The sequence below is a fragment of the Hyperolius riggenbachi genome, chromosome 3 (genome assembly GCF_040937935.1).
Source record: "Hyperolius riggenbachi isolate aHypRig1 chromosome 3, aHypRig1.pri, whole genome shotgun sequence".
NCBI classification, from domain to species: Eukaryota; Metazoa; Chordata; class Amphibia; order Anura; family Hyperoliidae; genus Hyperolius; species Hyperolius riggenbachi.
The window spans coordinates 467,158,445-467,270,228 of NC_090648.1; the positions used below are offsets into that span (position 1 = coordinate 467,158,445).

General features: G+C 45.4%; 2 protein-coding genes across 3 annotated transcripts; one reads left to right on the forward strand and one right to left on the reverse strand.

Annotated features, from left to right (window-relative positions):
- Window positions 1-2,028: 2,028 nt before the first annotated feature.
- SPX (spexin hormone) lies at window positions 2,029-51,828 on the reverse strand. 2 transcript variants are annotated; one of them, XM_068273039.1, is made up of 7 exons: window positions 51,750-51,828; window positions 21,710-22,188; window positions 16,358-16,438; window positions 16,205-16,262; window positions 9,645-9,707; window positions 4,329-4,415; window positions 2,029-2,390 (listed from the first exon to the last, which is right to left on the reverse strand). In XM_068273039.1, the coding sequence occupies exons 2-7, from the start codon at window positions 21,713-21,715 to the stop codon at window positions 2,332-2,334; spliced, it is 354 nt and encodes a 117-aa protein (XP_068129140.1). In that variant the 5' UTR covers window positions 21,716-22,188; window positions 51,750-51,828; the 3' UTR covers window positions 2,029-2,331. The 2 variants fall into 2 exon arrangements, with proteins under 2 accessions (XP_068129140.1, XP_068129139.1); XM_068273038.1 differs by lacking the exons at window positions 21,710-22,188; window positions 51,750-51,828 and adding an exon at window positions 29,943-29,981.
- Window positions 40,095-96,050, forward strand: LOC137561696 (estradiol 17 beta-dehydrogenase 5-like). The gene is made up of 9 exons (XM_068273037.1): window positions 40,095-40,209; window positions 50,953-51,120; window positions 56,347-56,463; window positions 59,626-59,703; window positions 62,542-62,664; window positions 65,105-65,214; window positions 68,713-68,878; window positions 79,083-79,165; window positions 95,890-96,050. The coding sequence occupies exons 1-9, from the start codon at window positions 40,123-40,125 to the stop codon at window positions 95,930-95,932; spliced, it is 975 nt and encodes a 324-aa protein (XP_068129138.1). The 5' UTR covers window positions 40,095-40,122; the 3' UTR covers window positions 95,933-96,050.
- The last annotated feature ends 15,734 nt before the right edge of the window (window positions 96,051-111,784 follow it).

Below are 111,784 nucleotides of genomic sequence, written 5' to 3' on the forward strand. Positions count from 1 at the left end.
AGTTGCGGGCCAACCTCAATGTCTGGTAGCTACCCTCCCTTACCCAGTTCCCTGGTGTCTAGTGGCCCCCTCCCTGCCCTATACAGTCCTCTGCTGTCTAGTGACCACCCACCTTTCCCTATACAGCATCATGGTGTCTAGTGCTTCTCCCCCTCCCCCATATAGTTTCCGTGGTAATCTAGAGCTTAACTTCCAATATAGCATCCCTGGTGGTCTAGACTGAGCCAAACACAATGCCAAGTGGGGAAACCACTTGTGGGCCAAAATTGATTGCTCTGAGGCCCAGATTTGGCCCACGGGCCAGAGTTTGACTCTGATGTTTTGCATTACTGTGTGCCACACATTCACTTACCAGCTGGAGGAGATCCAAACACCAGGGGGAAACCCACACAAACATGGGGAGAACATACAAACTCCATGCAGTAAGTGATTCAAAGCCAAGGCTTTTTTCACACTGCATCCGTTGTGTTCCATTGCGATGCAAAATATTATCACACTGCAACACAATACAACTTTATTTCAATGGAATGTGGACATTGTCGCATCAGCGGTGTAGTGTGTCCATGGGATCCAATGGGACCACTAATGGAGGGAAAACTGATAACCAATCAAATTAATGGAATCAATTTGATGAGATTGGTTATTGTTTTTCCGCTCATTAGTGGGCCCAAACAATCATTTCCAATGTAAACGTACAATCGATTATCCTGGAAATTGTATCAATAATGGCCAGCTGGCCACCTTGAGGCCGGTTTCAGACTGCAGATTGGCGGCAGCGTTGACAAAAAACAGGTCTTCGGGGATCACTGTGTTAGTACGTGGTAATCCCCTTCTGGCCCACAGCCAAACAGAAAGTGACGCTCGCTAGCACTCGCTTCCTGTTTCGGAAATACGGAAGTGCACAATAGCGTATTGTTAAAATATGGTTCGCCGCAACGCCAGCACCAATATGTTTTAAAACCTCTGTGTCGCCATAGACTTACATGACGTCCGGTCTGCCGCACGTCGCCTCAGGTCGTCGCGTGGCAACATAGGTATGCGCTTGTGGTAGATCGGTGACTTTTATTGTACCACACTGCACTGCATGCTGTATGAAGGCACCCATAGGCTTTCCTTGTCATAGCGGTGAGGTCGGTAAAATGAACCACCGCCCGAGTGTGAAAGGCTCCTAAGACTCAGCACAATACTCCTTACAACACTTTCACACTGGGCCGGTGTGCTATTTTTCACCGCACCCCACCACCGGGCAATGAAAGTCTATGGAGAGTTTCATACTGCCACGATACAGCGTGACGCAACGGAAGTGACTTTTCGCCGCATCCCGACGCTAGGACAAAACTACGTTAACGCGCGTGCTTGCTGTGCACTGCGTCGGATCGGAAGTCATGTTACTTTATGGCGACGTGGGGGTTTTAAAAATGTTGGCGTTGCGACATTGCAGCACATGGGCGGAATAGTATTTTAACATTATGCTTCCATGCACTTCTGCTTATCGAAGCAGAAAGTTGCGGCAAGCACATATCACATCCTGCTTGGCTGGTGGCCAACGTGGTGTTCCCAGAAGGCCTGTTTCTGGCAGTGTGATGCAGTGTGGCAGGCGCGATGCACCGCATCGCTGCCGCCAGTTCGCAGTGTGAAACCAGCCTTAAAGAAAAACATTTCTTAGTTACAGATGATACAAATCCTTCAATAAATCTGCAGTGTGTCTACTTCCTGCTTTCATGGAAGCAGACAAAGGGTTAACATCCTGTGTTTTCAAGCTAGCTGCTCTGCCAAGGCAACCAGCTGACACAGCTGAGAGATCAAATTACAGTTGTGGTTAGTCACAGATGAGGGGGAATTTGTCAGGCTGAACTCTCTAAATACATACAGGGTGCATTCCTCTATGTTTTCCTTCTGCCCTGGGCAAGAGTTCAGGTCCACTTTAAAACATCACAACATCCTTAAAATAGAGAATATTTATTGCAAGTCCTTTTCGTATGCACTTCCCCAAGACCAAACCCATTATTAACAATCTCACACCACAATGTAACCAAAATAGCTCAGATGAACTTTAATTCTCACATATCTGTAGATATAAAATAATTTTCAATATTTTACAGTCATTTTGAAGCCGAAGACTTGAATACGGTTAAACTAATGTAGCAGTAATCAGAAGGTGGTTTAGATGATGGTTTGGATGTAATCTTCTGTACAGGTTGCCGAGTAACAGGGTTACTATAGTGAAACAGGTGACTTAGCAGGTGTCCGTCCACCAGGTACACACACGGGGGCCCAGCAGGGGAGACACGAGGATAGGATGGAATATGTCACATGGGGAGCGGCGTGATGTCACCAACTGAATAGAGACTCCGGTAAGTAGCTGGCCTGGTCTACTGTGCCGTCTTCAGCTGCAGCAAATACAAAATGTATCACAAATGATGTATTTACTGACATTATTAGCTGGCAATAAAATATTTATATTCAAAATAACAAACATTCAGTCTGGACGAAAGTGATATTTTGGGGTGCATGATATAGAGGCAGGAGGAAAAGTGGGCTCCAGGTGAAGCCGATATAGGGCTAAACAATAAATACTGTTGTTAATTGGGCGCCAAATGAAAATGATAAATATTTACAATGCTAATGACGATAGAACATTAATAAATGTTACTGATATTTTATTACAACCAAACCTAACTCTACTCTCACACAGAACCCTCCCCCTTAAAATACCTAACCCTAAACCCTCCCTTCCTAACACCTAACCCTAAATCTCCCCTTCCTGACACCTAACCCTAAAACCCCCCATCCTGACAGCTAACCCTAAAAGCTCCCTTCCTGACATCCAACCCTAAACCCCCGCATCCTGACGCCTAACCCTAACCACCCTTCCTGAGGCTTAACCTTAAACCCCGCTTCCTGACGCCTAACCCAAACCGCCCCCCCCTTCCTGAGGCCTAACCCTAAACCCCACCTAACCCTCAAACCTCCCTTCCTGACATCCAACCCTAAAACCCCCCTTCCTGACACCTAACTCTAAACCCCCCCTTCCTGATGCCTAACCCTAAACCCCCCTTCCTGACACCTAACCCTAAACCCCCCCTTCCTGAGGCCTAACCCTAAACCCCCCTTCCTGACACCTAACCCTAAAACCCCCCTTCCTGACACCTAATCCTAATTACCCCCCTTCTTGACGCCTAACTCTAAAACCCCCCTTTCCTGACACCTAACCCTAAAACCCCTCTTCCTGATGCCTAACTCTAAAACCCCCCTTCCTGACACCTAACCCTAAAAACCCCCTTCCTGACTCTAAACCCCCCCTTTCCGGACACCTAACCCTAAAACCGCCTTCCTGACTCTAAACCCCCCCTTTCCTGACACCTAACCCTAAAACACCCCTTCCTGAGGCCTAACTCTAACCCCCCCCCCCCTTCCTGACAACTAACCCTAAAACCTCCCTCCCTAAACCCCCGCTTCCTGACACCTAACCCTAAAACCTCCCTTAACAACGCCTAACCCTAAAACCCACCATCCTAACACCTAATCCCTGAGGCCTAACCCTAAACCCCACCTAACCCTCAAACCTCCCTTCCTGACATCCAACCCTAAACCCTCCTTCCTGACACCTAACTCTAAACCCCCCTTCCTAACACCTAACCCTAAACCCCCCTTCCTGGTGCCTAACTCTAAACCCCCCTTCCTGAGGCCTAACCCTAAAACCCAAAGCAGGTGGTTTGGTGCACGGCACTCAGCGCCAAAACTAGGTGCCGCCATAGCAGTAATGTTTTACTGTGTGGAAAGCGTAAGGGTAATTCGGGGTTACTTCTCCCTCTGAGTTGTTTCGGCTCGGGGGAGGGGAGGGGGGGGTAGTATTTAAAGTTGCCGAGGATTTTGTTTTGTTACTGGACTGTTCCTCAGAGGGGCTAACAATTTAATCCCTACCATATTTACAATAGAAAGGAGCATAGAGAATATATGAAATAACAATCCCATAAAGATCATCATCACATTTTGCACAACACAGTGACATCTTGTGGTTGTTTTACTATACTGCAGTTTAAGGTAATAATGTTGTTGAATCTCTAACAAAAATGACATGGAGGGAAAAATAACTATATTAAGGGGAGTGACACAGAGGGAGACACAGCTTTTGAATGGACTGGGTGCTGACATGTACATGAACCTAGAAGGTAATCTGGCTGTGGTGCAGCTGCATTGGCCTCAGAGCACTTGGGGCCCCTGTGCAGCTGCATAGCCCACAAGGGCCTATGTCCACCCCTGGCGTGAGAACTTTTCACTACGCCACCGTGCTGCCCATATACCATACAGGTATCTACTTCTCTTACCTTCCTCCTGTGCCTTCTGCAGAGAGCTCAGAAACATGGCCGCTGCCTCTGATATGGTGATGGGACTGGTGTTCCGACTACGAGTCTCTAGAGGAGAAAACATCCATCAGTACCAACATGTCCTCAGTTGGGATCAACAGAACCTGAATAAAGCCCCATACACACGTCAGATTTTTCCGGACGGGTCGTTTGAATGTCCCGTCGTTCAGTCGTCCGCACGCTAAATTGGGCGTGTGTACAGACTGTCGTTCGGGTGATAAGACTGGTTTTGAGCGATCCGCCGGGCTTCATTCAGCTTTCTAGCGTCCATGCACGGCCTGGAGGCTCGATAAATATTTTCTGTTGCACAGGGTTGTTTGTGCATTTTTGGCAAATACCAGCAAGCACGCGTATCTGTCACCAGGCAATCCCCGCCTGTGCCGGATACAGGGGACTTTGCTGCATACAGGACAGGACTACCTGGATTTACTCAAGTAAGGATGGAACCAGCATTGCCATGGTGCTGAAGGACAGCGCCACAAAACCTTTCTCCCCATTGCCCGAACACAGGAGCAACGATCAAGCAAATAGCTACTATTTGCCTGAGTAATGCTATTTAAAGAGACTCTGTAACATAAAAAAGAAACCTGGCCTGGAGGGCACTTACCTCGGGAGGCGGAAGCCTCTGGTTTCCCCTGTCCTCCTCCGTCCCACAGTGGCTGGACCCACCCGAAACCACAGCTGACAAATTGTCATGCTGTGGCGCAAGCGCAGTAGCTCCTTCAATATTTACTTTCCCCGGCTCCAGTGCAGGCTCAGTAGCGGCTACCCAATGGGGTATGGCAGAAATAGTCGAGCCTTATCGGGTCCACTCTACTGCGCAGGTACAGGCGACTTAGATTGGCTATTTACGCCTTAGCCCAAGCCAAGAGCCGCTACTGCGCCTGCACTGGAGCCGGGAAGGTAAATATTTACATGCCTGCCGTTCGGTGGCCTAGAGTGCTGCCACCGTGGGACAGAGTAGGACAGCAGGTAAAGCCTCGATAGGATCCAGAGGCTTCCCCCTCCCGAGGTAAGTACCCCCCAGGTGCACTTTTCGAAGTTACAGGTTCTCTTCAAGTAACACTGTAGCCAATAAAAAAGTCCACATTCTCACCTACGGAGAGTGAAGACTCTGCATCCTATAGAGCCTTCCTGATTCTCTCACGGTGTCCTCATTCCAGCGCTGTCACCCCATTTCACTGATTCGACCAGTCGACCATCAAGCTGCGACCTGGAACTTAGCGGCAGTGCGAGCGGGGATGCCGGCCAGAGCGGAGGGGTCCACAGCGGCTCATCGCTGGAGCCTGGGAGGTGAGTAAATGCTGCTGGCTACAGGGGGGACACCTAACTACAAGGGGGGCACCATGTCCAGCTACCAAAAGTGGGGATCTGGGAGACTGAAACCCAGGCAGCCAGTCCCGGGATGGTTAAAGAGAAAATGAAAAATTATCTCCTAGGAGATTACTCAGGAGAAAAAAGTGAATTGCATATGGGCCAATGTCCCTTATTTCATTCACTTTTTCTCCTAAGTTTTCTCCTAAGTGATGTTTTTACACCTTATTAATAAAATGCCTTAATAATTTTGACAATAATTTTTGACCTACTTTTTGGTCCTTTTTCAGTTGCGGAGTGATGAAAACTAATTTTAAACAGAAGATGAAAAATTATCTCGAAGGACAAAATGTAGGAGAAAAAGTGAATTGAATAAGGGTAATTTTTAGATTGAATAGCGGCATACAAACACCACCAAAAGCATGCACAGTACAGATGCACCCATCCTCGGAAACACTCGGGGACGCTCCAGGGCTGCTTTAAGAGGAGCCTGTGTTCCCAGAAATAAGGATGCTAACTTACAGTAACTGACTGCCTACATTTATCTACACACAGTACATGCCCAACACCATCTCAGAAATGAGCCTAAAGGTGGCCACTAACAATACAATTTGCCGAACAATCGTTCATATGAACAATCGGAAATGATTGTTTGGGACCACTGACGGACAAAAATCTCGTAACCAATGTGAGCAGATTAAAGGGACCCTGAGCAGTGGATTAACCACTTTGTCCTCCTTGACGTAGTTCTACGTCAAGGAGGACATGTGCGCTCCTGCGCGCTCCCGAGGCTGATCGCGTGCATGCACGCGTGCTCCCAGCCGCGGATCTTTAGCCCAGGAATCAATGAATCGGGTCATGGTGCCCGATCACTGACTCCTCTCCCCCGCAGAAAAAGCTTCGCTTTTTCTGCGTTCTATCTCCCTCTAAGCGTAAATTGTACGCTTAGAGTGACGTCATGTAAACAAACTCAAGGTTGTGTAAAACTACATCTAAATGTAAAAAAAAATAAAAATACACATATATTCACCCCAAACAAATACTATTTACATTCCACCCTCCCAAAAATACCCACATAAAATGTTTAATAATAAAAAAACAACAACATTACAATAAAAAAAAACACACATAAATATTTACCTAAGGGTCTAAACTTTTTAAATATCCATCTAAAGATGAAATATTTCTATTTTTTTTTTTTATAAGCTTCTAAATACTGATGGAAGCAAAACGGAAAAAATGCTCTTTTATTTCCAAATAAAATATTGTCGCCATACATTGTGATAGGGACATAATTTAAATGGTGAAATAACCGGGACAAATGGGCAAATATAATACATGGGTTTTAATTATAGAGGCATGTATTATTTTAAAACTATAATGGCCGAAAACTGAGAAATGAATTTTTTCAGTTTTTTTCTTATTCTTACTGTTAAAATGCATTTACAGTAAAGTGGCCCTTAGCAAAATGTACCACCCAAAGAAAGCCTAATTGGTGGCAGAAAAACAAGATATAGATCAGTTCATTGTGTTAAGTAGTGATAAAGTTATAGGCTAATAAATGGGAGGTGAACATTGCTTGGATGCTTAAGTGGTTAAAATGAAATTGGTTGTAACGATCGGTGTAACACAGAGAGGATCTGATTATCGGTGATCTGTAGTATCACCGAGAATACAGATATATACCCGATTATTGATGATCTGCAGTATCACCGATAATCAGATATATCTCTAACCTCTGGACACCTGAGTAATATGAGTGTTTGGTGCAACAGTAATACTTTGAGGAGAGCACCCGTATCAAGGGTGCAAGGCAGTAGAGATACTGCCCAAAGAACAGGCTCCTTCCAAAAGCCTGAGGCTCCCAAAGGGGAGGAGTCAGGCTGAGAATGGGAAGGACCAGAGTGTGAGTGACACCAATGGTGGAGTGTCACTGACAGATCTGTGAACTATCTCTAGATAGAGGAGATAGTTCTCGAGGTCGGACAAGCCAGGTGGGCAACAGACAGACAGATTAGATACAGAGGAAAGAGACAGAATCAGAATCCTAAGGCAAGCAAGGATTGGCAACGGAGTATCAGATATAGCGAAGTACCAAATCAGAGATCAGAAGAGAGGTCAGGAAAGCAGAAGGTCATAACAAATAATCAACAATGTCTAGTCTTTAGGTGTGAGCTCCTTGATCATCAACACCCTGGAACTAGTCTGAATAATAACACAGATAATACACAGTATTCCTAGTCTTGGGTGTGAGCTCCGTAGTCATCAACACCCTGGAACTAGTCTGAATAATCACACAGATACTGACAAAAAGGTCTGAGTGCTACCACGTAGTGATCGCAACGGCAGACAACAGAGAAATGACCAGCACCCGCTCTCCAGCGCCTCCCCTAAGTGCTGGACCAATGGGAACTGATAGAATTGTCAGCTGACCGGCTTGGTCAGCTGACAACCTTCTGGCTGTCATAAAAGCTCGGCACACGTGCGCGTCCTTCTGAACCTGTGTGGACTATCAGTCCCAGCCACACCAGACATGTGTTGTAATGCATCCGCTGTGCTGGACGCGGAACCAGCTGCACCGCTATCAGAGCATGCGGCGGTTTCTCCGCGTTCAGCCATACTGACAGATGTAGGCTTATGCGTGCAAACCGCCGTGTTAGACGCGGAATCAGCTGCATTGCTCTGAGCACCCGCGGCGGCTTTTCCGCGTTTTCTCACATTGGTACTTAACTGGGGCTTCCTGCAGCCCACCGTAGGCTGCGAGGTCCCCCGGCATCCTACCGGCTCCTCTTGGGGTCCCGCTGGCGACTCCTTTACCGGCGACTTTCCGCCAGATTGTCGGGCCAACACTTCCTGGACCGGGACGCTCCACATCATCATGCCGGCCGCTACGCGTCACCACGCCGGCCGGTGTTACAGTCCTGCACATGCACGGTTCTCTAACTCTTAAGTGTTGGGCCGACACTCCGGCGGAAAGTCGCTGGTAAAGGAGCCACCAGCGAGCCCCCGAGAGGAGCCAGGAGGACGCCGGGGGACCTCGCAGTCTATGGTGGGCTGGAGGAAGTCTTAGGTAAGTACCAATTTAATTTAAATCCACTGCTCAGGGTCCCTTTAATAAAATTGATCCAATTTTTGTCCATTAGTGGTCCCAAGCGATCATTTACGAACGTTCATACAAATATTATTTAGTAAAGGATAGTTTGCCAAAATGCATCGTTAGTGGCTACTTTAACACTTGCTTTGCTAAAAGGTTTCCCACAACAATGACCAATCAGTACCTCAGAAGATGAGAGTAGAGATTTGGCCTCAGGGCCGGATTACAGCCCAAGGGGGCACCTAGACATGAAAAAGGGGCTGGTACCTATGAAAGAAAAAGCTGCAAATGGGGAGCAACATGGGGAAATGGGAAGATGATGCCCAACGGAGCTGTTCATGAAAGAGAGGGGCTGCAGTACATGGATGATACACATGGAAGAGGGGGCTGCACATGGAATAGGAGGGGCTACAGTACATGGATGATACACATGGAAGAGGGGGCTGCACATGGAATAGGAGGGGCTACAGTACATGGATGATACACATGGAAGAGGGGGCTGTACCTGGAATGGGAGGGGCTACAGTACATGGATGCTACACATGGAAGAGGGGGCTGTACCTTGAATGGGAGGGGCTACAGTACATGGATGATACACATGGAAGAGGGGGCTGCATATAGAATGGGAGGGGCTACAGTACATGGATGATACACATGGAAGAGGGGGCTGCACATAGAATGGGAGGGGTGCTGCTGTGCATGGAAGAGGAGCCCCAACATACTTGGCCTAGGGGCACAAAAAGTACAAATCCGGCCTTGATTGGATTTACAGAGCATTTTAAAGTGCCTATAGACACTGGAGTCCCTTCAGTTTATAACATGAGAACCAAGAAGGAAGCAGGAGTCTGCAGCTCCATGCAGATAATTACCCAGTTGCAGTCTGTCAAAGAGATCTTTCCTCTGACTCTCATCTGAAATGAACCGCCGTCCCTCTGCGACACAGAACCATGGTTAGTATAGCATAATGTGCAAAAGAAATAGAAATAGCAATTTCACAATGGCCTTTCCATGCCACTATGTCCCTATCAACATTGCAAGTTTAATTTTCTTTACTTTCAAAGCATGACTCATTATACAGACCAGAGTTCCCAGAATCCTCCTCATAGCTTCTAAACTTGGGTTTACATTGCTACTTGACTAGCTATAAATGTAAAGACCTGAAGTTTGCATATATTATTATTATTATTATTATTATTATTATTAAGCCCCATAAGCTTAAGCCTCATATTATTCCTCCAGCCCCATAAGCACCGCTGAGTCCCTTGCCGTCCTCCCACATGCCTCCGTTCGACTGCCATCAGCCCCTGTAACTGGCTCAGCCATTTACCAGGAGTGACTGAGCCATTTACCAGGAGTGATTACGGCTGAACGACTGACTGGAGGGCAGTGAGCGACTGCTTATGGGGCTGGAGGAACCCCGGGTAAGTATCAAATCTTTTGTTTAAGCCGTCTCTAGTACCAGCCCCCTGCAGCCATCCGGTGCCCACGCAGTCTCGTTCGGATCCTCCTGTCCTCGCCGGCAGCTACTTCCGGTTTCAGCGATAGGACCAACAGGCCTGGGAACGTGAGTGATTTTTCGCGTTCCTGGTCGCAATAGCAGTATAGATACAAGGAACGCAAGGAATCACTTGCGTTCCCAGGCCTGTCGCCGAAAACGGAAGTAGCTGCTGGCGGGGACAGTAGGATCCAAGCGAGACTGCGTGGGCACGAGACAGCTGCAGGAGGCTGGTAGAAGCCCCAGGTGAGTAAAACTCTTTTTTTTTTTTTTGCGTTATATAAATATGTATATTTTAGGTAATTAAAAGTATACAGGAAAGTTTTAAAAGTGTTTACAATCAAGTTTTGTGTACTCCTAACAAATATATGTGTGTTACCAGGTTTTTGAAGGGTATCTGAAGTGAAAATAAACTTATGATATAATGAATTGTATCCGTAGTACAGCTAAGAAATAAAATATTAGTAGCAAAGATAGATGTCTCATATATTTTCCAGTACAGGAAGAGTTAGAAAAAAAGGCAGTTGTTATTTTTGTAAAAGAGCTTCTCTGAGCTCTCTAGGCCAACTTGGGTCCAAGACAGTCCTGTTTTCTGCGGCACTTATACATCAAAGAACAGTGAAAGACAACTTCAGATAAGGTTTTACTGCAGTGAAGTTCAAAGGGTCATTAGCTGTGCTACGTTTCATAGTTTAAAGTACAGAGTGTATGTTGTAAACTGCAAATATTAGAGAATGATGCAATGCTCTAAAAAAAAGCTATATAATTGAAAATAAAAATGAGACTCTTTCCTTTGCTACTTATGTTCTAACGTTCTATTAATTATCCGTACTACTTACACAATTCGTCATATCATAAGTTGGGGTTTTTTTCGCTTCAGTTTCACTTTTTTTTTTTTTTTAAACCAAAAATTTGTTTATTAACATATTTTCAAAGGTCACAGTAAGTAATTAGTGTAATACATTAGCATTAGATACAGGGTCAATTCTACTGCACAACATGAGAGAAGAAATACAGATATAGTGTTGAATATATATTTACAGCTAATGGGAACGGACGTAGGTACATGAACACTATTTATACAGTGCCTTCGTGGTATATCATGTAGGATATTGTTCTCCACAATTAAGGATAGATTAAATAACCACTTTAGCACACCTAATTCCCAGAGGCAAAGTGTCTGTGGGTGGCCTCCTTGGTATTAATTTAGTTCAGGTTCTATCCTTCCACCTGTCCCATATTAGGCCCGGTTCACATTAGCGGTTGTTTGCCAAACGGACCGGATGACCTGACCGGATCTGGACTGGATCCGGATCGGAACCGTACGGTTCTGATCCGGATCCGATCCGGATCCGGTCAGGTTGCATCAGGTGTCCATCAGGATGCGATCCGGATCCGTTTGGCAAAAGTTACGTTAAAAACAAAAAAAATGTTGGGGTCTGGGAGGTCAGCAGAAGGGGGACCTGTGGAATCAGGCCCTCTGCTGTTTAGCACTCACCTCCACCTCCGACATGCTGCCAACATCTCCGGATCCGGATCCAGCTGTGCTGCTCCACTCCAAAATGCTTGCCCATGTGTCCCCATCCAATATCGCCGCAACAATCCCCATAGGAAGTGGGGTAGAACATCCGGATTTCTCAGCCAGTGTGTTGTGCGCTCTCCGGTTCCCATTGGTGTGTATTGGCCGGATGGTGCAGTCCGGCTCCGCCCCGGATACGGCTGCCGGAGGAGCCGGATGAAAAAATAGCGCATGTTGGAACGGAGGCCGGAGTCCGGATCCGGCCCGGATCCGGTCCGGCTCCGGTTCGGCAGAACGGACGCATGTGAACGGACGCATAGGCTTTCATTGCTATGCCGTGCGTCCGTTCCGTCCGTTCTGCAAGCGGTGCGGCTCCGGCACGGCGATTCCGGAGGGCCACCGCAAGTGTGAACCGGGCCTTAGGGAGAATTGCTGTACCCGTTTTCTATGCAGATATACTAATTTTTTAAATGCAAGTGTGTTGTCTAGGCGCCTTTTCCAGCTGGATAGTGATGGTGATTCCATAGACAGCCATTTCAGAGCAATCTCCTGCCTTGCCGCAAACAACGTCTCATTGATGAATGCTTTAATGCATGGTTGAGTATCCTCGTCAATTTGCAGACCTAGCAGGCACGTTTTAAGGTCAAGAGATACTGGGCATCCCATTTTATCGTGTAGAAAATTGACCACCTGCAGCCAGAATGCTACTAACGGTGGGCATTCCCACATGAGGTGAAGAAAAGTAGGATTGCTGGTATTGCACTTGGGGCAATTTGCATTGGAGTCAGATTTATACTTGGCCATTCTGGTGGGCGTTAAATAAGCTTGGTGCAATATATATAGTTGAGTGGCCCGCTCTTTGACGCACACTGAGACTTTACGTACATTACTCAAAGCATCTTCCCATTCATCTTCATCTAAATCTAATCCTGCTTCTATCCAGTTATTCTTGGATGTTTGCGTGCGATCTATGGCTTTAGCGCCAATTAATTCTTTATATGTCGCCTATTAGATGTTTTTTAGGTCCATTTTGGATCAATGTAAGTATTGGGTGTGCCATTGTTGCAACAGGAGTCTGAGCAAATTGTCTGCGGAAGGCATGAGACAACTGTATATAACGTACTGGGAGGATAGATTAGGAAACTGCTCTGCAAGCATGTCAAAAGGTTTTAATTTACCCTGGTGCAAAATATGCTTCAAGAAAATTACGCCTGAGCGCTGCCAGAAAAGAGTGTCTGGGATAGTTGTGAATTCTGCCAGTGCCTTGTTGTTCCACAGTGGTGTATGTGGATCAAGCGCCCCATTACTATATAAGGAGTAAATCCTTTTCCATACCAGTTGGGCCTGAGCGAGTACAGTGTTTGCGGATTTCCCTGTGGGTATAGCCTGGCATAGTAATTCCATTGCTACATTTGATTTCCATGGGTCCATGCTGTATCCCAAAGCTTCCGGGTTATAGAGTCTCTCCATGGAAAACCATGCCGACATCTGTTGAAGTTAAGCTGAGAAATAATAATGTTGCATGGATGGGAGCGCTAGACCCCCAAGGCCATTTGGGTTAATAAGAAGAGCATATTTAAGTCTGGCACGTCCATTATTCCAGATAAAAGCAATGAATAGGGACCAAATACGTTTAAAAATAGATAGTGGGATATATATAGGTGACTGGTGAAGAACATATAACAGTTTAGGCAAGAGGATCATTTTAAGTAAATTGATTCTTCCCACCACGGTGAGATACAGCCTGGACCAGGTTTTACATTTGGTTTGGACCAAATTTATGAGAGGGAGGATTTCTGCCTGCATGTACTGCTGGGGAGATAAATGTATTTTAACCCCTAGATATTTAAATGAGTTGACTATCTGCAGCTGAGTAGGCTGCGTGTTGTCAGCGCAGGGGGGTTGATCCACATACATCAGAACTGACTTACTCTTGTTTAACTTTAGCCCTGAGTAGTATCCAGCCTCCTCAATAGTGTCAAGTGCAATCTGCAGAGACGAAGCAGGGTCAGCCAGATAGAGAATAGTATCATCCGCGTACAAGCCTATTTTTTCCTCAATGGTGCCAGTGCGGAAACCATGTATTTGGGGATGAGCCCTTATGCGGCAGGCAAGCGGTTCCACCGCAAGAGCATATAACAAGGGAGAGAGCGGGCATCCCTGCCTAGTACCGCGCCTCAGCGGAAATGGCTGGGATATCCAGCTGTTAGTGCATACTCTAGCGGTTGGGAGTCTTCAGTTTCACTTTAATATAATTTACTTTGCATGATGAGTACTCGTAAAAGATCATGTTTTATAAAAGGATACATGCTGTGCAATTGTTCAGAGACACTGACTCGAGCCCACAGCAGCAGGACTAAATCAATAACAATGTTTATGATGGGGTAAGAGGTTAATGAAAACAATAATATACATGTTTCTATGAAAAGGGTCAAGAAGTGATTCCAGTGTGACTTGTGTAGCAATGATGATATGCTGTAGGTTATATCACTATGTAAAGAAATGTACCAGTACATTTTCTTGTATTTGCAGCTTGCTTCTGAACTTATGAGGAAGTACCGGTATTTCGGCCTGGTGCACACCAAAACCCGCTAGCAGATCCGCAAAATGCTAGCAGATTTTGAAACGCTTTTTCTTCTTTTTCTGTAGCGTTTCAGCTAGCGTTTTGCGGTTTTGTCTCCCGGTTTTGGTGTAGTAGATTTCATATATTGTTACAGTAAAGCTGTTACTGAACAGCTTCTGTAACAAAAACGCCGGCAAAACCGCTCTGAACTGGCGTTTTTCAGAGCGGTTTGCGTTTTTCTTATACTTAACATTAAGGCAGAAACGCATCCGCAATCCAAAAAATGCCTCACCCCGGAAGTATGCGTTTCTGCAAAACGCCTCCCGCTCTGGTGTGAACCACCCCATTGAGATACATTGACCAAGCGTATCCGCAGCCGCAAGCGGCTGCAGAAACGCTGAAAAAGCCGCTCGGTGTGCACCAGCCCTTCCAGTAGATTAAATCTTTTTAAAGGTGGCTACACACCCATACACATTTTTTTTTTTTATTTCTTTTTAATTCAAGAATTACAATCAATTTTTCTGATTGATTGTAACATTTTAAAAAATCTGACCAATGTACCACACATGTGTTTAAATATTCCCTAACTATGAAAAAACTATTTAAAACGCTGAAAAATTGTTTGGGTCTATTCCTTAGTATACTGACAATCAATCCTACACCATTCAATTTTTATAAAAATTGAACAGAAAAATCCACCACTCCTGATCGACTTATATGGGAAATCCAATCAGATTTCTTTCTTTCACAACTTTCATTTTTTCGGGACAACTGATCGTTTGTATCAAATTGCCATAAAATTGGATCATTTTATTGCATTGTGTGTGTGGCCACCTTAAAGGACAACGGAAGTAAAAAGGATCTGGAGGTTGCCATATTTATTTCCTTTTATGCAATACCACTTGCCTGGCTGTCCTGTTGATCCTCTGCCTTTAATACTTTTAGCCATAGACTCGGAACAAGCATGTCAGATATGACAAGATTAGCTGCATGATTGTTTCTGGTGTTATTCAGATAGGTCAGCCAAATAGGTCAGCAGGCCTGCCAGGCAACTAGTATTTTTTAAAAGGGAAATAAATATGGCAGCCTCCATATCTCTCTCACTTCATTTGTCCTTTAAGGGCCAGATCCCTTAGTAATCACAAATAGAAAACGTGAAGAATTTTCAAAGCGATTTCCATTGCTGTTTGAAGGTATGTGATTTTTCCTTGCATTCCTTCAATCACAATAGCTGTGAAAGTGCAAAATCAAAATCGCACATTTGCAAAAAATTAGCAAAATGGCAAGCGCTGTAGTGGAATCACCCTCATAAGGTTCCAGCTCTTTTCAAATTGCTGGCAATCAACAAGTGTACACAGGCCCAGATTTACATCACAGGAGCCTATAGGCACAGGTGTACTGGCACCCTAGACTTCACCCTCCATGAACCTACAAAGCAAGTGTGCTGGCTGTCCAAGCTGTCACTTCTCCCTTTACTTTCCTTGCCCATCTAAAGCTACAGGTGCCCCTTAGTATTATGTAGACAGAGCTATCCTCAGTATTAAGTAGCTAGAGGTGCCCCCAAGTATTGGGTAGCTAGAGGTGGCCTTGACTGAAGGGAGATCTGGTCAGTGGAATGCCGAGAGCCGGGTGAGTAACCTCTCAATTACACTCAGCTCGGGATTCTGCATAGGGAAGGAGGGAGGGAGGCCTCCAAGGAGGGGAATGAGCCGCCTTTTCATCATCAGGTGCCTGTAGGCATCTGCCTACAGTGCCATATGGTAAATCTGGCCTTGATGCACGAGCAGTGCTAGTGTGTCCCGGCCCTAACAGGTAATGTCATCTACACAGGTAGGAAAGTCAAGACACTCACGTGCTCCCTTTAGGTACATCATGGCCTGTGGGGTCCAGTTCCGCCTCTGGAAATGGCTCTGAGGTGGGTCAGGGGGAGAAGAGACATAGGCAGCGGTTAGACACACTACTGAGCGATCTGTGAGAGATCTGTGATTGGAAAATGCCTACCTACCTGTGGCAGACTGCCCGATGGACAGATAACTGAGGCAGACATGAGGAGGAGGAGAGTGCAGGCCGCCCGAGAGCTGTTGTCCTGTAAATACACAATATATTCATCAGAGAAAACACAAACTCTAAATTAATGTATATTATCTTTACTAGCGGAAGAAAGTCCTCTCTATGATCCATACACTCTAAGTGTAGAAGACAAAATCCAGTTGCCTCACTATGATTTAGGTGGCCATACATCTGTAGACTTGACAGACCATCAGATTCGATTATTATCAAATCTGAGGAAAATCGGTACTGCCAAGAGCATGCCTGATCGACAATTTAGCCAATTTCGGGCCGATCAATCAGACATGCTGGTAAATATCGAGCCGACATGCTCGATCACGAGCACTGCAGTAACGTTATGCAATAATCACGAATGACCAACGCAAAGGAAACCTCCAGCCGGCGCAAAGCCCTTCATTCGAACCCCATGTGTTTTCCATCGTATTGCAAGTGGGGTGCTTGTATGACGTCACACGGGCACCAGGGGAGGTGTAAATTTGGGGGGACGCAACTGGTGGCAGCAAGGGGACAAGACAGTGTCTCTGATTTCTCTCTGATCAGATAGGGATCTGTCTCTTGGTCGATCGGCCACCAAAATCGCTTGATGTATGGCCACCTCTGCATAACTGGGCTGCCAAAGGAAACATAGAGAAGCTTCAATTGGAAACCGTTTTTTGGTGTCTGCTAGAAAACATTTGGTCACCCTTGCCAGGAAATGTTTCAGTTGTCATAAGATGAGATGAAGGAAACATCCAGAAACCTATGGGAAATCCACCTTTTCCAGCCAACAAACAGTCTAGCTGATTGACACTTATTATACAGGTGTTAACTGTGTTGAGTTCCTTGCCTCGAGGACCATGTTGCCTTTTAATGCTAGTTTCATACTGGGGCTTTGCGTTGTCCAGATCCATTGCATTGCAACACAACTGATGAGGTGTGAAGTCTTCATAGATTTTGAATCACGCCGCTTTACAGTATGCTAAACAGTTTCAGTTACAATGCAACTTATTAGGCTTGGTTTCCACTTGCACCGGACCATGTGTGGCCAGCACGAGTGAACAGTATAATGTCCGCTCCGATGGTCCGCAGTGATGCGGCTGGAGATCGGGGCAGATGCGTTACCTCTATAGGCTATATCGGGGAGCGTAACCACCTGCCCATGATCATCGCGGGCTGCACAGTAGTGAAGCCTGCTTACCCAATGGATCCATTTCAGATTGACAAGTGTGAAAGGCTACTATTTATAAAATAGGATCCCTTCACTGTCAGTTTTGCGATGAACAGGGAACAGACAAAAAATGTCCATTCTCAGTTCAAGTGCGAACACAGACTTACTTATGGAGGTGTTCGGTGAAGACAGTGAGGTAAAGCTGTGTTCACTGCAAAAGGTTCTTTCCCTGTATTTGATTGGGTGCGGAAAGTACGCAGTCCATCACATCATCACAGCCCTTCACCGAACATTGCCTCTGTAGCAAGCTAAACACAGGTCGACAGAGGTCCAATGCAGAGGGAGATCCGATCGGCCTTCAATAGTGATTAGCAAAGATGGGCTTTTTTTGTTTTGCCATCATTTTTGCGAAAAAAAAATTTTTTCTCACAATTGAGAATATTCACAAAAATATATGGGCATCAATGTATTGAAGTCAGTGCACATGAGAAAAAACATTTTCGTACAGTTGAGTATATGGGCATTAAAGACAACTGACATGAGAAACACTTTTTAAAAAGTGCAAATTTTTGCAAAAATCTTGTAATATTCCCACTTCCTTTTTAATGAAAAGGTGAGAATGCAAAATTCATTAATTTGAGGTCATCCTTAGTCTTCAATCAGAAATCGATCAGAGAAACACCATCTATCTACCACTTTACCGCACTCAGTTTCATCTGAATTCTGATGAAAAATTCACTGAATTGCTGCCAGAGGCGTAGCTAGGACAAATACAATTATTGCGCTGCCTAGGGTCTCCTGTGGCGCACGTGTAGCCTATTACGGGTGGGTACATTTTGTTGCCAAAACTATTAGCAATAAGCAGACACTGAACTAACTCAATAATTAACCTGTGGGGCCAAATGACATACGGTATATGTCATGATGATCCTGGGCAGGTGGATCCTGGGCAAAGAAAAATAAGGTCAATGAAAGTGAGTACTTTATTGATAATGAGGAGAGGAGGGCTTGAGGGAGGCAGTGAGTAGATGGGGAGTGGGCAGAGAGCAGAATATAGCAGGGGAGAAGATCTGCCCCTTCCTCATTCTTTCAAAGGTGCTGCACCCAGGGACAGATGTCCCCCCTTGCAGCACCCCCCCCCCCCCTCCCCTTAGCTACGCCTCTGGCTTCTGCCCTTAGTTGTGCTTCACTTCTCAGTGCATTACAATGTTATGGGGCTGTTGATTATCCCACAACTCCTCCAATTCCCCACTCAGTTCTAACTTACAACTTTGCCTGCTCACACATCTGATTGATAAATTGTCTGAGAACAGTTGAAAGTTGATGAAGTTATGCTGAAGTCAGAAGACCACCTGCAGATTCATCCATAGTGCATTGTAGGGCAGCATGATGGCATAGTGGTTAGCTCTCTCGCCTTGCAGCGCTGGGTCCCTGGTTCGAATCCCAGCCAGGGCACTATCTGCAAAGAGTTTGTATGTTCTCTCAGTGTCTGCGTGGGTTTCCTCCGGGCACTCCGGTTTCCTCCCACATTCCAAAAACATACAGATAAGTTAATTGGCTCCCCCTAAAATTGGCCCTAGACTACAGTACTTACACTACATAATATAGACATATGGCAATGGTAGGGATTAGATTGTGAGCTCCTTTGAGGGACAGTTAGCGACAAGACAATATATATATATACACTGTACAGCGCTGCATAATATGTCGGCGCTATATAAATACTAAATAATAATAATAATAGTGATTGTATGACCACCCAGTGTGAACATAGCATATTTTTTATAATATATCTCGACAAATAGAACAAGCTGGCTGGTACTGTATAAGAAAAATTGAAATCAATAATGCAATAAAAAGGTATTGAGATATGCCACGCTGAGAGCAAAGTACAGGACCACACGGGGTCGGGCTTATGGATATATGTATGGGTGGATCAATGAGATGATGGATCAATGTACAGATGATGCATGAGTGGAGATATCACAGGTAGAGGAATGAGTGAAGAGATGACAGATGGGTAAGTGGATGGACTGACATATAATGGAGTACATATTGCGTGAGTTGGGCACCTGGATGGTGCTACTTAGATTACATTTACAGACCAGTATTTTACTATGCAGTACTCAGCACCAATTCCCGCTTGAACTCCTCGTTGTAAATTCCTAATCCCATCCCCCCACCTAATGCCTAGCCCTAACATCCTCTGCAGGTGCCTAACCCCAAACATAATGCCTACCTCTAACCTCCTGGTAAGAGCCCAAAAAGAACGCCCCACTTAGTGCCTAACCCTAATATCTCCCCCATCCCCTTCCTCCAGTAAGTGCCTAATTCTACCCTTGTAACCTTGACTCCCAAAGTATTGATTGTCCTAGTCTCTCGTCTATGACTATCTAGTAGCCACATTGGGTGCCAAAGCGGTGATTACTGATAAGTAAAACTGCCAGGGGCAGGGCACCCAATTGACCTGATCCGATATAAAGGACCTATAATGGACTGAATGAATGATAAGATAAGTAGCCAGATGGAAGTTAATAAATATAGGATGGATGGGTGGACAGATATTAATGGGTTAATAGTCCTTTTGACAAATAAGAACAGGATAGACCTTTTGACAGATAAAAACAGAGGGAAAGACGAATAGAGAACGATTGATGAAAGAAAGGATGGAGAGGTATATGGATTAATGGAGAGGTCACAGATGGAGAGAAGGCTGGATAGGTGAATGGATAGGTTGATATTGATGATGAACAGATAGGTGAACATCTGGACGTAAGGGTGGATGGACCCACACCACAGACGTTTACTACACTAAATTAATTCCATCGATCGCTTCAGTTCTGGGCTTCACATTTATTCTTTAGTCCGATCTCTTGTATCTCCAAAATGAATGGAAGGAAAAATATAAACCGTGGATGTTTTCAGTTCATTTAGAAGATCTCAAAATTTAAAGCTGTTCCTAAAAGTTCCTTATCTCTATAAAAAGAGAACTCAGCAAGCATCTCTCATCTTCAGACATTAAACTCCAGAGTCCATCTGACAAAATCATCCCCAATAATGACCACCATTCTCCATCTTATTTCTTAAGCCTGGTACACACTTTCAATTAGGATTGGCCAATCACTGACCATTTGTACCACCTCAATGTAGTATGAGGGTTTTCCTACACAATCCTACACAATCTGCACATAGAATTCAATATCCTTTCACCCTCATACTACATGGAGGCAGTAAAATTGGTCTTTGACTGGCCAATTATGATTAAAAGTTTGTACCAGGCTATAGAAATAAAAGGTCCTGGCCAGGAATTAATCAAATATGTTTCACCCAAATTTGCAATAGACAATGCTCTGAAAAAAGCAAATGTTCAATTGAACCTGAAAATTGTTACTAAAATGTTTTTAAATTTTGTATTTTAAAATGTATTTAATTTTTTTATTTAAAATGTATTAAAGCCCAACTAGAGTCCAAATCTGCCCTTTTCTATTTCAGTTATAGTTCATTTATTTTCTTTTTATTTGTTTAAAATGTTTCCAATCATTCTCCCTTTCAGTTTTCTCAATTAAGCAGCCAGAAAGTAACTGAATAAAAAACAATGAAAAAGCCCAAAAATAAAATATTTTAATGAAAAAGTGTTCCTATCCATGTTTTTATTATTTCCAAATAAAAATAATAAAAATAGTAAAAAAGAAAAATTACATTAAAAAAAATATATATATATTTTACTAGAAAGCCAAAAGACACTACTTGTAATATAAAAACACCAGCTCACTGAGAAGAAAGACAAGGAAAAAAAATATTTTCCCAACTAGAAATATTTGTATTCTAGATAAATCGCCATCATATATTTATATCTTATTATATTTATGGTGTGTTATAATTTCTACTTTTTCCATCTGAGTTTAAAATATGGTACCCAGAAAAATGATTGAAAACTAAACTTACAAAAAGTTTGAAAACAAAACTAAACTAAAAACACACATACACTCTCAAGAAGTTCAACACTGAAAAGGCTAAAATATAAAGAAAATATATGTGGCTGAGACTCAGAGACATCATAAGACCGAGCGAACAGGAAAATAACATTTTTTATATTTTTATGTTGGCTCTGAGAATTGTTGAGCTCCCCAAGAGACTTACCTTCATCTTCCTGCAGATTCACGTTCTTGTGGCTCAGTGGATAATGACACCTCTATTTGGATCTGGTTTTAAATCTGTCTTTAAATCATATGTGTGGTTCCCCCCTCCTTTCCTCCTGCATCATGGGGATTGATCCAGACCAGTGGGACTGCTTGTCAGATGCAGAGGTGGAAGCGTCTGGTCCTCCTCCGGGGATTTCTCATCTCCTTCGGAGTGGGCGATATGATTGAGGGGTGGACGGTTAAATGCTCCATATTTTGAATAGATCAAGCTCCCCATCGTGACGTCACAGATGAGCCCGGTGATCAATATCCACAGCTAGAAGCTAAAGGTGATGAGTTTAATGAGATTGGAAGCGGTCAACCGATTGTATATCAAGATGTCATTTCTAATAGCCAAAGAGGCCGTAGAGGATTCCAAACAGGTTCATCCGGGGAAGGAAATAGACAGTCCGAGCCTGAAAATGTTACGGAATTTCTCTGGATAAAAAAGACCAAAATCTGACAAATAAATTTCAGGTAAGAGTGACATTTTGACAGAAGAAGACTTGCTGGATATCAGGTTTAAAGAAACAAAGGCTGTAGAATGAATGCTGACATTAAAAAAGTGACTTCAGTTCAAATGTTAAATGATTTATTGGGAAACACAGAAAAGGTCCTGAAAATGTGATTTTGTTTTTGAAGAAGTGAAGAAGGCATTACAGCAAACTAATAATTATTTTTGGTCTTTACTGCTTCCTTAATAAAAAGTCACTCATTATTATTTCCTTTATTTTTCTTTAACTACCTTTATTGATAAAGCACCTCTATTTGGTGCAGCACTGTATATTAATTCTGGATTTGAAACTTAAATATAAACTTAAATAAGAATATTGTGGAAAAGTCAATTTCTTTCAGTAATTAGGCTTAAAAGGTGAAAACTAATATATGAAATAGACTCCTTACATGCAAAGTCAGATATTTCAAGCCTTTATTTGTTATAATATTAATGATTGTGGCTTACACAGTTTATGAAAACCTCAAAATCTAAATTTCAGACCATTAGAATATTGTGAAAAATGTATTCTAGGCTCGAATTGTCTGACTCTAATTAGCTAATTAATCCAAAACATCTGCAAATGGTTCCTAATTTATATATCAGTTTCACCTTTTAAGTTGAATGACTGAAATAAATGGACTTTTGCACAATACAAAGAAATAAAATAGAAATGATAACAACAGAAAACAATAAACAGGCAAAATCCAATGAGGTCTTTTTCAATGCTGTACACTGGGCTGCATTAATGAAGGGGTCAAACTCAGATTTAACTTCCAATTCTAAATGTCCAGTACTGAAAAAAGACTAAACTAAACACCTTTTTGGAGGCGCCGATGTTATAAAACACTGAAAAGTTTAAAAAGGAGAGGTATTGTTGGACTTACCTCTCCTGAAAAAGACAGCCAGAAAAACACTACACTACAATGAACAACGCGTTCCTTGGGACCTTGCCCGCTTCATCAGGTCTGTACAACAGTGTCTATAAGCTGGGGCCAGCACGTTTATGCGTCGCTATGGGTAAAACATTTTTTTTTATCATTAATACCGTGCAAGAAATATACCCCTTATATGATGAATCGCAAAACATGTTTGAAGGTGAATGGTATGCTTGCTTAAAGTGTACCAAAGAAATTTTTAAAAAGTTAGATAACTAGGTAGAGGGAAGCCTCTGCATAGTTCAGAGGCCCCCCATCTCTTTCTCACCCCCACCTTTGTCACAAGAGCTTGTCAGATAGGTTTGCGCAGCTGCACTGCCTGTGGTGTATAAGCACAGTTGTACTGCGCCAGCGTGAGTGCAGCATTGCATGCGCACAAAGCCAATGACACTTATCCATGAGCAATGCGCAGGCGCAGCTTTACTCACACAGGCGCAGCACAGCCACACTCATGCACAAAGGGGTGCAGTCAAAGAGAGGGTCCCGGACAATGGTGGTGGTCATGAGGAGGATGTGATAAGCCTTTGTAGGATCCAGAAGCGTTCCTCTTTATATGTAAGTACTGTAGATCATTTGCATTTTGGAGATAAAAAAACTTTGTTGAACGTTTAACTGAAACAAAAATGCCAGTTGCACCCCTCAATTTGCAGCTTATTCCCCATTTTAAACATTTGAAACATATGTTGGAACAAAACACAGATTCTGGAATATGCAAATTGCTAGAGGGATTCCTTTTCTTATGGTAGCCTGCAAATGATATATGAAAATGTATGTAGCTTGAAAATGGTCCAATGGAATCTTTCTGAGGTGGAATTTGATTGGTTAATTTTCGGGATGCATACATTTGCATAAACATTTGCATATTTCTGCATCATTTCAGAATTCTTTGCATCTCAATGATCATCCCAAAAGGTAAACACTGTCATTTGTAATGGTGCAACCAGACTATATGCAGAGAGGTAAGTCGTGGTCACAGAGCAAACTTGTGGCGATAGTCCCAGAACGGATCTATTCACATGGAGCGCAATAGATTTTTGTTTGTTTAATAATCACCAACAAATCCTGTCTGGAGAGTAAAGGTGGCCACATACAACACAACAAAATTATCCAATTGGATAGCAATTCAATAAAAAAAGAACGGGTTTACAGAAAAAAATTGAAAGCTTTTCTTTTATTCATTCAAGAAATTTGATCGAATTTCCCGTTTTTCTAATTTTCTAAAACAAAATTGGGAGTGTTGGATTTTCCTGATCAATTTTTATGTAAATTGAATGGTGTAGGGTCGATTGTCAGTTTCTTGATGTTTAGACCTAAGCGCAATTTTTTCAGAGCTTTTAATCATTTTTTTTTTTATGAAATGAAAAAAAAATGAACATATATGTGTGGTACATTGGTCAGATTTTTGAAATGTACAATCAGTCAGAAAAATAAAATGTTTGAATTGAAAAGATATTTAAAAAATGGTATGGTGTGTGGTCACCTTAAAGCGGAACAAGCACAGTCAGTTTGTTTATGCAGTATCATATTTTAAGGAAGTGGGATCCCTTCACAGTCATTGCTGCTGTCTAACTAGGCGCAACACTATAACAATTTTTGGAACTGTAGATGGGATTAAAACAAACTGCTTCACTTACCTGGGGCTTCTGCAAGCCCCCGGCAGCCGTCCTCCCCCGCGCCAGTCCTCCACGATTCTCTGTTCACCCGCCGCTGTTCCATTCCGTTTCTCGATTTGCAAGTCGAGGCCAACGCAGCCCAGGCAAGCGTATCCTTTCTACACGTTCCCCTCTGCAATAGCGCTATTGCAGAGGGGAACGCGAAGAAAAGATACATGTGGCCAGAGCCGCACAGACGCAGTGGCCCGGCGGCAAAACCAAAAGTAGCTGGCGGCGGAAGAACAGAGAATCGGGGAGGACCAGCGCGGGACAGGACGGCTGCCGGGGGCTTGCAGAAGCCCCAGGTAAGTGAAACGGTTTGTTTTAATCCCATCTACAGTTTCGCTTTAAAGGGACACTTAAGTCAAACAAAAAAAATGAGTTTTACTCACCTAGGGCTTCCAATAGCCCCCTGCAGCTGTCCGGTGCCCTCGCCGTCTCCCTCCGATCCTCCTGGCCCCGCCGGCAGCCACTTCCTGTTTCGGTGACAGGAGCTGACAGGCTGGGGACGCGAGTGATTCTTCGCGTTCCCAGACACATTAGCACCCTCTATGCTGCTATATGTTATATGATATATGCTATAGCAGCATAGATGGCGCTATTGTGGCCAGGAACGTGAAAAATCACTCGCGTCCCCAGCCTGTCAGCTAGTGTCACCGAAACAGGAAGTGGCTGCCGGCGGGGCCAGGAGGATCGGAGGGAGACGGCGAGGGCACCGGACAGCTGCAGGGGGCTATTGGAAGCCCTAGGTGAGTAAAACTCATTTTTTTGGTTTGACTTAAGTGTCCCTTTAAGGTGGCCACACACCATACTGTTAATTTTTTTTTTCAGTTCAAGAATTACAATCAAATTTTCTGATTGACTAACATTTATAAAATCTGACCGATGTACCATACATGTGTTTTTTCCCCAATTATAAAAAAAAGATTGAAAATGCTGAAACAATTGCTTAGGTCTATACATCAAGAAATTGACAATCGACCCTACACCATTCAGTTTTCCTAAAAATTGATCAGAAAAAAAACACCATTCTGAATTGACTTATATAGAAAAAAAACAGGGAAAAAAAAGCTTTTGATTTTTTTTGGACAACCGATCGTTTTTATCCAATTGCCATAAAATCAGATTATTTTATTGTATTGTGTGTGGCCACCTTTACCCTGGATGGGAAAACAAACCCTTTAAAATGAAACATTCAAAGTGGACCTGAACTTAAAACCTCCTCTCTGCTCAAAGATGCACAACAGCATAATAACTTTTAAACAAAGAAAAATGTCTCTGTTACAGCTGATGCAAATGCTGCAATAAATCTGCAGTGTGTCTACTTCCTGCTTTCATGGAAGCAGACATCTTGTTAACCTGCCCGGCGTTCTATTAAGATCGCCAGGGAGGCTGCGGGAGGGTTTTTTTTAATAAAAAAAAAACTATTTCATGCAGCCAACTGAAAGTTGGCTGCATGAAAGCCCACTAGAGGGCGCTCCGGAGGCGTTCTTCCGATCGCCTCCGGCGCCCAGAATAAACAAGGAAGGCCGCAATGAGCAGCCTTCCTTGTTTTGCTTACATCGTCGCCATAGCGACGAGCGGAGTGACGTCATCGACGTCAGCCGACGTCCTGACGTCAGCCGCCTCCGATCCAGCCCTTAGCGCTGGCCGGAACTTTTTGTTCCGGCTACGCTGCGCTCAGGCGGCTGGGGGGACCCTCTTTCGCCGCTGCTCGCGGCGGATCGCGCGGCAGCCGCTGGCAAAGTGCCGGCTGCGTGTGCTGCTTTTTATTTGAGTCAAATCGGCCCAGCAGGGCCTGAGCGGCAGCCTCCGGCGGTACTGGACGAGCTGAGCTCGTCCAGACCGCCCAGCAGGTTAACATTCTGTGTTTACAAATGAGCTCTCTGCCGTGGCAGTCAGCTGACACAGCTGAGGGATCAAATTACAACTTCTGTTTAGTCACAGATGAGGGAGAATTAGATAGGCTCTAAATACATACAGGGTGCATGTCTCTATTTTTTACCATACTGTCCTGTGCAAGAATTCAGGTCCATTTTAAGTCCCTTCAATGCAAAAGATGTTACGTGAAATACACAACATGACGTTTCTTTATAAAGCTCACACAGCATATCAATGAACACAAACATGTTTTCCTGCTCAGTGGAACACCAGCTCCATCTATCAGCCAGGAACAGTTTAAATTAACCGTCCGCCAATTGAGTCGCGTAACAGAGAGTCTAAATGGAGGAAAGACTTAAGGCTAAATTATATGACCTTCTGTATTGTCAGGAGTAATTCCAGGTTCTGTCAGAGAGGAGACGGGGCCCTGAGGGAGGAATACCCAATATACGTTATATTGCCTGTTACGCACTGATCTGTGCAAGCTACAACATTCTCCGTACGTACTGGCCAGTCAGGAGCTAGCAAGCCCACCAACAATGCAAAGAAAACATTTTAGGCTCTGTAGTGACATATAGTAAAATGCAGTAAATTATTCAAGATAACCACTTTTACCTGTCATTTTTCTGATTTGAGCATAATTGTTATTATTTAGTATTTATATAGCGCTGACATCTTCCCCAGCACTGTACAGAATATATTGTCTTGTCACTTAAAGGGAACCTGAAGCGAGTAAAATTATTTAAAATAAACACATGACGTAGCTGCAAATGAATATTACATACTAACCTCGGCCTCAGTTCCTCTCAGAAGCTCAACATTTTCTTCTTACAGTGATCCCTTCCAGTTCTGACAATATTTTGTCAGATCTGAAATATACCAGTTGCTGTCAGCTATGGCTCAAGTGGGTGACATTACAGTTTAACAGTGTGCTGACCAGGAAACTGTTATGGGGTAATAGCCATTTTTAAAATAGAGGACGGAGAATTCCATTGATCACAGTGGACAAATGGGACGCAGGAGAGGACAAAGAGATTGAGGAGTAGACTTTGAGTCCTATGGGAGAAAAGCGCTTTACAAATGTTATTGTATTGTATTGTATTGTACATGGGAGGTAAGTATGACCTGTGTATGGTTATTTTGACTGTTTATTTTCAGTTCAGGTTCTCTTTAAAGAGAAACCGTAACCAAGAATTGAACTTCATTCCAATCAGTAGCTGATAGCCTGATACCCCTTTTCCCATTAGAAATATTTTCCTTTTTACAAACAAGGACCATGGTTCTGACATCACGCTGTGGGAGCCTGGTTGCATTGTGGAAAACAGCAGCTGTTTACAGCTGTTTCCAACTGCCAAAAAAGAGGAAGCAGCATCTCCTTGCACTGACATCACTTGCCAGCAGTAAAAATGTCACCATGTGATAAATGTCAGTATATACGGTAAATGAGCGAATGGAAAGAGTTAACAAAGGGCAAATACTAAATCATTTATACATAATTATTGTAAAAAATTAAGCACATTTTTATGATATTATTTTCGCTGGAGTTTCTCTTTAACTGTCCCTCAGAGGGGCTCACAATCTAATCCCTCCCATAGTCATATGTCTATGTGTGTATCGTATGTATTGTAGTCTAAGGCCAATTTAGGAGGAAGCCAATTAAGTTATCTGTATGTTTTTGGGATCTGGGAGGAAACTAGTGTACCCAGAGGAAACCCACACAGACACGGGGATATCATACAAACTCCAAGCAGATGATGCCCTGGCTGGGATACGAACCGGGGACGTAGTGCTTGGTAGTGTTGGGCGAACAGTGTTCGCCACTGTTCGGGTTCTGCAGAACATCACCCTGTTCGGGTGATGTTCGCGTTCGCCGAACACCTGATGGACAGAGGCGCTCTACCTGGTTCATGACCTGATTTTGCACCCTCCAAATAATCGTTTGCCTGAAGAAGCGGGACTGTTACCCGTGAAACGCGTTGCACTTTTGGAGTTACTAATAAATGTTACTTTAGACTGTAAGTAACCTGTCCATTGTCCGGCCATTTTTTTCAGAAGGGAGGTGAGTCCACCCACTTCCCCCTTTTTAACAATTTTAACTAATTTTATTCTGCTTGGCGCCTCTGTTATCATATTTCAATACCTGATGGTGTTCGGCCTTTTAAGTTCGGGTTCGCCCCGAACTTCTAATGGCCGCCGAACAGGGCCGAACAGGGCCCCTGTTCGGCCGAACAGGGCCCTGTTCGGCCGAATACGGCCCCCCTATGGGGTCGCAGGCATAAGGGGGGAGCATGCCCCGATCGCGGGGGGGGTCGGAAATTCCCCCCACCCCCTCCGCTAGCGCTCCCCCCTCTGCCCGCTTCCCCATAACAAAGTTTCAAGAAGTACCTGCTGTGTCCGGTGGTAGTGTGGGTGGCTGGCAGTGGGCGGCACTATGCAGTGACTGAATGAGGAGAAGGAGTCCGGAGAGTGACGCGTTGAGGGAGGCCGGGCAGCGGGCGGTTCAGCAGTGAACCGCCCGCTGCCCGGCCTCCCTCAACGCGTCACTCTCCGGACTCCTCCTCCTCATTCAGTCACTGCATAGTGCCGCCCACTGCCAGCCACCCACACTACCACCGGACACAGCAGGTACTTCTTGAAACTTTGTTATGGGGAAGCGGGCAGAGGGGGGAGCGCTAGCGGAGGGGGTGGGGGGAATTTCCGACCCCCCCGCGATCGGGGCATGCTCCCCCCTTATGCCTGCGACCCCATAGGGCCCCCAAAAGCTGGATGTTCGGAAAGTTCGGGGTTCGGCCCGAACATGCCGAACATCTCGGCCATGTTCGGCGAACTTTCCCGAACCCGAACATCCAGGTGTTCGCCCATCACTAGTGCTTGGTAAGTAGCCCCATCCTCTCAGTGATGCTTAGCTTGTTTAGCTATGTGGAATCCTCCTCCCAGAGCATTCAGGGAGACCAGGCATTATTTTCAATGGCTTCCAAGTCGAAAAACAAACATTCCGCAGGGTTGCACAGTTGCACTTAAGATGTCGCCACCAGTGAAAAATGTCAGAATGTAAATCAGGGAGAGGAAAGATTTTACAATATGCAAATAAATAATTTATAAGTGAATATTGTAAAAAAAAAAAAAAATAAGCAAATGTATTCATCACCTGAAGTCTTCATGGCTTAAATATGAACACTGATAGTCGAGGGACAAGAAATGAGAGACAGTAATAAAAACCATACATACATAAAAGCAACCACGCCTGCTCATTATATATGCAGGCTCTGCTTCTCATCCATAGGCTTTGCATGGCAACTGCACTTTACAGCTGTTTTCTGCTCTGAACAGGGACAAGCAATTGGCCACCGCAGAACAGGCATTGTAGGTGTGGCCATCTCCATAGCTACTCCTGCAGTCACTGTTAAGCTCAACACACACCATACAATCTTGGTTGTACACATTTACCAAATCTATGTAGTATAAGAGCCAACAGATTGAAAATACCGAGTATGATTGATTGGATAAGCTCTTATACTACATGAAAGTGGTAAGATTGAACAACCAAGATTGTATGGTGTGTGTTGAGCCTTAGAGCTCGTTCACACTATGAGCGTTTGCAGGTTTTTTAAGCGCTGACGATTTTAAAAAACGCCCCAAAAGCGCTTGTGCAATGATTCCCTATGAGAGTGTTCACATGTAAGCATTGCGATTTCATTGAAATCGCAAACGCGATACCTGTACCATTTTCTGAACGCTTTTGCTATAATGGAAGGTATAGGGAAATCGCAAAACGCTTGAAAAAGCGCTTTGTATAGTGATTTCCCGATCGCTTTAAAGAATAAATACTTTGGCCTCAATTCACTACGCTTTATCAAACACTTTATCAAACGTTTGATAATTTACTTCATGGGTAAAATCTATTTTTTAATTCACTAAGGTTAGAAAAGCGCTTTTCTAAGCTCAAAGCGCAGGGAAAAGCTCTTTGAAAAAAGCTCAATAAATAGCTCAGCAATTGCGATAGCACTAGTGATTTATAATGTGAACAAGGCCTAAGACCACCTCCCTATGCAGAGTGGAGCATTGGTGTAGGTAAATCTCCTGCTCCAGCATAGTTGGTCAATCTTCTTCCACACAGTAAAGGGGGCCATACTGTACATTTGTAGATTGACTATGTTATTGGATAATTATTCAAATGAAAATCGGTAGCGCCAAAAGAATGCTTGGTCCGAAATCATGTATCGATCAGACATGCTGGAAAATCTTAGGTTGACATGCTCGTTTGGGTGTGCAGCGGTAGCGTAATAATGAGATAATCACGAGTGACGGAAACCTCCAGTCTCTGTCCCTTCTAGTGTCCCCGACCCCTCTTGGTCCCTCTGCGTTATTACTTTACCTGTCGGGTGTCCAAAGCTGTGTCCGCCGTCCTCTTCTGGATTTGCACCCCACGTGGCTGTCGGTGCGATGCAGGCGGGGCACGTGTGACGTCACACATGTACCCCTTGTGCAGTACGCTGACAACCACATGGAGCACAAACGTGGAAGAGGATAGTGGACACAGGGCGGACACCCAACAAGCAAAGTTTTAATGCAGATTTATGCAGGGGAACTGGGTGGGGTACACATACAGTACATTAGGAGGAACAGTGGCCGCGGGCGGAGAGGCTACGAGTTGGCATCACGTGGCCGTTTGCCAAAATATTTAATGCGGATCGGGAATCGGCCTGTGGTTTATGGCGACCAACAGATCTCTCTATGATCAGATTCAATCAGAATAGTGATGAGCAGAAATTACGCCTATGCATAATTATGCATTCTAATTCGCATTTACACATCATAATGCAAAATTTGGGGGAAAACCATAATTAGTTTTGTTTGTAATTATAAGAATTCGTAATTACGCATGAATGTATGCGTAATTTACTCATAATTTTATGCTGAGTTTGGTGAATACCAAAGTCTCCATACATGCTATTGCTACTAGCATTGCTACATATGTTAAAGGATACCACAACTGAAATGTGACATACTGAGATAGACATGTGTATGTACAGTGCCTAGCACACAGATAACTATGCTGTGTTCCTTTTTTTCTTTCTCTGCCTGAAAGAGTTAAATATCAGGTATGTAAGTGGCTGACTCAGTCCTGACTCAGACAGGAAGTGACTACAGTGTGACCCTCACTGATAAGAAATTCCCCTTTTTTACCTCTTTCTTGCCCTCAGAAGCCATTTTCTGCTAGGAAAGTGTTTTATAGTTGGAATTTCTTATCAGTGAGGGTCACACTGTAGTCACTTCCTGTCTGAGTCAGGACTGAGTCAGCCACTTACATACCTGATATTTAACTCTTTCAGGCAGAGAAAGAAAAAAAGGAACACAGCCTAGTTATCTGTGTGCTAGGCGCTGTACATACACATGTCTATCTCATTATGTCACATTTCAGTTGTGGTATCCTTTAAGGAGAATAGTGCGTCCAACTAAAAAAAAAGAATCTTTCAGAAAGACCTCCTGATTTTTGAAAAAAAACTATTTTAAATATACAAAGAAAAGAATGTTTTTTAAACTGTCATTTTTCTGAGTTCAAACATTTTTCTTTGCATTTTTATCGATTTTTTTGTACCCACTATTCTCCTTAAAGTGATCCTTAAAGAGGAGCTGTTAGGTATAGGGTCTCAGAGAAAATAAACACATATATCAGTAGCTAAAGATTGGCTGTACTTACATTACATATGCATTTCACTGTCCACGTTTGGATTTCACAGAATTTGTATATAGTATATGCAGAGAATGATGCTCCTGACAGCTCATGGCAGGTTCCATGTTTGTGAAGCCAAATGTGTCGTCATGTCCTGCCTGCTTCTGATCACAGAAAAGCTCATACTGAATAACACTAGTTTGCAGTGAATATTAATGAGCCATGTGGCTAGGAACAATAGCTGACTCCTGCAGTGTACGCTGCCCCGAGATTTATCTGTGCTGTGGCTGGACTGAGTTTTAGGGCTGGTTCAGACGGACGTTTGGAGGCGTTGCGTTTGCTGGCGTCGCGTTCAGCAGCGTTCGTGTGCGTTTGGATGCGGTCGCGTTTTTTCTTCCCCTAGGGAGACATTAGCCGTCGCGGTTAACCTCCCCTGGAAGCTACATGTAGCTTCCAGGGGCTCCTTGAACGCCAGGGAAAATCGGGACCCAAACGCCGCGTTTGTGTAAACGCGCTTGAAAGCTTGGTACAAACGCTCCCATTCACTTGAATGGGAGCGTTTAACACCAAGCCCTGAACGCTGGCTGTAAACGCTCTGCAAGCGTCCGTCTGAACCAGCCCTAAGAAGCTGCTGAAACTTGATCCCGTCTTCTCCTTAGCAGCCGAGGGGAGGGCCCCAGAATGCTTTGCAGTATGTTATGCGGCTTGCGGCTTGCTTAGGTCTAAGCATTGCTGATAAGCATACATCAAAGGTAAGAGAGATCTTTATCTTCAGTAATGTCTTTTTGGCTTCCTTCTAAACTGTTTAACACAGGAGACTAGAGGTTTAAATTAGCTTCTGCAGCCTGACAGTTACTCTTTAAGTCTAGGCAATAAAATGAGATTTACTCACCTGGGGCTTCCCTCAGCCCCCTGCAGCCGATCAGTGCCCTCGCAGCCTAGCTCCGATGCTATAGGACACGCCGGCAAACACTTCCGGGTTCGCCATCACTGGCCGACAGGCATGATGCACACCCCTCTCCAGGCCCCTCTATGCACACTCCAGTGTGTGTGTTATTTACATAAGCCAGCAGCGTCTCTGCTCTCTTATCAGTGAAAGAGAGCTGGATAAAAATCCTCCTCTGTTAGGCTGTGAAAGGAGCTGGCTGACACATACTGAGGAATTACAGACACTTGCAGAGTTGTCTGCAGGAAGAAACAATCAGCCTGTCACTAGCATTCAGTGGGTGAGAGCTGCAGGGGGAAAGAAACACACAAATGATCTTTTGAGATTCAAAAGTAAGGCTGTATACAGCCTGCTTGTGTATGGATGTATTTTCTATGTGTGGACATACTGTACATCAACCTACTTCCTGTTTTGGTGGCCATTTTGTTTGTTTATAAACAAACTTTTTAAAACAGTTTTTGACTACTTTTAATGCGGCGGGGAGCGGCGAAATTGTGACAGAGAGGAATAGGAGATTACCCCTAACGCACTGGTATGTTTACTTTTGTGCGATTTTAACAATACAGATTCTCCTTAACATACTGTATGTAGTCATTTTGGTAGCAATAGCATATATGGGGTTTAGCTATTTACCAACAAAGTTGGCACAAAATCATGCTTAAATTACACGTAAATTCATGCGTAATTATGAATGCTTTTACAGAATCAATTGGATTAACAATTTGTAATTATGTATAGGCGTAATTGTGAAAATTTACGTGAAATTTCACATAATCGTTATTAGCCAATTACGATCATCACTAAATCATAGAGAGATCTGTCTATTGGTCGATCGGCCGCCAAAATCACTAGATGTATGGGTAACTTAACTCGCTGTCCCTCACCTCCCTTGATCTCCCAAAGTCACACAGCTAAATCATCAGCCACTAGTATCATTCACTAGATCAGCTCAGCTAAGTGGGAATATCTATTGCAGTATTAAGGCATCCATACACTGGTGGATTGCCACCAGATCGACCAGCTGATAGATCCCTCTGTGATCAAAGAGGGATCTATTGGCAGCCTACACTGCAAACAGATTTTGAATTGATTTCACTATGAAACCGATTCACAATCTGTGGAGCTGCCGCCGCCCCCTGCATACATTACCTGATCCAGCCAGCGTGAGTCCCCCGGTCTCCGCTGTCTGTTCTCCGCTCTGGGATTCAGCTTCTCTTTACTTCCTGTCGGTGGAAGTTTAAACAGTAGAAGGCGCTCTACTGTTTATCTTCCCCCGACAGGAAGTAAGTGAAGCCAGCCGGAGCCCAGAGCGGAGAAGGGACCGCAGGGACACGTGCCGGTGGAACAGGTAATGTATTGCCGCTAGCGTCGGTCGTCGGACATTCATCGACGCACTCCCGATCCGCCGGTGATCGAGCGAAATTTTCCGGACGGACAGATCGACGGGATCAATTGATTTCGGACTGAAGTCGGTCGATCAGTCAGCGTTTGCGTATCGATTTCACAGCAGATTCGATCACAGTGATCACAGTGATCAAATCTGCTGTCTATCGGCGGGAAATCGAGTAAGTGTATGGGCACCTTTACTGTTAAACCTCTCCATTGTATTCATAAAAAGTGCCTAGTCAATATGTCTCTGTTATGTAACAGCTTGTAAGACAGGATGCAGATAGCATAGTGATACTAGGCAGAAATATTATACGTTACACACCTCAGCATACCTGACAAGACATGATGTAAAGCTACTGAAATATAATAACAAAGTATACATTACAGCTTTACTATCTTATGACTTGTTGCAAGAGAATTGTATAAGCTGAATGTGTCACCATATTACAGTGAAGTGAGACAAGCTTACATCATACTTAGAAAATAGAAGGAACAGAGTCTTCGAGGAACAAACTCCTAAATTTCTAACAAGTGATATGCATAACCCAGGGTGCACCTATGCTGGGCACAGGGGTTGCTTGGATCATGTCACAATCAGGGCATTTTCTTGCTCCCAGGGCAAAGGTGTAAAAATTGTAAAATACACCCATGGGCTCAAGAAAATTATTTGCAATGCGATATTAACACACAAACACACACACACTTCACCCCCCCCCCCCCCAGTATGGCCAGTTACAGATGCCCCAGTATAGGTTAGGCATGTATAGATGCCCCAGTAAAAGTTAGCCCACCATAGGTGCCCCATAATAGGTTGGCAGGTATAGATGCCCCAGTATAGGTTAGCCAGCCATATTATAGATTAGCCAGCTACATGTACCCCAGTATAGGTTAACTAAGTATAGGTACCCCAGTATACAGTAGGTTAGCCAGCCATAGTTCCCCCAGTATAGGTTAGCCAGTTATAGGAGCCCCAGCATAGGTTAGCCAGGTATAGGTGCCCCAGTATAGGTTAGCAAGGTACAGGTGCCCCAGTATAGGTTAGCCAGGTACAGGTGCCCAGTACAGGTTAGCCAACTACAGGTGCCCTAGTAAAAGTTAGGCAGGTATAGGTGCCCCAGTATAGGTTAGCCAGGTACAGGTGCCCAGTACAGGTTAGCCAACTACAGGTGCCCTAGTAAAAGTTAGGCAGGTATAGGTGCCCCAGTATAGGTTAGCCAGGTACAGGTGCCCAGTACAGGTTAGCCAACTACAGGTGCCCTAGTAAAAGTTAGGCAGGTATAGGTGCCCCAGTATAGGTTAGCCAGGTACAGGTGCCCAGTACAGGTTAGCCAACTACAGATGCCCCAGTATAGGTTAGGCAGGTATAGGTGACCCAGTATAGGTTAGCCCACCATAGGTGCCCCATAATAGGTTAGCCAGGTATAGATGCCCCAGTTTTGAACGCAAAACCCATTTGGATTTCATCCGGAGCTCATCCCTGCTGATCACTCACCTGAACGCCCACCTGCAAGCCTGAACACTCACCTGCAGGCCTGATCACCCACCTGAAAGCCTGAACATCCACCTGAACACCCACCTGCAAGCCTGAACACCCACTTGCAAGTCTGAACGCCCACCTGCAAACTTGAACACTCACCTGAATGCCCACCTGCAAGCCTGAACACTCATCTGCACGCCTGATCACCTACCTTCAAACTTGAACACCCACCTGAATGCCCACCTGCAAGCCTGAACACCCATCTGAACGCCCACCTGCAAGCCTGAATGCCCACCTGAACGCCCACCTGCAAGCCTGATCACCCACCTGCAAACCAGAACACCTATCTGAATGCCCACCTTCAAACTTGAACACCCACCTGAATGCCCACCTGCAAGCCTGAACACCCATCTGAACGCCCACCTGCAAGCCTGAACATCCACCTGAACGCCCACCTGCAAGCCTGAACACCCACCTGCAAGCCTGAACACCCACCTGAACGCCCACCTGCAAACTTGAACACACACCTGAACACCCACCTGCAAGCCTGAACACCCACCCGCAAGCCTAAACACCCACCTGCAATCTTGAACCCCCACCTGCAAGCCTGAACACCCACCTGAATGCCCACCTGCAAGCCTGAACACCCACCTGCAAGCCTGATCACCCACCTGCAAGCCTGAACACTTGAAAAAATGCATTGGCGCCTATGATAACGCCTAATTAGTCCACTTGCCGCATGTGTCCTTTTTTACAGTTTCGAGCCTGAACACCCACCTACAAGCCTGAACACCCACCTGCAAGCTTGATGCTCACCTGAAAGCCTATAGCCCACCTGTGTATGGAAATCCTCTTACCTCTGTGGCAATATCCACCCTACCAACAGTGGAGGCTCCAGGATTTTTTTTTTTGGGGGGGGGGGGGGCTGCTATGCAGGTGCTGGACCAACTTCTGGGGTAGCTGACAACCCGCCGCAGCAAAAAATGGGTGTGGCTATAGCCTGCGGCACGTGAAAAAATGGGCGTGGCCATGACCGGGTGAGGGCGAAGCTAACTGTAATTTAAAAGTGCAATGCAAAGACAGTGGGCTCAAGTTTTGGTGACCCTTTCCCCCAAAAATGCACATAATTGTGCAGGTTTTCTCAAGAAAATACATGTAATGTTAGCAGATTTTCTCAAGAAAATACACGTAAAAAATACACGTAATGTGAGCAGATTTGCCCAGAAAATACGTTCAATCATGTCGGCAAATTTGACCAGAAAAGACGTTCAATCATGTTGCAGATTTGCCCAGAAAAGACGTTCAATCGTGTCGGCAGATTTAAACCAGAAAACATGTACAATCATGTGGCAGATTTAATCCAGAAAACACGTTCAATCATGTGGCAGATTTGACCAGAAAACACGTACAATCATGTGGCAAATTTGCTCAGAAAACACTTCAATCATGTGGCAGATTTAACCAAAAAACACTTCAATCATGTGGCAGATTTGCCCAGAAAATACACCTGTTATGTTAATAAATAAAAAAAAAAATTACTCACCTGCAGAAGACCTCCTGTCCCGGCCTCAGTCCGGAGCGCAGCTCCCACGATCCTCTGCAGCCAGCCAGTAAGGTCCCGAACTTCCTGAACTAAGACACGTGCTGAGAGCAGGGCTACGGGAAAATGGCAACCAAAGCCCTGCAGTGCAGACTCGAAGTCTCCAGAGCAGGGCTTTGGACGCCATTTTACTGTAGCTCTGCCGTTGCCGGAGCTGCGGGCTGCCGGTGAACTGACGCAGCGTCTTTTAGACGCCGAAAGTCAGTTCACGCTGGGGGGTGCTTGGACAATTTTAGGGGGTGCTTCAGCACCCCCCAGGCGCCGCCACTGCCTACCACACACTACTGAACTGACCCATGTTGTGTGCTTTGAGCAGGGTCGGACAGGGCCGGATTTTCTCCGGTGGGCCTTTTAATTCATATACACCGGGGACCCCGAGCACTGCAGGAGGGGGCACAGCACAGGAAGGAGGAGCAGTGGTGGGCACAGAGTAGCCGGGAGGGGGGGGGCCCTTTCGCCGCTCCCCCCTCCAGGCTAGAATGTGAGCAGGCAACAACTTACAACGCTCTTGCAGAGCGGGATGCAGGAAGAAGCAAGTAGTAAGTTGTTGCCCGCTCGCTGCCGCTGCATATTGTAGCGTCAAAATCCGGCCAACGCGGTCAGAGCGCAATGTGAACTACAAAATAGCATGTCATATAAAATAATATAACTAATAATAGTGACTTGATGAAACAAAGGTTGCTTCAAAAGGAGGAATAGCCTTGAATTCACAGATCACTGGGAGTGGAAAATGGAATGTTATTGTATGTTGTATGCTCTAGTTATAGGAAAACAATGAGCTGAATCAATATTTATGCACACAAAGCATGTGATTATTTCTATGGTATCTTATGCAATGTAAAGTAATCACAGGCACCCTGCAGAAGTCATTTACAATATTGGAGAGTGAGGGGGAGGGGAGCTGTGGAACTACATGTGATTTTAGCACTGCAAGTCCCGTGTGCTGGCAAATAAGGATGATTAAAGATTTGCTCTCATTTTTCCTGTCTTGTTGCCTATGATGAGCAAAAATGCCAACATTCTTGTCGCATTCATTTTCGCCTGCCTGTACCACCTTTGTGCCTCCAGTTTCCCCCTCTGTGTCACCTCTGCCCTTCGCTCCTGTTTATACAAGTTTCAGGGCTGGTGCACACCAAAACCCGCTAGCAGATCCGCAAAATGCTAGCAGATTTTTAAACGCTTTTTTTTATTTTTATGAGGCGTTTTGCTAGCGTTTTGCGGATTGCTGCTGCGGTTTTCAGTATAGTAGATTTCATATATTGTTACAGTAAAGCTGTTACTGAACAGCTTCTGTAACAAAAACGCCTGCAAAACCGCTCTGAAGTGCCGTTTTTCAGAGCGGTTTGCGTTTTTCCTATACTTAACATTGAGGCAGAAACGCATCCGAAATCCAAAAAATGCCTCACCCAGGCATTTTTCGTTTCTGCAAAACGCCTGCCGCTCTGGTGTGCACCACCCCATTGAGATACATTGACCAAGCAGATCCGCAGCCGCAAGCGGATCTGAAAACGCCCAAAAAGCCGCTCGGTGTGCACCAGCCCTAAAAGCCATTTTTTCTTAGAATTTAGAAGTCCAATTTGAAAAAAATAATTTTTTGACTTGTTCCCATGGAAACACAGAATCCATGCCGTTCGTATCGGAGAGTCATTCTTAAGGCGGACGTTAGTAAGTCTACCTGTACTTTCTGTACCTGTACTTTGTCTGTTGTCTTGCTTTTTGTCCGGAGAAATGAGCTATGATTAAGGACAGTTGCAGCTATCTGATGTTTGCCTCGGATGTTTTGGATATGTCCAACAATAAATGAAACCTTCATTGACAAGTGCGGACCATTTCTCTTTGCTTATGACTATTGGATTTGCTGACCAGGTCGTGCACTGTCGTGGAGTGTGGTGAGATGTAGCGGTGTTCACCTCACACCTAGTTCTTGTCCGGAGAAAGGTGTACTGTAAAAAAAACAAAAACTAAAATAATAATAATAATAAAAAAAAAAAAATAGTCATTAGCAGAGTGACAGTCAATGGGTGCAGAAATGTAATGACGGATTGCAAGGAGTTCTGGGAAAAATACCTTGACTTAGCATTTATCTACTTTCTTCTGCAAAGGTCCGGGTGTGGTTTCACTCTGAAGAGCTGAGATTATGATTAGAAAACCTGTTTCATGGTTGTTGCAAACAAGGATTATTATTCCCTAACTCACTCTGCAAGTTAAAGGGGAAAAAAATGAACAAGGAGGGGCTAGTAGACAGCTTTAAAGCTGTGTGTGTGAGGAACGCTCAGGTACAAAGGGCACAGAAGACTTGTAGTAGCAGATCAGAGAAGGACGATGGCACTACAGCAAGATTCCTGCATCCTGCTGAATGATGGGCACAAGATGCCAGTGATTGGGTTCGGCACTTATGCTCCACTGCAGGTGGGTGTCTGCAATGTCTCTTGTATCACTGCTGCATTTATTGGTGTGGGAGAATAAGGTACAGTTCACACTGGCGGTGGATCCAATGTTTTTTTTTTTGAAAATTCTCTTTATTGATTTTTCACTTTAAGCAGAAAAGTTACAGAATGGATCCAATGTTAACCTATGGATCTATTCACATCACATCCATGATCCATCCATTCAAACAGACCGCAAGTTTCCTGCTGCACCTGTTTTTCCTGACCACTAAGCCCAGTGGAACGGAAACGGAAGCTGAAGTGCTGCATTGGAGCAACTGAGAAAATGAAAAGTTTCGGACCGTTCTAAGTGGCAAAATCCACTTTGGGGGTGGGGGTCTGGAGGGATGTAGGGAAACGAAACAGAAGCAGAGGAACGGAAACAGAGATCGACCGGTGATTGGATCCGTTTGCCACTGTAACACAAGTGTGAACTGGACCTTAGGGTTGTTTGGGCACATTATTGTTGTTATTATTTAGTATTTATATAGCACCAACATATTCCACAGGGCTGTACAGTGTATATTGTCTTGTCACTGACTGTCCCTCAGAGGGACTCACAATCTAATCCCTTCCATACTCATATGTCTATATATGTATCGTGCAGTGTATGTATCATAGTCTAGGGCCAATTTATGGGGAAGCCAATAAAATGTAAGTCTTTCGGAGGTGGGAGGAAACTGGAGTACCCAGAGGAAACCCACACAGATAAGGGGAGAATATCCAAACTCCATGCAGATAGGGACCTGGCTGGGATTTGAACCAGGAGCAGGGGCGTAGTAATAGGGGTTGAAGAGGTTGCGACCACATTGGGGCCCTATGGCCAGAGGGGCCCCGAAGGGCCCTCCCTCAACTACATTATTAGCTCTCTATTGGTCCTGTGCTCATAATAATCACCTTTGAATAGTGATAATTATTAACAAACTGTTCCCCATCGGGGTTGGCGCTACCATGGAGGCAAAGGGGGAAATTGTCCCATTGCCCCCAAAGTTTTTTTTGCCCCCCCCCCCCCCCCCCAGGTCTCCCCTTGACTTGTGCGCTTATCAGACAGCCTGTGATGTATATATCAGAGAGTCTGCTAGGCTCCACCATGTCCCTTAGTTGGCTGTGGTAGGTTTTCTTATGGTCACATCTCCTGTAGAAAGCTCTGAATTGTCATTCCTGACAAAGACGTGAACTAAAATTTAAAGCGAATCTGAAAATTAAAAAAACAAACAAAGAGTTTCACTCTTGAGCCGGCTGCTTGCACACCCTCCCCCCTCCCCCAACTTAATTGCAGTACTCATGGCCCCTGCAGAGTCCCAGGTTCAATATTCACAGATACACCACTTGCTTGAATGTATGGCATGCTCCGGAATTCCGCTTAAAGCGGAACTGAAGATTTAAAAAAAAAAAAAAAAGTTTCACTTACCTGGAGCTTCTGCCAGCCCCTTGCAGCCACCCTGTCCCACGTCGGTCCTCAACGATCCTCTGTTTTCCCGTTGGAAATTCCGAAGCATGCCTTTGCGCATATACTTTCAAGCAAGTGGTGTATCTGCGAATGTAGAATCTAGGACTCTGCAGGGGCCATGGGTACTGCAGTTAAATTGGGGGGGTGCAAGCAGCCGTCTCAGGGTCCTGGGGGGGGGGGGGAATTGGGCAGCAACAAATAGCCCATAAAGCAGCATTTTGATCAGGAGTGGTGTTTAATGGTGGACTTCCCTGGGACCCCATTTTTACTGGAACTGGCCGTGATCTGTGGTAGTGACAATGGTTTGTGAGATCCTTTGAGGGACAGTTACTGATCAGTGATGGTTAGTGATGATATTACGATTACGTAAAATTTCACGTAAATTTTCACAATTAAGGCCAGACGTAATTTCAACTGATTTTGCATAATTTTCACATAATTTCGTGTCGAGGTGAAAAGAAACGCCCCCATACATGCTATCATCACCAAAATTGCTACGTACGTTAATGAGAATAGCGGGAAGAAGGCAAGAAAATCATTTTTTCGAAAAGACCTTATAAAAATTCAAAGAAAAAATGGTTTTTGAACTCAGATGACAGTTTATAAACAATTTTTCCTTTGCATTTTGAAATAAATTACGATTTAAAATTTCATATATTACGATTTCACATAAAGCCAGGCGGGGATAGCAGGTCCTGCTCAAAACACTGCTCGTCACTCCTCGTACTTCGCGGCAGCCGCCAGTAGTACTTCCTAGGTCAGGTGTTCGATGGTTTAGACCAATTCCAATCATTCTGATGAAGACACACGTCCGGTGTCGAAACATGTTAATGAGATTCTAGTTGGGGCGCCCCATGGGATCTATTGGAATACGCTGCTCTTCAAACTGAAGTGTTTCAAGCAAGACCAGTGGACATTGATAGACTGGTGTGGGCTGGAACGCAGGGAAGAAGCAGCGAGATGCACGGAAGTGACGTCACTGGTCAGGGCCGGCCCTAGACTTTTTGCCGCCTGAGGCATAATTAGAAAAAAAAATCGCTGTCCCTACCCCCCCCCCCCCCCTCACTTACAATACAGTGGGTGGGGTTGCTGGAAATGACGTCAGTGGAGCGCATGCTGGAACGTGGAAAAGGTGAGTGATCCCCGCCCGTTGCCTCTTCATCATAGAGCTGGTACTTCACTTTTTAAAGCTGGAGGGGAGCGCAGATCGGGGTACGCAGGCGAGGGAGGGGGAGGGGTCCGACCCCCCCTCCCCACCGCTAGGCCCAATACCCCCTTTCTGCCCGCTACCCCTCCAGCTCGGCGGGTGGCCCCCCGCACCCATAGACAGGCGGGTGCCGCCCCCCCCCCCCCCCCCCCGAAATTCCGCCTGAGGCAAATGTTTCACCCCGCCTCATGAGCGGGCCGGCCCTGTCTCTGGTTAGAACACTGACCCAGGAAGTACTACTGGCGGCTGCCGCCAAGTACGAGGAGTGACGAGCGGTGTTTTGAGCAGGACCTGCTATCCCCGCCTGGCTTTATCCTTACGGCGGGCGGGTGTGGACGGGGTTACCAGTATCAGTTCCCCTCTCCCTCCTGGCAGCGGCTGCGGGAGCCTTGGACTGACTCCGCCATCTGTTACATTTCAAGGCGCGGACCGAGGAATGTATCTTCCTACCAGTAAGCACTCAGGGCTTGTTTCCACTGTTGCGACGCGATTTCGGCCGCATTCCGACGCTTGTAAAAACGCATGCGGATGCGTTTCCACATGCGTTTTTACCCGCGATTTCGCCTGCGATTTCGCATGGCAGGGTGCCATGCGAAATTAACCATGACACTGCCAGGGCTAAATAAAATTGAAAAAGGTGCGAAATCGCACGCGAAATCGCGGGTAAAAACGCATGTAACAAACGCATGCGTTTTTACTATTAAATACATTAGCGGCGATTCGCACGGATTCCCGACGCAGGCGAAATCGTTGGCTCTTTTGTGCGTTTTTTTCACGCTGAAAAAAACGCACCTCAACAACGCTACAGTGGAAACAGGCCCATCCACTTGTATTACATGTGCGGATCTGCATGCGTTGGACGCATGCAGATTCGCGATAGTGGAAACGAGCCCTCAGGCTACACGCAATCTAATAGAGCAAGTTGGCTGTTTGATATTTACAGGATTAAATTGTGATCGGATATCCGTGTATCATCTTGACATTCCTGGAAATTGTATCGGGATTAGTGCAATAATAAGAAGTAGAGACCCTGCAAGGCTTCTGCATAGTATAGTTTGTGAAGTTTAACCTACTTATGATCTATACAATTTTTATATGTTGATTTTTTATCTTGATCTTATGAGTTTTTGAATTTTTTGAATTTTTGATATATACAATTTAAGGTGCACCTATATATTTTTGAGGGCTCATCAGCATACTCTCAGGTTGGATGGGTGTATGTGTGGATTGAGAACTGGTATGTTATATGCAATTTTATTTAAATTTATTTCATGCTAATTGATCAATAAAGAGATACCACGATCATTGTGGAAAGTGCCAGCGCTCCTCACATCGTTTGTTGTAAAGTGATGTGAAAAAGTGATTGCCCCCCCTTGTTCAAAAATAACTTAACTGTGCTTTATCACACCTGAGTTCAATTTCGGTAGTCACCCCCAGGCCTGATTACTGCCACACCTGTTTTAATCAAGAAATCACTTAAATAGGAGCTATCTGACACAGAGAAGTAGACCAAAAGCACCTCAAAAGCTAGACATCATGCCAAGATCCAAAGAAATTCAGGAACAAATGAGAACAAAAGTAATTGAGATCTATCAGTCTGGTAAAGGTTATAAAGCCATTTCTAAAGCTTTGGGACTACAGTGAACCACAGTGAGAGCCATTATCCACAAGTGGCAAAAACATGGAACAGTGATGAACCTTCCCAGGAGTGGCCGGCCGACCAAAATTACCCCAAGAGCGCGGAGAAAACTCATCTGAGAGGCCACAAAAGACCCCAGGACAACATCTAAAGAACTGCAGGCCTCACTTGCCTCAATTAAGGTCAGTGTTCACGACTCCACCATAAGAAAGAGACTGGGCAAAAACGGCCTGCATGGCAGATATCCAAGGCGCAAACCACTTTTAAGCAAAAAGAACATTAAGGCTCATCTCAATTTTGCTAAAAAAAACATCTCAATGATTGCCAAGACTTTTGGAAAAAAACTTTGTGGACAGACGAGACAAAAGTTGAACTTTTTGGAAGGGGCGTGTACCGTTACATCTGCGTAGAAGTAACAGAGCATTTCAGCAAAAGAACATCATACCAACAGTAAAATATGGTGGTGGTAGTGTGATGGTCTGGGGTTGTTTTGCTGCTTCAGGACCTGGAAGGCTTGCTGTGATAGATGGAACCATGAATTCTACTGTCTACCAAAAAATCCTGAAGGAGAATGTCCGGCCATCTGTTTGTCAACTCAAGCTGAAGCGATCTTGGGTGCTGCAGCAGGACAATGACCCAAAACACACCAGCAAATCCACCTCTGAATGGCTGAAGAAAAACAAAATGAAGACTTTGGAGTGGCCTAGTCAAAGTCCTGACCTGAATGCTATTGAGATGTTGTGGAATGACCTTAAAAAGGCGGTTCATGCTAGAAAACCCTCAAATAAAGCTGAATTACAACAATTCTGCAAAGATGAGTGGGCCAAAATTCCTCCAGAGCGCTGTTAAAAACTCGTTGCAAGTTATCGCAAACGCTTGATTGCAGTTATTGCTGCTAAGGGTGGCCCAACCAGTTATTAGGTTCAGGGGGCAATTTCTTTTTCACACAGGGTCATGTCGTTTTTGAGTTTTTTTCTCACTAAATAATAAAAACCATCATTTAAAACTGCATTTTGTGTTCAGTTTTGTTATCTTTGACTAATAGTTAACGGTTTTTGATGAGCAGAAACATTGAAGTGTGACAAACATGCAAAAGAATAAGAAATCAGGAAGGGGTTAAATAGTTTTTTACATCACTGTATTAAGGCCTGATGGCATTCCAGCACCACTAAACAAGAAGCCTGGGCTACATATTTTAGAGACAAATATCATACCGCTGCCTACCAGCATGCTCACATACCATTCCAAAGCAGGAATGTCATCCCTGATCTGAGAGATATCATGGTTTCCAAAACATTAACATGCCATTATTTACAGTAAAGATCCTTTTAAAGGAGTCATCCATCATATAGTGCAACCCCCCCTCCCCAGTACTACTTACCCGGGGCTTCCTCCAGCCCCTGGCTGCCGATATGTCCCTCGCTGTATCTCTGCTCTCTACTGGGCTTGCGCAAGCGCCGCTGTCAGTCACCTCCACATAGTCCGGAGCGTACTGCACAGGCGCAGAACTACTGACTGGGACCAGCGGCTGAGAGCGGAGATGCAACAAGGGACATAGCGGCAGCCAGGGGCTGGAGGAAGTCCCGGGAAAGTAGTATGGGGGGGTAACACTATATGATTGATGACTCCATTAATGTTAATGAATCCAGATGTGTATTTAAAGGCCAACTATACCTAAAGTTGAACAAGGCAGATAGTGATAGAAATAAGGACGACATGTAAATGTGAACTTTATATAGAAACAAAGTGTTGAACAAAATCTTATTTCACGTAAAAAAATCGCACGTGATCGCGTGCAAACTTTCGCTTATCACGCAAAGTAACACTGTTCGCACGCAAACCTTTGCACGCATCAGCTCGCGTGATAACTGCTGTGATAGCTGTTATCACACTTTAGTGACTCCCTGATGTGAAGTATAGTCCCCTGTATCGGAGAAAGGGAAGGTTAGTTCAGGAAGTCCCGGACTTACGAACGCCCGGCTTACGAACGACCCGCCGATACGAACAGCATGGATTCTGTGTTGCCATGGGAACAAGTAAAACAAATTTCAAATTGAAATTATAGTTTTTGAGAAAAATGATTTAAAAAAAAAAGAAAATAAAAAATGGCTTTTAAACATGTATAAGCAGGTACAGAGGGCAGAGGTGACACAGAGGGGACACTGGAGGCACAGAGGGGCACAGAGGAGGTACAGGGGACAGAGATGGCACAGTGTTCTGACTTACTGTAATAACAGATACCGGATAAGAATGAACCTAAAGTCCCTATCTCGTTTGTTAATCGGGGACTACCTGTAGTTGGGGACCCCCACAGCCCTGGGCCCCCCTGCAGGGGCAGCTCCCCTCTAGTTACGCCCCTGGTTGCTGCTGATTAGGACTGACCCGGCTCCAAGTTGTATTTGATTTGTCTCAAGTTCAAATAAAATCAGCCATATTGTTAAATATTCTTATGAAGAGTGACCAAGTGACCCAAAGTAGCAAGACTAATAGGTGCCTGGCTTCATTTTTTCCCCACATCCCTGCAATAAAGTAGCAGCCGTGAGTGTGTGTGTGTGTGTGTGTGTGTGTGTGTGTGTGTGTGTGTGTGTGTGTGTGTCAGTGTGTGTGTGTGTGTGTGTGTGTGTGTGTGTGTGTGTGTGTGTGTGTGTGTCAGTGTATGAGTGTGTGTGTGTGTCAGTGTATGTTTGTCAGTGTATGTGTGTCAGTGTGTGTGTGTGTGTGTGTGTGTGTGTGTGTGTGTGTGTGTGTGTGTGTGTGTGTGTGTGTGTGTGTGTGTGTGTGTGTGTGTGTGTGTCAGTGTGTGTGTGTGTGTGTGTGTGTGTGTGTGTGTGGCTAGAGTTGAGCTGAAATTTTCGTAATTTCGCATTACTAAAATTACGCATGCGAAATTTGCGATTACGATGCGAAATTACGGTAGCGTAATTGCCATTAAAATCGTAATTGAAAATACCGTAAGCGTAATTTTCAACGCGTAATTTCGTGTTTCGTTCATGTCATAATTTCACATTAAACGCTACCGTAATTTCGCGTTAAACCGTAACGCTCCGTATAATATGAAAAAGCCGCCGACTTTAAGGGTTAATAGCAAAGCCCCCTTAAATGCTAAGAGCCTCAAATTTGGAGAATATATTAAGGAGATCAGGAGGAATAAGTGGAAATTTTTTTTTTCAAAAAGACCTTATAGTTTTTGAGAAAATCGATGTTAAAGTTTCAAAGGAAAAATGTAAACATTTAAAAACCTGCCGACTTTAACGGTTAATAGCAAAGCCTGCTTAAAGTTTAGGAACACCAAATTCCCAGGGTATATTAAGGGGATCAGTGGGAATAAGAGGAAAACATTTTTTTTCAAAAAGACCTTATAGTTTTTGAGAAAATCGATTTTTAAGTTTCAAGGGCGAAAATGTCTTTTAAATGCAGAAAATGTCAGGTTTTTTTGCACAGGTAACAATAGTGTATTATTTTCATAGATTCCCCCAAGTGGGAAGAGTTTTACTTACTTCGTTCTGAGTGTGGGAAATATAAAAAAAAACGACGTGGGGTCCCCCCTCCCAGACCTCTTTAACCCCTTGTCCCCCATGCAGGCTGGGATGGCCAGAATGCGGAGCACCGGCCGCGTGGGGCTCCGCACCCTGACTATACCAGCCCGCATGGTCCATGGATTGGGGGGTCTCGGAAGGGGAGGGGCAGCCAAGCTTTCCCCTCCCCCTCCGAGCCCTTGTCCAATCCAAGGACAAGGGGCTCTTCTCCACCTCCGATGGGCGGTGGAGGTGGAGGCCGCAATTTCCTGGGGGGGGGGGGTTCATGGTCGAATCTGGGAGTCCCCTTTAAAAAGGGGTCCCCCAGATGCCCACCCCCCCTCCCAGGAGAAATGAGTATAGAGGTACTTGTACCCCTTACCCATTTCCTTTAAGAGTTAAAAGTAAATAAACACACAAACACTTAGAAAAAGTATTTATTTAACCACATGACGTCAGGAAGTGTCAAAATTAATCGCTATGCAAAAGCGCTTCGAAAAGCACTCTATAAATCGTTCGGCGCTTGCAATAGCGCTGGTGATTTATAATGTGAACAAGGCCTAAGGGTGCATACACACATCCAATTTTTATTGGCCAATTTGATCACTTTCATGCAGTATGAGGGCCAACAGATTTTGAATACCATGAACAGGAATGAGTGAGATTCAGTCTCTCAAAACTGAACCAGTGTGTTAATGATTGTGGGCTGCAGCAGAGACAGTTAACTCACCACTGTGGCCACTGCTCAACACTGTGCTGCACATTGCTCTCCATCCTTCCGGCTGTGAAGGTGGAAGTGTCGGGAACATGGAGAGCAACATGCAGTGCAGCGGCAAGAGGCAGCAACCAGGGACCAGCAAGAAGAGTTTCTTGAGAAGCAAAGCTGTACCTGCGTGTGTGGAAGGATCGGGCTGCTGCAAATAGGGTTAGGTTTCCTGTATCACCGCTTTTTGGTGCTGCACTGCACTCCATCTTCCCAGCACTTCCTGCTTCACTGCATGGAGTTCCAGCTGTGAAGGAGGATGTACCGGGAGGGGGATCAACAGGGCAAGAAGCAGTGATACAGGTAACTTAACCCTCTCTGCCACGGCCCCTTTTGCACATGCGTGGATACAGTTTCACTTTAAGCAAAACTGTGCTTGCTAATGCTCATCCCTAGTAGCGACGTAAATGAGATAACCTTCTCTGCCGTGGCCTGCTGCACCCACTAACATGATCTTTAGCGAAACGTGAAACTGAATATCGCTCATCCCTAGTACAAGGGGTTACAGTAACTCTGGGTGTTTCAAGTCCTACCACATAGAGCCACATTAATCCATGTCATGCACTGATGAGGATCAATCAATTTGAAACAGTCTGTATGCATGTTGGATTATTGTGGCTCTGTACATTTAAAAAACGGAGCTGACATACATTATTGCATTTCAGCTGTTCTGCAGGTGTGTTTTGGCTTTCAGGGACAACACAGGGACAATTTGCATATCCAGCAGTGATGCATTGTGGATGACTTTGTATATTCACTCCAACCTGAATAATCACATATTCCTTCTGTTTTAAAGGATACCCGAAGTGACATGTGACATGATGAGATAGACATGTGTATGTACAGTGCCTAGCACACAAATAACTATGCTCTGTTCCTTTTTTTCTTTCTCTGCTGTGTTTCGGTTATCTAGTAAGGAGGTGTAAAACTTGGCGAAAAGTCGAAGGGGGAATGGCCTAAGTTGAAGCATATACTTGTCAGAAAAAGTTTTGAGGAAGTGTTTAACCACTTCAGCCTACAGTCATTTTTCACCTTATGCATCCAAGCAATTTTCACCTCCCATTCATTCACTAATAACTTTATCACTAATTATCACAATTCATTGATCTATATCTTATTTTTTCCACCACCAATTAGGCTTTTTTTGGGTGGTACATTTTGCTAAGAATTCTTTTTTTTTCTTCTAAATGCATTTTAACAGGAATATTAAGAAAAAAAATTGAAAAATTCATTATTTCTCAGTTTTCGGCCATTATAGCTTTAAAATAATACATGCTACCATAATTAAAACCTACATATTTTATTTGCCCATTTGTCCCGGTTATTACACCTTTTAAATTATGTCCCTATCACATTGTATGGCGCCAATATTTTATTTGGAAATAAAGGTGCATTTTTTTAGTTTTGCGTCCATCACTATTTACAAGCTTATAATTTAAAAAATATTATTTGTATACCCTTTGCATATTAAAACAGTTCAGACCCATAGGTAACTATTTATGTTTTGTTTTGTTTTTTAAATTGTAATTTATTTATTTTTTTTGCTAAAAATTTTATTTGGATATTTTATGAGTGTGGGAGGTAAACAGTTAATTTTAAATGTAATTTATTTGTCTTTTTGTTATAAAAATGTATGTGCATGTAGTTTTACTATTTGGCCACAAGTGATTTTTTTAGTTTTTTTATCCTGTGAGCGAGCACGCTCGCTTACATGTACTACAAGGACGTGATTGGTTTTTTTTTTTTCAGAAAGACCGCGGCCTCTGAAAAGCAGCCATCAGTTTTTCTACCAGAGACTTAGATCAATGAATGGGAACAATGTTCCCATTCATTGATCTCCGGGCTAACGGGGGGCGGCACGGGGATGCGCGCGCAGCACCGCACCAGCAGCCTTTTGGATGTGAACGTCACCGTCACGTCCAAAATGCTAAAATGGTTAAATATTTCAAAGGTTGAAGATTGGCGTCTTGTATACATGAATTCGAGGCGGTGACTCTAGAGCAGGACAAAAGAGTTAACTTGTTGAGAATCTTCTTTCTTTTATGCTATAATATATATACTGTATTTAGACCTGATTGGTGCCTGGAGTTGAGTTGTAATGAGAGCATGGACCTAAGTGGTCTTCATGATGTCACTGTGTTACTGTTGGTAGCTTCCCAAAAGCCTGGCAGAAGAGGGTGTGAAGGTTGCGCTGGAAGTGGGCTACCGGCACATTGACTGTGCATTGATATATGGCAATGAGGTGGAGGTCGGCCGAGCCATTCGAAAGAAGATTGCTGATGGGACAGTGAAGAGAGAGGATGTGTTTTACACTGGCAAAGTAAGTCAATTATCTTAACTGCAAGTGACTGGTCTACCCTGTAAAACTTTGGGTGTAATTCCCCCCACCCCACTTGGAGGCGCCTTCCAAACAGAGGATTATCTACAGGGGTGCAGGCAGGGCATGTGCCATAGGGGCCTTACACAGGGGGTGCTGCTCCATTGCATTCTCCATATTCTACTTTTTATCTGGAGGATTCTGCTGCCTGGTTACATTATTTGGGGGGACAAGCTACCTAATTTTTATTTGGAGATATGTACAGCCTGACCTATTGCTATACTTTATTCTTTCAGGCCATGCTTCACTTCAACTTGAATACAACCACTTCAACTGAAAGTAGAAATTACTTTTTTTTAGATGGTGCTCCGGGTTGGATTTTAGTGTAGTCGTAAGCGGGGTTTTCCCTAGATGCACCTTTGCTTCCAACAGAGCTATATCATCCACAAGGCAACCTGGGCATGTGCATGGGACCTCGTGGGTTTTAAGGGATCCGACTGTTACCTTTTCTTATCCCTCTCACACCTCAGTTTACCAAAACGGCCATAAGGTGGAGCCAAAGACACTTCTTTGCCTAGGGCCCTATTCTGCCTTTCAGTCATGCAGAGTAGTGTAGAGGGCAGTATACTTACCTGTGTCGCTTCCACTCTCCTCTCCACACAGTGCTGGCGGCGTGCAGCCACAGAGCTCCATAGCAGTGTTCTGTGTCATGAACAGCCATGCGACTGCACATCAGGTTGTCTTGACAACAGAGGAGAGCAGGTGTGGCCCAGTACTGGATGCAGGAGACATATCCTTCTCCCAGCACAGGTCTTTTTGGTAAGCTGAAGCAAAGAGAGGTCTAAGAAGGTGGCAGGTGACACCCACTAGGCCCCAAGCACCTGCTTTTTTTTTTTTTTTTGTGGAATCCACACTATTTTGCGAGGTTTACAGCGGAAATCGGAATATCGAAGGCAATTTAAAGGACCACTATCGCGAAAATCGTAAAATGTAAAATACATGTAAACATATACAAATAAGAAGTACATTTCTTCCAGAGTAAAATGGGCCATGAATTACTTTTCTCCTATGTTGCTGTCACTTACAAAATCTGACATTACAGACAGATCTTGGACTAGTCCATCTCTCCATAGGGGATTCACTGCATGGCCTTTATTCTTTATAAAGACACTCCTTGAAAAAGATTTATAAAAAGAAGCTGGCCAACCGCCATGCTCTCTGCACACTTTTTTGGCAGTTGGATGGAGCAACTGCCTTTCACTTAGTGCTTTTGAAACTAAACAAACTCACGAGAATCCCCTATGAGAACATGGGCTAGTCCAAAACCTGTTGGTTCTGTCCGATTTCTACTACCTATTGTAAGTGACAGCAACATAGGAGAAAAGTAATTCATGGCTCATTTTACTCTGGAATAAATAAACTTCATATCTGTATGTGTCTAAACGCATTTTAAATGTAATTTTTGCGATAGTAGTCCTTTAATACAGTTCTATGGATAAGACTTTAGAGTTTTACAGAATACCTGGTTAAGTAATAGCCAACCAGAACCACTAGGATTTTTTAAGAGACTAAGGCCCCGCCCCCGTTCACACTTGCGTTTTGGCATGCATTTGCATCAAGCATGCATCAGGCTGCCATCCGGATCCGTGGGGTAAAAAAATAACAAAATTACCATAAAATTGTTGGGGTCTGCAGAAGGTGCACCTGGTGCACCTATAGAATCAGGTCTTCCGCTGTAGGCCTCACCTCCACCTCCGACATACTGCCAAAACAGCTCCAGCACGTGTGTCACTGCTGCTCCACTCCAGACATGCTGGGCCCATGTGTCCCCATCTGAAATGGCCGCTATAAATACGCATAGGAAGTGGGGTAGAACGTCCGTCCGGTGTTTGTCTCCAGTGTGTTCTGTGCTTCCGTTTCCCATTGCTTTCATATTTCCGGATGGTGCTGTCAGGCTCAGGTCCGGCTCCGGTCCGGGTGCGTGGGCCGGATGATCCGGACCGAAAAATAGCGCATGTTGGAAAAGTGTCCGGAGTCCGGCTCCGGTCCGGCTCCGTACTGTACGGAACGGACGCGTGTGAACGTCCGCATAACCTTTGCATTGCTATGCGGAACGTACGTTCCGTTTGTACAGTATACGGTCCGGATCCGGCCCGGCGAATCCGGACAGGGAACGCTAATGTGAACCGGGCCTAAATAGGAAGTTTAAAGTGTCAAGGGAGTCCCTGCTTGCTCAAATAATGATCAAAACATTTTGAAAAACATTTGGTTTTAAAGTGAACCCGAGGTGAGAGGGATACAGAGGTTGCCATATTTATTTCCTTGTAAACAATGCCAGTTGCCTGGCAGCCCTGTTAATCTTCTGGCATAAGTAGTGTCTGAATCAAAACCCTGAAAAAAAGCATATGGTTGTTCAGTAAAATCTGAGTTAGCCGAGTCAGAGTACCTGATCTGCTGCATGCTTGTTCAGGGTCTACGGCTAAAAGTATTAGAGGCAGAGGATCAGCAGGACTGCCAAGCAATGTGCTTTGTTTAAAAAGAAAATAAATATGGCAGCCTCCATATTGCTCTCACCTCAGATTCCCTTTAAGAAGAAGAAAAATTATATCTAGCAGAACCTAAAATGTATGCCCCGCTTGTGGTTGCTTTAAGTGACACACTAACTGAAGCGAAAAAAAAGTACAGATAATTCATAGAGCATTAGCTGCAAAGAAAAGAGTATCATATTTTTATTTTCAGTTATAAAGCTTTTATTTTATAATATTGCATCATTCTGTCATAATTGCAATTTAAAAACTACACTTTTTATATTAAACTAATGACCCTTGGAACTTTTCTGCAGTAAAACCTTAAACAAAAAAGAAACAGCGAGATACAGGTTGAGATAAGCGCTTCAGAAAATAGTGCTGTAGCTTGGTCGGTGAGCTCAGAGAAACTCTTAGAGGCCCAGTGCACACCAAAAACCTCTAGCAGATCCGCAAAACGCTAGAGGATTTTTGAGGCAGATTTCAGAGCGATTCTAGGCATGTTTTCTAAACATGCCTAGCGTTTTTTGGAGCGTTTTTGTGTAGCAGATTACAAATATTGTTACAGTAAAGCTGTTACTGAACGAGGGCCGCCTTCGGGGCATCACGGGGGGGGGGGGGGGGGGGAGGGCTGCTGTATGGGGCCCAAGCTAATCTGGGGCCCGGAAAACAGTGCCACAAACAGGCCTCAGCTGCAGTCTGTGTCTCTCCATGTCCTTCTGGCTGCGCATTAATCTTGTAAGAGGTGCCGGGAGGCTCATCCAGAAGTTACCTTAGTCATTTAGTGAATAAAGTAAACCTGAGATAAATGGGAGGATCCAGCCCCCTGTGGTCTGTCAGCTCCCTCGATACCCTTCCAGTCCAATCCTTTGAGATCATGTGAAGTCTGCACAATCTGGCTAGGTTGGGGCGCACTGTGCATGCAATGTTATGGGCCACGCACCTCCTCCATCATGCTACCATTGTACTTCCCAAGTGCAGTTACAGTCTTAATGAACTGAACATAACACAACAGAATGCTCCCAGCCATGGGCATGGATGTTAGTGTGTTCAGATATTCAAAGATTGTGATTTGCCATGTGGGGGCAGAGGGAAGTGAGAGGGGGCCCAGTAAGTTTGCCCAGTATGGGGCCCAAAAATTTCTGATGGCGGCCCTGTACTGACAGCTTCTGTAACAAAAACGCCTGGAAAACTAACCTAACCTAAAACTGATCTAAGCTAACCTAAAACTGATCTAGCGTTTTTCAGAGCAGTTTTCCACTTTCCTATACTTTAACACTGAGGCAGAAATGTCCCTGAAATCCAAAAAATGCTGCAGCCCCCGAGTTCGCGTTTGTGGAAAAAATGAGCCGCTCTGGTGTGCAGCATGCCATTCACTTTCATTAGCCGAACGGTTTTCTCCCTGCAAGCATTTTAAAAAAAGCTCCAGAACCGCTCCGGTGTGCACCAGCCCTCACATAGATAACTGAAGTTTCATAACTCCTCATGTACTGGAAACAATATGAGAATCTTTTCTTTGCTACTAATATTCGATTTCTTATCTGTACTACATATGCAATTCATTATATCATACGTTTATTTTCACTTCAGATTCCCTTTAAGCCTGGCGGGGTGTAGATTTTACTATGGCGGCTCCAGCATATAGGTAGCAGTTTAATGTTTCAGGCACTGGCATTGTTTATATGGATATCTTAAAGTGAACCAGAGACGAAGCACCCTCATGTATTTTACCATATAGATCAGTGGGAACATTCGAGAAAACACCTACCCTGCTTTCTGTTTCATTCTGCACTGCACAGCTTGTTTCTTATCAGCCCTGATAAAATCCCCGACTAAGCATTCAGTCTGGCTTTGCTATAATGACTCAGCTATAATGATTCCTGAGCAGAGCCGGCCTGGGGCAGGCTTGGACTTGAAAAGACATGAGAGAATACAGACTGAGCTATAAATATTCCTGAGCAAAGCCAGACTGAATGCTCAGTCGGGGATTTTATCAGGTCTGATAAGAAGCAAGCTGTGCAGTGAAGAATGAAACAGAGATCATGGTAGGTGTTTTCTCTAATGTTCCCACTGATATATATGGTAAAGTACATGAGGGTGCTTCGTCTCTGGTTCACTTTAAAGCGGACCTAACCTCAGAACTTCCTTTCTGCTCTAAAAGATACGCAACAGCATAATAACTTTTTTATTTAATACATTTTTTTTTCACAAAGAAAAAAAAAACATACAACAGTTCCTACTGTTAACAGTGCAGGAAAAGCACAAACACATTAAACATACTAACCTTTATAGAAAAACATTTATTTGTTACAGCTGATACAAATCCTGCAATAAATCTGCAGTGTGTCTATTTCTTGCTTTCATGGAAGCAGACATATTGTTAACATACTGTGTTCACTAATTAGCTGTCTGCCGTGGCAGTCGGCTGACACAGCTGAGAAACCAAATTACACTTGCGAACAGTCACAGATGAGGGGGAATTAGACAGGCTAAACTCTATAAATACATTCAGGGTGCATTTCTCTAGGTTTTTCGTCTGTCCTGTGCAAGAGTTCAGGTCCACTTTAATTAGAAAAAACGAACAGAGCGGAGGAAAATTATCCCGCACTATCTGCACTGAGTTTCTAGTTTCCTGCGGATGCAGTTCAATAAATGGTTAGGAATTTAGTGTTTGAACTTCTAATCACTTTCATTTTCATTGCAGCTGCACTCCACCTTCCAAGCTCCGGACCACGTTCGTGTCGGTCTGGAGAAGTCCTTGAAGGACCTTCAGCTGGATTACCTGGACTTGTTCATCATCCACAACCCGATAGAACTCAAGGTCAGTTCAGGCCAACTGTGATTTTATGCTACATTTCCTGGATTCAGAGATTTTTTTAGCTTGTTTATTTACTTCATATTTGTAGAGCACTGACAAATATCTACTGAGCTTCTCTGAGATTTCCCACTCTACAGTGGTAGGGCAGTGCACACAAAAACCTCTAGCAGATCTGCTAACGCTAGAGGTTTTTGAAGCAGATTTTCAGAGCAATTCCTAGGCATGTTTAGAGAGGTTTTCTAAACATGTCTAGCGATTTTTGGAACGTTTTTGTGTAGCAGATTTCATATATTGTTACAGTAAAGCTGTTACTGAGCCGCTTCTGTAACAAAAAACGCCTGGAAAACCGCTCTGATGTAGCGTTTTTCAGAGCGGTTTTCCACTTTCCTATACTTAACATTGAGGCAGAAATGCCTCAGAAATCTAAAAAATGCAGCAGCCCCCAAGGTTGCGTTTGTGGAAAAAATGAACCGCTCTGGTGTGCACCAGCCTATTGAAATACATTACCCAAGCGGTTTTCAAACTGCTATCGTTTTTAAAAACAGGCCACGAACCACTCTGGTGTGCACCAGCTCAACGTGAGATCTAGTGCTCTGTGGGGATTTAGTACTCTAAAGAGTCAATGAGATTGCGTAGTCTACAGAAATGTACCGATATTTGGAATTCTGCAGTGATTTACTGTACAGAGACTCAGTGAGCTTTAGTACTTTACAGATGTGGTACTCTTCCTGTAGAGATTTTGGTACCCTTAAAGAGAACCAGAGATGAAGCACCCTCTTGTATTTTACCTTATAAATCAGTGGGAACATGACAGTAAACACCTAATCTGCTCTTTGTTTCATTGTTCTCTGTTTAATCTGACTGTTATCACCTCTGATAAGAATCCCCGACTGAGCACTCAGTCTAGCATTGCTACGGAAAGATTATAGCTGAGTCTGTCTTCTCTGGTGTCTTTTCAAGCCCAAGCCTGCCCCCTTGTGGCTGGTATAATGACTCAGCTATAATTATTCCCTGCAAAGCCAGACTGAATGCTCAGTCCGGGATTCTTATCACAGCTGTTAACAGACACTTTTAGCAGTGAGGATGAAACAGAGAGCATGGTAAGTGTTTTCTCTAATGTTCTTACTGATATATATGGTAAAATACACAAGGGTGCTTTGTCTCTTGTTCCCTTTAAGACAATCACTGGTATTTGGTTCTCTCTAAAGACCTACTGAGATCTGGTAGCCCACAAAGATTTACTGATGTGTGGGTCTCTTCAACAAAGCAGGTGGTTTATGCTATAGCACACGGCCCGCCCAAAGTTCATTCGGGGATCCCCAGACCCCAGATTACTTTTCCCTCCAAATTGCTATGACTCGGATGGGGAATAGAATTTAACGCCGCAAGGAATTTGAGTGGCAGCTGGATTAGTCGTCATACGCCCAGCTCACCGGTGGCTTCTTTTCAACGCAATGACATTTTGTAAACTCAGTTTTGAGTAAAGTAGAATTCATATTAAAATAAAAAGAAAGAAAATCAACCCAGCCTAGGGCAACATTCATAGTAGTAACCAGAGTTTATACAATTATGTAGCTTCCAGTGAAACCTTAATGAGGCCCTATCACCCTATGGGACCGATTCACTAAAATAGGGTACATTTGCCATGTGCACACATTGCAGGGCAAGCTTATCAGCAGTTATGCCATTTGGGTCCTTGCCCCTCCCCTTCACTACACCAAAAAAAGCAAGGTCTGCCCAGCAGTGGCATACCTAGGGTATTTCTTGGCACTGGTGCTGATTATATATCTAGATATACCAACCCAACCCCACACCCCATCCCATTCTGCATCTATCTCTGACACGTAATACAGTGACCAGATTATTCAGGGCCCAACCTGAGACGGGGAGGGAAGCACGCCACAGCAAAAAATGGGCATGGCTACCTATGAGATGATGGGGGGGAGCTAACTCATATAACAGAGCTAACTAATGCAACCGTGTAACTCTGAGGCAGTGGGCCAAAGTTACCAAAATGCCAATTGCTGCAACAATAACCTTTAAGTACCAAATACAGCCATATGACCATCAAATAATAAATGTAGCGACTTACATTCCACACATGACATGCGAAAAACATTTTCTCTGACACTTAAAATGCAACCACCATTACCTCCGACACTTATAATGCAACCACCTTTATCTCCTACACTTGTAATGCAACCACCATTACCTCCGACACTTGAAATGCAATCACCGTTACCTCCGACACTTGTAATGCAACCACCGTTACCCCTGACACTTGTAATGCAACCACCGTCACCTCCGACACTTGAAATGCAACCACCATTACCTCCGACACTTGTAATGCAACCACCATCACCTCCTACACTTGTAATGCAACCACCATTACCTCCGACACTTGAAATGCAACCACCATTACCTCCGACACTTGAAATGCAACCACCATTACCTCCGACACTTGTAATGCAACCACCGTTACCTCCGACACTTGAAATGCAACCACCATTACCTCTGACACTTGTAATGCAACCACCTTTATCTCCTACACTTGTAATGCAACCACCATTACCTCCGACACTTGAAATGCAATCACCGTTACCTCCGACACTTGTAATGCAACCACCGTTACCCCTGACACTTGTAATGCAACCACCGTCACCTCACTCCGAAACTTAAAATGCAACCACCATTACCTCCGACACTTGAAATGCAACAACCGTTACCTCCGACACTTGAAATGCAACCACCGCTACCTCCAACACTTGAAATGCAACCACCACTACCTCCTACACATGAAATGCAACCACCGTTACCTCCAACACATGATATGCAGCAAACAGAAAAGTGATTAACATTACCAGTAATGGTTGGTGAATTGACGTCTATGAGAGCTTTCGGGGTGCTTTTCTCACAATCAGCATTTTCGGAGTGTTTTTTTTTTTAAACATTGACTTGCATTAAAATCACGGTAAAATTGCAGTGGTCGTAATTTAAAAAGAAAAAAAAATTACTGTGATTTTAATGCAAGTCAATGGGAGCATTTAAAAAAAAAATGCTCAGAAAGCGCTGATGGTCAGTAAAGTGCTCGTATTGTGGCAACAGCCTTATAGTCAAGTACTGTATATACGGGCAATAATCATATGCAATTTTACTTATTAACAGCCTGGAGACAATGTGTTCCCTGTGGATGAAAATGGAAAATTAATTTACCACAACACGGATATCCGGGACACTTGGAAGGTAATGAATAATGTCTGATTGTGGAAGCAGGAAATTTGGAGGCATGTGGACAAAAAGTCCGCTGCCATTCACTCCCATATTAAATATCGTGTGATGGGCGCCGAACAGGAAAGAAGGGCGCCCGGAGATTATTAACGTTTTCAATCTCCGCTTGTGATGATTTAAGTTTACAAAATGCGCCCGTGATGAATTACATTTACAAATATACTAAACATATGTATCGTATTTAATGAAACCATTATTTAAAGCGTCATCACTTAGTGTTTGTAAAACATTATTATCCACACAATAAATCGATCACTTGGGGGGTCTTAGAGTTAGGCACCACCAGGTGGGAATCTACAGTTTAGGCAGGGGGAGGGTCTTAGGTTAGGCACCACCAGGGGGGTCTTAGGGTTGGGCACCACCAGGAGGGGTCTTAGGGTTAGGCACCACCAGGGGGGGTCTTAGGGTTAGGCACCACCAGGGGGGGTCTTAGGGTTAGGCACCACCAGGAGGGGTCTTAAAATAGGCACCACCAGGGGGGGTCTTAGGGTTAGGCACCACCAGGAGGGGTCTTAGGGTTAGGCACCACCAGGGGGGTCTTAGGGTTAGGCACCAACAGGAGGGGTCTTAGGGTTAGGCACCACCAGGGGGGGGTCTTAGGGTTAGGCACCACCAGGGGGAGGTTTAGGGGTTAGGAATAGGTAGAGGGAGGGTTCTGCGTGAGAGTAGGGTTAGTTTTAGTTGTAGTAAAATGTTAGTAATATTTACTAATATTTTACAACAGTTATTATGAACATACTTATATATTTTTTTCATTGTTATAAGCAATATTTTCAGATTTTATTACATGAAGAAACGATAAATGAAGGTTATATACAATATTATACAATTATAACGATGATACATATATTATCGTTTTTAACAAACTTGATTATAAGTTTCACTTTTAAAACGGAAGATTATCGTATTCACAATGTGCGATTTCATAGACATTATTAAAAGGTTTTAATTTGTAAAACATTACTGTAAACGAAATACAACACAATATTTTTTATAAACGCTATTACTGCTTATCGCTTACACCACGCGCCCTTTTTTCCTGACGCCCTTTTTGTATGTATGCCTGATTGTTGTACACCTGCAATTCAGGGGGGGAGGTGCTACACAGGCTACCTACACTTTTGTTTCTAAACAATGTACCGCTTTACATTTAGAACTACATCAACCACCAGGGAGATTAAGCAGTGAATGCAAGTCTATTGAATTAGCAACCAGAGGTTCATTTTAAAACATTTTTACTGCAGTTAAGTATGTTGGCCATACTCACATCGGTTTTCCCATGCAGTTCCCAGTAGATTATTTTACTCTGATCAGATTGGATAGTAATGAATTCCCTTAAAATGTCAGATTGATCGAATTTTGATTGAATTTGACCATAAATCTATAGAAAGTAGTGATCGGACTGGATGGAAAATCTAGGTCAGTTTGGGGCATGGCAGGAGCTGTGGTAGAACGACTGCCCCTAGCATTTCACGGTATTGAACCATACAATGCTGCGTTTCGAATGATTTTCAATAGATTCCCTGCTGTAATCTCTTGAAAATCTATACGGTCTGTGGCAGGAATCGATTTCTTTCTGGATCAATTTCCTTCAGAGAGGAATTGATTTTTTTGGAACTTGGTTTGAAATCTATATGGGTATGGCCAACTTAACACTGTAAAGCGGACGTGAACGTAGAACTGCCTATCTACTGTAAATGATATGCAACAGCATAATAACCTTTACAGAAAAACATTTCTTTGTTACAGCTGATACAAATCCTGCAATCAATCTGCAGCGTGTCTACTTCCTGCTTTCAGGGGGGCAAACATAGGTTTAACATCCTGTGTTTACAAATTAGCTGTTCAGCAGTGGCCCCAGCTGATACAGCTGAGAGATCAAATTACACTTGTGATTAGTCATAGATGAGGTTGGAATTAGACAGGCTAAACTCTCTAAATACATACAGGGTACATTTCTCTGTTTTCCTTCTCTCTTGTGCAAGAGTTCAGGTCCACTTTATAAGACCACTCCAGTGAAAAATGTAAGCAGTTAAAATCTGACAAAAGGGACAGGTTTTGAATAGTCCATCTTCTCATGGGCAATTCTCAGGGTTTTCTTTGTTTTCAAATGCATTTCTTGAACAGCAGTTGCTAAGTCTAACTGCCAATATAGTGTGCAAGTAGGGCCGGTTCACACGGACGGCAGGTGGCTTCGGGCGGCTGGAAGCCACATTGCCTCGTTCGGGGGGTGGTGGTAGGGCGATCGTCAGCTTCCCGTCACAATCGGAGTTTCTCGCCCCCTCACAAGGGGACATTAAGATACGGCGGCTAGGCGACGCTAAAAGCCGCATGCGACTTCTAGGGCCGGCGGGGAAAATCGGGATCGGAGCGCTGCGTTTGCGTAATCGACGGTAACCACTGAATGTTAAACGCTCTCATTCACTTGAATGGGAACGGTTAGCCAACGAGTCCCGGATGCATAGCGGTAAACGCCGCCAAGCGTCCCTGTGAACCGGCCCTAAGTAGGGAAGCTGGCTGTTATTTTAGTGTTTTGGCAGTTAAATTGTCACTTAGGAAATGCTTTTGAAAACAAAGAAAACTTTTGGAATCCCTCATGAGCAGATGGATTAGTCCAAAACCTGTCGGTTCTGTCAGATTTGACCTGCTTACTTTTTTTTTTCAATGGAGTGGTCCTTTTAAATAGCCTTATAATTTGGCATCTCTTGCATAACTGGCAGGTCACCAGTAAATTGTGCTGCCCTTCTGAGGTGTCTATTCAGTTATCTCTAATGATAATCTTTGGGTTTTCAGGCTCTAGAGGAATGTAAAGACGCTGGACTGGTTCGATCCATCGGCGTTTCCAACTTCAACAAACGTCAAATAGAGCTCATCCTTAACATGCCGGGGCTGAAATACAAACCCGTCTGTAATCAGGTAAATCCCGCTCTGATTGTAATTGCTGTGTGTGCCCCAATTCAGTTTGTTCAATAGAAATGGCCGAACAGTTTGCCGGTGAGCTGTATTCTGAGAACAAAGGCCTGTTCGGCATTCGCGTAGAATGCAAATTTTGTTCGAAAAAATGTTTTTCCATAGACTTTAATGGAAGGCGAGCGGCCGACGACTTTAACGTCATGACGTCACCAACGTCATGCACAGTCACGACCTTCCCCATAGTGAAGCCCGGAGCTGTGCGGGGAGACTGCGCCGATCGCTGGAACCAGGCTGGGGAATGTGTAAACGGCTGGATCGGAGGCAATCGGGCGGTGCTGGCAACCTATACTAGCTAGCATAGTGCTAGCTAAACCTTTTGCAGGCATTAAAGGGGAACTGAAGAGAGAGGTATATGGAGGCTGCCATGTTTATTTCATTTTAAGCAATACCAGTTGCCTGGCAGCCCTGCTGATCCTCTGCCTCTAATACTATTAGCCATAGCCCCTGAACAAGCATGCAGCAGATCAGGTGTTTCAGACTTTAAAGTCAGATCTGACAAGACTAGCTGCATGCTTGTTTCTGGTGTTATTCAGATACTACTGCAGAGAAACACACCAGCAGGGCTGCCAGGCAACTGGTATTGATTAAAAGGAAATAAATATGGCAGCCTCCGTATACCTCTTACTTCAGTTCCCCTTTAAATCTATTAGATTCATCTTGGGGGGCTCCTGAAGCTAGCGAGCGGTATGCCCAACACAGTGTCAGGCATACCATTCAGGAGGTTAAAAGGAAATAAATATGGCAGCCTCCATATCCCTCTCGCTACAGTTGACCTTTAAGCCTCTATTGAAATAGTCGCATACAAACTCCTGCAGTGGTAACTTGTCCAGTAAGTCTAGGATTGGATTTTAGCTTTCTCGCTGCCAATGTGTGGCTGGATAGCGTAATGGTTAAGGGCTCTGCCTTTGCACCTACTCGGTGAGGAGACCTTGGGCTAGACTCCCTAACACTGATACTGCCTACTGAGCTCCCCATAGTGGCTGCAGCTCTGGCGCTTTGAGCTCGCTAGGAGAAAAGCATGATATAAATGTTCTGTGTCTTGTAATTACACACAAGCAAGGGAAGCTATGCTCATCAAGGCCAGATTTATACTTTATGTGCCCCAAGGCAAAGTATGTTGTGGCTCCCAGCCTATGTGCAGCAGTGCCCCTCCCATTCCATGCGCAGCCCCATCTTCCATGTGTATCATCCATGTACAGCAGCCCCCTCCCATTCCATGCGCAGCTCCATCTTCCATGTGTATCATCCATGTACAGCAGCCCCCTCCCATTCCATGCGCAGCTCCATCTTCCATGTGTATCATCCATGTACAGCAGCCCCCTCCCATTCCATGCGCAGCTCCATCTTCCATGTGTATCATCCATGTACAGCAGCCCCCTCCCATTCCATGCGCAGCTCCATCTTCCATGTGTATCATCTATGTGCAGCAGTGCCCCTCCCATTCCATGTGCAGCCTCATCTTCCATGTGTATCATCCATGTACAGCAGTGCCCCTCCCATTCCACGTGCAGCCTCCTCTTCCATGTGTATCATGCATGTACTGCAGCCCCTCCCATTCCATGTGCAGCCCCCTCTTCCATGTGTATCATCCATGTACTGCAGCCTCTCTCATTCATGAGCAGCTGTCTTGAGCATCATTTTCTGTTTTTCATGTGTTGCTCCCCATTGTCAGCCTCCTGTTTAATATGTAGTAACTTATCTTTCATGTCCAGGTGCCCCCTTGGGCTGCAGCTGCTCAAGGCCTGGGCCGTTTTGGTCTATGCAGAAATACAGCCCTGATGCTCATCCATTTAAGGGTTCAGAATTTAATTGGGGGAAAAAGGTGCTGAGTAGAGTCTCCAATTTACATACAAACAATCACTAACTCTCTGCAGTTAAAACCCTTACATCAAGCTGGAACTCTAGTAATGTCAAAAATGTTAGGATATAGAGATTCATATACTGTGATCTGCTGCCACCTACAGTAATATAAAAGTACTGCATTCCAGGTGTATGTTAACGTTGTGTCTCAAAGTTTGCTGTTGTTCCACTGACCACAATGCTGAGTAAACAAAAAAAAAACAAAAAAACTTGAATGCCAGTTCTTTCGGTTGCACTAGATGTAGGATATGTACTTCCAAAATGGTTTGCATGCAAGAGCATTCTGTACTATACCCTTTCACCAACGTTGAGGTTTCTCCAAGTCCAAAGGGTCCCTCCCTACTCTACCCGCACCAGTCAGCAAGCAAGCAAACATTTCATGCTCATGAACCTGAGATTCACACTGAGGGCTGTCTGGTTCTACCATCCAAGGGAACAGTAGAAGTGCTCATTTGAAAGAATGTATTAGTGGAATATTGTTTGCTTGAACGTATTCATGGTTTGTTCACTTTCCTCTCCACAGGTGGAGTGCCATATCTACCTCAGTCAGAGCAAGATGCTGGAATTCCTCAAGTCTCATGATATTGTACTGGTGGGGTACAGCGTGCTGGGGTCAAGCCGAGATGAGCAATGGTAACGTGCCTCGTCTATACCTAGTCCATGTTCAGGCCCAGATTTACATCACAGGAGCCTATAGGCACAGATGTCCCGGCACCCTAGACTTCACCCTTCATGAACCTATAAACCCCCATCAAACCACACTACAAGTGTTCTGGCTGGCCCAGCTGTCACTTCTCCCTTACTTCCTTTGCCTGTCATAGGTAGCTACAGGTGCTCTTTAGTATAAGGTAGCCAGAAAGACCCTCAATATTAGGTAGGTAGAGGTGTTCCCAAGTATTAGGTAGCTAGAAGAATCTCAGTATTATGTAGCTAGAGGTGTCCTTCGTCAGTGGTATGCTGAGAGCTGGTTGAGTAACCTGTCATTTACTCGGGACTCTGCATAGGGAAGGAGGGAGGGAAGCACTCGAGGAGCAGAGTGAGCCGCCTTTCTATCATCAGGCGCCTATTGGCACATGCCTACAGTGCCTTATGGTAAATCTGGCCCTGCCCATGTTGGATCAGAGTGTTCTGTACATGCAGATAGGCACCCAGTAAAACAAGTCAGAACTCTTTTCTGAAGAAAACAAGAGAGATATATCATACACCAGCATCAGGAAATGCAGCTTAATTAGAACAGAGAGGAACACACAGAATGAATACAGGAAAACTCATTAGCATAGAGACCATTGCAGCACTTTACATTTTACAGTGATATCTTGTGTTTGCTTTACTATACTGCAGTTAAACTATGTTGTTACAATGTTGTTACAATGTTGTTACAATGTTGCTACTACCAACAGTCCTGAGGCTTCCTTAACCACTCGAGGACCGCAGTGTTAAACACACCCCCCCCCCCCCCCCTGAAGACCAGGCCATTTTTGGCTTAATTGGCCACTGCAGCTTTAAGGCCTCGCTGCAGGGCCGCACAACTTAGCACACAAGTGATTTCCCCCCCCCCCCTCTTTTTTTCTTTCTCCCCACCAACAGAGCTTCCTGTAGGTGGGGTCTGATCCCCCCCCCCCCAGTGTTTTTGTTCTTTGTTTTTTTACAAATATTTATGTTATTTTTTTTAATATTATTATTTATTAAATTTACGTATTTATTTATTATATTTTTTCACTAACTCCCTCCCTCCCCCCAGCCAGCCAATCACGGCGATTGACTGTCACAGGCTTCAGCCTATTAGAGCTGATCGCTCTCCTGTGTCCCAGGGGAACAGCCGTGTCACACGGCTGTCCCCAGTACAGTGCTGCTGTAGTTCGCAGCGATGTACAAGCTAATTAGTCGGCGGTTTTGTCATCTAACAGTCTCCTAGTGGCGATCACTGCTGCGAGACTGAAGGCGGAGCTCTGCCTACCAAGCGTCAGCGCGAGCGATCTCCTGCAAAACAAGTCCCAAGGACTTTACGCCGTTCGGCACCAGGCCGTCCTGGGGCTGCCGCCGCGGCCACGCCCATTGGCGTGGCACGGTCGCAAACAAGTTAATATTCTAACATCCCACCATTCTAGCTCTAGGTCCCTCCGAAAGAGCTTGTCAAATATGTTTTGACATTATGTTTTGTGCCCCCAAAAGTCTGAGCGCCTCCGTACCGTGCATGTGCAAGTAAGGCCTGCAAATGATTGCAGACAAATTTAATGCATATTGTATACATTTTGGAACTTGGCCACAGAGCCGGGACAAGGTCCTCCAGCTCCCAAGGCTGAGACACCAAAGTGCGCCCCTCCATCCCTCCCACCCCAGCCGTCACACAAAGGGGCTTAGATGCTTTCCTTGCGTTGAAAGACATCCATGGCTACAATTACTAGGTAATGCCTAATGATGTTGATCCAGGGATTTTATCTGATTGCCATCTGGAGTCGGGAAGGAATTTTTTTCACTTTTGGGGCTAATTGGACCATGCCTTGTAAGGGTTTTTTCCAGTGGCGTAGCTAAGGAGCTATGGGCCCCGATGCAAGGTTTACATGGGGCCCCCCAAGCGCTCCATACATAAAAATTTGATACGGCACACCAAAACCTGCCAAGCACAGCCACAGTGTCAGAGGTGCAAGAAGGGGATGGGGAGCAGTTTGTTAATGATAACTACTAATAAAAGCATCTATAGAAGTGATTATTACCAGCATAGGATCAATAGAGAGTTAATACTGTGGTTGAGGGAGGGCCCTTCAGGGCCCCTCTGGCCCAAGGGCCCCGATGCGGTCGCTAACTCTGCACCCCCTATTGCTACGCCCCTGGTTTTTTCGCCTTCCTCTGGATCAACAGGGATATGTGAGGGACCCGGCTGGTGTTGTACTTTGTTCTCTGTTTGAACTCGATGGACGTATGTCTTTTTTCAACCAAAATAACTATGTAACTATGTAACTATGATTGCTATTTGACTAAGAGGCGCCCCGGGGCCCCCAACACCTTAATCTCTAGTTATCTGGCTTGCAGTCACTGCCATGTATCCTCTTTTCTTATTTCTCTCTGCTTCAAACACAATAGGGGAATGATAGCTGAGTGAGTTGTGCGCCCCCTCCTACACTGCACCCTGAGGCTGGAGCCTCTCTCGCCTCTGCCTCGGCCCAGCTTTGCTTGGCCAATCCAGACTGATGGGAAGTGCATTTGATTCCAATTCCAAGCAGCATACACTTTGCATTAAAATGGACCCAAACTCTTGCACAACAAACAATGAAAAGTCATTATTTCACATGTAGTTGCTGAAGAAATTCACTGCTCTGTATTCTCTGTTAGTTTAGCCAGATCAAAATGTTTTATTAGTTCTTATCAGCAGCTGTGAATAGACTGCAGGAGCTCTGCAGAGGCAGCTCTCCGAATTCAGTAAACACTGAGGCTTAACCCTCTCAGTGTTCCCTGCAGAGTGAGACAAAGTTAAAGCTTCATGGATTTTTTGGAATTTCTATCAACTGTAATAAAGATTTTTTTTTCCATATAGTTTATCATGCTGTGGGTAATCTTTTAGGACAGAGAGGAAGTTCAGAGATGAGTTCCACTTTAAAGTGTACCTGAGGCGACATGTGACATGATGAGATAAACGTGTATGTACAGTACAAAACATATTAATAACCAGACTGTTCAGTGTGGTAGATCAGTGTCAGCAGCAAGACCACCGTTTTAAAAAATGCATGCAAAACGCATACAAATCACATTTATACATGAGAAACGCAAATGCATTAAAATGCACACAAATGCAAGAAAAATGCATGTGCGGGGGGGAAAACGCAAAGCACAGTAACGCACTAAAAACGCACAAATGCATATGCAGCAAAATGATACCTTTCCCGCACTGCCTAGTGTGTTCCCAGCCTCAGAGAGGAGGAGAGCTCAGGAGCATGGAGGAGGTTGGGGGGCAGCACACAGAAGGCACCATATTTTTTATTCTTTGATTAGCCCACACAGGCGCATGGGGGGTGGGGGGCAGCTACATTTTTCTGGGGGCCTGGCTTATTTAAGTTATGCCCCTGCCTAGCATCTTTTGCATGGGAGCCCTGTAAGAGATCTGTATATTCTAATGGATACTATTTATTTTGTCAGGATAGATCCCAAGTCTCCTGTCCTGCTGGAAGATCCCGTACTAAACACAATTGCAGGAAGGCTCGGCCAGACGCCCGCCCAGGTGGCCATGCGGTATCTGCTTCAGAGGGGCATTGTGGTCCTAGCCAAGAGTTTCACTCCAGCCAGAATCACACAGAACTTACAGGTGAGTGAATGGCGTCACTACAGATAGAAAATCTGCCAAGAACAGCCAGAGAGGTGTAAGCAGGGGAAAAAAAAGATTCGGTACGGAAGGTACGGAACAGATCTGTACAGATGCAAACCGATCCTATGCCAAGCACTAGAATCCGTTCATGTCAGTCTGATCAATGGATCCTTTCAGAGCCAGATTTTACCATAAGACACTGTAAGTACGTGCTTACAAGCGCCTGATGATGGAAAGGCAGTTCTTTCCCCTGCCCTAGTGCCTTCCTCCCTCCTTCCCTGTGCAAAGTCCTGAGTGGAGGGTATTTGAGAGTTTACTCACTCGGGTCTCGGCATTCCACTGACGTCTTCCTTCACTAGCTACTTAATACTAAGGATAGCTCTGGCTACCTAATACATGAGCAAAGAGTAGAAAAAGCTGGTTCCCCACCTGGATTTTGCAATATAAGTTAATTTATTAGTGGTAACCTAGCCACAGAAAGCACAACTTTCGGCACACAGGCCTTTGTCAAATAAGCAATTGACAAAGGCCTGTGTACCGAAACGTTGTGTTTTCTGTGGCTACGTTACCACTAATAAATTAAGCTAATATTGGAAAATCCAGGTGGAGACTAGTGTTGGGCGAACATCTAGATGTTCGGGTTCGGGCCGAACAGGCCGAACATGGCCGCGATGTTCGGGTGTTCGACCCGAACTCCGAACATAATGGAAGTCAATGGGGACCCGAACTTTTGTGGTTTGTAAAGCCTCCTTACATGCTACATACCCCAAATTTACAGGGTATGTGCACCTTGGGAGTGGGTACAAGAGGAAAAAAATTTTTAGCAAAAAGAGCTTATAGTTTTTGAGAAAATCGATTTTAAAGTTTCAAAGGGAAAACTGTCTTTTAAATGCGGGAAATGTCTGTTTTCTTTGCACAGGTAACATGCTTTTTGTCGGCATGCAGTCATAAATGTAATACATATAAGAGGTTCCAGGAAAAGGGACCGGTAATGCTAACCCAGCAGCAGCACACGTGATGGAACAGGAGGAGGGTGGCGCAGGAGGAGAAGGCCACGCTTTGAGACACAACAACCCAGGCCTTGCATGAGGACAAGAAGCGTGCGGATAGCATGCTTTGTACCACCATGCAGTCATAAATGTAATAAAGATAAGTGGTTCAATAAACAGGGACCACGCGGCAACGCTAACCCAGCAGCAGCACACGTGATGGAACAGGAGGAGGCGCAGGAGGAGAAGGCCACGCTTTGTGAGACACAACAACCCAGGCCTTGCATGAGGACAAAAAGCGTGCGGATAGCATGCTTTGTACCGCCATGTAGTCATAAATGTAATAAAGATAAGAGGTTCAATAAACAGGGACCACGCGGCAACGCTAACCCAGCAGCAGCAGCAGCAGCAGCACACGTGATGGAACAGGAGGAGGCGCAGGAGGAGAAGGCCACGCTTTGTGAGACACAACAACCCAGGCCTTGCATGAGGACAAAAAGCGTGCGGATAGCATGCTTTGTACCGCCATGTAGTCATAAATGTAATAAAGATAAGAGGTTCAATAAACAGGGACCACGCGGCAACGGTAACCCAGCAGCAGCAGCAGCAGCAGCAGCACACGTGATGGAACAGGAGGAGGCGCAGGAGGAGAAGGCCACGCTTTGTGAGACACAACAACCCAGGCCTTGCATGAGGACAAAAAGCGTGCGGATAGCATGCTTTGTACCGCCATGTAGTCATAAATGTAATAAAGATAAGAGGTTCCATAAACAGGGACCGGCAACGGTAACCCAGCAGCAGCAGCAGCAGCAGCAGCACACGTGATGGAACAGGAGGAGGCGCAGGAGGAGAAGGCCACGCTTTGAGAGACACAACAACCCAGGCCTTGCATGAGGACAAAAAGCGTGCGGATATAGCAGCAATGCTTTTTGCCGCCATGCAGTCATAAATGTAATACAGATGAGAGGTTCAATAAACAGGGACCGGAAACGCTAAACCATCCCAGATGTTCATCGGTCAGGTTACTTGGTTGGGGTCCAGGAGTGTTGCGTAGTCGTTTCCAATCCAGGATTGATTCATTTTAATTTGAGTCAGACGGTCTGCATTTTCTGTGGAGAGGCGGATACGCCGATCTGTGATGATGCCTCCGGCAGCACTGAAACAGCGTTCCGACATAACGCTGGCTGCCGGGCAAGCCAGCACCTCTATTGCGTACATTGCCAGTTCGTGCCAGGTGTCTAGCTTCATGCCCGGTTTCAGGTCCAGCGGTGCCAGCCACAAATCCGTCTGTTCCTTTATTCCCCTCCAAATTTCCTCCCCTGTGTGCTGCTTATCCCCAAGGCAGATCAGCTTCAGCAACGCTTGCTGACGCATGCCAACAGCTGTGCTGCACTGCTTCCACGATCCTACTGCTGCTGGTGCTGGGTTAGCATTTCCGGATGAGGTACAGCTTTGAGATGCGTTGGAGGAGAAGGAGTCAGAGAGGTAGGTGCTGCTGTTGTTATCCAGCTGTTTGCGGCGTGGGCAACACCCGCGCCGTAGCAGGTGAGGAATCGCTGCCAGGCTCCACAAGGTTCACCCAGTGCGCGGTAAGGGAGATGTATCGACCCTGGCCGAACGAACTCGTCCAGGTGTCAGTGGTGAGGTGAACCTTGCAGGCAACGGCATTCTTCAAGCTTCGGGTTATTTAGCTGACCACGTGCTCATGCAACTCAGGCACTGCAGAGCGCGCAAAGTGGTAGCGGCTGGGAACAACGTAACGTGGGATGGCCACTGACATCATGCCCTTGAAGCTGTTTGTCTCCACCACTCGATATGGCAGCATTTCGCAGGCCAGAAGCTTGGCTATGCTGGCTGGCTGTTACTGCCACGGCCCGGGGGTCATTTGCTGGCAATTTCCTCTTGTGCTCAAACATCTCAGAGACAGACAACTCAACCGTAGCGCTGCACACCGAAGGGCTGTTGGTTGTTGTGTTTGATGAACACTGGGAGACCTCAAGAGCACTAGTCCGGAAAGTGACAGTGTCAGCATCGTCTGATGTTTGTGAATGTTGTGAACCACGCAATGGCTGGGCTACTGCTGCTGCTGAGGCGGGTCTGGTGGTGAGTCTGGTGAACCCAAGGGAGGCAGTGTTGCTGGTGGTACCCTGTCCTGCCGCGTTTGCCCACAGAGTGGGATGTTTGGATAGAATGTGGCGGCTCATGCTGGTGGTGGAGAGGTTGTTAATACTTTTCCCCCTGCTCAGGCGGGTCTTGCACACCTTGCAAATCGCCATGGTAACATCCTCAGTGCAGTCTTCAAAGAAAGCCCAGACTTTAACTGGCTGAGGACTCGGACCTCGTGCGTGATGTGCTGGTGCTGCTTAACCCACTGCTGGACGCTTGAGAGGTCATCCAAGTAATTATCTGGTCCTGTTCTTTTGGATCTGTGAGGGTTGTTGTCCTGGACAACATGGGCAGTATTGAGTGGGTTTTCTTGGGTGCTCCCCTGTGGCCTGTACGTGAACCGTCAGGGGAAACACCTCTTCCCTTGCCCCTCCCTCTTTCAACGGATTTCTTCCTCATTTCACTTATCCTTAAAGTACACGCTGACTGGCAGCAGTACAGTGGCAGTACAGAAATGCTATACAGTGGTGGGTGAGCGGTGTACCACTATTGTCAGCAGTGACACAGAGCACAATGCTATACAGTGGCGGGTGAGCGGTGTACTACTGTTCCCAGCAGACACAGAGTGGAAGTAAACACAATGCTATATAGTGTGGCTGAGCCGTGTACACAGAGTGGCATTAAACACAATGCTATATAGTCTGCTATATAGTCACCCCGAACAGGGTGATGTTCTGCAGAACCCGAACAGTGGCAAACACTGTTCGCCCAACACTACTGGGAGGGAACGCAGATTTTAGTACCTAAACACACGATACAACATGTTTTCCGGGGTCGGACTCTGAGGCACATACAGATGGTCCCGATCATCATCCTCATCATACAACTCTTCTCCTGAGTCTGACCCACCCACCACCTCTGCCACCCCAACATCCCCAGACACAGACCCCTCATCGTCCTCAACATTAACTTGGGATGCTGGCCTGAGCCAGACCTCCTCCTCCACATCAGGCCCCATCATCTCCTCAATGGCAGCCCTCATTAATCGCTCTGGCGACGGACTGATGGACACAACGTTCTCCTCCGGGGAGGGCTGCTGCTGACCACTGGCTGCTGGGGTGGATGTTATAGCTTGCGTGGGGCGTTGGCTGTTGCTGTTGTTGGGAGTGCTGCTCACAGCGGAGGTCTCTGGGGAACTCATGTTGAGCTCATATAGTGGTTGACGGTGAGTGGAGTATTACTGATCCCAGCAATATACACACTGACTGGCAGAGTACGCAATGCTATATAGTGTGGCTGAGCGGTGTACACAGAGTGGCAGTAAACACAATGCTATATAGTCTGGCTGAGCGAGCGGTGTACTACTGTTCCCAGCAGAATCAGAGTGGCAGTAAACAATGGTATATAGTCTGGCTGAGCGGTGTACACAGAGTGTCAGTAAACAATGGTATATAGTCTGGCTGAGCGAGCGGTGTACTACTGTTCCCAGCAGAATCAGAGTGGCAGTAAACAATGGTATATAGTCTGGCTGAGCGGTGTACACAGAGTGTCAGTAAACAATGGTATATAGTCTGGCTGAGCGGTGTACACACAATGCTATATAGTCTGCTATATAGTGTCAGTAAACAATGGTATATAGTCTGGCTGAGCGAGCGGTGTACTACTGTTCCCAGCAGAATCAGAGTGGCAGTAAACAATGGTATATAGTCTGGCTGAGCAGTGTACACAGAGTGTCAGTAAACAATGGTATATAGTCTGGCTGAGCGAGCGGTGTACTACTGTTCCCAGCAGAATCAGAGTGGCAGTAAACAATGGTATATAGTCTGGCTGAGCGGTGTACACAGAGTGTCAGTAAACAATGGTATATAGTCTGGCTGAGCGGTGTACACACAATGCTATATAGTCTGCTATATAGTGTCAGTAAACAATGGTATATAGTCTGGCTGAGCGAGCGGTGTACTACTGTTCCCAGCAGAATCAGAGTGGCAGTAAACAATGGTATATAGTCTGGCTGAGCGGTGTACACAGAGTTTCAGTAAACAATGGTATATAGTCTGGCTGAGCGGTGTACACAGAGTGTCAGTAAACAATGGTATATAGTCTGGCTGAGCGGTGTACACAGAGTGGCAGTAAACACAATGCTATATAGTCTGGCTGAGCGAGCGGTGTACTACTGTTCCCAGCAGAATCAGAGTGGCAGTAAACAATGGTATATAGTCTGGCTGAGCGGTGTACACAGAGTGTCAGTAAACAATGGTATATAGTCTGGCTGAGCGGTGTACACAGAGTGTCAGTAAACAATGGTATATAGTCTGGCTGAGCGGTGTACACAGAGTGGCAGTAAACACAATGCTATATACTCTGGCTGAGCGAGCGGTGTACTACTGTTCCCAGCAGACACAGAACAGTGAACAGAATGCTATATAGTGTGGCTGAGCGAGCGGTGTACCACTATTCCCAGCAGACACAGAACAGTGAACAGAATGCTATATAGTGTGGCTGAGCGGGCGGTGTACCACTATTCCCAGCAGACACAGAACAGTGAACAGAATGCTATATAGTGTGGATGAGCGAGCGGTGTACCACTATTCCCAGCAGACACAGAACAGTAAACAGAATGCTATATAGTGTGGCTGAGCGAGCGGTGTACCACTATTCCCAGCAGACACAGAACAGTGAACAGAATGCTATATAGTGTGGCTGAGCGAGCGGTGTACCACTATTCCCAGCAGACACAGAACAGTGCACAGAATGCTATATAGTGTGGCTGAGCGAGCGGTGTACCACTATTCCCAGCAGACACAGAACAGTAAACAGAATGCTATATAGTGTGGCTGAGCGAGCGGTGTACCACTATTCCCAGCAGACACAGAACAGTAAACAGAATGCTATATAGTGTGGCTGAGCGAGCGGTGTACCACTATTCCAAGCAGACACAGAACAGTGAACAGAATGCTATATAGTGTGGCTGAGCGAGCGGTGTACCACTATTCCCAGCAGACACAGAGTGGCAGTAAACAGAATGCTATATAGTGTGGCTGAGCGAGGTACACAGAGTGGCAGTAAACAGAATGCTATATAGTGTGGCTGAGCAAGCGGTGTACTACTATTCCCAGCAGACACAGAGTGGCAGTAAACAGAATGCTATATAGTGTGGCTGAGCGAGGTACACAGAGTGGTAGTAAACAGAATGCTATATAGTGTGGCTGAGCAAGCGGTGTACTACTGTTCCCAGCAGTGACACAATGACAGGGGGGACCCTGGCTAGCGTGGCTGGAGCGCGAACTACCCTGCCTGCCTACCCAAAGCTAAACCCACAGACAAATGGCGGAGATATGACGTGGTTCGGGTATTTATTTACCCGAACCACGTGACCGTTCGGCCAATCAGAGCGCGTTCGGGTCCGAACCACGTGACACGTTCGGCCAATCACAGCGCTAGCCGAACGTTCGGGGAACGTTCGGCCATGCGCTCTTAGTTCGGCCATATGGCCGAACGGTTTGGCCGAGCACCGTCAGGTGTTCGGCCGAACTCGAACATCACCCGAACAGGGTGATGTTCTGCAGAACCCGAACAGTGGCGAACACTGTTCGCCCAACACTAGTGGAGACCAAGCTTTTTCTACTCTTTGCTTCTGACTGTGCATCCCTATGGGATCCGGGTGTATGCTGGTTGACTCCCTGGTGCTATGACTGTCAGTGGTTGGAGCTCCTTTTTCGTACCTAATACTTGAGGATAACTGTAGCTACCTATGACAGGTAAGGGAGAAGTGATAGCTGGGACAGCCAGCACACCTGCAGTGTTGTTCAGCGGGTGTTTATAGGTTCATGGAGGGGGAAGTCTTGGGTGCCAGGTCATCTGTGCCTATTGGCTCCTGTGATGTAAATCTGGGCCTGGATCTGTTCGTTCCGTTCTGGCAAGCAGAATACAAGTTTTGTTCATTTTTCCAGATCATTTGGATAAAGCAGACGGTAACCGAGACCAATGGAATCCATTCTAGCCTATGAGAACAGACTGTGTCCATTCTCACTAGACTGCTCGCCATCTATGCTTCACAAAATACTCACCTGTAATTTACTGATTTTAAATATTTTTCCCACCGTTTAATTTCTCACAATCGCAATAAAACACAATTGCAACTGGGATCACGTTTCTTAGTGAAAACCAGCCCTTAAAGTAACAAGGCACTGAAAGTCAATAAGGAGCTGGTGGGGTAGAAATACAAATGTGAACCAGGAGCTGTAGCCAAGTCTGGCACTCCCATTGGCAGCTTGGCGAGAACTTAAAGTTTACCCAAGGCGACATGTGGCATGAGATAAACATGTGTATGTACAGTGCAAAACATACTAATAACCAGGCTGTTTTACTTGTTTTATTTTGCTGCCTGAAAGAGTTCATTTCTAGGCATGTAAGTAACCAGGGATGAACTCACGTGTCCATAAGGACTCAAATTCGAGTCTTAATTGCCTCAGCTGTGCGGCTGGATGATAAGGGGTTATTTACTCATAAGTCCGCTGTGCTGCCTGCGCTCCAAACAACTTGCATGCGTCCTGTTGGATGTGTTGCAAGCCTCACTACACGCACTTCCTCCTGCAAGCCGGAGGGAGGAAGTGCGCATAGTGAGGCTTGCAATGCATTCAAAAGGACGCGTGCAAGCTATTTGGAGTACAGGCAGGATGGCGGACTTCTAGATAAATAACCCCTTATCATCCAGCCGCACATCTGAGGCAATTAAGCCTCATTTTAAAGGGAACCAGAGACGAAGCACCCTCATGTATTTTACCATATATATCAGAGGGAACATTAGAGAAAACACCTACCATGCTTTCTGTTTCATTCTGCACTGCACAGCCTGCTTCTAATCAGCCCTGATAAAATCCCCGACTGAGCATTCAGTCTGGCTTTGCTCAGGAATATTTATAGCTCAGTCTGTGTTCTCTCATGTCTTTTCAAGTCCAAGCCTGCCCCCTGCTGGCTCTGCTCAGGAATCATTATAGCTGAGTCATTATAGCAAAGCCAGACTAATTGCTCAGTCTGGGATTTTATCAGGTCTGATAAGAAACAAGCTGTGCAGTGCAGAATGAAACAGAAAGCATGTTAGGTGTTTTCTCTAATGTTCCCACTGATCTATATGGTAAAATACATGAGGGTGCTTCATCTCTGGTTCACTTTAATCACGAATTCGAGTCCTTAGGGACTCGTGATTACTTGTGAGCCCATCCCTGGAAGTAACAGCTTCTGTCTTATCGGTACCTTGTTGGGAATATAGTAAACATCACTAATAAGCAAATTACAGCCATAAAAGTTTCCCTGGCAGAATACAACTGTTGAAGGCAGGGAAAGATAAAATACATGAACTATTGACCTTTTTCTAACTCTGGGACACTTAAAGCCAATGGGAACCGCTGTAAAAATAAAAAAAACTGATACTTACCTAAGGTGAGGGAAGGCTCTGGGTCCTAATGAGCCTTACCTCTCCTCTCTCGGTGCCCACGGTGCAGCGCTGGCTTCCCCGTTTAAATTGCCGGCTGCGGAGGACTTTATAAGTCTTCTGAAGCCGAGTACTCCCGAAGACAGACAGCTTCATACTGAGAGTGCCGCGAGAGAGGGCGATCGCGCGTGCGCAGTATGGGGCCGCCGTCTTCTGGAGCACTCAGGTTCCTGAAGACTTTTAGAAGTCACCTTCGACTGGCGGAAGGAGCAGTATTTGACCAATTTAGTCAAAAACTGCTACCGGGGACGTCGCTGCACCGAGGGCCTTCCCTCTCCCTAGGTAAGTATCTGTTTCTTTTTTAAAGCAGCAGTTCCCATTCACTTTAATAGGCTGCCACTGATTACAGACAGTAAATATTCAACCTACTTTGTAAATGTTTATATATAAAATAAAACCCAGGGATACTTAAAGAGACACTGAAGTGGAAAAAAAATGATGATATAATGAATTGGTTGTGTAGTACGGATAGTTACTAGTATATTATAAGCAAAGAAAATACTCTCATATTTTTATTTTCAGTTATATAGTGTTTTTTATAACATTGCATCATTCTCTAATATTTGCATTTTACACACTACTCAGCATTCTAAATGATTTTACAGAGCAGGCCAGTGAACTTTTGATCTGTCCTCTGCAGAAGAAAAAACAATACAATCCCTGGCAGTTGAGATAATAAGCTTCAGAAGACAGAACTCTCTACGACTTTAAAAGTTGTGGAGCTTAATGGCTCTTTTGCATAGATAACTGGAGTTTCTTAACTCTTCCTGTACTGAAAAACAATATTAGACTTATGTCTCTGCTCCTAATGTTTTATTTCTTAGCTGTACTACACATACAAATCATTATATCATAAAAAAAAAATTTCCGCTTCAGTGTCTCTTTAACCTTTTCCGGACCGCCTGCATTAGATGCTATGCCGCGCTTGTGGCTGTTCTAGCCTGATGCGGCGTAGAATCTACGCCGGCACACCATTTACGCTCCCGACGCGATCGTGCGCACCCGGAGGGGGAGATTAATCTGTCATATGACAGCTGACATCTCCCCTTAGTGATCAGCAGCCATCGCGTATGGCTGCTGATCATGTGATCACGGATCGAAGTGATCACTTTGACAGTGGCGGCGGTGGCGGCAGGGGGGGGAAGAAGAGGATCCACTCACCTGCCGTTCCAGCGACAATCGGCGCCCCCCCTCTGCTCTGGCCGGCATCTCTGCTCCAAATGGTGCTTAGTTCCGGGTCGCGGCTTGATGACGTCATCAAACCGCGACCCGGAACTGAGCGGCATTAGGAGCGGAGATGCCGGCCGGAGAAGAGGGGGCTACTGCGGCTCATCGCTGGAGCCTGGAAGGTGAGTGATGTCTGCTGGCGAAAGGGGGGACACCTGCCACCATGGGGGACACTGCCCAGCCAGCCACAGAGGGGATCCGGCTGCCTGCTGACCCCCCCCAAACGCGCCCCACCCCACCGCAAAATGCCTGGTCCTTAAGGGGGGTTAGGCGGCCGGTCCTGAGATAGTTAAAGTAATTTTTAGGAGAAGGAGCATAAATATAATTGTTTATCTCATCAGTTTATGTTCTCCTCGGGTTCACTTTAAATATGTATTACGCTTCCTTTCAGGTATTTGACTTCCAGCTGAATGATGCAGACATGAAAATTCTGGAAGGCCTCAACAAGAACATGCGCTATCTATTATCTCCACAGTAAGTGTCATTCTGCCAATTAGAACTACATATATACATAGCTCTCACTCTTTGGGAACGGTGTGTGTGTTTTTTTACACAGAAGCTAACATAATTGATAGAGAAAATGCTTTTGTTAGTTTTGCTTCTGCATGGGAAAAACACTTTTACAAAGGACTAGGGGACATGAACTGCGCATGGAGGAAAATGTCTTAGCCATTTATTTAAGAAAGGGTTCTTTACAGTAAGAGTGATTAAGATGTGGAATGCATTTCCACAGGGAGTAGTTATGGCAAATTCTATGGGCCTGATTCACAAAGCGGTGCTAACAGTTAGCACCCTGGTGAAAAGCCCTTTATCATGCCTAAACTCTGTTTAGGCATGATAAGTTTAGGTGTGATAAGTTTAGGTGTGATAAGTTTTTAGGCGTGATAAGTTTAAGCACCAACTGGGTTAGCACCGCAGTGCACAGCTGATCAAAAGTTTTGCGCTAGCAAAGTCTGGTGCACTTTGCATAGAGTTTAATGGCGCTGCTTTGCATGCGGGACTTTGCATGCGATCTAAACTTATCTAAACTTAGCATGCCTAAACTTATCATGCCTAAACTGAGTTTAGGCATGATAAAAATGGTTATCACACCTAAAGTCTCTAACTGGGTTAGCACCGCTTTGTGAATCGAGCCCTATATCTGCATTTAAAGGGGGCTTACCGTATTTTTCGGAATATAAGACGCTCCGGCATATAAGATGCACCTAGGTTTAGAGAGCAAAAATCGGGGAAAAAAAACAACTTAAACCTAGGTGCATCTATACTGCAGGGGTGCCTTATGAACCTTTTAACCCCCCAAAACTGTATCTAAGCTACTCTATGTACACTACACTGGCCAGCTACACTACACTAATCCCTGTTGCCCCTACCAGTTATACTACACACTGCACTACACTTATCCCTGCTGCCCCCACCAACTAAGCTACACAGAAATACACTACACTACACTGCACTACACTTAACCTCCTTGCCGGTTATCCCGAGCTCAGCTCGGGGTAACCTGCGCAGGAGGATTTCTCAGGCCCCGCTGGGCCGATTTGAATAACTTTTTTTAATGCACGCAGCTAGCACTTTGCTAGCTGCGTGCATATTTCGATTGCCGCCGCTCACCGCCGCCTGCCGCGCCGCACCGCCCTCCCCCCCCTCCAGGCCCCTTGCGCAGCCTGGCCAATCAGTGCCAGGCAGCGCTGAGAAGTGGATCGGGATTCCCTCTGACTTCTCGACGTCCATGACGTCGGTGACGTCATCCCGCCCCGTCGCCATGGCGACGGAGGAAGCCCAGTAGGAAATCCCATTCTGAACGGGATTTCCTGCTATCAGAGCGCGCCGGCGGCGATCGGGTTAGGTAGGGGTATGCTGCTTGTCAGTGGCTATCATGTAGCGAGCCCTGGGCTCGCTACATGATTTAAAAAAAAATAAAAAATTTTAAGTGCTGCGCCGCCCCCTTGCCGACACAATAGGAACGGCAAGGGGGTTAGCTAAACTACACAAACACTGGTTCGCACGACAGCCGGGGGGCCCAGCCTCTCTCACTTGCTGGGGCCCCCACACCACCATGCGATACCCAGAGGGAAATGTGAGCGAGCCCTGGCTCTCTCACCTCCAGGGACTTCACCCCCATCACCTCTAAACTGAATGCAACACACACGACTGCTCACTACCAGTTCAGGGAATCTCCTACCTCTATCTGGCCAGCAGGCGCCAGTCAGCCAATCAGGTGTACGGTCATACACCCTTTGCCTGCCATACCGACAGCCGGGGCCCCAGCCTCCGGCTGTCGTGCGAACCAGTGTTTGTGATTTTAAATTTCTGTTTTGCAGCTTCCACGATGCGGTTGACAGGTGAGTGGTTACATCCAACCAAGCCTCCCACCTGAAAGCTAATTTATGCAGATCCTGCTAGATCGGTATGGCAGGCAAAGGGTGTATGACCATGCACCTGATTGGCTGACTGGTACCTGCTGGCCAGATAGAGGTAGGAGATTCCCTGAACTGGTAGTGAGTATGTGTTGCGGGTTAACTAAACTACACTGCACTTAACTAAACTAAACCACACTACAGTACATTTTCTGTTTAATACTGTACCTGCTCCCGAAACTTCCCTGCGCACTCTGCATAATATTTTCCGTACCTTTGCAATATAAGACGTACCCACTTCCACCCCCCCTCCCCCCCAAGTTTTGGGGGAGAAAAAGTGTGTCTTATATTTCGGAAAATATGGTAGATGCTTTCCTTGTGTTGAAAGACATCTATGGCTATAACTACTAAGTAATGTCCAAGGATTTTATCTGATTGACATCTGGAGTCGGAAAGGATTTTTTTCCCTTTTGGGGCTAATTGGACTATGCCTTGTAAGGGTTTTTTCGCCTTCCTCTGGATCAACAGGGATATGTGAGGGAGCAGGTTGGTGTTGTACTATATTTTCTGGTTGAACTCGACGGGCATACGTCTTTTTTCAACCCAAATAATGGTATGTAAGTAATCATTCAAATGTAAACTAGCCCATCAATCAACATTGCTTCTCAGTTAAGGGGCCCATACACTCAGCCGATTTTTGGCCAATCAACCGATCAAAATCGATCGATCGATTGCAAATTGATTGACCAATCGATCGATTTGCAGCCGATTTCGATCGATTTCAATCAATCTGGCAGGCTGGAAAATCTAGGTCAACCTGTTGAGATTGCTTATCAATTTGCATGGGACCTAATGGAAATTTGATGGCAAAAAAATGCCATCAGATTGATTTTCAATAGATTTCAAACTGAAATCTATTGGAAATCTGTTCCTAGTAAAAAATGCTCCTAAACACATCAGATAGATCAGAAATCTATCTGATGATCTATCTGCTGCTAATCTAACAATTGTATGGCCACCTTTAGTTTTCCTTTGCAAAAAAAAGCGCACAAAACAGACAAGTGTGAAGCCTGCCTTCTCTTTTTCAAACAGATAGCATTGCTGAGCAGTCTGCAACTCTTTTGGTAGCATCTTGTGTCACATTTTTTTCTGTTTGCAACTTGTTACATTTGTGATACGCAAGTTCCTTTTTTTTTTTTTCTTTTTTTTTTTTTTTTGTGGTTCTTGGTAGTAGAATCGATACAAAATTGCTTTTGTAAAGCAATTGAAACCTAATTTTGCAATGGTCCCGTACTTTGCATAAGAGGACCACTATGGGTGGAGAGTGTGTAGTGGAGAGTGGAGACGGAATTCCGGCACCCGCTGACCCCTGCATGCCGCCAGCTCGTCTTGCCATCCAGCCACAGCCCACCTCACACTGCAGGTGCCATTGCCACTTCTCCAGCTCAATATGGCGACCTCCCTCAGTCTGGCTCCCTGCCTCCCGAGTGGCCAGTATAGCGCCATTCCGCTCTGCCCCCTCTCCCTGTCACTCCGCCTCTCAGCAACTTTTGAATACAGCGCGGTTAGGTATTGCTGGAGCTGATGGGGAGCAGGAGTGTGCAGCCAACACTAATTCACTTAGAGGAGGGCTGCGGGCACCATGGCACGTTATGGATCGATGGAGCAGTCTGTGTGGAGGTGGGGAGGATGCATCTCTGCAGCTACATTGTGCCCAGGAGCGCTGACTGACTGGCCGGTGGTTGTGCCTGTTCTGCAAGGAGCCCAGCAAGGATGGAGCAAGAGCTGCAGACTGAAGAGGGGGAGAACAGGGGGGAGAACACAGACTACAGCCAGAGCCAGCCAGGAGGATGCAGCGGCAGCTAGTAAGCAGCGTCTTGAAGACTGCATGGAGAAGGAGGAGGTAGTGCACTCCCTTTGGCTTTCAGTCCATCTTGCTTTCCTTCTGATGTTCTCCCCTCTCTTTCTCTCTCCCTCCCCCGGGTCCCCCTTTCTCCCCCCTCCCTCTGGTGTATGCTGTGCTGTGAACTAGTGTTGTCCGGATCATGAACGATTCGGATCTTTGATCCGAATCTATTTTATGAGTCGATCATCCGAATCATCAAAATGAACGATTCGGATCGCAAAAGGGGCGGGGCCAGGAGCGACACGCCCCCTCTCAGCGGGCAGCGGGGTCCTGGAAGCAGGGATCGCTCTGTTGGATGGGAGGCAGCCTTGCAGGGAGACAGGTAGATGAGAGAGAGGGGACATGGGTGCCACTGCCAGATATGTGTAGAGCACACATACTGGCTGTAATGTGCTGCCCATTATAGGCTGGCTGTTCCGTAGTGCTGCACAGTGATCACATGGGAAGCTTTTGGCTCAGCACAGCTCAGTAACTTTGCAGACAGTGTGATTGAAAGGCAATATAATCCTCCTGCACTCGGCACTAAACAGCTGCACTTATCTTCTGGAAATGCTTTCTTTCACTGTGCGACCTTTTCTTTCAAAGTGTACAGATGAACATATAGGTGAAATATATGTAAAGCATATGACTTCAGCATGTGGGTATTACGTGCAAACATTTCTGCTCTCTGCTCGTTCCTCCTCCGTCCACTCCCTGCCCTCTGTCCATCTTCTCCCCTTCTCTATGTGTCCACTCCCTCCCCTTCTCCTGTCCACAGACCTGTCCTGCTGTTCATTTCACCCCCGAATGCTTCCGGTAGTAAAATGATCCGAGATTCGGATCAAAGATCCGGATCTCTTCAATGATCCGATTCGAATCATCCGGATCATTGAAAAGATCCGAACTTCCCATCTCTACTGTGAACAGTGTCCGGTGTTCTCCTCTCTCTCTCTCTCTCTCTCTCTCCCCCCCCCCCCCGTGTCCCCCTTTCCCCCCCCCCCCCCCGTGTCCCCCTTTCTCCCCCCTCCCTCTGGTGTATGCTGTGCTGTGAACAGTGTGAGTGGGGGCAGAGAAGAGTGATATATTGTGTGTGTGTGTGTGTGTGTGTGTGTGTAAATTGGGGTAGTATGGAAACTGTGGGTATGTGTTGTGTCCCTCTATCTGTGCCTGTGTGTGTAAGCCTCTGTGTCCCATCCTGTGTTTGTTCTCTCTCTGTGCCCTAGTGTGTGTGTGCCCCCCCCCCCATCCTGTGTGCGTGCGTGTGTCTGTGCCCTGTCCTCTGTGTGTGTCTGATCTCTGCTACCTTCTGTATGTACAGTATAAGCTGTTACTCTGTGCCTGTACTGATAGTTAACTAGCTGCAGTGTGTACTCACCTCTGCTGCCTCCAGTATGTACAGTATAAGCTGTTACTCTGTGCCTGTACTGATAGTAATCTAGCTGCAATGTGTGCTGATCTCTGATGCCTCCAGTATGTACAGTATAAGTTGTTACTCTGTGCCTGTACTGATAGTAAACCAGCTGCAGTGTGTACTGATCTCTGCTGCCTCCAGTATGTACAGTATAAGCTGTTACTCTGTGCCTGTACGGATCGTAATCTAGCTGCAGTGTGTGCTGATCTCTGCTACCTCCAGTATGTACAGTATAAGCTGTTACTCTGTGCCTGTACTGATAGTAAACTAGCTGCAGTGTGTGCTGATCTCTGCTGCCTCCAGTATGTACAGTATAAGCTGTTACTCTGTGCCTGTACTGATAGTAAACTAGCTGCAGTGTGCGCTGATCCCTGCTACTTTCAGTATGTACAGTATTAGCTGTAAAGCCTGGTACACACATACAATTTTGATTAGCCAATTTTAGCTCTATTCATCAAATTCATTGTCTGTTGGCCCCCTTACTGCACGGGGGTGGTAAAATTGGTCAGTGGTTGACCAATCAAAATTGTATGTGCGTATACATCTTTGATCTATGCCTATACTGATTGTAAATTATCTAAATAAAGGACATGGGGCTCCATCCAATATTTTGATGGGCAGGCCCGTTATCTGTAGCTAACACCGCTGCTAAGTTCATGTAAATTTGGCCCCACCCATGGCCACGCCCACCCACTGTATGGCCACGCCCATTTTTGCCGCAGCGCGCTGCGCGCGCCGCATGTTCCCCTCGCCTAGTGCCCCCAGGTGCCCCCGATCTCCAAGGACCCTAGGAACGCCCCTGCCCAACACTGATGATCACCTGGCTTTCTTTTACTAAGTTTTGGTGAAGGCTAGCGCCCACAGGGCCCCTAGACTCTCTCCAGGCCCTAGACAACTGCCTAGGTTTGCCTTGTGGATGATGCGGCTCTGCTGATATATATATATATAGCCGGGCTGAAGATTACTAGATAGAGATCCAGGCCTGCTTGTAGTGTCCTGCTTCTGTTAGGCGTCAGGACTATTGTTAGGGTGCATATGTACCCTCATTAGAAGGTAAACACCATCTTTCAGAAAGAGTTACATAATGTAATTATGTTGACAATCACTGGCCTGGGGCATAAGCTGCTGTACAGGTGCCAGGGCACCAAGCCAAGCACGCTGGTTATCAATTTACCTTGACAGGCAAGTGTAATGCAATAGTGGAGTAAACCATTTATACAATATGCCATAACATGCAGCCAAGCCCAGTGATTTGTGCACTGCTAACAGACACCTCTAATTAGCATTAGTATGTTTACATAGTTAGGAATACAGTAAGATCCCAAGCGTAATAAATGTACTAGTATATTATTACTATTTTTATGTTTTTGGATGCTGGACAGTGTACTGGTTAAGGGCTCTGCCTCTGACACAGGAGACCAGGGTTCAAATCTCGGCTCTGCCTGTTCAGTAAGCCAGCACTTATTCAGTTGGAGACCTTGGGCAAGTCTCCCTAAAGCCTGGAATCCACTACAAAGCGCAAATCACAATCGCGAGAGTTGATGATTCTGCACAATTTTGTATCATCTGCAAAAATAGCAACATTGCTTTCTACTGCATCTACTAGGTCATTAATAAATAAATTAAAGAGCACTGGACCCCATACAGACCCCTGTGGGACCCCACTGCTAACAGTCTCCCATTTTGAGTACGATCCATTGACCACAACTCTTTGTTTTCTGTCCATCAGCCAGTTCCCTATCCATGCACACAGACTCTTCCCCAGTCCTTGCATCTTCAACTTTTGCACCAGACTTTTGTGGGGAACAGTGTCGAAGGCCTTTGCAAAGTCTAAGTATATCACATCTACAGCATTCCCAATATCCACGTTAGCGTTAACTACCTCATAAAAACTAAGCATGTTAGTCAAACAGGACCTGTCTTTAGTAAGCCCATGCTGATGCTAGTAAACCCATGCTGATGCTGTTCACAGTCTCATTCATTTACAGATAAAATGGGATTTAGACATGCTAAACTCTCTAAATACATACAGGGTGCATTTCTCTGTTTTGCTTCTGTCCTGTCTGTGCAAGAGTTTAGGTCCACTTTAACTGATCTGTATGTTGTACTGCTCTGCCATTATGCCAGGTACACACTATGCAATTTTCAGTTAGATTGGCATTCTAATCAATTATCTCCGACAGGTCCAATCTGATTTCTGATCATTTTTCTGATTGATTTTCCAATCACTTCTATACAAAGTCGATCAGAAACATGTCAGAAATCAGATCGGACCTGTCGGAAGTAATAGATTCGACCGTCAATTTGTTAGAAAATTGCATCATGTGTACCAGGCACTAGAATGAGAATAAGGTGAAAAGTGTATATCCTCCCAAACAACCCCATTGTGGGATACTAAATAAATATTATTCTAAATTATTCATTATAGTTGAGTAGGGCTGAATCTTTATGGGGCAATCCTGTTCTTTATGTATATCAGTGCATGCTTCCTTGCCCTAGCACACTCTTTAGGATTGTTTGCAGACCACATCTTTTAAAGCACACCTGAAACTGACATATTTGTTTCCTTTTAAAAATGCAAATTGCCAGGCTGCCCTGCCTCTGACAGCGATCTGCCTGGCGGATTTATTCGGCCGAACGCTGGCCGAGGGCATTGTTCTCTCCGCTCACTCCCCAAGCAGAGCTGGCTCTCGACTTTCTGCTGAGGCAGGAGGGCGGGACCACTGCACTGTCATAGGGCCAATCACTGCATTCGATCAGTAGCAGTGACCTATCAGATATCACTGCTACTGATCGAGTGCAGTGATTGGCACAATGATGGTGCCATGGTCCAGCCCGCAAGACCATCGGCACCGGTTAGCAAAAGGAGCAGCAGGTGCCTGTGATTGGCTGGTTTGATGCCAGCACTCCCGCCTGATTGATCGTGTGCCAATGCCTTCCCTCTGACTGGCCATGGTGATCTCTCGCCAGTGATGGGGTTTTACCGTAGCATGCCTCGATAAGAGGCATGTATCAACATCTCACCTGCTTATGATGTCATGGGGAAAGGCGGCAGGTGCCACCGGTCAATTTAAGGTTGGGGATTCGGGGATGTGTGGATGAGGAGGATGGTGTGTGTGCCAGAAAGGCAGGCTAGAGAGCGGAGAGGAGGCAGGAGCCAGGTGGCCCAAAGTTTTTGTCCAAATGCCGCCCTCTAGATTTTGCCGCCTGAGGCCTCTTGCACACTGCATGTGATTCCAATTTTTTTTATACGATCCGATTTTTGATTCTAATTAAAAAAAAGTACTGCATGCTGCTATGTTTTTTAATCAGAATCAAAAATCAGATCAAATAGAAAATTGGAATCGCTTGTAGTGCGCTAGAGGCCTTAATCACATGATTCAGGTGGCTTCATGGAAGGTTTGCCCCTGCTCCCAAACCATTCTGTCAGCCCTCCACCCCCTACATAGCAACACGACATGTCACTTACCAGACAACACGCGCATTTACAGTGAAACATACTTTCATAACACATAATGCGACTTTTCAGCACCGTTAATACTCTATCACGTACACAATGTAAATAGCGTGAATTGACTGCACATTACATAGGACATATCAAATTACAGCGGATGCAGAACAAACACAAAGCGCGTTCTGTCCATTCTGCATCCACGTGCAGCAAATTCTGCATCCGCGGCCCGCTCACCTGTCTCGCCGCAGCTCCTCTTGCCGCTCTGTCCCTTCCACAGCCTGGAGACTGGCAGAAGCGTGGCTCTCCATAGGCTGCAGCAAGCCAGCTCTCCCTAGCAACAGGGAGAATTTTCATTGGTTCACCATGAACCAATGAGAATGAAAAGGGCCGTTATGGATAATAATAGGCCCTACATGGAACTGTGGTAACCTGAGGTAAAGTATAGGGAGCTATTCATTTTCCCTCCGTGAGGTAGCAGGGATTCTGATTGGCTCTTGAGCTACTGCATAGAGGTGGTGTTTTGACCTGGGCACTGATTGGTCGCTACAGGTGTGTGGAGAAGATCTGCCAGGTGTTGCTGGGGTTAAACATTGTTGCAACAACCAATGGCAGCTAAGTTGAGTGTTTTTAAGGAAGGTCCGTAGGCAGGTTAGCTGCCTTTGTTCCTGAGCGGTCTGGGCGAGCTCTTGAGCTTGTAATACAGAGCTTGTATTACTGAGCCCCCAGCCGCAATGGATATATTAAGGCTTTTGGCAGCAAGAGCCGAAGAGCCGGGAGGATTGGAGACCCTGGCACGTTGCCTCCAGCTAGCGAAAAAAGAGAGGAGGGAAGAAGCTGAAGGCGCCGCAGCGGAGATTCCGGCGAAGAGGCTGCGAAAGAAGAAGAGGGTGTACTCGCCTGAGTCCAGCGGGATCGTGAAGCCAGGTCCTTCATATGCAGCGGGGAAGTCCGGAAGAGGCTCCGGGTGCCAGCGGCAGAGCAGAGGTGCCATCGGGATGGCGGCGGCATTGGCGGCAAAGCAAGGACCGTTTGAAGCCCGCCTTGCACAGTCTTCAGCAGCGCCGACCAATAGCGGAGCAGTGGGGGCGTTCCCGGCATCAGGAGGTGAAGAGGCGACCAATCGGGCGGTGGCACAGCTTTCCGGTGGAGTGGTCCCGCTGTGGGTGTTCAGGCTGGCCTTCCAGCGAGCAGCTCTTGCTCTGCCCACCAAGCGGCGACCAATCGGGTGTCCGCCGGCGCTGATCTAGTTCGAGCTATGTCATCGGGTCCTGGCTACTCCCTCTTCCTAGCGACCAACCGGGTTGCTGCCGGCGCAGAGCATCCAGATGATGTCGCAAGCTCCTCCCACTTTGCAGCGACCAATCGGGTCGCTGCCGGCTCGGCCCCGGCTGATGATAGCTCATCCGTGGAAAAAGATGAAGAGGAGGCAGCCCAAGCAGCATCCAGCCTGTCATTCGCATATCCTGGCGGTGGGAGCGGGCTCACGCATGCCGGCGCCGCTGACCAGCAGCTGTCTGGGCCTCATGGATCTGCTGTGTTAGCGGCTGCTGGTGGTGCAGCGCAGCCCCATGCCGGAGGAGTGCAACCCAGTGGTCCTGGAGCACCTATTGAAGTCGTGAGCCATCAGACTTCGTCGCAAGCTGCAGGAAGCAGTAAGTATGAAAGTAATCAGGTTACTGCTTTGATGTCTGCCTTATTGTCTGCATTGCAAGCTGTTCCGGCTAATGCTGGAAGCGTATGGTTGGATAGGGCTGCCCCTGCTGATAATGTGTCAGCTTTGTCACCTGCTCCATGTGCCCCCTCTCTCTCTACTACTGTTCAGGCCCAGCTGCCAGAGGTAGTTACCCCTATTAGGAAGCCTGGCATTGCTGAGTCAGCATATAAAGAGCAGTTGTTATGCGAATTATCGGCGCTTGGCTTTCATTTGCCTGCAAGCGTGAAGGAAAAAAATTGGAAAGGAGATTATATAGACATCCTGTCTCTCTTGCCTATCAATAAGGAATTTCTTAAGCAGGATAAGAAAGATGACAAAGCTGATGATGATCGGCGCCGCCCAGTACCACGATCTTTTCATAATTGGTTGCAGGCATTCTGCATCTATGCAAGTCTAATGGGTGAACGCCACCCAGAACAATGTCCAGCCATGTTCCGTTATGTAGACACGATACTTGAAGCTTATAAAGCTTATGGTGGGTTTGCTTGGTACACCTATGACGAGGCATTTCGTCAAAGAGTATCAATTTACCCAGGAACAAAGTGGGGCTCTAAAGATGTGGGGCTATGGCTGCAACTCAAAAAGTTTCTACATTCAAAAACTCCACACAGTCTCCCACAGGTACCAATTATAGAAAAGGCGTTTGCTACGCTTTTAATGACAGCCAATGTAAATGGCCAGGTTCATGCAAATACCGCCACGAATGTGGCTTTTGCGCAGGATTGCATCCAATTTCAAGATGCTTCAAGAAAGGAGCCTCAACATCCCAGCCTGGCTCTAAGGAGCTTTTTCTTAAAGAGAAACTCCAACCAAGAATTGAACTTTATCCCAATCAGTAGCTGATACCCCCTTTTACATGAGAAATAGAATGATTTTCACAAACAGACCATCAGGGGGCGCTGTGTGACTAATTTTGTGCTGAAACCCCTCCTACAAGAGGCTCTGAATACCGCGGTACTCTGGGCAAACTGCCACAATGTAACAATGTTCACAGACAGGAAATGGCTGTTTAAAGCTGTCTGTAACAGCCAGAGCAGCTAGAAACAGCTACATAACTTGCCCACAGTAACAATGTCACCATGTAATACATGTCAGAATGTAAATCTGGGAGAGGAAAGATTTTACAATGGGCAAACACTGACTAAATCATTTATACATAATTATTGTAAAAATGAAGCACTTTTTTTTATTAAATTATTTTCACTGGAGTTCCTCTTTAAGGGCTCCCACACCGGTGAAACTGCCAAGCATGTTGCCATGGCTCAAAATTTACCCCGACAGGGAGAAGGCAGCGTTGCTAATTAAAGGTTTTTGCCTGCCGGTTTTTACAGGTGTGGGTTGCTCTGTGGTAAAAAATTTGAAATCAATTGATGCTCATAAAGACATAGCTGAGGAGAAAATGTACAAAGAAGTCAGTGAAGGCAGAGTTGCAGGCCCTTCCTCGTCACCTCCTTTTGCCAATTTCCGCCTTTCACCTTTGGGCATTGTCCCTAAAAAAGAGCCAGGTACATTTCGTTTAATTCATCACTTATCTTACCCAAATGGCAGTTCCTTAAATGATGAAATCCCAAGTGATTTATCCTCAGTTTCTTATGCCTCATTTGACAGAGCACTAGAGCTTCTCCGCCCACTGGGGCGTTTTTCTCTTTTGGCGAAAGCAGACATTAAATCTGCATTTCGCTTACTGCCCATAAATCCTTCAGCTTTCAGTTCATTAGGTTTTCATTTCGAAGGGAAATTCTTTTTTGATAAATGCCTGCCGATGGGATGTGCCTTATCTTGCAGCTATTTTGAAACCTTCTCCACCTTTTTAGATTGGTTAGTGCAGTTCATTTCAGGTCACAGTAGTTTAATTCACTACCTGGATGATTTTTTATTTATGGGCCCAGCATCATCAGATATTTGTTATAAATTATTAGTCACGTTTACAGTAATCTGCAGTGACTTTGGCATCCCTTTAGCTGCTGAGAAAACGGTGTTACCAAGCACATGTATCGAATTTTTAGGTATTACAATAGATTCAGCTGAGATGGAATTTCGTTTACCGGATGAAAAGATAGACAAGCTAAAACATTTAATTTTTACCTTCCTGAGAAAAAAGAAAGTCTTACTTAAAGAAATGCAGTCATTGCTGGGTTCTCTTGCTTTTGCTACAAGGATTATGCCCATGGGCCGGGTTTTTTCCAGGCGCTTGTCCGCATCCATGAGAGGTTTAAAATCACCTTATTCACATATTAGGATCACATCTGAGCTTAGAGAGGACTTACTAGTGTGGGCTGAGTTTCTAAATAGTTTCAATGGTCGTTCCCTTTGGCAAGAAGAATTTCGTTCAAACTCCGATTTAAATTTTTTCACAGATGCTTCTGGCAGCGTCGGCTGCGGAGCTTTCTGCAATAATAGATGGTTCGCGGCTAGGTGGCCTGCGGAATGGCGTCAAAAGGAGGTGGTGGGGTACATTGTATTATTAGAGTTATTCCCAGTTGTTGTAGCTTTATATATTTGGGGAGATCAATTCAAGGGCAAACGAATAATGGTACAGACAGACAATAAGGGAGTAGTTTTTGCTATTAACTGTCTATCTTCCAAATCCCCTAATGTGGTCAAACTATTAAGGATTCTGTTTGGATCAAAGCGCAACATGTTCCAGGGATATCAAATGATATTGCAGATGCTCTGTCCCGCTTTCAGATGGAGAGGTTTTGGTCCCTGGCCCCAACAGCTCAACCCAAGGGAGAAGAGGTACCGCTTTTCCTGTGGAGCTTGATATGGAGTTGATTAGCACACAAATACGGCATTCTGTTTCCATAGCGACTTGGAGGGTCTACTCAATCGCATGGAAGGACTGGATTACTTTTGTTCAAATGCTAGGTTTACCTGAACATCATATATCTGAAGGGGTAGTTTTGCATTTTGTAAGCTCTTGCATAAAAAAAGGACTGTCGCATTCTCATATTGTAAAAATATTAGCCGGCATTTCCTTTTTTCTGAAGTTAAGAAATTTGCCGCCGTGCAATTCTTATTTTTCCGTGAAAGAGTTGTTAAAAGGGCATAGGCGTTTTTCACACAGACCTGATAGTAGGCAGCCAATATCTTTAGAGATTTTATCTAGGCTTTGGGAAGCGGCAGGTTGCGTTTGTTCATCTAGTTTTGAAACGCTACTTTTTCGATGTGCGTTCTCGTTAATGATTTTCACAGCTTTTAGGGTATCGGAGCTTATTTCGGGTAATTCCTCACACAATGGCGGTCTTCAATATGAGAATGTGATTTTGTCAGCTACAAAAATTGGAATCTTTTTGAAATCCTCTAAAACAGACCAGTTAGGTAAGGGTTCCTTCATTGAATTGAATGCTTGGGCTGGTCACAAGTTGTGCCCGGTGCGAAATTTAGCTAATTTCTTAGAAGTTAGAGGCAATCCCCCAGGTTCCCTGTTACGTCACGAGAATAGTTCTCCACTTTCAGTTTTCCAGTTTAACTCCGTGTTGAAGCGCTGCTCCAGCGTGGCTGGGGAAGATGAGTTCAAATTGTCCTCACACTCCTTCCGTATCGGGGCAGCAACAGAGGCAGCTAGGTTGGGCCTTTCAGATAGTATAATCAAAAAAATGGGAAGATGGAGGTCTGGAGCATTCAAACTTTATATCGTCCTTAATTGTGTTTTTATTTTACAGGTGCAAAGACAATTGTATGGATAGTGGGCCACTTTTATGTTTTTTGGGCCCATAACAGAGCATACCGGAGATGTTATACGACAAATTTAAACATGGACCCAGCTAAGTATGCTGTCTATTGGCACGGTGTAAGAGGAATGGTTTGGTCTAAATTGAAGGATGTTTTCTTTGAATTGTTTAATGTTTGGCCTTCTCCAGATGTTTTGATTATCCATTTAGGGGGGAATGATATTGGAAAAATTAAATCCCTTGAACTTTATTTCAATATCAGGGATGACATTTCTTTTTTCCATTCTTTTGTTCCAAAAATGAGAGAGTTTTTTTCTGAAATTGTCCCAAGGTGGAGATGGCTGCAGTCGCCTGACCTTTTCCCTTGTGAAAAGATCAGGCGGAGGCTGAATCACAGGCTTGAAAAATGTTTGCCCAGCGTCGGAGGTTTTTCTTTTTGGCACGTTGATTTGGAGGGAGGCCCCCAGGGTTTGTACAGGCAGGATTTAGTGCACCTTAGTGATGTAGGATTGGATATTTTTAATCTTGACCTCCAGTGCTGTATTGAGAGGGCCGTTGGTGGTGTGCCAGGCTAGGTTGCCTGGCGGGTGGGGTCCTTCCGGAGTTATTTCAGTTTAAGTTGGTCCGAACTGTAATGGTGGATCGTATAATGAGTGGTTTTATGTTCATTTTAATAAAGTTATCTTTTATCGATTTTATTTGGACCTCAACTAGTTAACAGAATTATCCAATAAAGACGGCCACGGCCTTTAAACCTCCAGCCTGGGGTGTCAATGTGTTTTATTTATGAATGTTCATGTTATGTTATTACATTGATTAGTTTATATATCTAAGCAAGTGTTGCCTACAGTTCCATGAAAAGGGCCGTTATGGATAATAATAGGCCCTTCATGGAACTGTGGTAACCTGAGGTAAAGTATAGGGAGCTATTCATTTTCCCTCCGTGAGGTAGCAGGGATTCTGATTGGCTCTTGAGCTACTGCATAGAGGTGGTGTTTTAACCTGGGCACTGATTGGTCGCTACAGGTGTGTGGAGAAGATCTGCCAGGTGTTGCTGGAGTTAAACATTGTTGCAACAACCAATGGCAGCTAAGTTGAGTGTATTTAAGGAAGGTCCGTAGGCAGGTTAGCTGCCTTTGTTCCTGAGCGGTCTGGGCGAGCTCCCCTCCCGCCACTCCCGGTTGAAAAGTAGACTTCGTCGTGGTCAAGTCTTTATTGGCAAAACATCACGTTTGAAGGCGTGGATGAAGACTGCAGTTGGGGTCCTTCCGGAGTTATTTCAGTTTAAGTTGGTCCGAACTGTAATGGTGGATCGTATAATGAGTGGTTTTATGTTCATTTTAATAAAGTTATCTTTTATCGATTTTATTTGGACCTCAACTAGTTAACAGAATTATCCAATAAAGACGGCCACGGCCTTTAAACCTCCAGCCTGGGGTGTCAATGTGTTTTATTTATTTATGAATGTTCATGTTATGTTATTACATTGATTAGTTTATATATCTAAGCAAGTGTTGCCTACAGTTCCATTCTCCCTGTTGCAGAGGATTCCCATTAAGCTGCTGCAGCTCAGTGGAGAATCAGCCTTTGGGCTGTGTAGAAGGGATGGAGCAGTGGCGAGGGATGGCGGGGCGCTTGACAATGCGGGCGAAATGGGCGGGCGCGGATGTGGAGACTAGCCTTTTGAGAACGGACAATGTCCATTTTCATAGGCTTTCATTGGATACGCTTTCCCGTCCAGTCCGAGAAAAAATGTCAAGACCCTGAGTTCCGTCTCACTTTCCACGGCACACAGATGTTTTAGAACCAGTGGAGGCGGATCCTATTTTTTAACATAGGATCCACTTCCTGCGTTTTCGCAGAGCTTAGCCGTATCTCACAGATATGTTTTTAAAGTAAGTGTGAACCGATATTTTAAAGTAAGTGTGAACCGAGCCTTATCCATATACCCTGAACAAGCATGCAGATCAGGTACACTGACTGAAGTCTGACTGCATTACCTGCATGCTTGTTTCATGTGTGTAATTCAGACACTACTGATGCCAAAGAGGTCATCAGTACTGCCAGGCAACTGCTATTGTAGAAATAAATGTGGCAGCTCACTTCAGGTTCCCTTTAAAGGAGTCATCAGTCAACAAAACCTCACCACCCTTATCTTCCCCTCGCCCCCCGCTCTACTTACCAGGGGCTTCCTCCAGCCCCTTGCCGCTGACATGTCCCACGCCGCAGCACCACTCTCAACCTCCGGCCCGGGGTCCCGTTGCTGCAGAGGCCGATCTCCACTAGTGCTGCTGTCAATCAAGTCCACGTTGTTCGCGCTGTACTACGCAGTAGTTCTGTGCCTGTGCTTTACACCACAGACAACATGGGCTTGATTGACAGTGGCGCTCGCGCATGCGCAGTAGTGATTACCACGAGGTCGTCCTCTGCACAGCCGGTCCCCGGGCCAAAGGGTGAAAGCGGAGCTGCGGCGTGGGACATGTAAGCTGCAAGGGGCTGGAGGAAGCCCTGGGTAAGTAGAGTGGAGGGGAGGGATTTTTTTTGACTGATGACTCCTTTAAATAAACAACTGCTATCACCCAGGCATTGCTTGCCGACTTGTCAACTAAATGCAAAAATTCATGTCCTGCAAGTTCAGGCCATTCTATTGATGCCTCACCCTATCACTGGGACTTGTATAACTGACTCTTCTGTATATTTTAGATGGGCCGACCATCCGAAGTACCCATTCCATGATGAGTATTGATGGAGTGATGACAACAGACCTGAGTGAAATGGGCCGTGCAGGACCAGCTCTGGCTGCTGATAGACTCGGCTTATTATCATTATTAATAAGAAACAATAAAATACAGCTTTTTTTAAAAGTTTTAAAATATGAATTATTGCCTATGACTATTTAATATGTGCCAAGTAAAGCCAGCAGGTGGAGCTTCAGACAATGCAGACAGAAAGCAATGGTTGAAACCAGCTGAGGTGAACATGAAGTTGGTGGACTTTTGGTGGTGTTGCTGGCAGGGCCAGATTTGTATTATTTACCGCCCAAGGCCACTGTCAGAAGCTGCCCCTCTTCAGTATAGGCAGCCACATGACCCTTACCCCTGCCTCCAGTAATGCCTGTTGCCCACCCGCCCTTGATCCTATGGTGCCCTAGGCCATGGCCTATGTGGCCTTGGCTTAAAGAATACCCGAGGTGACATGTGACATGATGAGATAGACATGGGTATATACAGTGCCTTCCACACAACTAACTATGCTGTGTTCCTTTTTTTTTTTCCTCCCTTTTTTCTTTCTCTGCCTGAAATAGTTAAATATCAGGTATGTAAGTGGCTGACTCAGACAGGAAGTGACTACAGTGTTGTGCCCCTCATTGATAAGAAATTCCAACTATATAACACTTTCCTAGCAGAAAATGGCTTCTGAGAGCAGGAGATAAAAGGGTCATGAGATAAAAGGATCAATAGTTCATAGATTTTAGCTCTGGCATACTTCAATGAATGTGTTATTGAGCAAAAACAATAAAACAATTAAAACTTAAAAAGTAGATTTAAACATTAAATACAACTGTGGAATATCTTACTGAAGTGAACAACAGGTAGTAGGTATATGCAGTGATGGGTATTATAATGTGCACCTGGCACAGCAGTAATTATATTACCAAGGGGCCAAAGGCCAGCTGCAACTGACTGACAGGGCTGTATATAATGCAAGTGGGCCACACACAAAAAATAGATCACAAGAACAAGATTAGCTCTCAAAAGAGCTGTTGAGGGGGGCTTTTTTAGCAATAAGAATCAACAAGGAGCAAGCTAAGAAGCCTACAAGAGCCTAACTAAGCTTTCCCTATAAGTCTCTGCACAGCAGCTCTCCCTTCTCTAATGAATGCAGGCACACGAATGAGTGAAAAGCCTGACGCTGCCTACCTTTTATAAGGGGAGAGTGGCTCTAGGAGGTAGTAGGAGTGTAGCCTGATTGGCTACAATGTGCCTGCTGACTGTGATGTAGAGGGTCAAAGTTGACCCTCATGATGCGCTATGGGGGCCAACCGAACTTCTGGAAAAGTTTGCGGTTTGCCGCGAACCGTTCGGGCCATCTCTATTTGAGATAAGTGCACTGCTTTTGACTTCATTTGGCAGAGCTGGTCCCCACTGAATGCACAAACACAATAAGGTGTGGCAATAATACAGTAAAACAATATTCTGCAGAAACTAAAAATACACAATTATTTATGAAAACCGTTAAATCAGACATTCCAGACAACAGCCCATCTGCAAACAACATACCCCTCCCCCCCTCATACGTATGCATATTTTTGCATAAATCTGCATACAACATTTGCATAACTCTGCATGAACTCAGCTAAATATCAATAATTTTTCATAGATCGAACAGTCAAAAGTACATTTGATTGAACCTCGATTAAATTAAGTATTGTCGGTGAAAGATAAATATGGCCACCTTTCGGGCTTGCTGCGTTGTCACTGCCTGGTTCTCATCAGAGGGGAACTATTAACTGCCACACACTGCAAACAGATTTCCAACATAGTTTGTACAGCTGCCTCCACCTGCTGGGCCCCCCAGGTCTCCCAATCTATGTGTACCACGGGGTACAGGCACCCCAAACGGTGATGGAGAGAGGTGTGGGACACAGGAGGCTGAAAGATGAACCTGCAACACTCACCGCGGGACCTGGGGGTACACATTTTACATGGGGAAGACAGGCCAGGGGGCTCATAAAGGTACGCAGGTTGTCAGGAAATCGAACATGCTACTGCCGGGTGTCACGGCAAGCCGGCAGAGACGGTTCCCGACTGGGGTTTGACCAGATTGAGAGGGGAAGAAGCCTTATTGAAGCTAACACAAGGCTGTCACCCCTCAACAACACTTCACTCTGCCACCACTAGCAGCTGCTAGACACTTCAACAATTCCCACTCTGCCTGCACTCAGTCCAGCGTTTTCGTATTTGGGTCAGCTTTGCGCTTAGGCTTAAATACGGGAACGCCACACACACAAACTCTCACATGGTAGCGGTGTACAAACCGAGCTTCCAATCAGACATTAAACTTTTAACACAAATTACACTACAGTCTCTCTCTTGGAATGCGTGCTCTGCTAGTACATCAGAAGTCAGGCTTATTAAATAAAGATTTAATATTCCAAAAAGTGAAACAGTGCAAAAATAAATATATACAAAATATTTACAAAAAACACTGTAAAAAACGACAGACACACAACAAGGCAGTTGCTATAAACAAAATAAAACGGGGATCAAACATTACCAGCATACAGGTTAGAACGTTGTTTGCAGAAAAACGCAGCAGTTGGTTGGACCAGGGTAGTCCTAGCTTCTTTGCTATCTCCTGGGAACTACAAGTTCAGAGTCTTTCAAGCTGATTTTTTTTATAGGAAGATGGCTAGCCTGGGGGTACTCAATGTTCATGACACCACCGTTTGAAGACCTCTGTCACATCTTAAAAAAGAAAAAGGAGGGGGCGCTCTGAGTCCTTTGCGCAACTGTGATGTATACCAATGGGACAGGTCTCACCTGTTTGTGATGCGGCTGGCACAGCGACACAGCCCGGATACGCCTTGTCCCTCTTAGCCGAGCCGGGGACTGAGCTCTGACGCGGGGCGGAAGTGACGTCACTCACTCCAGGAAATGGTAGATTGGTTGCCGGGTAACGCTAGAACGCTCTGTACGGAGCTACTAGCCCAGCGCAACATAAAACAACTGTACTAAAAGCCTCTCAATGGGGATAGAGAGTAGGCATGTATGTTATAAAGGTATAAAACTTTATTAACCACTTGAGGACCACAGTCTTTCTACCCCTTAAGGACCGGCCACTTTTTTTCCATTCAGACCACTGCAGCTTTCACGGTTTATTGCTCGCTCATACAACCTACCACCTAAATGAATTTTGGCTCCTTTTCTTGTCACTAATAAAGCTTTCTTTTGGTGCTATTTGATTGCTCCTGCGATTTTTACTTTTTATTATATTCATCAAAAAAGACATGAATTTTGGCAAAAAAATGATTTTTTTAACTTTCTGTGCTGACAATTTTCAAATAAAGTAAAATTTCTGTATACATGCAGCGCGAAAAATGTGGACAAACATGTTTTTGATTAAAAAAAAACCATTCAGTGTATATTTATTGGTTTGGGTAAAAGTTATAGCGTTTACAAACTATGGTGCAAAAAGTGAATTTTGCCATTTTCAAGCATCTATGACTTTTCTGACCCCCTGTCATGTTTCATGAGGGGCTAGAATTCCAGGATAGTATAAATACCCCCCAAATGACCCCATTTTGGAAAGAAGACATCCCAAAGTATTCACTGAGAGGCATAGTGAGTTCATAGAAGATATTATTTTTTGTCACAAGTAAGCGGAAAATGACACTTTGTGACAAAAAAAAAGAAAAAAAAAAAGAATCCATTTCTTCTAACTTGCGACAAAAAAAATGAAATCTGCCACGGACTCACCATGCCCCTCTCTGAATACCTTGAAGTGTCTACTTTCCAAAATGGGGTCATTTGTGGGGTGTGTTTACTGTCCTCGCATTTTGGGGGGTGCTAATTTGTAAGCACCCCTGTAAAGCCTAAAGGTGCTCATTGGACTTTGGGCCCCTTAGCGCAGTTAGGCTGCAAAAAAGTGCCACACATGTGGTATTGCCGTACTCAAGAGAAGTAGTAGAATGTGTTTTGGGGTGTATTTTTACACATACCCATGCTGGGTGGGAGAAATATCTCTGTAAATGACAATTTTTTCATTTGTTTTACACACAATTGTCCATTTACAGAGTTATTTCTCCCACCCAGCATGGGTATGTGTAAAAATACACCCCAAAACACATTGTCCTACTTCTCCCGAGTACGGCGATACCACATGTGTGGCACTTTTTTGCACCCTAACTGCGCTAAAGGGCCCAAAGTCCAATGAGTACCTTTAGGATTTCACAAGTCATTTTGCGGAATTTGATTTCCAGACTACTCCTCACGGTTTAGGGCCCCTAAAATGCCAGGGCAGTATAGGAACCCCACAAATGACCCCATTTTAGAAAGAAGACACCCCAAGGTATTCCGTTAGGAGTATGGTGAGTTCATAGAAGATTTTATTTTTTGTCCAAAGTTAGCGGAAAATTGATTTTTATTGTTTTTTTCACAAAGTGTCATTTTCCACTAACTTGTGACAAAAAATAAAATCTTCTATAAACTCACCATACTACTAATGGAATACCTTGGGGTGTCTTCTTTTTAAAATGGGGTCATTTGTGGGGTTCCTATACTGCCCTGGCATTTTAGGGGCCCTAAACCGTGAGGAGTAGTCTGGAAATCAAATTCCGCAAAATGACCTGTGAAATCCTAAAGGTACTCATTGGACTTTGGGCCCTTTAGCGCAGTTAGGGTGCAAAAAAGTGCCACACATGTGGTATCGCCGTACTCGGGAGAAGTAGTACAATGTGTTTTGGGGTGTATTTTTACACATACCCATGCTGGGTGGGAGAAATAACTCTGTAAATGGACAATTGTGTGTAAAAAAATCAAAAGATTGTCATTTACAGAGGTATTTCTCCCACCCAGCATGGGTATGTGTAAAAATACACCCCAAAACACATTGTACTACTTCTCCCGAGTATGGCAATACCACATGTGTGGCACTTTTTTGCACCCTAACTGCGCTAAAGGGCCCAAAGTCCAATGAGTACCTTTAGGATTTCACAGGTCATTTTGCGGAATTTGATTTCCAGACTACTCCTCACGGTTTAGGGCCCCTAAAATGCCAGTTCAGTATAGGAACCCCACAAATGACCCCATTTTAGAAAGAAGACACCCCAAGGTATTCCGTTAGGAGTATGGTGAGTTCATAGAAGATTTTATTTTTTGTCAAAAGTTAGTGGAAAATGACACTTTGTGAAAAAAACAATAAAAATCAATTTTCCGCTAACTTTTGACAAAAAATAAAATCTTCTATGAACTCACCATACTCCTAACGGAATACCTTTGGGTGTCTTCTTTCTAGAATGGGGTCATTTGTGGGGTTACTATACTGCCCTGGCATTTTAGGGGCCCTAAACCGTGAGGAGTAGTCTTGAAACCAAATGTCGCAAAATGACCTGTGAAATCCTAAAGGTACTCATTGGACTTTGGGCCCCTTAGCGTACTTAGGGTGTAAAAAAGTGCCACACATGTGGTACCGCCGTACTCAGGAGAAGTAGTATAATGTGTTTTGGGGTGTATTTTTACACATACCCATGCTAAGTGGGAGAAATATCTCTGTAAATGACAATTGTTTGATTTGTTTTACACACAATTGACCATTTACATAGAAATTTCTCCCACCCAGCATGGGTATGTGTAAAAATACACCCCAAAACACATTATACTACTTTTCCTGAGTACGGCGGTACCACATGTGTGACACTTTTTTGCAGCCTAGGTGCGCTAAGGGGCCCAACGTCCTATTCACGGGTCATTTTGAGGCATTTGTTTTCTAGACTACTCCTCGCGGTTTAGGGCCCCTAAAATGCCAGGGCAGTATAGGAACCCCACAAGTGACCCCATTTTAGAAAGAAGACACCCCAAGGTATTCCGTTAGGTGTATGGCGAGTTCATAGAAGATTTTATTTTTTGTCACAAGTTAGTGAAAAATGACACTTTGTGAAAAAAAACCAATAAAAATCAATTTCCGCTAACTTTTGACAAAAAATAAAATCTTCTATGAACTCGTCATACACCTAACAGAATACCTTGGGGTGTCTTTTTTTCTAAAATGGTGTCACTTGTGGGGTTCCTATACCGCCCTGGCATTTTACGGGCCCAAAACCGTGATTAGTCTGGAAACCAAATGTCTCAAAATGACTGTTCAAGGGTATAAGCATCTGCAAATTTTGATGACAGGTGGTCTATGAGGGGGCGAATTTTGTGGAACCGGTCATAAGCAGAGTGGCCTTTTAGATGACAGGTTGTATTGGGCCTGATCTGATGGATAGGAGTGCTAGGGGGGTGACAGGAGGTGATTGATGGGTGTCTCAGGGGGTGGTTAGAGGGGAAAATAGATGCAATCAATGCACTGGGGAGGTGATCGGAAGGGGGTCTGAGGGGGATCTGAGGGTTTGGCCGAGTGATCAGGAGCCCACACGGGGCAAATTAGGGCCTGATCTGATGGGTAGGTGTGCTAGGGGGTGACAGGAGGTGATTGATGGGTGTCTCAAGGTGTGATTAGAGGGGGGAATAGATGCAAGCAATGCACTGGCGAGGTGATCAGGGCTGGGGTCTGAGGGCATTCTGAGGGTGTGGGCGGGTGATTGAGTGCCCTAGGGGCAGATAGGGGTCTAATCTGATAGGTAGCAGTGACAGGGGGTGATTGATGGGTAATTAGTGGGTGTTTAGGGTAGAGAACAGATGTGAACACTGCACTTGGAAGGTGATCGGACGTCGGATCTGCGGGCGATCTATTGGTGTGGGTGGGTGATCAGATTGCCCGCAAGGGGCAGGTTAGGGGCTGATTGATGGGTGGCAGTGACAGCGGGTGATTGATGGGTGGCAGTGACAGGGGGTGATTGATGGGTGATTGACAGGTGATTGACAGGTGATCAGTGGGTTATTACAGGGAAGGACAGATGTAAATAATGCCCTGGCGAATTGATAAGGGGGGGTCTGAGGGCAATCTGAGCGTGTAGGCGGGTGATTGGGTGCCCGCAAGGGGCAGATTAGGGTCTGATCTGATGGGTAACAGTGACAGGTGGTGATAGGGGGTGATTGATGGGTAATTAGTGGGTGTTTAGAGGAGAGAATAGATGGAAACACTGCGCTTGGGTGGTGATCTGATGTCGGATCTGCGGGCGATCTATTGGTGTGGGTGGGTGATCAGTTTGCCCGCAAGGGGCAGGTTAGGGGCTGATTGATGGGTGGCAGTGACAGGGGTGATTGATGGGTGGCAGTGACAGGGGGTGATTGACAGGTGATCAGTGGGTTATTACAGGGAAGGACAGATGTAATTAATGCACTGGTGAATTGATAAGGTGGGGGGGGGGGGGTCTGAGGGCAATCTGAGCGTGTGGGCGGGTGATTGGGTGCCCGCAAGGGGCAGCTTAGGGTCTGATCTGATAGGTAACAGTGACAGGTGGTGATAGGGGGTGATTGATGGGTGATTGATGGGTAATTAGTGGGTGTTTAGAGAAGATAACAGATGTAAACAATACATTTGGGAGGTAATCTGACGGCGGGTTTGCGGGCGATCTAATGGTGTGGGTGGGTGATCAGATTGCCCGCAAGGGGCAGGTTAGGGGCTGATTGATGGGTGGCAGTGACAGGGGGTGACAGGGGGTGATTGATGGGTGATAGGTGATTGGCAGGTGATTGACAGGTGATCAGTGGGTTATTACAGGGAAGAACAGATGTAATTAATGCACTGGCGAATTGATAAGGGGGGGTCAGAGGGCAATCTGAGCGTGTTGGCGGGTGATTGGGTGCCCGCAAGGGGCAGATTAGGGTCTGATCTGATAGGTAAAAGTGACAGGTGGTGATAGGGGGTGATTGATGGGTGATTGATGGGTAATTAGTGGGTGTTTAGAGGAGAGAATAGATGTAAACAATGGATTTGGGAGGTGATCTGATGTCGGATCTGCGGGCGATCTAATGGTGTGGGTGGGTGATCAGATTGCCCGCAAGGGGCAGGTTAGGGGCTGATTGTTGGGTGGCAGTGACAGGGGGTGATTGATGGGTGATTGACGGGTGATTGACGGGTGATTGACAGGTTATCAGGGAAGATAGATGCATACAGTACACAGGGGGGGGTGGTCTGGGGGGGGGGTCTGGGGAGAATCTGAGGGGTGGGGGGGTGATCAGGAGGGGGCAGGGGGCAGGGGGGGGGATAAAAAAAAAATAGCGTTGACAGATAGTGACAGGGAGTGATTGATGGGTTATTAGGGGGGTGATTGGGTGCAAACAGGGGTCTGGGGGGTGGGCAGGGGGGGGTCTGAGGGGTGCTGTGGGCGATCAGTGGGCGGGGGGGGGCAGATCAGTGTGTTTGGGTGCAGACTAGGGTGGCTGCAGCCTGCCCTGGTGGTCCCTCGGACACTGGGATCACCAGGGCAGGAGGCAGCCTGTATAATACACTTTGTATACATTACAAAGTGTATTATACACTTTGTAGCGGCGATCGCGGGGTTAACATCCCGCCGGCGCTTCCGTATGGCCGGCGGGATGTTACGGCGGGTGGGCGGAGCCAGTTGCCGGGGGAAGCGCGCGTCATCAATGATGCGATCGCTCCCCCGGCATGCCTAAAGGACGCGCCGCCTGAAGGCGTATTGCGGTCCTTTAGGCGTCCACTTTGCCGCCGCCCATGGGCTGTGGGCGGTCGGCAAGTGGTTAAAACAACGCGTTTCGCGGAAATACGGTCTCCGCTTTATCAAGTTAATGCATATGGAACAAAAAATCTCATGGGTATAAATACCCTCCCCCCTTACAAAGAATCCAGATTGACCAATCCACATTGCATTGGGTGGGGTCCAAGGGATCATAGTGCTTCTAGTAAAGGGAAAAGTTACCATATAACAACTAATATAGGGAAAAAATTATATATATACACACAAGCACACAAAAATGTGGTGCGTCCCACATAAAAAAGTTTACAGGGGCAGCTGAGCAAATAGATCACGTATGTGCTTTGGCACGTAACGTGACTTTTTATGGAGTATATAGTAGGTGAACTGGTTTGAAATGTATATACGCCTCCCTTTAGGGTCTTACAAGAAAGACATCTTTTAGACCCACATGGGAAACACCCCAATTTCCTACTGGTAGCTCTCTGACTCAGAGATGCCATTTCACATCCCGCTGTAGACAATCTGCTGGGTGCAATGCCCTTCTGAAGACCATCCGGGGTCTCGGGGGTAGAGACTGCTTTAAAATGGGATCACTAAGTAGGACAGCCAGTATTTAGAGAAAATATCTCTACAGTCCTCGGCCTGTCCAGAAAAATTTAAAACAATAGGTGTCTGCTTGGCAAAAGGTTTCTCTTTCTTGGAAAGAACTCCATTGGGCAATAGACATTCCTGTTGGGACAAAAGAGCAGCTCGATCTCGTGCTGCTTCAACTAGGGGGACAGGATAGTGTTTCTCTATGAATCTAGACATAAGTATTTTCGATTGTCTTGTATAGTCTACTGTGCTGGTGCAATTACGACGTAATCTCTTAAATTGGCCAAATGGGACATTGCGTAACCAGGGCCTGTAGTGGGCACTGTAGTAATCTAGATAGCCATTCCTGTCTGTTGGCTTGAAATAATTAGTAGTTTTAATGGAAGCATTGAGGGGATCTACCTCTATATCTAGATCTAAAAAGTGTGTCTTAAATAGAGCTGTCTCCATAGTGAATGACAGACCCAGTTTGTTCCTATTTAGGTAGCTCACATACCCCTGCAGCTCCTCCACGGGCCCCTTCCACACGCATAATATGTCGTCAATAAAGCGGCGATGAAGGACGAGGTTCGCCTGATAAGGGTTGGCATCAGACCAAATAAGTTGCTCCTCAAACCAACCCATATATAAATTGGCGAAGGCCGGAGCGAACCTCGTCCCCATTGCCATCCCCCGTAGCTGTAAGTAAAAGACATCCAGAAAAGTGAAATAGTTGGTTTGGAGTATAAAATCAATGGAATCTAGAATGAACTGTTTCTGGGCCTCTGGCATCAAAGGGTCCCCCCCCCCCCCCCAAATAGAGTCTAATGGACTGGAGATCCAGATCATGTGGTATGTTTGTATAGAGTCACATCTAGAGTTGCCCATCTATACAATTCAGGTAACCACTCGATATCATTCAATGTCTGCACCGTATGGGTAGTATCCTTAAGATATGCAGGTAACTGGCAGACAAATTTCTGAAGATGTAGGTCCACATAGTGGGAAAGGGCACTAGTAATGGACCCAATTCCCACAATGATGGGCCTGCCAGGGGGATCCGTCGTGCACTTTAGGAAGGTGATAAAAAAAAGGGCGTTTTCGGGGCCTCAAGATTCAAATAGTTATCATCCATGCCCCTAGTACAGATGTCGATCTATTAGGAGACTGTGAGACAGAGGATCCAGTTGGCCCCCAAATGGATAGAATAGAGGGAATAGATCTGGCTAATACTGAGAGTCACTCTATTCAGGCATCCAGCCCGGAGGTACTTGAGACACCGATAGTAGGGAATGGTGAGTCCTACCCTCTGAAGGTAAATCCCTCCCGGAAGTTTTTTTTAGGGGTGGGCAACACTTCCATCCCACGACGAGCCTCGAGAAACACCCTGCCCCTCCCAGTGTACCCCCAAATAACAGAATTTTTCAAAAAAGAAGGTCTCAAAAGACCACTTTCAGAACTGGACCTCACAGAAGAGGTAGACGGGGAACCAGAACTAAAACGTCCATTACAAAAGATCACACCCCCGACAACGCCACAATAGTTCCCATTTTTAATTTGTCCTCTCACACTCTTAGACCAAGCGAGACTTCTGTTTTCGCTAAAGGTCTTTCATTTTGTCCTAGTGACAAAATTAACACGTTTCAGATTTTGACAGATGTGCACTCTTTTGTCCGCAAGCTGTCATTGCAGAGATATTTTGCCCTGAAAAATGAAAGGAAATCTGTTACAAACAATGGTCAGGTGGAAGTGATGGGTACTCTGGACCTGGCCGACACGGCGTCTGACGATCTTGTTGACGCAGTGCTGGCGAGGTCTATACCCACTGATCTAAAGAAAAAATCAAAATTCAATCCCACTCAATACAAAGGCTCACAAGTGGAGACCTTCTGCCAATTAGTCACTAACGATCTTTTAAAATTACACAGTAAACCCGTTCGTAGGGAAAATCTTACTCGGATAGAGAAAAAAGCATTAAAATTGCTTAAGAGTAATGACACGATTGTCATTAGAGAAACTGATAAGGGGGAGGGGTTGTAGTGCAGGATCGTGATACCTATATATGTGAAGCTTTGAGACAACTAAGAGATCCTCTCTACTACAGAACTCTCTCATATGATCCTACCAACTTGTTTTTGAAGAAATATAGAGACCTGATTGGACAGGCATATAGAGATGGAATTTTGAGAGCAGAAGAATATAACTATTTGAATCTTGAGGCCCCGAAAACGCCCTTTTTTATCACCTTCCTAAAGTGCACAAGTGCACGACGGATCCCCCTGGCAGGCCCATCATTGTGGGAATTGGGTCCATTACTAGTGCCCTTTCCCACTATGTGGACCTACATCTTCAGAAATTTGTCTGCCAGTTACCTGCATATCTTAAGGATACTACCCATACGCTGCAGACATTGAATGATATCGAGTGGTTACCTGAATTGTATAGATGGGCAACTCTAGATGTGCCCTCTATACAAACATACCACATGATCTGGGTCTCCAGTCCATTAGACTCTATTTGGGGGGGGGGACCCTTTGATGCCAGAGGCCCAGAAACAGTTCATTCTAGATTCCATTGAGTTTATACTCCAAACCAACTATTTCACTTTTCTGGATGTCTTTTACTTACAGCTACGGGGGACGGCGATGGGGACGAGGTTCGCTCCGGCCTTCGCCAATTTATATATGGGTTGGTTTGAGGAGCAACTTATTTGGTCCGATGCCAACCCTTATCGGGCGAACCTCGTCCTTCATCACCGCTTTATTGACGACATATTATGTGTGTGGAAGGGGCCCGTGGAGGAGCTGCAGGGGTATGTGAGCTACCTAAATGGGAACAAACTGGGTCTGTCATTCACTATGGAGACAGCTCTATTTAAGACACACTTTTTAGATCTAGATATAGAGGTAGATCCCCTCAATGCTTCCATTAAAACTACTAATTGTTTCAAGCCAACAGACAGGAATGGCTATCTAGATTACTACAGTGCCCACTACAGGCCCTGGTTACGCAATGTCCCATTTGGCCAATTTAAGAGATTACGTCGTAATTGCACCAGCACAGTAGACTATACAAGACAATCGAAAATACTTATGTCTAGATTCATAGAGAAACACTATCCTGTCCCCCTAGTTGAAGCAGCACGAGATCGAGCTGCTCTTTTGTCCCAACAGGAATGTCTATTGCCCAATGGAGTTCTTTCCAAGAAAGAGAAACCTTTTGCCAAGCAGACACCTATTGTTTTAAATTTTTCTGGACAGGCCGAGGAATGTAGAGATATTTTCTCTAAATACTGGCCTGTCCTACTTAGTGATCCCATTTTAAAGCAGTCTCTACCCCCGAGACCCCGGATGGTCTTTAGAAGGGCATTGCACCCAGCAGATTGTCTACAGCGGGATGTGAAATGGCATCTCTGAGTCAGAGAGCTACCAGTGGGAAATTGGGGTGTTTCCCATGTGGGTCTAAAAGATGTCTTTCTTGTAAGACCCTAAAGGGAGGCGTATATACATTCCAAACCAGTTCACCTACTATATACGCCATAAAAAGTCACATTACGTGCCAAAGCACATACGTGATCTATTTGCTCAGCTGCCCCTGTAAACTTTTTTATGTGGGACGCACCACACAGAAATTCCAGACCAGATTGAACAAACACAGGTCTAATATAAATAAAGGGGAGCTTAAACATGGGGTCTCCAAACATTTTTACCTTACCCATGATAAGAATTTTGAACTACTTAGGGCGACTATAATTGAACAGATATTCCATCCCAATAAATATGAGAGATATCACACCTTGTGTAAGCGAGAATCCTTTTGGATCTTGAAACTGGGTACACTTGAACCGGGGGGATTAAATAAATGTCTGGAGGAGATGAGCCATCTCCAACCCATTGTCCAATGATATATATGCGAAAATGTTTTTACCTGTCATTATTCATACACTTGACTACATTTTTTGTGAGATCAGTGGGCACTGCATGCATGTGGAGTCCTCTATTACATCCAGGCTACCATGTCCATCCCTATTTATCCATTCTTCACACATTTTTGTGTGCTTGTGTGTATATATATATTTTTTTCCCTATATTAGGTGTTATATGGTAACTTTTCCCTTTACTAGAAGCACTATGATCCCTTGGACCTCACCCAATGCAATGCGGATTGGTCAATCTGGATTCTTTGTAAGGGGGGGGGAGGGTATTTATACCCATGAGATTTTTTTGTTCCATATGCATTAACTTGATAAAGCGGAGACCGTATTTCCACGAAACGCGTTGTTTTAATAAAGTTTTATACCTTTATAACATACATGCCTACTCTCTATCCCCATTGAGAGGCTTTTAGTACAGTTTTTTTATGTTGCGCTGGGCTAGTAGCTCCGTACAGAGCGTTCTAGCGTTACCCGGCAACCAATCTACCATTTCCTGGAGTGAGTGACGTCACTTCCGCCCCGCGTCAGAGCTCAGTCCCCGGCTCGGCTAAGAGGGACAAGGCGTATCCGGGCTGTGTACGCTGTGCCAGCCGCATCACAAACAGGTGAGACCTGTCCTATTGGTATACATCACAGTTGCGAAAAGGACTCAGAGCGCCCCCTCCTTTTTCTTTTTCATCCACAGTGGTTTTGATTGAGAGCAGCCGAGTTCAAGAGTGCGGGGGTCAGATCGCACTAAGGGGCACGCACTACCCCCATATTGCTCTGTCACATCTTGGCTTGCTGTGATATGCAAATTCCAAAGGTTTCCTGTTCAGCTTTAAACCTTCCAGGCTCAGTCCAGTTGTATATTGGGACAACAGGTGGCTGTATACAGACTTCAAAGCAATGCAAACACACCAGACTACAAATGGCTGCTAAATAGCAGCTTCTTTCGGCCTAGTAGCCTGTGACAATTATACCTCAAAGCCAGCTGCCAGACGGACTTCTAACAGACATACGCATAAGAGATGGTACATAGCCGACAGAAAATGAAAAAATTATGGCTCTATATTATATACAATATCACAAATGGCTCCTATACTATCACACCTCCCCTTTTCAAAATGGCGTACAGCAGATGATTCCCACGAATCGTCTTGCCAGCTCCTACACTGACAGCCTGGCCTGGTGGAGTAACTCCTTAGCATTCTCAGGAGGGTTCCCCACCTGGCAGTTAGCTCCAAGCTACACGGCTGGAAATCTAGGCCATGTTGCTGCAATGTGCCATTGCCCCCAGCAACTTGATGTAACCAACCAGGGGGATTATGGTCAGTGATGACCGTGAATTCGCGACCATAGAGATAGTGCCACAGCTGGTGAAGGGTTTCTACAGTCACTTTCTCTATAGCAGCCTCTTGGGAAACCGTTAACTGCTGTATTGCCCCTTCCACATCAGATGGCTCTGGGGAATTAACCCCTCTACAAGGCCTGCCTTGCTTCCAGTATACCCTCACCTTGTCATCCTTAGCTGGTGGCCTGTTAGACAACCTCCTCCTACATCAACCCCTCCAGTGGACAGTCCCTCTGCTGTAGCACTGCTGGTTACCACTGTAGCTGAGGGAGTGTCCGCATTACACATATCATCGCTCAACACATTACATTTGATCTCAAAATCATCTGAAAGGAAGGATCTGGCCTGGTGACATCCACCCCTTCAGTGGACAGTTCACATGCTGCAGACCAGCGAACACTGCTGGTTACTACTGCAGCTGACGGAGTGTCCGCATGACGCATAGCATTGCGTCGTACATTGCATATGACATCAACATTATGTGCCTTGCAGATATTGTCATTTAGTACATCACATAAAACAACATTATCTGCATTACACACATCACTATATTCAGCACTTCACGGGTAGCATCAACAGTTCCTGCATTGATCGTGTCTATATTCAGCATGTCACAAATGCCATAATCAGTATCTGCAGTCATGGTATCAACATGTCCTACTCCAAACCTAGGCACTGGAGACTTACTAGGGCTGGCTCCTAGTACACAGTCCTTAACCCCTGGAAACTCACCAGCACCCCCCATTTGCAAAGAGTTATCACATAGTACAGAGTCCGGGACTTCTGGTGGGGATGTAGGCTCCACGGGGGTTAGATTAGTCTCATACCGGGCTAATAACCGTCCCAAGTCAGTACCCAACAAAACGTTGGTGGGGATGGCACCAGTTACCCCAACTATTTTCATTCCGCTGCCCCCCAATCCAGGTGGACCAATGTGGTGGATATGGCTGGGGTGAGACCCCCATCTTACCAGGAATATACTGGTCTGGATTTATAAGATGGGGGTGCACTAGAGTCACTTCTGCTCCAGTGTCTCTCAGCCTAGCGGCTACTGTACCCCCAACCGTGACAAGCTGCAGATTCTCTGCATAGCTAGTTGCATTCCTGGTAGCGCAAAAAACAGCTTGGACTTCACTGGAGTTTGGGGCCTCCCTCTTCCTTTCTGGGCAAGTCACGCTGATATGACCCACCTTGTCACATACAAAGCATTTCTGGGTGTCAGTGGTTGGTGGCTTAAATACAGGAGACAGTGGTGCTTGTTTCTTCTGGGTGATGGGTGAAGTTGGTCTGGCACGCTGTTCTCCCTGGGTGCAGTAGTCCTCCGGGACTCGGATGCTCGATGGGCTGTGTAGGAATCGGCAATTTCAGCAGCCTCATCCACTGTCTTTGGCTCTCGATCCAGCACGAACAGCCGGACCTCAGCAGGACAAGTGTG

What these genes read in the sequence shown, in the direction of transcription:
- SPX (XM_068273038.1), bottom strand. Translation starts at nt 29,966, where the DNA reads ATGAGCAGGCGTGGTTGCTTTTAT. An exon ending in GCAGGCGTGGTTGCTTTTAT is followed by an intron (nt 16,439 to 29,942) that starts GTATGTATGGTT and finishes GTGTATTTACAG; the next exon opens with GACAACAGCTCTCGGGCGGC. An exon ending in GCAGAAGGCACAGGAGGAAG is followed by an intron (nt 2,391 to 4,328) that starts GTAAGAGAAGTA and finishes TATTTGCTGCAG; the next exon opens with CTGAAGACGGCACAGTAGAC.
- LOC137561696 (XM_068273037.1), top strand. Translation starts at nt 40,123, where the DNA reads ATGGCACTACAGCAAGATTCCTGCATCCTGCTGAATGATGGGCACAAG. An exon ending in GCACTTATGCTCCACTGCAG is followed by an intron (nt 40,210 to 50,952) that starts GTGGGTGTCTGC and finishes TACTGTTGGTAG; the next exon opens with CTTCCCAAAAGCCTGGCAGA. An exon ending in CGCTATCTATTATCTCCACA is followed by an intron (nt 79,166 to 95,889) that starts GTAAGTGTCATT and finishes TGTATATTTTAG; the next exon opens with ATGGGCCGACCATCCGAAGT.